The sequence below is a fragment of the Nicotiana tomentosiformis genome, chromosome 12 (assembly GCF_000390325.3).
Source record: "Nicotiana tomentosiformis chromosome 12, ASM39032v3, whole genome shotgun sequence".
NCBI classification, from domain to species: domain Eukaryota; kingdom Viridiplantae; phylum Streptophyta; class Magnoliopsida; order Solanales; family Solanaceae; genus Nicotiana; species Nicotiana tomentosiformis.
The window spans coordinates 28,259,888-28,404,066 of NC_090823.1; the positions used below are offsets into that span (position 1 = coordinate 28,259,888).

A 144,179-nucleotide genomic window follows, 5' to 3' on the forward strand; every position below is an offset into this window, starting at 1 on the left:
AAGCTTGTTGTTGAGTTGCATTGACGACTTGAGGTATGTTAAGGCTATCCCTTCTTTCCTTTTGGCATGATCCATATGATGCAAATGAAACGAGCAAACACGCAACTTTCATAAATGACTCTATTCATAGAAGTACTAGGGTGCCTATATTCTTGATTCCCCATGTGTGCTATTATTATATCGTCTGTTCATGGGTATCAAAAATATACGTAAGTTGATAAAGTTTATCCGAAGGCATATTGATCTTATGACATTCCGAAAAATCTTATTGACTTACTTAATTATGCATTGCATTTATTTATACATGTACATTAACCCATTACCAGATGGTGTTATATATGCGTATATTATATGTATATGGGGTATGGGGAAAGGTTACGGCGTTATATACGCACCACCACCTGATAAGTTGATATACGTTGATGATTTCGCCCACAAAGGCCGAGATGATATGATGGGATGCCCTCAGAGGCTTGATGATGTTATGTACGCATATACCTATACATGATATGATATTTATTCGCATATGCATGGCATTATAAATGTTTCATGATTCACAGAGCTATTCAGACTTACAGGTTGAGTTCTTTACTCCATATTTATTTCATGTCTTTATATACTGCTTTCATGCCTTACATACTCAGTACTTTATTTGTTCTGATGTCCCTTTTGCCTCGGGACGCTGCGTTTCATGCCCGTAGGTCTCGATAGAGAGGTTGACAGTCCTCCTAGTATGCTATCAGCTCAGCGGAAAGTGTTGGTGCACTCCACTAGCTCCGGAGTTGCTTATTTGGTCAGTATGCTTTGGACATGTATTTGTCACGACCCAAAATCCACTATAGGTCGTGATGGCACCTAACGCCGTAGTCAGGCAAGCCAACGGTGATTGATCAACTTAATTACTCATTCTTATTACTTTTGAAATCATAATTTCCATTAATTAAATAGTATAAAATAGAATTTATAGGGTAAAATGATAATATTACGTAAACTACAATAATGAACAACCCATAAGAATCCCTAAAATTCGGTGTCACAAGTGCATGAGCATCAACTAGAAAATATAATAAAATACAACATCTGTCTAGAATACAAATTAGGCAGGAAAATATAAATAACTCTGATGAAGACTCTGTAGGCTGCGGATCGTAATATGGAATGCAGCTCATGGTAAAGTCCCCACAATAGTCACGCCTCTGCGCCCAAAAGACCACCAGGCATATATGTATCTGCACAATAAGTGCAGAAAGTGTAGTATGAGTACGTAAATCAATGCGTACCCAAACCAAAATTACTCAATTCCGATCACAACTCGACCTTCAAATCCTTAAATTATAGTCTATAAAGTTTCACAAATTTTTCCCAATCTTTCTAACCCAAAACACTAAATAAATAGTTAAAACAATGATAGATTCATGTATATTAACCAAATCCGAGTTAAAATCACATACCCCAATTAACTCCTTGAAAATTTCATCAATAATCACCCAAATCCGAGGTCTCTAACTCAAAATATGAGAAATGGGTTTAAACCCTCGATTTTGATATTTTAATAGTGTGTCCAGTGATTACACATCACGATCGCGAATAAATCCATGCGATCGCGAAAAACAAAATCCTCAGGGGCCAAAAACCCTTCCACGCGAATGCACCTTCAATCTCGCGAACGCGGTGACCCAACTTTCATACCTACGCGATCGCGGACCTACTCACGCAATCGCGAAGAACAACGTGTCTGAATCCCTGACCTCACTTACCTTCTTCGCGAACGCGTTCATACACCCCCGTTCGTGTAACAAATAATCTCATAACTCTGCGATAGCGTCCACCATATTGCGAATGCATAGAAAAGTGCCCAGCTGCCATAAAAGACTCTATGCGGTCGCGTCCCTCTTCTCACGATCGCGAAAGAGAAAACCAAAAGCACAGATATCAACAATCCAACAAAGTCGAAAATGAGTCCGAACTTGATTTGAATCACACCTGAGGCCTCCGGGACCCCATCCAAACATACCTACATATCCTAAAATATCATACGAACTTGCTCGAAGCCACAAGTCATATCAAACAACACAAATCGCACATCGATTCAAGCCTAATAAACTTATGAACTTCTAACATCAAAAACTAATGCCGAAATATACCAAACCAACTCTCATTAACCTCAAATTTTACACACAAGTCATAATATTGACACAACAAACCTATTTCAACTTCTGGAACCAAAATCCGAGCCCGACACCCACAAAGTCAACTCTTGGTGAAACTTCTCAACTCTCCAAACTTCAACTTTTCAACGTTCGCCAATTCAAGCCAAAATAACCTGTGGACCTCCAAATCAATATTTGAACATACTCATAAGTTCAAAATCATCATAAGGAGCTATCGGAGCTATCAAAACTCCATTCCGAAGTCATTTACACATAAGTTAACATCCGATAAACTCTTTCAAATTAAGCTTCCAACCTTGGGACTACGAATCCCAATCCATTCCGAAATATCTCCGGAACCAAATCAACTACCTCGGTAAGTCACATATCAATAATTGAGCATAGAATAAGCAATAAATGGGGGAACGAGACTACAATACACAAAACGACTGGCCGAGTCGTTACATCGACCCTTTTTTAACTTGTTTAGGACCACAAATTTTAAAAGTCTTCATTTTCTCTTAAACTTTGTACTCAATCAAACAGGTTCACATAAATTGGAACAGATGGAGTATAAACTCATATTTCTATGTTTATCCAATTAAGTAAATCATCAAATACTAATTACCGTACTTGTTGTGTTCTATTCACTACTAAACATCCTTAGACATGTTTAAGCATTAACTTATTGATTATTGATATAATGATGATTGATGAACATCTATAGAGCGATTTTACGAATAAAAATTTTAGTCTATTGATTTAATGATAATTAAATCAATAATATAATTCTAAGAATAATGATACCGAGTGAAACGTCCTAAACGAAAATTATAGAGGAATAATTTAATAAATTTAAGTTTGTGAAAAAGAAAATTTTATCTTGAACAATTAATTGAATGTGCTCAAAAATCTCTCTCTCTCTCTCTCTCTCTCTCTCTCTCTCTCTCTCTCTCTCTCTATATATATATATATATATATATATATATATATATATATATATATATATATATATATATATAAAATTGAGGGGTATTGGCTGATGACATGGCATGTCTCTTTGACGAGAATACACATTTTTCTTAATTATCACAAATTTGCCTTTTTTGACCGTTTATTTGCTATCTTAATTACAAATCGAAAAGGCACTTCTTCAAATCTCTTAATTGCACTTTCTCTATTTCCTTCTACTTCTCCTATTATTTCTCCCACCACTTTCTCAACAGTTTGTAACGCTTGCACAATAAGTTTGATCTGCATGCACCTAAGTTTACTTTTCTTTTCTTTTTCTTTGAAATATCTTTTCCAACAATCACTACTCTTCAATTTCTTAACAGGCGTGTACATTTCTTCGGCTCTATCCTTTTCCTACATTCTATTATCCTCACAATCTAAATTCTTTCTCAAACTTTCTGCCATTGCCATTCATAATAAAAGAATGAATGTTGAAGAAAAATGAATACGATAATAAAATCAGCGATAACTGATAAGGAGAATGAGAGTTTCACCACCAATGTTTCATTGTGAAGGTGGTGCCAATCAAGTCAATCATTTATCCATCCATTTTGAAGGTAATTACAAATACTAATTTAAATTATTCACTAACAATGATATAGTACAACACTATAGATAATTATACACTAAACTTGGGTTTTTGCGTCGTAGATGATTAAAAACGGTCATTTTATAGATTCAATATTCTTTGAATCTTGATGAGTACAAGTCTCATCTTGGTATGAGGGAATAACAAAATAAAACATTTTTTTACATGGTAATTATTTCCAGTATTAACAGTCAATGGAATTAGTTTTTGTTCTTTCTTTACTTAAAATATATTTTGTTGACTAATTTTTTCTTAAAATTTTTAAGTGCTCTGGTTTGCAAATTATTGAAATGCATGAGCAACGGTAAGTAAGGCAATAATTTTTCAACTTATAGGATATGCACAAAATTAGTTTTGGTTCCTTTTCTTATTTTAAGTCTTGTGTAACTGACATTTTCTCAATTTAAATATTATATAAATATTTTGTGAATTTTATTCCTAAACGTGTTTGCTATTTTTGTTACACGTTTCTCATTTATCTTTTCCCTCCATTTTTGGGGTATTTTGTACTATTTTCCCATTTAACTCATTAATTAAACTAAAAGCGAAACATCTTCCTTGAAAAGGTGCCTAATGAAGAAGCTTACCGGCTGTATTCTCAAATTACGACCAATTAGGATTGCTTTTTATGTTCTCAAAGATCGTATTCTTTTAAAAATTGTGAAACCGCTGCAACATTTAATAAATAACAATGCACCTGCCTAATCAATAGGAACATTACATGATTGTTGTAATTTAAAGTAGTAACGTAACAACATCGATGTGTCACCTTCCTCATCGCAGTCAATCATGCACTCTTCTTTCAAAAGCTTTTAGCTGATAAATCTTCCGTTAAGAAAGTTCCTTACGATCAATCTGTTGGATTATATATCGCAGCGGAAGCAATTACAGTATCATATTCACGTGTGAATTAAACAATTAGCATATATAGAAATTATTTGAGTTACCTCTTGAAGCGTGAACAAAGCAAATCAATATCCGTCTCCAGTTCCAGAGTTGCAAGACCTCAGCAAACTTTCACAGACTTCTACCGTGTTACCCAAATAATATCCGAAAAGAGAAAATTTTGGGTGGGCGAAATTCAAGGAAGAAAAACGTGTATCTTTTCAGTCTAAAAACGGCCAGCTATATCCCATGTATATATAGCTACGTTTTGTAGGTTAAAACCCTTTTTCAAAACTTGTTAGGTTTTCTTCTTCCACTAAGGAAAAGTTTCCTTTATTTTCTATTATTTAGACACCGCAGGGACCACAAAATTTAAATAACAAGGCTTCCTATTATGGAATTAATTTCAAAATTTTAAAATTAATTTCTACCATAATAAATTACAAATTATTCTACTAAAAATTCGTTATTGCACTCCTTAGTTCAATTTCGAAATTCTTCCATAAAACCTTATTTAACTCCCCATGTTAAGATTCAGATACTAACCAATCAAATTAAATTAATGACAATTTAATTTATTGATTACTTTCTTTAGACTTTCGCTTAACTTATTTCATGTGTCGGATACAAAATCCACCGGCCGGGTTTACACATAAAAACTTATAAGCTTTCATAAAGGATTATTATCAATCTCAATAAAATCGAGATATGGATTACATCAACTAATTATTACTTTGCCAGTGTATATCATTATTGTCCAATTTACTAGGATTATTGACTCACGAAAGAATCTCGCATTTTAATAAATCAAAACAATAAATGACATACACAACTAATAATAATTATATCAAAATTAAGAGTATAAGTACATTGAATGGACTAGAGATATTATTTTATTAAGTCAGTATAAAATACTTATCTCTACTTGATCCGTTCAATACATACAAAATGTACTAGCACAAGAAGTTGGAATTAGACCAGTCACATACAACAACAACAACAACAACAACAACCCAGTATAATCCCACTAGTGGGATCTGGGGAGGGTAGTGTGTACGCACACCTTACCCCTACCATGAGGTAGAGAGGCTGTTTCCAATAGACCCTCGGCATCCTTCCCTCCAAGAACTCCCCACCTTGCTCTTGGGATGACTCGAACTCACAACCTCTTGGTTGGAAGTGGAGGTTGCTTACCATCAGAGCAACCCCTCTGATAAATTACTTTTAATCTTGTGCTACAACCATTCTGATGGTTTGTCAATTCCATCATTAGATTGTGAACATAAACTTTATGACTTATAAGAACCGATGATTTAATCTTCCGTGTATAAGGTAAATTCTATACACTAAATCATTTATTATATAAGCAACGGATACACAAACCAATACATAATTTATTTAAAATAAAACTTTATTGAATTGAATAAGTAAATAAATAATTGTTACATAAAGAATATTATAACAATACGCATGGTTTATAGTATATCCTAACACAATCATCATTTACGGATGATAGAATCGGAAAGTAAAGCATACGATATAATTTGTACTCGGTTGTCTTTGAAAATGGAATGGCAAAGTCTCCAGCACTAAATTACTCCGAACCATTCTTAGTTAGACAAAACTTATATAAGCTTTCTTGATAATATATACCTATACATTTCTATGGACTATTTGCTTTAAATAAATCCATATTATGGACTAACACATTTTTTAACCTAAATGTATGTTGTTTATAATAATTCTTTTTAATAGTATTTTAAGTTCGGTATTAGTCTATTGATTTCTTCGTAAACTAACAAATGTCTTTTAGGATCAAATGATACTGAGGCTCACGGGGCATATCCAGAAAATGGGCGAAATACGAGTAAACATATGAATACGTGGAACCAGGATCAAATGATACTGAGGCATCTCGGTGACAAACTGAGACAATACCTGTAATCACAGAATCTGAAGCAATAGCGTCTGGTTTGGCAGGGAGGGCAGAGAAACGGGCCTGGCCACCCCCTGATCTACCTCCCCCTCTAGGGAGGCCCCTAACTGACTGACCTCCACCCCGAGCTAACTGGGCGGGTGGTGAAGTAACTGGTTCTAAAGTCGGAGGCTAACTCCTCTGTTGAGATAAATCTCCATGACGATGAGGAAAATGGCTCCACATATGCCCGAACTCCCCACACTCAAAACAACTCCCTGGTGCTAGTGGCGGGAACTGAATGGAACCCCTAGCACCGGGATAGCTGGTAGAAGAACCTGGCATGGAGAGCCCTGAACAGGTGGAGCACGGGACAAACTCTGAGCTGGAAGGGCACTAAGTGATGAGTAGCCCTGATGAGAACTGTGAGAACTATGGCCGGATGATGCACCACGGTGAAATGCCCGAGCTGACTGAGCCTGTCTGAAAAGACGACCTCTACCATGCTGGAACTGACCCCCAAAAAGAGCACCGCTGAATCCGCCCTGACCACGAGGCCTCTTGGCCTCCCTCTCAACCCTCTACTGACCGCGAACCATCTCAATCTGTCGAGCAATGTCGTCAACCTCATCAAAAGTAGCACCTGAAACCCTCTCTCTAGTCATGAGAAACTGTAGCTGATAAGTGAGACCATCAATAAACCTCATGATCCTCTCCGTTTCTGTGGGAAACAACCAGATAGCATGACGGGCCAACTCAAAGAATCGCTTCTCATATTGTGTCACAGACATATCACCTTGGCAAAGCCACTCAAACTGTTTGCGCAGCTCCTCTCTACGGGATCGAGGAACGAACTTCTCCAAAAAGACCACGGAGAACTGCTGCCAAGTAAGGGGTGTTGCGTCAATAGGCCAACGCCTCTCGTAAGTCTCCCACCATCTAAGTGCAGCCCCGGAGAATTGAAAAATAGTGAATGAGATCCCACAAGTCTCCAAAATACCAGCGGTACGGAGTATCCTCTGACATCTGTCCAAGAAATCCTGAGCATCCTCTCTCTTTGTGCCACTGAAAGGTGGTGGCTGGAGTCTCCCAAACCTCTCCAACCTACGTTGATCATCCTCAGGCATAGCAGGAACCACATAATTTTGTGCAGCTGCAGCCGGCTAGGCTGGTGGTGCCTCCATTATCTGAAGTCCCTGAACAACCTGCTCGGGTGTGCGAGCAACGGGAATCTAAGTGCCTCCCCTGGCCTGAGAAGTGGTTGCGGCCGTCGAGATAGAGATCGCTTGAGCAAGGCCGGTACACGCTGTCAGAATCTGAGCTAGGGCCTCCTGAAGGCCTGGAATCACAATAGGCACAGGTGGTGCCTAAGCTGGTGCATCAACAATTGGAACCTGGTCCTGATCTAGGACAACTAGTGGATCTGCGGGTACTGCCCCAGCTGCGGTACTAGTTGCACCTCTGCCCCTACCACGGCCTCTACCGCAGCCTCGGCCTTTCGCGGACCTGGCTGGTGGAGCTGGCAGTTGGACCTCCTAACCGGTAGCACGAGTCCTCACCGTCTGTGAGAGAATGAAACAACAGATGTTTAGTTACTAGAATCAACATATTTACACGACCAGAATTCAAGAATGTGGAGTTTCCTAAAGGTTCTGCAGCCTCTCGAAAATAAGTATAGATGTCTATGTACTGATCCGCAAGACTTTACTAAACCCGCTCATGATTCATGAGACCTATGTAACCTAAGCTCTAATACCAATCTGTCACAACCCAAACTAACCCCGGTCCTGATGGCGCCTATCGTGGAACTAGGCAAGCCGACTCATTTCTAAAGCAAACCGATATTTTCATTTCAAAGATAATTCCAATGCTATTTAACATAAAACCCTTCGTAAAGAAGTTCAAATCAAAATAAAAGTGCGGAAAAGAAAAGTCTGATATTGAGGTGTCACTAGTCATGAGCATTTACTGCCATTTGTCTGACAATATCAAGACTAACATAGTCTGTAAAATAGATAAATACGACTAAAGGAAGATAAGAGAGAGAAGAGCAGGGGCTGCGGTCGCCAAGTAGCTACCTTGCTATCCCCGAGAAAATCTGCAACCAGAATAATCAACAACCGCTACCGTGTCCAGCTACACCTGGATCTGCATACAAGGTGTAGGGAGTAACATGAGTACGCCAACTCAGTATGTAACAACAATAAATAAAGACTGAACAGTAGTGACGAGCAATAAATCATATCAAGTTCATATCACAAAAAATCCAGTGAAGTACAGCATGCTTTAAGAATCAGTGTTTGAATCAAATCATCTCGTTTAGACCCGGTTCCAGTAAAAATCATTTAAAGATATTTTTCAATAGTTTTTCAAACAAGGCTCAATGCAAATGTGAGCAAAAATGATGAAATCATAAACAGTCACTCGTGCCACTCGTGCATACCTCACAATCACTCTTGCCACTCGGGCATACCTCACCATCACTCTTACCACTTGGGTATACCTCACAATCACTCATGCCTCACAGTTACTCAGCACTCGGCACTCGCACTCAGTAGGTACCTGCGCTCACTGGGGGTGTGTACAGACTTCGTAGGGGCTCATTCAGCCCAAGCGCTATATCAAGCCAAATCATGGCATAAATCATTCAGGCCCTCGGCCTATACCAAATATGTTGCGGCGTACAGCCCGATCCCATAAATATCTTCACAAATCAGGCTCTCGGCCTCACTCAGTCATAAACCTCTCAAGCCATTCGGGCATTTCAGTAAAAACAGGGCATTCGGCCCAAAACAATATTTATATGCATCAAAATAGAGTCATAAAACTGAGTTATGCAATAAAGAAGTATAACCATGACTGAGTATAGATTTTCAATCGAAAACAGTGAGAGGATAGTAAGAAAATGCCCCTAAGGGTCCAAACAGCACTGGCACGAGGCCTAAACATGGCATTCAACCCAACTTACAGAAAATATTTCTAAAACATATAAGTATCATATAATTTCCACAAAATATGCAACTTTACAGTGCTACGGGACAAACCAAGTCACAATCCCCAACAGTGCACACCCACACGCCCGTCACCTAGCATGTGTGTCACCTCAAAATAGTAGAATGATACAAAAATCTAGAGTTTTATACCCTCATAACTAGATTTACAATCACTACTTACCTTAAACCGGTCAAATTTCTACCCCGAAATGCTCTTGCCTCTCGACGCGGCCTCCAAATGTTCTGAATCTATTCACAATCAGCACAATACCATCAATATACGTTAATAGAATGAATTCCACAAGAAAAACTATCAAATTAGCCCAAATCCCAAAATTGGCTCAAACCCGGCCCCGGGGTCCACATCTCGAAATCCGATAAAATTTACAAAACTAGGAAACTCATTCACTCACGAGACCAACCATACCAAATTTGTCAAAATCTGACTTCGAATCGACATTCAACTCTCAAAATCCATTTTATGAAGTTTCTACTATTTTCCCCAATTTTCCACCCCAAAGTACTAATCAAATGATGAAATCGGTGATATATTCATGTACATTAACCAAATCCGAATAAGAATCACTTACCCCGATGAATTTCTTGAAAAACCCTCGAAATATCGCCACAAACCGAGGTCCCTAGGTCCAAAATGTGAAATAATGCCCTAAACCCCATTTATATAGTGCACTCTCTGATCTCCACTACGCTGACCACGAAAATCCAGGCGCGGCCACGAAAATTCAATGTTGTCCGCACTTCTGGTGGCTGTAGTGACAGGCTTTAGTATTTTTACCATACCTTTCTCTACAGATGTCTAACAGATAATTTCTTTAGCTTTCTGGAAACTAGACACGAAGGGCTACAACTTTCGTTTTTAAATCATCTCAAAATTCCTTGTAGATCAAAAGATACATGCTTCCGAAGTCGGACCAGTGAATCTGCAGATCTACCCTACAGCGCCTCTGCGACCAAATTTACGCGGTCCGCGCCCCCTCCTCCGCCCTCAGCAGAATGTTTAAGCACCAGAACCAAACCTCAGTTCCGATAATGCCTAGACTAGCTCAAAACCCACCCAAAACACACCCGAGGCCTCTGGAACCTCAACCAAAAATACCTACAAGCCATATATCAACATACAAACTAAATCGAAACACCAAATTACCCTCAGATTCAAGCCTAAGAACTTCTAAATTTTCAAATTCGTCATGCGATGCTGAAACCAATCAAACCACGTCCGAATGACCTCAAATTTTGCACACACATCACAAATGACACTACGAACCTACTTCAACTTTTAGAATTCCATTCTGACCCCGATATCAAATTTTTCACTGCCGACCGAAAATTGCCAAATTTTCAATTTCGCCAATTCAAGCCTAATTCTACCACGAACCTCCAAATCACATTCCGGATGCACTCCTAAGTCCAAAATACCTAACGGAACCATTAGAATTCAAATTCGAGATCGTTTAGACATAGGTCAACATCCAGTTGACTTTTCCAACTTAAGGTTCTAAATAAGAGACTAAGTGTCTTATTTCACTCCGGATCTGAACCGACTAACCCGGTATATCATTATATAACTTAAACATAAAGGAAACAGAAATGGGAGAAATGGATCTATAACTCCCGAAACGACCGGCCGGATCGTTACAATGCCTCATACACTTATTATCACATCCAATTGATATCCATCATATTAATAGTCCTCGTATGCACACAATATAATATAATTAGCGCACATCAATTTTTTTAATAGCACTTAAGTACTTCAAAATTTTTTGGAGTATTACAAATATTGAGTTAAGAACACTTACCCCGTTATTTTCCTTGAAAATCTCCCGAAAATCACCTCTTCTCGAGCTCCAATTCGTCAAATATGGAAAATCAGAACTTAAACTTTATGTCTATATGTTTCTTCTAAGCGAACGCGGAAGCTTCCTCGCGTTCGAGAAGAAGAAAATTGTGCTGCCCGAATTTCCTCCTTCGCGAACGAGAGCCAGGATTTCCTCCTTCGCGAACGAGAGCCCAATCTCGCGAACGCAATGACAAAATTTCCCCTAGGCCGGCTTTCCCTTCCGCAAACGCGAGGCCTCGATCGCGAACGCGTAGCTTTGCCCCTCGACCCTTTGCGAACGCGTGCCCTCGATCGCGGACAAGTAACTTTGCCCCTCGACCCTTCGCGAACGCGTGCACCTCGGTCGCGAACGCAAAGCACAAAATGGGCCAGTTCAAATTTCCTCTTTGCGAACGTGAGACTCCCCTTGCAAACGCGATGAAGGAAACAAGATACAGGCATCAGAAAATTCTAGCAGTTGTTTAAGTCCAAATTTCGATCCTTTAACCATCTGAAACTCACCCGAGGCCCTCGAGACCTCAACCAAATACACCAACAAGTCCTAAAACATCATACGAACTTAGTCGAAGCCTCAAATCATATCAAATAATGATAAAATCACAAATCACACCTCGATTTAAGCTTAACGAAAACTAACAAATTCCAACTTCTACATTCGATGCCGAAACCTATCAATTCAATTCCGATTGACCTCAAATTTTGCACAAAAGTCATAAATGACATAACGAAGCTATGAAAATTTTCAGAACTAGATTCCGACTCTGATATCAAAAGTCAACTCCCCGGTCAAACTTCCAAACTTAAATTTTTACTTTAGCCATTTCAAGCCTAATTTAGCTACAGGCTTCCAAATAATTTTTCCGGATACGCTTCTAAGTCCAAAATCACCATACGGAGCTATTGTAATCATCAAAACTTTATTCGGGGTCGTTTACACATAAGTCGATATCCGGTCACTATTTTAACTTAAGCTTTAAACCTTGGAACTTAGTGTTCCAATTCATTCCAAAACCCTACCGGACCTGAACCAATCACCCCAGCAAGTCACATAACAACTGTAAAGCATAAATTGAGCAGTAAATAGGAGAACGGGGTTGTAATACACAAAACGACCGGCCGGGTCGTTACAACAAAACTCTACACTACTGTCTAAAATAGAGTAGACAGAAAATAAATACAAAAGAGAGAGACTTCGGGTGCTGCGGAATGGACTCAGAAGAGCAGCTCACCATAAGGCCTTGGAGTAACAGGAGTGCGCGCCGGAATGTCTGCCAGATGCAGTTACCTCAGATCCTGCACGATTAGTGCAGAAGTGTAGCGTGAGTACATAAACAACATGTACCTAGTAAGTATTCAGTCTAACCTCGAAGAAGTAGTGATGAGGGGTCGACATCGACACTTACTATGGGCTAACAATAAAATACAGAAATGCTAAATAGACATAGAGTATATGAATAATAATATTAACACAATGACAACAGTGATTAAATAATTCTTGAACTAATAGTAAATTCCAATAGTGTTCCATTAGCACATACTAATTCCAAATAAATTTCGAACAAATCAATAAATTATAATCTCTCAATTCATGAAAAATAATATCACGTGTGTTCGGGCTTCAAGCATTAACACGCACGATTTATGTCGATCGTACGGCCCGATCCAGAATAATATTTACACTGCCAAGGGTTGAGCGGAACAAACCATAGATGCGTCTATTATACTGCCGAGGCATTCGGCCCGCTCCACAAGAAGATAGATTACTTTATGAACATCCGATTTAAAAGCTATTATAAGGCTAATACACAAAGTAGCTCAATTTCTAATAACAGTCAAGTGACCCGCCAAAACTCAAGTAAGTAAAATTCGGTCTTTACAAATCCTTTAACAAGTTTCAATATAATTTAAGCACTTTAATTAACAAGTAGGGTGCAAACATCAGAAGTATTTCATGATTTGGGTCCTAAACTGCCCGGATTTAAGCGTAATTATTAGTTACGCACGGACTCTCGCCACCTCGTGCATACGTAGCCCCCACAATTAGAATCAAATAGCAATTTAAATCACCTATGGGGTAAATTTCCTCTTACAAGGTTAGGCAAGAGACTTACCTCGTCTCAAAGCTTACTTTTCGGCCACAAATTTACTCTAAGGACCCAACTTCGTGTCGAACAAATCTGAAACTATACAAATGTTATATAAAATAATCAATATACGCTCAAAAGTTAATAGTTTAGCTATTAAAGTACTTACCCAACCCAAATTGAAAGATTCTTAAAATTCACCCTCGGGCCCACGTACCCAGATTCCGAAAATATTCGAAGATAATTGTTACCCATAACCTCACAAACTCACATATATAATTTTCTCCCAATTCTATAATTATTTTCGTGGTTAAATCTAATTTTTTTTATCAAAACCTAGGTTTTTCAACTAAACCTATAATTTTCACAATTTTACATGTTAAAATCTACCCACAATCTATGTATTAAGCTTACATTGGGTAAGGATTACTTACCTTCAATAGTTAGGTGGAAACTCCTGTACAAAAAGCTCCAAATTCGAACCACACAAGTGAGAAGATGAGAAAAATGGGTCTAAGTCTCATTTTAAAAATGTTTCTACCTAGTGGACCTTATACGCGATCGCGATTGGGCATCCGAATATACCCTTTGCAAATGGGGGGAAAGCCCACGCGAACGCGAAGGCTTAGCTGGACTGCCCATCGCGAACCTGATTGCTGCTTAGCAAACGCAAAGACCAACGACAAACCCCCTTCCCAACTGGCCTCTCACTTCGCGAATGCGAAGGCCAGTGGCCCAAAGCTCCGCGAACGCGGTCTCCATCTCTCGAACTCATAGTGCAATATTCCACCCAGACCCATTCCTTCATCGCGAACGCGATTGCTTCTCCGCGTTCGCGAAGAAGGAAACCAGAACAAAAAATTCAAGTGTTTTCAACTTAACTTCGGGCGGTCCAAAACACACCCAAGCCACTCGGGACCCCATCCAAATGCACCAACGAGCCCATAAACAAGATACGGACCTGCTCGAACTCTCGAAACGCATAAAACAACAACGAAACCAAGAATCACACCCCAAAACCAAATTGAATCAAATTATTAACTTCAAGTTTTCAACTTGCTTCGAACGCGCCGAATCATACTTAGACTACTCGGAACGACACCAAATTTTATGTGCAAGTCTCAAACCAAGGCTCTGAATCCAAAACGGACCTCGCTAACACTAAAACCAACTTCAACCCAAATTTAAAGAACTCCAAAACCTTCAATGCGCCAACTTTCAACTTTATGCGCTGAATCGCTCCCAGGTCATCCGAAACCTGATCTGAACATACGCCCAAGTCCAAAATTATCATGCGAACCTATAGGGACTGTCAAATCCATGTTCTGAGGTCATTTACTGAAAATGTTGATCCAAGTCAAACTTAACCCTCTTAAGACAATAATAAGGAACCATGTGTTGCGATTTCAAGCTGAACCCTTCCAAACCCGAACTAACCATCCCCGTAAGTCATAAAACAGTAAAAGCATATGCTAGGAGTCTTATTAGGGGAACGGGGATCTAGAGAGTAAAACGACTGGTTGAGTCATTACAGCATCAATGACTGCCAAACCAGCCTTAACAAAATCTCCAAAACAATCTGAAACCCGTCTGAAACTCATCTGAACCACTCGGGATCCCGTCCGAATATACCAATAAGTCCCGTAACAAAATACGGACCTACTCGAGGCCTCAAATCACATGCAACAACGTCGAAATTATGAATTGCACCTCGAATCGAACTTATAAATTTTCAAATCTTCCAACTTACAAAATGCGTTCTGAAACGTATCAAATCAATCCGGATGGCTTCAAAATTTGCACACAAATCATAAATGACATAATGAACATGTTCCAATCACGGAATCGAAATCTGAACCCGTTATCAACAAGGTCAACCCTCGGTCAAACCTCTCAATCTTCCAAAACTTCAACTTTCCAATTTTCGCCAAAATGCGCTGAATTATCCTACGGGCTTCCAAATCTGGATGTACACCGAAGTCCAAAATCACCATACGAAATTGCTCGAGACCTTAAGCCGTTGAACTGGACGCTAATTCTCAAAATGACCGGCGGGTCGTTATAATAATTATCTAACTAACATGATAAAAAAATTTATTTGTGTAAGTTTTGATGATGTAATTTTATTTTAACGATGATGATAAGAAAGAATGACGGCGCTAAAAGTATCAGATGTGACACGTAGTCTAACATTATCTGGTCTGGTTTTAATACATCACTACCCATGTGGTCGTCTTTGGAGGTATCCTCCCCTCATTTGCAATCCCATCAACCTCAAATTCCCCCTCCTTCTGTTTCTTCAACAAATTCGCAAACCCAATATGTAAAGCTTTAATTGTTACGTCTTCTCTTTGTTTCCTCTTTTGTTTATTCGTCTAACTCTGCTACTGTGCTTTAATTTCAGAGTTTATGAACTTAAGCAAGATGAAGATAAGAGTTGTTCAGCTCTTTGAACTTCAGCAAGACAAAGACTTCAAAGCATCATTTTTTGTCTTATCATCTATAGTAATATAATTGGTAAGCTTATTAGTTCTAATTAATTTAATAGCAGAACCATTTGGTAGAAAGCGTAGCTAAGGAAGCGAAGATCGTAGGTGTTGATCCAGCATATGATCTGGCTGTTCTTAAGCTGTTAAATCAACCTATTACTTATTGTTGTTGCCAATTGTCATTTTGTTACTAATTTATTCTCTATACTGGTCAGCTTTATACTGACAATTCTAATTTCTCCATCAAAAAGATTTTATATATTGGTCAGTGGAAGTAAACTATGACAAATATGATATTAACTAATCCTTCCATTCTATATTATATTATAGACACTTTTTGAGTGGGAATGGAAGTTAAGATATTAATTTGGTTTATACATTGTATTAGTGATTTTGGAAGAAAATATTAAAGTAATGGTCAAAAAGTTTGATGGAGAAAAAATCATATCAAAGTGTTAATTTGAACAGTGTTAAGACATCTAATCACTCTGCCAAGAAGAAGAAGAAGAAGAAGAAGAAGAAGAAGAATTGATAGTAGTTCAGCTCAATTGAGGTAAATTTCGCACTCCAGTAAATAAATGAAAAAGAAAGAGTTAAGAAAACACTAATAATTTGTTTTTCTTATTGGGTGTTGTGTATTAGTAGTAATTGACTTAAGTATGACGGAAATGAAGATAAATTCAACAATGAATTGTTGTTGCCAATTTGGTGCTCCTTCTGTATTTCTCAAAAACAATTTCCTGTTGAAATGATATTAAACAAGTGACAAATAACCATTACGCTTTATTAGAATAGAAATCAGGAACAGTTTGATTAGTGCTAAGAACTATTTTGTAATGTGAAGAGTGAAGTACTTTTGAGATTAAGTTCTATGCACACGATCATGTCACTTATTAAGTAATTAACTAATTATCTGTTAACAATGGTAACTATCAAGTATTTCAAGACAATTTAACAGTATTGGACATCTAAGTAGACAGCTGTCTTGAACAATAAGATCCTTCTAAGCCATTTGAATTGGTATGTTGCTCCACACAACGCTAATATGGTATAACATCACTAAGAAGGACATAAATCAGACCTAAAAGAAAATTTAAATGTTTCTTAATCAGGTCATGAATAAATCATAAGAAATCTTCACAGCAACAGTAAGATGAAAGCATCAACGCATCATCTTTGTCTTATCATGTTTGTTGACTCGTAAGTTTATCAGTTCGAAATGCTGTAACAGAACTAATGATGCAAATGCAGGAAACTCCCCCTTCTGTTGTTTTCATTAAGGACCTTGAGTTGGCTAAAGGCTTCAATGGCTCTACTACGGTGCTAGCCAACGACGAGAATGCAACAGTTGAAGGGACAGGTTCGGGCTTCATTTGGGATAAGTTTGGTCACATTGGATGATTTTTCAACTTTAAGGATTACAAATATGCAATGGATATCTTCAATTTTCCATCTTAATTGGATTAATTCTCCTGCTGCTTATATCAAGAAATTTAAATGCCTCTTCTCAAGAAAGTCAAATGTGTTAGACTTGTATTTAAGATTCCAATGGTTTTTACTTTCTTACGGCCGCCAAAATTTTCACACTTGAAATTCAGTTCTCTCGTCTAAATTTCTAACCCTGCCTCAAATCTTGCTTCAGAGTTTGCTATAAATTTGTCTCAGTATTGACCAAATATAATGTACCTATAATTCTGAAATCAAACAGTTCTCTGAGAATGGGGCATGATTATTTTGAATTTATCGCAGGTTACCGATTACCATGTCATTGCTAAATTAGCTACTGATCAAAGTGGACTGCAGCATTGTAAGGTTTTCTGCATTCCTGGTGTTTTATCCCTTTGTTTTCTGTTCCTATCTGGATATTGAACCGCACTGCTCCATTTCAAGTCATTCTAATTTTAAAGGTTTCTATTCAGGTTTCTTTAGTGAATGCTAAAGGAGAAAGCATAGCTAAGGGAGCGAAGATCGTAGGTGTTGATCCAGCATATGATATGGCTTTTCTCAAGGTGTTAAATCATAACTGTTCCATAATATGGTTGCCAATTGCTATTCTTATTTAATATCTATTTTGATCATCTTTATAAAGACAATTCTATTTACCCAAATTTCATGGTCGAAGAAAACTATGACACAGATGACATTACCTAACTCCTTCCGTTCTATTTTATATGACACTATTTGACTAGCTGCAAAATTCAAGTGATAGTAATTTTGTTCATAGTGATAGTCGACAAAAAGTAGCTAAAAACGTTTGTTTGGATCATTTAGATACAAATCTTAAGCAAGTAGCTAAAAACGTTATAGGATACTAAACATGAAAAAATGATGTGCAGAATAAAGTTGTCTAACAACTTTCGATATCTAAACATGCTGATTGGATTGAAGAGTCCCCTGGTTTTAGTTGTCTAATATTCAACTGCAGATTGACGTTGAAGGTGATGAAATAAAACCAAGTCTCTGCTGGTACCTCCCATGGCTTACATGTAGGTAGGTCAAAATTGCAGCCTCTGATTGAATAGGTCATTGCTTTTGCTGTATGTAATGTCATCTGATATAAATAAGGGAAATATTTTGTTCAACTCATAATGCTATATACTATCAACTCCCAAGAAAGTCAGCTTAGGCCTAGCCAAAAGGGAAGCAAAATCTTAAAACTGATTAAGTTGTTAAACTGATTTGCTCGTGTTTCTCCGTGCAATGGGAAAGGAAAAAAAAGATAGAAGAAGCATAATCATGGGGGGAAATGGATATTATTGTAGTTTATCTGATTATTTCAAATATTACAGGTAGTTAGTGGATTAGGCAGGGAAATACGGCACCAAATGGAGCCGCCATTAAAGGACCTATTCAATCAGAGGCTGCCATTAATGTTGGTAACCATTTTTCCCATATAAGAGATTTACTGGTTGCGAGAAAAGTTTAGTGAATAGCACTATGGTCACCTCTGCACAATGCACTGTTTGGATAGGACGTAAGACATTGTTTAGAAGGCAAAAAGAGCAGAGCCAGTTAAATAATGTGGTTTACTTGAGCATGAGGTCAGGGCAGAATGCTGGTTTGATTCAATTTCTAATCGCTGAAGATGGTCAAAATAGATTACTTTTCCTTGTCTAAAACTCATTATTCATCAGGTTATGCATCTATGGGAAACTTAGTTTTGACCTATACTTACTACCTTATGCAGGGAATTCAGGTGGTTCATCTGGTCGTGTAATTGGTTTAAGTAAGGCAACCTCACCCGCAGCGGTAAAAAGTTCATTGCTTTTGTTGTTTCTAGAAATTAATTGATGTGGATATTGAAGCCCACAACTTAATGAAATGACGGAGTGCTGACTATATCAATAGCCTGTTGTTTGATTCATCTGGTTCGTTGCATGCTGACTATATTAATAGCCTGTTGCTTCTTTACACAGAACTTGTTAATTCTTCTGCTATATGTTGATTCCAAATTTTAAAGTGATAACTGCTTAATTTTTCCTCGAAGTGGAATCATCAAACGTATTAACAGTATCCTAAGCCAATATACTAGCTGTTAGAATTTTGGGGCCCATAGGATCTGATTCCCTGATCCCTCCCCTAGCAATTAGCCATATTTAACATATTTCCATGGGAATTCAAGAGAAGTTAATCGAAATCAATAATATAGTAAAATCTTGATAAAAATCCAACTTTTCAAACAAAGATTAAATGCTAAAGGGATTAAATTATAGATCAGTTCCAAACTAGGTGACAAAACAGGATAAGATTAAATCTAATCAAAATATCAAATTTCCCTGATAAAGCCTAATCACAAAGTTAGACCCTATTTATATTACAAAAGCTGTAGTTCACTCCTTTCTCCCTGGTGGCTCTTGGTTATTATGTAGATTGCCATCATTTTATGATTCATCCAAAGAACCTTCTGTCACCTACTGCGAAATTGCATGATCTGAAAGAAATTAGAGTTCAAACTTGTTTGATGCTGTAGAGTTGGATATTGAATCCGTTAACCTGTACCAGATATTTGACCATCTTCTAGTCATTTCAGTTACTTGATCTTAAATGAACTATGTATTACTTTTCTTGCTGCCTCCAGGAGTTTAATACCTCTGGTCCTCATGAATATCTTATATACGGAGAAACTTACTATTAGGAAAAGATGAAATCTGAGTGAATTTCTTTCTAATTGCTTTTAGATTTCAAACATGCTGCAGGCTCCGGTATGTCCTCAGGGGTTAACTTTTCCATACCAATTGACACAGTTGTACGGACCATGATCGTTTATGGAACAACATACATAGACAGATAATGAACATCTGACATCAAAAAGCTACTTCTGCACTAGTAAAAAAAAAGGCTTTTCTTGGAGCTGGAGAAAGACCATGTTGTTAACTGCAATCCTTGTGGTGTTTAGTCCATATATGTATTTTATTTGGTTCTTGACTTCTTTCCTTTGGAAATTTTTTTTTATAGCAATGCTCTTTGGAAGAAAAATTTGCAGTCACAAGCTGCTCATGTGTCACAATTCAGAAGTGGTAAATGCACAATTGAGAGGGTGTAGAAAGAAAATAACTTTCTTAAGACCAGATAATTACGACCATGCTCCCACCTTAGATCACTGAGTGATTCATGTAAGCAGTAAATGAAACACATGTGAAGTTCCTGCAATCATGTAACATATACTACAAAGTAGACAAAACAATAACCAATCTAACATATAGTTGCTGCATTTCAAGACAATTTGCAACTAGCTTGATCCTCCTGAGCCATTTACAGTTGGTCCACACAAAGCTAATATGGTTTATTATCAGTAAGAAGGCCATACATCAGGCCACAACTATCAAAGCTAATACTGTGGTTTAGTATCAGTAAGAAGGCCATAGATCAGGCCACAACTATCAAAGCTAATATGAATTATACGTATTCCTCTACTTTTAACGAACTCTACCGCTAATAACGAACTAATACACATCTGTAATTCAACTTTAGGGGAAAAGCTTGAATGGTATGAAATGGCTACCAAGAGTGTCACGACTGTGTGCGGTGAACATGTCCCTCTTTGAAATCCAGTCAGTCGAAGCATCAAGAAAATTTTGTACGAAGGGGTGCTTAATCAAATCTTCTGCTGTACATCTTCTTTCATGCTTTTTTTCAAGGCATTTCTTTATGAAATCCATCGCAATAGCAGAAACATCTTTTGGGATTTTCGGATGCTTGCAAACAATATGCAATTCTAATCCATCCTCTTTTCCTTTGGCTTCGGCTTCAGACCAAACCATGGTTCCACTGATCATCTCACAAAGAATGCAGCCCAAGGACCAAATATCGCTGACTGGTTGAAAATTTCCCTTCTCTATAAACTCAGGGGAGACATAACAGAGACTCTCTCCAAGATACATACTGCTTTTTAGGCAAGTTTTTTCTCCTTTCCTTTGTGCTGAACCGAAATCCGCCAACTTCAATCTATTATTTACTCCATTAGCATGAATTACAGCATTAGGAAAGACAAGAATGTTTTGGGGGTTTATATCACAATGAATATAACCTTTGCTATGAATGTGAAAAATGGCCATTAAAATTTGGTAAGTGTAATAGGCTGCCTCTTCTTCAGAAATTTTCTTTCCCACCTTTGAATTCAATAAATCTCTAAGTGTCCCCCCTTGTGCAAATTCAAGCAGCAGATTATAGGTTCTTTTGCCATTTTCAAGGCTTTCGTCCTCACCAAAGCAATGAAGAATGTAGGGACAGCCCCTAAGCTCTTGCAAAATCTTCCCTTCCTTTCTCAGAGGAGAAGAGTATTGAAATTCAGACGATTTAACTGCAGCAAATGGGGGAGAACAGAAGTAAGAGGGATCCCCCATTGGTGAAGCAAAATATACCGAGCTTCCATAGAAACCGGTACCAACAACATAGTGTTTCTTCCAATGCAACATCTTTTCGCTTTCTTGATTATCCATCCTTCACTTTTTCTTTTAGGCTTAATTTCTTGATGAATGAATATGGCTTTCTTGATGAATGAATCACTTTCTTGATGACTGAATATGGCTTTCTTGATGACTGAATGACTCTCTGGATTTTTTTGAAGAAGAAGACTCGACAAACTAAAGAGAAGCTATTTTTTTATCAGATATGAAATATATATACACACTTACCCTACTCAAGTCCGAAATATGACACATTGGTAAGTCGTGTGGTCTATTGATGTGACTCTTTACATAGAAATTTCCCTTTTTTCTTCTCGAAAACACAAATATTTTGTTTAGATAAAAGTCAATCAAAACTTTATATCATGATAAAATCTTATTTTCTAGTATTAAATTGAAAAGGTCCTTTTTTGTCAAAACTATTATATATGCTTAGTGTGCGTTTGAACATAAGAATTGCAAAATTCTAAAAAAAACAAAAGTGAAAAAATCTTTCAATCGAAAATCGTATTTGAAAATTAGAGTTGTTAATTTTGGGTTGTTTTTTAAGTTTTGTGAGTAATCTGAGTAAAAATTTTGAAAAATAACTTTTTGGAGTTTTTCAAATTTTCGAAAAAAATCCAAAATTCATATTCAAGTGAAAAATAAAAAATTTTACGGCCAAACACTGATTTCAAAAAAAATGAAAAAATTTCGAAAAAAAAAAGTGAAAAAATTCTTATGTCCAAACGGGTTCTTAAAACGTAAAAGGTAAGTTCTTTAGTTTCCACTAGTATAGTATTTGTTACAAAATTTTAAAGGGAAAATGGCTAAATATATTTTTCTACTTTCGGATATTGTCTACATTTAACATTCGTTATACTAGCCGGCTAAATTTACCGTCACTGTTATACTATCCAGTCAAATTTACTCCTACGATCAACAAACTTATAAAAAATAACCCTTGATTTGTAAATAATTCAAAATCTCCCAATTTTCTACTATTTAAATTACTTTTTGTTCTTCTTGCTCCAACTATTTTTCAGAAGAACAATTTTTGTGAATACTAAAGGTACTAGATTGTACAAATTATCCATGGATATTTTTAATTACCAATGCACCCACTTCTCTTTTAAACTTGACACATACACAAAACAATGCTAAATAATTATTTCCTTGGTACTATTGCTATTTGAGTAATCAAAAAGTTTCTTTTGACTCAGTTTATTTAAACTTTCCAAAAATATTTTTAACTAAACCAAGTGGTGATTTATGTCATGATATATTGGATGAAATATTTGATTTTGGTATTAGTAATTCCAAGATTATTTATAACAAACTGTGACCTTTTTTATACCACAAACAATGGGGTAACGGTCTCAAGATCTAGCTAATCCGGAGAAAAATAATCAAATGATAAAGATGTCCTTTTTTCAAAATCCTTTGTGAAAGCTATGTTAAAATTGAAAATAAAAAGTTATATATCCTAGTTTATTTAATATAAAACCAAACACATATTATATATTAATTATGGATATATTTTGGAATGGAGGAGTTTTTTGAGTTTTTCAAAAAAAATTATATTTAGTTGGCTTAAATATTTTTGAAAATATTTTCTTTAAAAACTCATTTTTCTCTAATTTCAGGAAATAACTTCCCTAGCAAGACAATGGGAAAAGGATTTTCCAAATTATCCAACTAATATTTTCAACAATCTGCAAACCCACCTCCACCTCCACCTCCACCCACCCAACGCTCCCATAATCAAACCCACCAATATTCCCAGGCCACAAACCTTTATGACCCCCTCCCCTCTTTGCCCGCCCCAACCCCCCACACCCTCGACCCATCACCCTCGACCTCGACCGTCATTCCTTACCCTGACCCTCAACCCCCAACCTCAAACCATCGACCCTCGATCACCGGCGCCCGCCCTTGTCCTGCCCCAACCCCTCAGCCACTACTAAAATTCTGCTAAAAACCGACCAAATATTTCCGACCAACGTTGGTCGGTCCAAAAAAGCGATCAAAAACCGTCCAGGTTGGACGAAAACTGGGGAAAAAATTATATTTTTTTAAAACAAAATACCGACCAACGTTGGTCGGTAAATTGGTCAACGAATTGACCCAGCTGGTCAAACAAGAAAAATTTGGATTACCGACCAACGTTGGTCGGTAATCTGGATCCAATTTTTTAAATTTTAATAATTATTTTATTATTTAAAATGTTTTATAATATTTAAGAATTTATATTTAAAATTACCGACCAACGTTGGTCGGTTAATGTAGGGGAAGCATTTACCGACCAACTTTGGTCGGTAATTGTTATTTTCTGCAAAATAACCGACCAAAGTTGGTCGGTTATTACGTCAACATTGGTCAAACTTTCGAATTACTTTTATATTTACTATCTAAATAATATAAATGTAATTCGTTAACACTTTTGTAATACAAATAATGAATACACTAACATATACCATATATAACATGCTATTTGTAAATTGATTCATCGACTTATAACTTACTTAGATGCATCGATGAATATTAAAAATAAAACGTTTGACCTATATCGACTAATAGTAAAAACAAAACGTCTCGACCTATATCGATTAATCTAGCTATGCCATGCATTATTAGTGATGAATGAATGATAAATAAAAGAATTAATACTAAACATCTTTGACATATATATATATATATATATACACACACACACACACACATATATATATATATATATATATATATATGGATCACAAATTAAATAAACGAAAGAAGCTATTAGTATTAAGTAAATGAGTTAAATTAATAGGTCAAACATGGTCAAACTTTAACAAGCTATATATATACACACTAACATATACTATAACAAGCTATATATATAGTTAAAGTATTACAGTGAAGTGTGTTTGTGTTATATATATATATGTATAGCCGTATATATATAAGAACACGAATCGCTAGGACCACAGGGTCGGGTTCTTTTAGGGATAGACTTGGGAAGATACTAATTAGTATATATACTTTATCATCAAATATATTTATTTGTAAATTGATTCATCGACTTATAACTTACTTAGATGTATCGATGAATATTAATAGATGATTCATCAAAACGTCTCGACCTATATATCGATTAATCTATATCATGCATTATTAGTGATGAACGAATGAAAAAAGAAGTTATTAGCATCAACTATAATATAGTGTATGTGTGTGTGTGTGAGAAATTACTCACATACTTAATTATAACTTAGAAAATTTACTTAGATAGATGCTATTATAATTTATTAAAATTAAATAGTTAATATAATTATTTATAAAGATTATGCTTATAGTTTATAATTATTTATACTAATTGCATAGTTAAATAAAATAAATGCTTGTAGTTTATAATATTTTAAGAAAAAAACACACACACAAAAAAAAGAATTTAATTTTTTTTTTTAAAAAAACCGACCAAAGTTGGTCGGTTTTTGGTCAAACGGTCAACACTTAATGTACCGACCAAAATTACCGACCAACTTTGGTCGGTAATTCTAAAATCAGAATTGAAAAACGGGGGAACCTCCATTTCTCTTTTATTTCCCCCTCTCATTCTCTATTTCCCTCACTCAAAACCTTCCCCTCTCCTTCTCTATTTTCCTCACATAAATCCCATTTCCCACCCCGTGTCGCCACCGCCCAGCCCTCGTCGTCGCCGCGTCATCGCCGCTGCCGCTGCCACTGCCGCCCCTCTCCTTCTCCATCTCCTAAAAATTCTATGTTTGAATTACAACCCATTTATTTATTATTTCTAGGTTTTGTTAATTAGTTATGAATTAGTTTTAATTGATTAGTGTTTTAATTATTTGAATATTGTATTTTATTGAGGATTAGGGTTTAGGTCTTGTTTTAATTAGTTTTGTTAATTAGTTTTATTAACTAATTAGTTTTGTTAATTAGTCAATTCGTTATAAATTAGTTAATTGATGAGTGTTTCAATTTTGAGTTTGTATTGTCTTGAATAGTTTAGTTAGAATTGAATTATTAACTTTGTATTGTCATGAATAGTTTAGTTAGAATCTAGGGTTTACGATTTGTTCTTGTGAATCGAACTTTTAGGGTATGGGTTGAATTTCTTTAGTTTAGTTAGTTTATGTTTAAACTCGTAGGATATGAATTGAAATTTTAGTTTTTAGGATTTGTTCTTGTGAATTGAACTTTTAGGATATGAATTGAACTTTTAAGATATGAATTGGACCTTTTGGATATGAATTGAACTTTTAGGATATAAATTGGTGTAATTAGAAAAAAATAATTATCTTGAATTAACTAAAAAAGATATAATTAATTTATAATTGTAGAATAAATTAATTTGTTCTTGTGAATCGAACTTTTAGGGTATGGGTTGAATTTCTTTAGTTTAGTTAGTTTATGTTTAAACTCGTAGGATATGAATTGAAATTTTAGTTTTTAGGATTTGTTCTTGTGAATTGAACTTTTAGGATATGAATTGAACTTTTAAGATATGAATTGGACCTTTTGGATATGAATTGAACTTTTAGGATATAAATTGGTGTAATTAGGAAAAAATAATTATCTTGAATTAACTAAAAAAGATATAATTAATTTATAATTGTAGAATAAATTAATTTGTTCTTGTGAATCGAATTTTTAGGGTATGGGTTGAATTTTTTTAGTTTAGTTAGTTTATGTTTAAACTCGTAGGATATGAATTGAAATTTTAGTTTTTAGGATTTGTTCTTGTGAATTGAACTTTTAGGATATGAATTGAACTTTTAAGTTTAGAATTGGACCTTTTGGATATGAATTGAACTTTTAGGATATAAATTGGTGTAATTAGGAAAAAATAATTATCTTGAATTAACTAAAAAGATATAATTAATTTATAATTGTAGAATAAATTAATTTATTCTTGTGAATCGAACTTTTAGGGTATGGGTTGAATATTTTTAGTTTAGTTAGTTTATGTTTAAACTCGTAGGATATGAATTGAAATTTTAGTTTTTAGGATTTGTTCTTGTGAATTGAACTTTTAGGATATGAATTGAACTTTAAAGATATGAATTGGACCTTTTGGATATGAATTGAACTTTTAGGATATAAATTGGTGTAATTAGGAAAAAATAATTATCTTGAATTAACTAAAAAGATATAATTAATTTATAATTGTAGAATAAATTAATTTGTTCTTGTGAATCGAACTTTTAGGGTATGGGTTGAATTTTTTTAGTTTAGTTAGTTTATGTTTAAACTCGTAGGATATGAATTGAAATTTTAGTTTTTAGGATTTGTTCTTGTGAATTGAACTTTTAGGATATGAATTGAACTTTTAAGATATGAATTGGACCTTTTGGATATGAATTGAACTTTTAGGATATAAATTGGTGTAATTAGGAAAAAATAATTATCTTGAATTAACTAAAAAGATATAATTAATTTATAATTGTAGAATAAATTAATTTGTTCTTGTTTTATTTGTATAGATGGAACATCGTACTTGGATGTACAATAGGAATTATCCTAATCGGCGGGGATTGCGGGAGGATTTTGTAGAAGGGGTTGATGACTTTATTAGACATGTAATGTCACTTCCACCATACCAAAGTGAAGGAGTAATTAGGTGCCCTTGTGTCAGGTGCGATTGTATGAAGTTTAAAAAACCGGAGGAAGTTAAGCTTCATCTTTATAGGAAGGGGTTTATAGAGAATTACTTTGTGTGGACTAATCATAGAGAGATCGATGGTAGCCGTGGGATATTTCATAACATGGTTGTTGGTTAAAGTAGTAGGCCGGTGGAGAATACAAATCTTGATTCTAGAATTCAGGATATGGTTGCGGATGCTTTTAGGATGCACTTCGGGGGAAAGCCCAATGAAAATGTTGAACAAACTCCTAATAATGAGCAAAAAATTTTTATGAACAGTTAGAGGAAGCTAGTCGTCCACTACGTGAAGGAAGTCCGCACTCTGAGCTGTCTGTTGCAGTTAGATTACTAAGTATCAAATCTAATTGAAATATTTCTCAAGCAGCCATGGACTCTTTCATTGACCTTATGAGTGAATTAGTTGACCCTAATATCAACTTACCTGGTGATTTCTATAAGGCAGGGAAATTGGTTTCTAAGTTAAGACTTTCGTCAATGATAATTGATTGTTGTGAAGATGGTTGGATGTTATATTATAAAGATGATGCAACTTTAGACAGTTGTAAATTTTGCGAAAAGCCTTGTTTTAAGAGGCTTTCCAGCCGGAATATGGTCGCTGTCAAGGCGATGCATTATTTACCTCTTATACCTAGGTTAAAGAGGTTATATGCGTCGATGAGTTCTGCTCCTCATATGAGATGGCACTTTGAAAATAGAAGACCACCTGGTGTTATGTGTCATCCTTCAGATGGAGAAGTTTGGAAGCACTTTGATAGGACATATCCAGATTTTTGCTAGTGAACCAAGGAGCATTCGGTTAGGTCTGTGTGCGGATGGCTTCACGCCTTTTTCTATATCTGCGACACCATATTTATGTTGGCCTGTCTTTCTTACACCTTATAATCTACCACCTGAGTTGTGTATGACTAGTCCATATATATTCTTAAATTGTATTATCCCCGATCCACGTAATCCGAAAAGTTTTATTGATGTATATTTGCAACCTTTGATTGATGAGCTAAAACAATTGTGGTATGATGGTGTTGAAACATATGACATATCAACCAATCAGAATTTCAATTTGCGTGCTAATTTAATGTGGACTATTAATGATTTTCCTGCGTATGGAATGTTGTCTGGCTGGATGACTGTTGGGAAGCTAGCTTGTCCTTACTTCATGGAAAATAGTAAAGCGTTCACTTTGAAACATGGCCGAAAGCAATCATGGTTTGATTGCCACCGTCAATTCTTGCCTGATGATCATGAGTTTAGAAGGATGAAAATGCATTGAAAAAGAATAAAGTGGAATATGATTCTCCACCTCCGGTACTTTCAGGTGAGGAAATTTGGGAGAGGGTCCAGAACTTCAGTAAAGTTACTGAGTCTCCACCTTATAGATTCCCTGGATATGGTGTTAATAATAATTGGATGAAACAGAGTATATTTTGGGAGTTTCCTTATTGGAAGGATAATCTTCTCCGACACAACCTTTATGTCATGCATATTGAGAAGAATTATTTTAATAATTTGTTCAACACAGTGATGGATGTTAAAGGTAAGACAAAAAATAACCCGAAGGCTAGAATGGACTTACAAGAATATTGCAGGTGGCCTGAATTATACTTGCAGACAGCAAACAATGGTAAGGTGTTCAAGCCCAAAGCAAGTTACACATTCACTTTGGAGGAAAGATGACAAATTTGTGATCGGGTTACGAAATTGAAGATTCCTGAGGGTTATGCGTCGAATCTTGGAAAAAAAGTAGATATGGAGGTAGGAAAGTTGAGCCATTTGAAAAGTCATGACTGCCATGTTTTCATGGAGACCTTAGTGCCTATTGCATTTTGTGGTTTGCCTGAAAGAATCTGGAAACCCATCACAGAGATTAGTTTATTTTTCAAAGACTTGTGTTCTACCACATTAAGGGAAGAAAACCTACTTCAGATGGACCAGAACATCCGTGTAATTTCTAGTAATATGGAAAAAATATCCCCATGTGGTTTCTTTGATGTGATGGAACACCTTCCAATACACCTTGTACACGAGGCACGACTTGGAGGGGTTGTTCAATGCAGATGGATGTATCCCTTTGAGAGGTAATATTATATGTTTGATGTAATATTCTATTTTATTTGAATGTTCTTGGCTAACATGAGATTATGTAGGACAATTGGCAAATGCAAACAATTTGTTAAGCAGAGGAATAAGATTGAAGGATCTATATGCGAAGCCTATCTTGCAAAAGAAACTGCACATTTTTGTTCTTATTATTTTGAGAGTAACGTGCCATGTTCTAGGAATAGGCCCAATAGGCACACGGTCGAATGTGTGAATGATCCATTATATCCACCAATGTCCATATTCAATCAACCAGGCCGATGTTCTAAGGATGATAGAAAGAGAAGTTTGAGTGATATGGAGTACAAGTCAGCTACACTTCATGTGTTGCTAAATTGTCCCGAAGTTGTACCATTTCTCAAGTAAGTATTGATTTATTAGTTATCAAAATGTAAAATTTACTGTGACTACATATTGATTTGTGTAAGTGTTATTCATTATTTTTGCGTCTATTGATTTGTAACATTTTTACTAAGATATTAATGTGTTTTTATTGTTAAATTACAGGTTCAGGCCGGGTAATAAGACTACGAAGATAATCACCAATGCCATCAGAAAGCTTTATGATGGCCCTTATGCGACTTGGACTGATTGCCCATTCTCACTGAAGGAGCAAATTTTCAATCAATTTAAGGTATAAATGTTCTTTTAAACAGTTTAATAATTTATATTTATGATGTTTCCATCTAATATTTAACTTTTGAAATACAGAGCAAGTGTGTATGGGAAGACCGCTATAGCGCGGAAGTGGCTACAAATTTTCATCATAAAGCTCGCAAGAGATTGGCGGATGCTTTCTCGGATGCTAGAAAGAAGAACAAGAGGCCTGGCTGGTTACTTGAGAATTTGTGGAATGATTTGCAAAGGCAATGGCTTATCGCATAGTTCTTAGAGAGGAGCGAAAAAGGAAAGAAAGCTCGCGCATCCGAGAAGGGAGGCTCCTTGCACACTGGAGGTGCGATCAGCCTAGGGACAATAAAAAGAAGACTGGTACGTAATTGCTTAAATTATTTTACTTTTTTAAGTATATCTATTCTGTTTATTAACTAAATTAATTTGTTTTCAGGAAAAGAAGTATGGGCGTCCAATGAGTCATGATGAGCTATTCAAGGAGACACATGTTGTGAAGAAGAAGAAGAAAGAGGGGGATCAAGATAGGTGGGTCGAGGACCGGGCCTCGACTGCATATGTAAGCTTTCAATTTTCTTTAAGTATTATAATTTACTTTTATAAAAAAAATTGAAATATTGATTTAATTTAAAATAATATAGGGTCACTACCAAAGTAATGTGGAGGAATTCATCCGTAGTCATCCAGCTGGTGAATCGGGTGAACCAACCCAACCTTCGGACGAGGATGCTGAAAGAATATGGTTGGAGTCTGTTGGCGGTCCAAAATGGGGGAAGGTATACGGGCTTCCTACTAAAAACTTCCATCGCTATAAGTGTGGAATGCGAGGAATAGGGACTTCCTCGCAAGGCGAGCAACTTAATAGGGAGAGCCTCTCCGCTATGCGGGAGACAGTGACAAAGCTCACATCAGAGCTAGAAGCGGCCAAGGAAAGAGAAAGGCTTAGAGATGCTCAATTCCTTGGCATGCAAGCTCAGATCAGAACTCTCCTATCTAGTGGAGCTTTTCCGTTGCCCCGATCTCGTGAGTCATCTCCAGAGGGTCGACCTCCACGTGATCGTTCCTCCCGCCCTGCTCGTGATCGTTCCTCCCGTCCTCCCCGTGATCGTACTTCCCGTCCTCCACAAGACCGTTCTCTATATCGTCTTGTAAATGAAAGTTCATCAGACGGTGATGATGATATTGTAGAAAATACCCCTTGACTTTTATATACTTTGAACTAGACAAATAGAACCAGTTTTGAACTAGTTGTAATTAGTTTTAACTTGGTTTTGGATTTTTATGTTCAATTGAACTTTAATTTGTTAGTTTTAAAGTATTTATTGAATGTTTTGGTTGTTGTTGTTGTGTTGTTATTGTTGTTGTTGTTGTTGTTGTTGTGTTGTTGTTGTTATTAGGTGTATTGGTATGCTGGCAGGTGGTGTAGCTGCCAAAACAGGCATTTTATGTCAAAATTAAACCCAGAAAAACCGACCAAAGTTGGTCGGTTTTTAATAATAAAAACAATTATTTCAAAATACCAACCAAAGTTGGTAGGTTAATGAACATTGAATTCCCAGAATTCAACATTACCGACCAACTTTGGTCGGTATTTTTCCTGCACTGTTGAGATTACACCACCTGCCAGCATACCAATAAATTATTTTAAAAATATATATATTTTCAATTACCAACCAAAGTTGGTCATTTTTTTTTAATTTTAATAATTAATAAAAAAATATAATTTAGTTAAACCGACCAACTTTGATCGGTAAAATTAAATTAATAAAATATGTTTCCGACCAAAGTTGGTCGGTAAGTAATTAAACTTGTCAAATGGTCGTTTTAAGCTACCGACCAAAGTTGGTCGGTAATTTTCGACCAACTTTGGTCGGTAATTTCCGACCAACTTTGGTCGGTAAGCCATTCCGACCATCAAAACACCGTCCACACCGTAATGGTCGCGTTTTGGTCGGTAATTGGCCATAACCGACCAACTTTGGTCGGTTGTTTTGGTCGGTTTTTAGCGAATTTCTAGTAGTGAGCCTCGACTCTCGTCCGCCCTTGGCCCCCTTGACTATATTGTCTAACTCGGGTACCAGTTCATGCCAATCATGCACAGTATTTTAGTCCAAGATTTCACCTGGATTCCTCGGTGCTCCAGCCCACCTCAATCCATCTACTCTCACCACCTACCTCGACCCCATTAGGGTTGTTCAAAATCGAACCGTAACTTTTAACCGAACCGTAAAAGTAGTTTATTGGCTTATTGGCATCGAGTTATCGGAGTAACGATTGGTGAACGGATTGAACAATTATTCAATTTCATTATCGGATAAATCGTTAATCCGTTTAGAACTATTATATTTATATTTTTACCACTATGAAGCAACTTCAATGTTATCATAACTTGTTTTTAGGGTGGGACTAGACAGATCTAGATAGTTCTCGATACATTTCTGTTCAAATGAATCATTTAACTTAGTTACCAAAGCAAAACTATGTTCATAATTTATGTTAACTGGATTTCCATTACTATTTTTTTTTCCGTGTCGAAACATTTGATATGGTAATTAAGAAACAGAAAATGTTAAGAAAAATGCTATAATCCCAAATTCTCTAGGTTTAGAAGAACTAGCACATAAACATGCAAATTTAATGTGCGTGACTAAACCAAAATTGAAAGGATTCAATATAAATGTCTAGAGAAACATAAAAAATACGGCAAACATTTTCTGCATTTGGTTTAAGGGCATCGTTCCTTGAAGATCATTTCTTCTTAGCATCTCCTACCTTTGTCTTCTTGACACCGCGTACTTTCTTGGATCTATTCTTCTGCTCCTTCATCTTATTCCTTGGCTTCTCAACCTTTGTGTCTAATCCATTCCTGATCAGCATGTACTTCATTACTGGTTAAGGATCTTCATTGTATTTTAGCTTGCTTATTTTACAAAAATTAAAAAAGAAGAAACTCCCATTAACAATAAGAGCTTCATTAGCCTACTAGAGTGTGGTTGAGATTGGATCGTCTCTCTATTGTTTACTAGCTTACTTATGTAATTTTTATTGTCTATTCGATTTAGCCGATAAACGAACCCGATAATCATTAATCTGATACCTATCTGCCTGATATCTTATTGGATGGCTAATAGATTAGTATATTTACAAGATCATAACCAATAAGCCGAACCATTAAGCGTAAATACCCGCCCAATCTGCCCGATAAGCAGCCCTAACCCCAGCCCCAGCCTTTAACCCCCTCCCTCGGCTCTCGCCTCTGATCTTAACCTCATCTTCGGAACCGACTTCCTGACCGTGTTAGTCAAACTGTAATACTATAATATAACGAAACAATTTATTTCTGTAACAAAAAACAGAAACAGAACATCAAAAGTAAAGCTAAATCTTGAAACAATTAAATATAATTTGAAAATAAATTTCGGAATGAAATCGAGCTTACTGAATGCACAATGTGTCCTTAAGGAAATTATTTCCCTCAAGTACCCGAGGTGTTGGAATATTATCCTCCCATGATAGAACGATTTAACATACCAAAGTATTGGTACCAAAAACGCTGGTGAACGGCGAACCACTTAATGACTGTAAATCACACTGGAATTTACTTGTGCAGAAGAAGGAGAAGAAGTTCAGAAAATTTTGTAAGGAAAGATTCTGGGATCAAGGCATATTTATAGTCATTTTGGCACTATTTCTGAAAAGTTTGCAACCTTTCAGAAACAGCCATGGCTGATGGACAAGCGAAAACGTTCAAAATATTCTGGGAAAATAACTTAAAATAATTCGGGAAAGAAACGGACCGGGTCGCATCGCGTCACGGGTCCTGTGTTATTCCGGGTAGACTTTCTGTTAATTAATTAAATACTTGAAAGAAATTTTGTCCAAAAGAATTCATCAATCAATCGTTGACCAAATTCGAAGCCGAAGTCGAGCGAGCGATGACGACGACGACGTGAGGCTTACTTTATTTCTAGCCCATCTAACATCAAGGGAAGTGATTTCTCAATATAAGCACATTCCCTTTTCTTTCCACCAACAATGAGGGACAACTGCTCTTTCCAAAGCATAAGGGAGCTCAATTTCCCTTCTCATTTCTTTCCTCTATTTTCCATTCACCAAACTTCTATCTCAACAATCCCCAACATGAATGGAATATGTCTATAAGACAAAGAAATGCATGGACGAGTGTGTGATTTACATGCAAGGATTAATTGCATCTGGTTAAGTAGGTTTTCCTTTGAACTTTTCGTAGTAAACTTATATCGGATATACTCGGTCAATCAGTATAATTGATATCTTTGAACCGTCGAGCTTTGTTGTATACCTAGACAACATAAGTCACACAATCAACCCTTAACCATCTATGGTTCTCACGGTTTTGTTCGTTACATCCATGAACACCGCCTGGTTTCATGAGTGCTTAGATAATGGGCCTTTACTTTCATTCCCCTTGAAGCAGTTTACACTTCACACTCACATAGGTGATTTCTAAACGTGTAGTACAATACACACATTATCTGTTCATTTTTTTCTAGACTTAGCAAATCATTAAGAAGGTTTAAGCTTTATTGACTCATCAAGAAGTTTCTTTGACTCAATTTATTTAAACTTTCCAAAAATAATTTTAACTAAACCAAGTGGTGATTTATGTTATGATATATTGGACGAAATATTTGATTTTGGTATTAGCAATTCCAAGATTATTTATAACAAATTGTAACCTTTATTATACCACAAACAATGGGGTAAAGGTCTCAAGATCTAGCTAATCTGGAGAAAAATAATTGTTTATCCTCAAAATCGGATAACAATTAAATTTATAAGTGGTTTTAAGGATATGCGAATTTATTTGACACAGAGTAGTAAATAAAGATAAATTAAACAGATAAGGATGAAGTAAACTCAAACCACACAAGGAAGAAGATTTAAGCCTCAGTGAAATGTTTGCCCTCGATTCGAGATCGTAACAACAAACATTAGAGAACTAAAGAAAAATAACTAATAATGGAAAAGTTAATGATATATTACCTTGGAATGCGTGTTACAATCTATTTTATAAATTATCATACCCCCTTTATATAGTAGAGGAGTCCTACTTTAGGTATAATTCTATAAAAGGTAAAGAAATCTCTTGATTTACTAATTGTCGGTTCCTTATTGATACGTGCCAAGATTTCCGCCATAATATCCGACCGGTCACGGATATTTCAGTCTTCTGATGGCTATGCTAATAAAGTTTCTTCGAGCTCGTTCGAGGCTAGGACCAATTCCGGGATCACGACATCGATATTCTCGAAGGCACGCGTTCTTCCCCTGGGTTCTAGCCCGATGAGACTTGGGGTTGATCTTCAGTCCTTTATTGCCATGTTTCAAGCCTGGCCTACCATGTCGTAGGTGAGCTCGATTTTGATCGTATACAGATAGTACCCTTATTTTTCGGAGAGTAGACGACGAGAAACGACATGAGCTTTCGATTCTTACTTCGATACACCGTGACAGAAATGACAAAACAAACGAAACGTCTCGCCAGTCAAGTCTTAATGGCATTAAATGCATGTCAACCTCCGGTCGGCCATTCCTGGATGCGAACCGCCGCTGAAATACTATAAATACCTCTTCATTTGTTCATTTTAACATTACATCCAAAATATCTACCCTCGTACCTTTGAAATTTCAATACTTTCTAGTAGTTATACTCTTGTTATTTGAGATCCTTTGCAAGAACTCTTGTCCATCTCCATCTCAAGCCAACAAGTGCACTCCTTCAACTTCCTCTGTTCCTCTATTTTTCCTCCATTTTTTAAATAAATGTCAAATACTTCAAAACGTTCCCCAAAAAAACCCTTCTACTTCGTGACCGGCTACTGAGGCCGAAGAAACTATTTCGCGTACTGCCGTCGATGAACTAGTACCGGAACCCCCTTTGAAAATGTTCATCCCTGGAGGATGCTCGGTCAACGCCAATTTCAAGGTTGAAAAACCTTCATCTGTACAAAGGCCGATGCGAGGAGGTCTCGAGATACATATGCTCGATTAGTGAAGAAGACCTCCTTATGGTCCGAAAAGAGTGAAAGTAGGCCGGTACGGGCATAGTGATCCCTGACTCCGACAAAGCCATCACCACCCATGTCGAGGGATATCAAAGTGTTAACACTTATCCCTTTACATTGGGCCTGATGAATCTGTTCATCATTGATTTCTGCAAGAGGTACGAGGTATGCCTCGGTCAGATTTATCCTTCGCTCTGGAGGATCGTGTGATCCTCCTCCGGTTCTTTATGAGTAGAATCGATGGGTGCTCATTCACCATCGACCATCTTCTACGCTTGTACAGTCCCCGAATCTTCTGGGGGGCTGATAAAGCTCGTGCGCCGAGCCAGCAAAGCCCCGTTCTTGAGTATTGATGAAGATCGGGATCGGGGCTGGCAAGGTTGTTTTGTCCTAGTGAGGACTTAGGACCTGATCCCAGCTGAGCGTATGCCATTCTATGAGAAGTGGAATACATCACGTAAGTATAATTTTATTTTTGAAAGTCAATTTTATACTTATTTCCTTCTTTCTTATCGGTGTTTTGTGGTGGTGCAACCGTCGCTCGGGTCCCGAATATTGTCCCTCGACTCAAGGAGTGGATTAAGGGTATCGTATTATAGATGCTCTACTCCGAGCGCTCATGGAGAAATCTCTCGAAGGGCCGTTAGGAGGCTCGTTCCCATGGTGAGACTCCTTTCCTGAGTAGGTAACATTTGGATTCCTCTTTTATCATTAAGTCCTTACTCCCTTTACTTCTTTTTGTAGGTTTATCCAAGGATGCCAAATTGAGGCCTCCAGCCGGTAGCGAGGACTTACCTACTGAGTTCCCTGCTCCGAGACAAGCGGAATAGAAGAAAAGAAAAAGGGCTCTGAGTTCTTCGAGCTCGGAGAAGAAGAAAATAAGAAGAAGGCTTGTGCGCAAGTCTAAAGAAGGTACCAACGCTCGAGCACCATCCTCGGATTCACTCTATCGGCTGAGGGACGAATCCAAAGAAGAAGGAGAAGCCTTTGATTTGGTGGCCCGCATGTCGTCGCAGCTCGAGGGGAAGGGGCCTCCGAACCAGAGAGAGGCAAGTCCAATTTGCCTCAAGCTAGGGAGGCCGACGAGGAGGCTGTGGCCATGGCCGAGGCTTCCTGGGATGTGGGTAATGCCCCGAAGGATGTACTCAATGTGATAGACACCACCGAGTCACCCTCTTTCACCGAGTCCATGTATAACGAGGTCCAAACGGTGAAAGAACTCCTCAATAAGAGGGCCCATGGGATGAATGACCCTTCCGCGATTGTTTTGATGGCGTGGATTCTACCGCCACCGGATTGGGTGACTTAGAGGTGCCAAAGAAGAGTCCATCTTTGGGAGAAAGTTGGCCTTCCTCAAGCCTCAAACTGATCAACCGGTTCCCAGCTCCGAGTGTGGCTCCTGACCGGAAGTGATCAATCGTCATCTCCATTCCGAAGGATGCCTGAGTCCTCTCCGTCCCCGTAGGAGTGGCCAGTTACCTTCGGTGTCTGGTGACCAAGGAATTCAAAGCCAAGATGAATGAGGTAGATGCGCCCTGCCTGCCAAGCTAAGATGAATGTGGATCATGACCGATATTGGGATGAGGTAAACCAGCTTGAAGCCGAGGTCCGAGGGTTCACTGAGAAGATAGATACTTACAAACTCCTCAGCGAGCAGCATGAAGGGAAGGCTAAGAGCCTCTGAGTTGAGATGGAGGTGGCTTGGAAGGATCATGCTAACCTGGTTAAAAAGGTAAAAATATTTCAAGTTAGTGACAATGAGATAGACACGGTGACTAATGGCCGGAATTCGCAGGTCCAACAGAAGATCGATTGGATCGACCAACTCAGAGCTGAGATGGATTCAGTTAAGGCCAAGGCCGAAGAATGGAGAGGCGGGATGGATCGCCTGGCCTCGGAAAAGGAGACTGCTCGGGCGTAGTTAACTCTGGCAGAGGTCTAGCTTCAGGCGTCAAAGGAAAAGGCTGAGGTGCGGACCTAAAAAGTTGAGAAGCTCCAGTCTCACCTAAGCTCGGTCGTCTCCGGTCGAGAAACTCTTGCCAAGGAGCTCAAAACAGACAAGTCGGTGGTTGCAGTGGTCAAAGATGATGCTGACAAGATGGTGGATCAATATAAGGCCAATGCTGAGGCGGCCCAGGATCGACTGAAAGATATCGTCAAGCATGTAAAGCGGCAATCCCGGAGAGAGGTCCTCGAGAAAATTCATGCTCTGGGTTTTGACTTATCGGCTGAGATTGAGAGTGCTAAGGGACTCGAAGACGAAGCCAAGAAGTTGGCGTATCCCGAGGATGAAGAAGACTCCAAGGGTTCGAGCAGATCCGAGGGTGGATGGGACTCTGAAGGCCCTGGCGACAAGGCGGGCTCCGGTGAAGACCAGGCCATTTAAGTGCCTTGCACATTTTCCTTTGTTTTTGTATTTTTGTACTTTTGTACTTTTTGCCAAGGCCGTTTGGCATTTGTAAATACTTTATATATATATATATATATATATATATATATATATATATAATATAAGGCTTCTTTTTCCCTTCGACAGTTTCTAAGTTTTTTTTTTTGCTTTATTCTTTATGTTTGTAAAAATTAAAATGCCTTAGTATGTAATAATTAGGTCTTGTTCGGAGGTTCGAACATGCCTTTCTTTTGATATTATTTCGTTTTTGATTCGTGGGGGCTCGGTATGAACGGAAGCTTTCCCCAAAATACTTAGAACTGTTTAGATGATAATTTGTCGAGGATAGCCTTTTGAACCGATTTAGAAATTTTGAAGGCCTTATTTTTTGTTACGGGTCTCGGATGTCTCCAAATCATTTTAATATGGTCGTAGCCTTTTTAGTTCGGGTGTTTCCTAGTGGTCTTGTTGCCCCGAGTTATCCGGGCATGCCTAATATAATAGTCCCCGAATGGGGATGGGCCTTTAAGGTCATATGTCTCCGGCTATGATAGCACGGGCCGTCCGAGTTTTTATTTGGATGGTAGTCCCCGAGTAAGATCAATCCTTTGAACCCGGATAAAGGCGGCCCTTGGTCTTGATATCTTTAGGGGATCGAATATAGGAATTTTCTTAAGAGGAAAAGATTTTTAAGGGACAAGATATTTATCCGCAAGGTAAAAACATCTTTCTATTTCTATGCGCAATATATACGATTACACATGTGTACAAAATTTATGTCAGGGCTCGAGCAGTCTATGTGGGCACGGTTCATTCGATCGTTTGGCCCTTACAGTGAATCCTATCGATCGAGTCGAGACTATTCGATCACAAAGTGTCTTTCCTTGCTAAAGTCATTATCCGAGGGTGATGCCCCCCAGTGTTTGAGGCCGATCATATAGAAGCCTTGGATATTGTTGTCGTTGTAAAGCCCCATAATTTTCTAGCTTAAAATTTTAATAATCTTGGAGTTCATAACGTAATTAAAGTGCTCGAAGAGTATAAGGACTTGCATGGTTTAAGCGAAGTATTTGGGATAATATGCGTATAAGATATGAACTAATATGGTAGGATGGATACTTAATAATAAACTAAGTTACCTCACTTTTAGTTGGAAAACAAAGTTGCTAAAATTTTTTAATATCCGAGTGTATTGAATAATTTCTTATTAACTAGTGTAATGAAGGATAAGTAGCTTATATATTAGTTTAAAATAGGGTGAGAGAAGTCAAGTAAACAACTAGAAAGAAAGAAAAGGTTGGGCAATTATTTAGCTATGTCCCACGTACCCACTAGTGAAAACTTTAAGAAAAATAAGTCCACTAAATCAGTGACAATTGTATGCCTCTTTTGCTGGCTACTTTCAAGAAAGAATCTAAACAAAATTTCTATTTTCTCAAGCTTGTTCACCGCAAGTCTGCAACTTCTTGACTCTCATTCGTAGGTACTCATATACTCTTCTCTAGTAAAAATTGTTTATCTACTATCGATTGAGATATGGGCAGGATTTTGAGATTTGGATTTTCTTTTAAAAAATATTAAAGGATTTTAAATGTTTGGGATTTATTCAAAAATGTTATTACAATATAGTAAGAGCCTGGATGTATTACTATGAATTTATTATTAGAATCATGATTACCCATTGATGGGCAGTGATGAAGTTTGGAAGAAAACAAATAATAGAAAACTTCGTAATTATAGCTTGTTTTAATGAGTTGTGGGATTAAATATTACAAATCGATTTATTGAGTTATTACGGACTAATTAGTATTTTAGAAACTAAGTGGGACATGTATATAGTTGTATTCTTTGGACATGTATTAATTTAAGTTGAACCCAATTGTCATGTAGTTAGAGAAATTGGTGACTTGGGATTGCCTCGAAGATACATGGAGGCAAAGTTGAGCTTATAATTGAGGTGAGTTGAGGTTTACTTTCCTAGTAGGGAATTCCATTATAACCCTTGTGCTCCATATGTTAGTTAAAGCTAAGTCATGTCTTCTCGTGATCCAATGCTCAGTTCACTTATTCTTATTCAGTACGACATTATTTGTGACATAAATAAATGATTATGTGTATTACCAATTATTATGTGCCTTTAATTGTGATATTCACATTCAGTAGGGAGAAGTGGCCAACCTCCCCCAGCATGAGTGCCATGATGTCAGGGTTACCTACCCCACGCTCGAAGGTGCCAACTATTTGTTGGGGAGATAGGCCGACGCTCCCCCGTACGTATTCCCAGATGCTCACGTATGCAGGGCCATTATGCGTAACAATTAACTTTACAAAGTCATATCTTAATATATATCTATCTATCTATCTATCTATATATATATATATATATATATATATATATATATATATATATATAAACTCAGTTTCTATTTCAGATATCAGTTATGGGCTCAATTTCTACGTTAAGTTTCAGTGTTAGCTTACAGTTTCAGTTTTCACATTATTACTTGGTTGTAAAATTTTATATGATTTTCCGTACATCCTTTTTCTTTCTTATATTTTCCAGAAGGTCTCGCTCCGCTTTTTTAAGAGGTAGCCTATGAGACTTACTAGGTAGTACTTAGCCCGTTTGGGCCTGCTACGTCGTGTGGCAGGTAACGAGGGCTAGAGGATATATTCTAGATTCAGTTCACAGACTCTGTTGATTCATCGCAGTGGTAGCGGACCCTTTTCAGACTATTATTTATAACTTTTTTTTACATTTATTTTATTTCTGGGGGATGCCCCCGTAGGCTATGTATTTTAGATTTGGTTTTTTAGATTCTAGAGGCTCATGAATTGTTAGTGGGTCAGTATTAAAATATTTTGGGATTTATCCTTTATTTATTATATTTTATTAGTCAGTGTAAGAACTGCAAATCTGATTATAATTAATATTTAAGCATGTTAGTTTCTTTGCTATTGAACTTGAAGTTTGATACAAATATTACAGGGTTCACTCAACGAGTGGTAAGGGTTGAGTGTCAATCATGTCCCACCCCAGTTTGGGGGCGTGACAAGTTGGTATCAGAGCAGTCAGGTTTGCGGAGTTCTAGGGAGTCATGAGTCGTGTCTAGCAGAGTCTCAAATATGCGTATGTTGTGCACCATACTTATATTTGGGAGGCTGCAGGACATGTTAGGAATTTGTTTTCTTTTTTTCTCTCCTTTGATTCTTCTATCGTGCATTAGAGCTAAACGTTTCAGATGCTAACAATGTTGAGATATCAGCACAAACAAGATGGTTAGAACAAGATCAACTTCATCCTCTGATGCTAACAATGTTGAGATATCAGCTGCTAATCATGAAGAAGCAGAACCAGAGGTGCAATCCTCACTAATAGCACCAGTTATAGTTAGAGGACATGGAAGAGGTAGAGGTATAGGTCAAAATGCTAGGGGTAGAGATGGAAATGCCAGAGGTAATCAGGCTCGTGGTAGGGCCAAAAGATAAGCACAAGCTCAACCTTTATAGGTTGTTAATGATCGGGTACCACCACATTAGCATGATAATCGAATTGACAGAATTTTGGACTTTCTGGAGTCCCTAGCCCCTCTGACGGGTGGACGGGCTGCACCTGTTCATGCTCCTCCTCAGGACCCTTATGATTCAGATGAAGAGGTTATAGGAGATGATTTCCAAGCTCCACTCGAGGTACCACCACCAGTTGTCCCTGCAAATATTGCCCAGACAGTGCAGTTACCAACAGGAAAAATTGATCCACATGCCTTTCTGAGATTAAACCCTCCTACTTATAATGGTACCGATAAACCAAATGAACCAATGTTATTTTTGGAAGAGATATAGGAAATGGTTTTTCTTTAGGTTGTCTTGAAACACAAGCCACAGAATTGATTGAGTTTCGATTGAAGGGTGCAGCAGGACAATGGTGGAGAGGTTACAAGAAGGCCAGAGATTCTATATTACCACCACTTACTTGGCCTTAGTTCAAAGAAGCTTTCGGGGCCAAGTTTTTGCCTAGCAGTCGGATGGATGAGCTCTGATGTCAGTTCGAACATCTTAAATAGGGTACCATATCAGTGACTGAATATGAGATGGAATTTAAAAAATTGGCAGAGTATACACCTAATTTGATACCGACAGAGAGAGAAAAAGTGAGAAGGTTCATTGGAGGCTTGAATCCACATATGGCAAAAGATATGACTTCACATCAGGATGACAAGACTTATCTTCGAGTTGTCAATATCGCTACGCGTAAGGAGGCTTTTGATAAAATTGCCAGGGAAGCTAGATATAACAGCAAGAAACTAGAACAACATGTATTTATAGTGGATTTTCAGTTGGGGTAAGAATATGAATCATTCAGCTCACATTCGATCAACGACTCACTCATCTCCTTATCCATTTCCACTCAGACATGGCCAGCAGAGTAAGGGTCAGGCCCTCAGGGGCAAATTTCAACTAGTAAGGGCCAACCTCGGTTCTCCTATCCTATATGTCCTTCGTGCAGTAAAAGACATCCAGGGGAATGCCTTTTGGGTTAGAAAGGTTGTTTCTACTACCATGTTCCGGGTCAAATTAAGAGAGATTGTCCTCTGCTTGGAAAGCTTTGGGGAAAACTCCAACCAGATAGGCAACATCTATGGGTAATTCTATAGTTTCACCTCCTCTAATTCGGGCATCTAATACTCAGAATGTGCGTGGTGCCAATAAGGTGAAGCTCAGGGAGGAGGCGGACCAGCTAGATTATATAAAGTTCTATACAGGCAGAATGCTGAGGCGTCTAACAGAGTTATTACAAGTATTCTCTCGATTTGTGGTCACCTTGCTTATGTATTAGTTGATCCTGGTTCAACTTTCTCCTAGATGTCTCTCGGTACAGTCACTATGAAATTTTAGTAATGCCCTTTGGGTTGACCAATACACCAACAACTTTTATGGACTTAATGAACAGAGTCTTCAAGCCTTTCTTAGATACCTTTGTCATAGTATTTATCGATGATATTTTAGTATATTCCTATAGCCAGAAAGAGCATGAGAATCACTTGAGAACAGTTCTTGAAATACTCAAGGACCATCAGCTTTATGTCAAAATTTTCAAATGTAAATTTTGGCTCTATACAGTTACATTTTTGGGACACGTGGTCTCTAAAGAAGGCATTAGAGTAGATCTAGAGAAAATAGAAGCAGTTAAGAGTTGGCCTAGGCCGACGACCCCTATAGATTCTCACTTTTCTAGGGTTGGTAGGTTACTATCGTCATTTTGTAGAAGGGTTCTCTTCAGTAGTTTCACCGTTGACAAAGTTAACTCAGAAGAATGTGAATTTCCAATGGTCTGAAGCTTGTGAGAAAAGTTTTCAAGAACTAAAGAATAGGTTGACTACAACCCCAATCCTGACTCTACATACCCCTACAGGTAAATTTGTGATCTATTGTAATGCTTCTAGAGTAGGATTAGGATATGTTCTTATGCAGAATGACAAGGTAATTTCTTATGCTTCTAGGCAGTTGAAGAATCATGAGAGAAATTATCCTACCCACAATCTTCAGCTAGAAGAAGTTAGTTTTTATCTAAAAATATGGCGTCACTACCTTTATGGAGAGCACTGTGACATTTATACAGATCACAAAAGTTTCCAGTATATATTCAAGAAGAGAGAGTTGAATCTGAGACAACGCAGGTGGTTGGACTTGCTTAATGATTATGATTGTAATATCCTTTACCATCCCGGCAAAGCGAATGTGGTTGCTGATGCTCTGAGCAGAAGATTCATGAGAGTTTGACTAGGTTGTGTGTGGTCGAACGTCCAATAGTTAAGGAAGCCCAACAAATAGCTAGCCAAGGGGTTTGTCTCGATGAGAAGTATGTTGGAAGGTTGATAGCAAGTATGTGTACTAATTCTACTTTAGTAGAGCAAGTTAAAGCCAAATAATTTGATGACCCTAGCTTGCTGAAGCTCAAGGAAGGTGTCCTCAGTGGCAAGATTAAGAATTTTGCACTTGACGAGAATGGTGTGATGAGACTTGATGGCCGCTTATGCGTTCCTAATGTAGAAGATCTTCCAAGGGCAATTATGGTAGAAGCTCATATGTGATGACCCAAAAGGTCATCTTATGTTTTAGAACTTGAATCTGCGCTTTTAAGCCTTAAAAATCTCATTTTTACCTTTCTCGATTTACGTGTGCAGTCCGGGCAAGTTTTCGGAAAGCTTTTATTTTGAAAACTAATAAAAATAAGAATTTTTGCCTTAAAAGTTGATTTTAGCTGACTGGCATGGATCCATGCTTTGATGGTCCCGGTAGGTCTGTATCGAATTATGGACCTGGGCGTATGTCCGGAATCGAATTCGGAGGTCCCTAACTTGAGTTATGAATTTTTGATGAAAATTAAAAGTTTGGAAATTATTAGTTTTTAAGAATTGATTAATATTTGGCATTGTTAGTATCGGGTTCGTATTCTGATTCCGGATCCCGGTACAAGTTTAATATAATATATAAGTCATGTCTATGAAATTTGGTGAGAAACGGAGTTGATTTGACATGATTCGGACGCCCAGTTGAGAAGATAAAAATTTGAAAGTGTTCTTCAGAATTACATTTGATTTGGTGCTAAATTCGTAGTTCTAGGTATTATTTTGACGATTTGATCGCGCGAGCAAGTTCGTATGATGTTTTTAGACTTGTGTGCATGTTTGGTTGGGAGCTCTGAGGGCTCGGGTGAGTTTCGGATAGGCCACATGATGTTTTGAACTTGGAAACTTTTGATGGTATAACTGAACCTGTTGCAGGCCTCTGATCTCGCAATTGCAAGATGAGGCATCGCAAATGCGAACATAACAGGGTCTGCAATTGCAAGGCTTTCATCGCAATTGTGAACAGAAGCCTATGCCAGCAGTTCTCGCATTTGCGAGGTTACCAATTGCGAAGGGAGTCTGGGAAGGGCAGGTTCGCAAATGCGAACATCTACTCACATTTGTGAGGTTCAGTGGTCGCAAATGTGACACTTTTCTCGCATTTGCGAAGGCAACGGGATTGTGAAGGGCATCACAATTGCGATTGTTCCTTCGCATTTGCGAAGCTCGGGTCGCAATTGCGACACCTGCAACTGAGTAAAAGGGACTTAGATGGGATTTTTCATTCATTCTTCATATTTTCAAAACCCTAAACCTTAAGAGGCGATTTTTCAAAGACCAAATCTTCCCCAAATCATAGGTAAGTGATTCCTAACTCTTTTCTTTCAATCTTTTACATCTTATAACAAGATTTCAACCTAGAATCTAGAATTTTTATGGCGAAATTATGGATTTTTGGGTAGAACTTAGGAATTTCAAAATTTGGGGATTTAGACCTCAATTTGAAGTCGGATTCCAAACCAATTATATATTCGGGACCGGGGGTGAATGGGTAAATAGATTTTGGTTTGAACCTCGGGTTTTAACCAAGTGGGCCCGAGGTCGGTTTTTGACTTTTGTTGGGAAAACTTAGGAAAACTGTAATTATGCATTAAAGTTGATTCCTCTAGCGATAATTGATGATATTAAACTAATTATGATAGATATGAGTGGTTTGGAGGTGAATTCCAAAGGAAAAACTGTGATTGACAATTAAGTGGCATTTGGAGCGAGATAAGTGTTGTGTCTAACTTTGGCTTGAGGGATTAGATATTGTGTGAGTATTTGCTACGTGTTTTGCTATTGAATACGATGTATAGTTGACGTGGCGAGCATCTATGCATTGTGGTTGAGTCATAGCATGTGAGTGAAATTCCATTCTTGCAAATTTGTAGTCTTAAATCTTGTTATCCATACTTATTATTGTTGTCGAAATATTAGGAGACTTGTATCCAGTTCTACCAAGGTTGATAAAATTGTGAATATTGGTTCGAGGTTGTGATTTTAAATTGTGAAAGTAATCATTGATGAAATATTGATTTCTTTGTGAAACTTCTCTTAATCTGTTGTTATTGATTCTGTGAATTGTGAGGAAGAGTGTAAAGTACGAAGGGTGATGTCGTGCATGATTTAGTTATATTGTGAGGAAGAGTGTAAAGCACGAAGGGTGATGCCGTGCATGAATTATTTATATTATGAGTGTTAATGCACGAAGGGTGATGCTGTGCATGAATTATTTATATTGTGAGTGTTAATGCACGAAGGGTGATGCCGTATCGTTTCTATTTATTTTATGGTGATATTGAGATTAAAAGCACGAAGGGTGATGCCTTGCATTTTTATTTATTATTTGGTGAGGTTGAGAGTAAAAGCACGAAGGGTAATGCCATGTAGTTTTCCTTGTTGTTTTTAATTGCTCAATTCATTTAAGGATTTTCCGTTTAATTTTGTCCTTTCATTATTCTCACTCTTTATGTTGTATTCCCCCACTGTATGTTCCCTTCCCATTATTTCTACGTTATTTGTTTATTTACTGTTGTTGCCACTAGCATGATTATATTGTTCAGGTTATATGTTGGTGTCTTGTCCTAGCCTAGTCACTACTTCGCCGAGGTTAGGCTCGACACTTACCAGTACATGGGGTCGGTTGTATTGATGCTGCACTTTGCACTTTCTGTGAAGGCTTGATACTCGCTTAGGTTGATCGAGATTTTGCTATTGGTCCGTTGTCCAGAGACTCAAGGAAGATCTGTCGGCATTCACAGACCTTGAAGTTCCCGCCTATATTTTATGTTCCACTGTTTCTTTCATTCAGACAGTTGTATTTCTTTCAGATTATTACTTGTAGTAAATTCTAGAATGCTCGTGAACTGTGACTCCAGATCCAGGTAGTAGTGATTTATACAGTTTTATGATATTTCGCACCTATTATACTTCATATTAACTAATTATTGTTAATTACTGAATGGGAATAAGTAATTGGTTTAATGATTTTCTAACATTGTCTTGCCTAGCATGTGAAATGTTAGGCGCCATCACGGTCCCGTCGGTGAAAAATTTTGGGTCGTGACAGTTGGTATCGGAGCACTAGGTTTCCTAGGTCTCACGATTCACGAGCAAGCTTAGTAGAGTCTAGAGGATTAGTACGGAGACGTCTGTACTTATCTATTAGAGGATATGAAGTTTAGGAACAATATCATCTCTTTCATTCCTTATCGTACGGCATTGGTTTTGCTTGAAATCTATATCTCACATTCCTTTGTATCTACTCGTTTATGACATTGCGCACTCGGTATCAGTTGTGCGTCTACAGTTTATGATGTCGCAGATGAACTACGAGGAAGCCAGAGATGCTCAAACATTGCATCAACGTGTGATTCCGACTAAAGATGAGGACATATAAATAGATCACCTAGTGAATAATGTGGGGGGGGGGGGGGCAACGTACCTTGGCATCTGGTTGATTTATATGAGTTGTGAATTTTAATATTGTGGACCATCGGACGTGGTGAACTATGACTTCGCTCCAAGTGGGGAGTCCATTATCAATGAATGGATTGCGAGTCATATGTTATATTAGTTTTGGCCTGAAATGTATATTTGTGGTACTGAAAGGTTCTCCCAAAATTTACATGTGTTTAAGGCCTGAAATTTCGTAGAGGATAAGGTTGGGACTTTCGGTATGTCCGCCTCCGCAATAATCTTATACTTCAGTACCAAAGGAGTTAGAGAAACAACATTAAATTTGCATAAGGTCTACTTAGCGTGGACGCCACAATTGCAGATTTTGGGGTGCTTCGGAGGAAGTACAGTGGTTGACGAGATTCTGGACTAAGAATTGTCTGTATGGAGCTCTACTTTTATGATCGTTGTATATAAATAGGGGTAAAGTTTACCCCAAAGAAGAATCGAAGAGTATGTTAAGAAATGGGTCAGCTCAACAGTGTTGAGTCAGCATAACAAAAGAAGAAATTGGCCTTGGGAGATAATTCTCCACAGGTGTCTGTGGCAAGCCTATGAAAAGGGCAGACTAGCCAATACAACACCGCCCACTTGGCTCGGTTCTCAGAAATACTTTTAAAGGATTTTGTTTCCCGGACTCTCCGTAATGCATGGCACATAGGGTTTGAATGATTACGTCAGGTCACCATGACGGTGTCATAATATGCCATCAGGTTCAATAAGTTAGCCCGTTGTATTCCTACTTTGCTTCCTACATCCAGAGAGCGACTCCACAGACTCAATAAAGAACTTAATTATGATCGTAAAATTTTGTATGACTCGGGAGCTACAGACTGATACTTCATTTCCACTAGTGGTAGAAACTAAGGAGACCAAGACGTCTAGAGGTTCTGGGGGATTCAGTGGATTCTACTCTGCGAGTATAAATCATTATGGCAGGGGCTTGGGTAGTCGGCCAGCCCAGATCGCACATCGGATTAATCGAGGTGCTCTAGTAAGTTCTTTTAATGCACCAGTGACATTAGCTTCCTACCATGGTTATTCCAGCTATCTGGCACAGACTCAATATGAGCAGCCAAACCCGCAAAGGGGTTGTTATGAATACGGTGATACTAGGCACATCATGAGAAAATTGTCCCAAACTTGGGAGAGGTATATTTCATCAAAGCACTCAGGCTACGTGCCCCATTGTAGTTACTACACCACCTACACGATCAGTTAAAGGTGGAGGACAGGCGGGTAGAATGCATCCTAGAGGTCGAGACCCAGCCGTTGTTATATTTGTTTTATGGTATGGTGGAGGTCGTTACATCGGATGGTGTCATTATAGGTACGACCTCGATTTAAAATAAAGGAATAATTTCCTTAACTTGATTAGGTTCTGAGTGTCAGGACGAGCCCTCCTATTGTGCTCCACTTATGAGTGAGCTTCGTAATTCTATAATCTATTTATGTGTTTACTTTTGTTGGGAGGTTTTATGGAGATAACTACACCTATCATTCCATGATGGACTCCAATATGCCCTACCGGTGTGGGGTTCATTATGTGTTGTGATTTTGTTTAACAAAAGTTATTTAAAAGGTGAAAATGGAAAGTTTCAGTTGGCAAGATGTGCATATTACTTGTGATTCAGAATTGAGGCTGAGGTCCTCATATTTTAAAATAAATTAATATGTTTAAACCGGGCTATGAGCTACAGTGAAAGTTATATAAGGACGAGATCCTTGTAATAAAAATTCTTGTGTTTAAATTCTCCCTTGTGAAAATTAAATTTGTACTATAGTACTAATAGGGAGTCATGCCTGATAGGCTTATCTGGAAAATATTTGTATGAAATTCTATGTGCATACTTGCCAAATTTGTGTTGTAATATTGAGTTGTAACCTACGAGGTAGGTGCCCTCCGAGGTGGTGTTAAATGTGACTCGTTAGTTCGGGAAAATAATTATGAGGTTTGATTACCATCAGTTAAAGATTAGGGCATCTGACATCCCTAAGACGGTTTTTTAGACTCGGTATAGGCATTACGAATTCCTAGTAATATCATTTGGGCTTACCAATGCCCCAGTAACACTTATGGATTTGATAAATCGGGAGTTCAAGCCCTATTTGGGTTCTTTTGTGGTTATATTCATTGATGAAATCTTGATTTACTCCAGCAGTAGAGAGGAGCATGGGCAGCATCTTCGGAGTGTGCTTCAGACTTTGAAGAATAATCAGTTATATGCCAAAATGTTTCAAAATGTGAGTTTTGGTTAGACTCAGTTGCCTTTTGGGGCATGTTGTATAGGCAGAAGGCATAAAGATGGATCCTAAGAAGATTGAGGTAGCCCAGAACTGGCCTAGACCCACATCAGCTACAGAGATCGGTAGTTTCCTGGGTTTGGCGGGCAAATACTGTCGATTTGTGGAAGGTTTTCATTCATAGCAAGCCCATTGACCAGACTGACCTAGAAAGGTGTCCCGTTCAAGTGGTCAGATGAGCATGAGGAGAGCTTTCAGAAGCTCAAGACCGATTTGACTACAATGCTAGTGTTGGTATTACCCTCAGGTTCAGGATCGTATACGGTATATAGTGACGCCTCTCATATTGGGCTTGGTGCAATATTAATGCAAGATGGCAAGGTAATTGCATATGCATCGCGGTAATTGAAAGTTCACGAGAAGAATTATCCTGTTCATGACTTAGAATTGGCAGCCATTGTTCATGTGCTGAAGATTTGGAGGCATTACCTCTACGGTGTCTCGTGTGAGGTATTTACTGATCATCGTAGCCTTCAGTATCTGTTCAAACAAAAGAATCTTAATTTGAGGCAGAGAAGATAGTTGGAGTTGTTGAAAGACTATGATATCACCATTTTGTATCACCCCGGAAAGGCCAATGTGGTGGCCGATGCTTTGAGTAGAAAGGCTGGGAGTATGGGCAGTCTTGCATATATTCCGGTTGGTGAGAGACTGCTTGCATTGGATGTTCAGGCCTTGGCCAATCAGTTTGTGAGGTTGGATGTTTCTTAGCCCAACCGTGTTCTAGCTTGTACAATTGCTCGGTCTTCTTTGTTTGAGCGCATAAGAGATTGGCAGTATAACGGTCCTCATTTTCTTGTCCTTAGAAACACAGTACGGCACGGTGGTGCCAAGCAGGTTACTGTTGGAGATGATAGAGTTTTGAGGATGCAGGGTCGTATTTGTGTGCCTAATGTGGATGGAATTCGTGAATTAATTCTTGAAGAAGCACACAGTTCCAGGTATTCTATTCATCCGGGTACCGCTAAAATGTATCAATATTTGCGGCAACATTATTGGTAGAGGAGAATGAAAAAGGATATAGTTGCATATGTAACTCGGTGTCTGAATTGTTAGCAAGTTAATTACGAGCATCGGAGATCTCGTGGTTTGCTTCAGAAGTTAGAAATTCCTTAGTGGAAGTGGGAGCTTATCACTATGGATTTTGTTGTTGGGCTCCCACGGACTCAGAGAAAATTTGACGCAGTTTGGGTCACTGTGGAAAGGTTGACCAAGTCGGCACATTTCATTCCAGTAGCAGTTACCTATTCTTTAGAGAGATTAGCTTAAATTTACATTCGTGAGATTGTCTGCCTTCACGGGGTGCCCGTGTCTATTATTTCAGATCGAGGTACGCAATCTACCTCACATTTCTGGAGGGTTGTACAACGTGAGTTAGTCATGCGGGTGGAGTTGAGTATAGTATTTCATCCACAGACAGACGGACAATCAGAGCGCACTATTCAGATATTGGAAGATATGCTCCGCGCTTGTGTTATAGACTTTGGAGGTTCTTGGATCATTTCTTGCCACTTGCGGAGTTTGCTTATAATAATAGCTACCAGTCGAGCATTCATATGGCTCCATATGAGGCATTATACGGAAGGCGATGTCGATCGCCAGTTGGTTGGTTAGAACCAGGAGAGGCTCGGCTGTTGGGTACTGATTTGGTACAGGATGCCTTGGATAAGGTCAAGATTATTCAGGATCGACTTCGCACACCTCAGTCTAGGCAAAAGAGTTATGCCAACCGTAAAGTTCGTGATATTGCATTCATGGTTGGAGAAAGAATATTGCTCCGGGTTTCACCTAGGAAAGGTGTAATGAGGTTCGGAAAGAAGGGCAAGTTGAGCCCTGCGTATATCGGACCCTTTGAAATTCTTGAAAGGGTGGGTGAAGTAACCTACAGGCTTGCATTACCACCTAGTTTATCAGCGGTTCATCCGGTGTTCCATGTGTCTGTGCTACGGAAATATCATGGTGATCCGTTCCATGTGTTAGATTTCAGCTCTGTCCAGTTGGACAAGGATTTGACTTACGAGGAGGTGCCGGTGGCAATTCTAGCTCGGCAAGTTCGCCAGTTGAGATCAAAGAGTTATCCTTCAGTTAGAGTGCAGTGGAGAGGTCAGCCTATTGAGGCAGCTACTTGGGAGTCCGAGTCCGATATGCGGAGTAGATATCCCCACCTTTTCAACAGCCCAGGTACTCTTCTATGTCCGTTCGAGGACAAACAGTTGCTTTAGAGGTGGAGAATGTGATGACCCAAAAGGTCATCTTATGTTTTAAAACTCGAATCTGCGCTCTTAAGGCTTAGAAATCTCATTTTTACCCTCCTCGATTTGTGTGTGCAGTCCGGGAAAGTTTCCAGAAAGCTTTTATGTTCAAAACTAATGAAAATAAGAATTTTTGCCTTAAAAGTTGATTTTAGTTGACTTCGGTCAACATTTTTAGTAAACGGGCCTGGATCCGTGCTTTGATGGTCTCGGTAGGTTCGTATCGAATTATGGGACCTGGGCGTATGCCCGGAATCGAATTCAGAGGTCCCTAGCTTGAGTTATGAATTTTTGATAAAAATTAAAAGTTTGGAAATTATCTGTTTTTAAGAATTGATTGATATTTGGCACTGTTAGTATCGGGTCTGTATTCTGGTTCCGGAACCTGGTACAAGTTTAATATAATATATAAGTCATGTCTGTGAAATTTGGTGAGAAACGGAATTGATTTGACATGATTCGGACGTCCAATTGAAAAGATATGAATTTTAAAGTGTTCTTGAGAATTTCATTTGATTTGGTGCTAAATTTGTAGTTCTAGGTGTTATTTTGGCGATTTGATCATGCGAGCAAGTTCGTATGATGTTTTTAGACTTGTGTGCATGTTTTGTTTGGAGCTCCGAGGGCTCGAGTGAGTTTCGGATAGGCCATGGGATGTTTTGAACTTAGAAAATTTTGCTGGTATAACTGAACCTGTTGCAGGCAATTGCGAGATCAGGCATCGCAAATGCGAACATAACAGGGTTCGCAATTGTGAGGCTTTCATCGCAATTGTGATCAGAAGCCTGGGCTAGCAGTTCTCGCATTTGCGAGGTTACCTTCGTAATTGCGAAGGGAGTCTGGGAAGGGCAGGTTCGCAAATGCGAACATCTACTTGGATTTGCGAGGTTTAGTGGTCGCAAATGCGACACTTTCCTCACAATTGCGAAGGCAGCGAGATTGTGAAGGGCATTGCAATTGCGATTGTTCCTTTGCATTTGTGAAGCTCAGGTCGCAATTGCGACACCTGCAGCTGAGTAAAAGGGACTTAGACGGGATTTTTCATTCATTCTTCATATTTTCAAAACCCTAAACCTTAAGAGGTGATTTTCCAAAGACCAAATCTTCCCCAAATCATAGATAAGTGATTCCTAACTCTTTTCTTTCAATCTTTTACATCTTATAACAAGATTTCAACCTAGAATCTAGATGTTTTATGGTGAAATTAGGGATTTTTGGGTAGAACTTAGGAATTTCGAAATTTGGGGATTTAGACCTCAATTTGAGGTCGGATTCCAAAACCAATTATATATTCGGGCTCGAGGGTGAATGGGTAAATGGATTTTGGTCCGAACCTCGGATTTTAATCAAGCGGGCCCGGGGTCGGTTTTTGACTTTTGTTGGGAAAACTTAAGAAAACTATAATTATGCATTAAAGTTGATTCCTCTAGCAATAATTGATGATATTAAACTAATTATAATAGATACAAGTGGTTTGCAGGTGAATTCCAAAGGAAAAACTGTGATTGAGAATTAAGTGGCCTTTAGAGCGAGGTAAGTATTGTGTCTAACTTTGGCTTGAGGGAATAGGTATTGTGTGAGTATTTTCTATGTGTATTGCTGTTGAATACGATGTATAGTTGAAGTGACGAGCATCTATGCATTGTGGTCGAGTCATAGCATGCGAGTGAAATTCCATTCTTGCAAATTTGTAGTCTTAAATCTTGTTATCCATACTTATTATTGTTATTGATATGTTGGGAGACTTGTATCCGGTTCTACCAAGGTTGATAAAATTGTGAATATTGGTTCGAGGTTGAGATGTTAAATAGTGAAAGTAATCATTGATGAAATATTGATTTCTTTATGAAACTTCTCTCAATCCGTTGTTACTGATTCTGTGAATTGTGAGGAAGAGTGTAAAGCACGAAGGGTGATGCCGTGCATGATTTATTTATATTATGAGGAAGAGTGTAAAGCACGAAGGGTGATATCGTGCATGATTTATTTATATGGTGAGGAAGAGTGTAAAGCACGAAGGGTGATGCCGTGCATGAATTATTTATATTGTGAGTGTCGTTTCTATTTATTTTATGGTGAGATTGAGAGTAAAAGCACGAAGGGTGATGCCGTGCATTTTTATTATTATTTGGTGAGGTTGAGGGTAAAAGCACGAAGAGTGATGTCGTGCAGTTTTTCTTGCTGTTTTAATTGCTCAATTCGTTTAAGAATTTTCGGTTTAATTCTGTCCTTTCATTATTCTCACTCTTTATGTTGTATTCCTCCACTGTATGTTCCCTTCCCATTATTTATGTGTTATTTTTTTATTTACTGTTGTTGCCACTAGCATGATTATACTGTTCAGGTTATATGTGGGTGTCTTGTCCTAGCCTCGTTACTACTTCGCCGAGGTTAGGCTCGACACTTACCAGTACATGGGGTCAGTTCTATTGATGCTACACTCTGCACTTTCTGTGCAGGCTTGATACCGGCTCAGGTTGATCGAGATTTTGCTATTGGTCCGTTGTCCGGAGACTCAAGGTAGATCTCTCGGCGTTCACAGACCTTGAAGTCCCCGCCTATCTTTTCTGTTTTACTGTTTCTTTTATTCAGACAGTTGTATTTCTTTCAGATTATTACTTGTAGTAAATTCTAGAATGCTCGTGAATTGTGACTCCAGATCCGGGTGGTAGTGATTAATATAGTATTATGATATTTCGCACTTATTATATTTCATCTTAACTAATTATTGTTAATTACTGAATGGGAATATGGAATTGGTTTAACGATTTTCTAACATTGGCTTGCCTAGCAAGTGAAATATTAGATGCCATCACGGTCCCGTCGGTGGAAAATTTCGGGTCATGATATCACAGCTCCAGATATTCAATACATCCAGGTTCTACCAAAATGTATCATGATTTGAGGGATGTTTATTGGTGGAATAATATGAAGCGAGATATATCATATTATGTATCACAGTGCCTTAACTGTCAGCAAGTCAAAGTTGAACACCAGAGGCCAGGTGGCTTAGCTCAAGTCATTGAAATACCAGAATTGAAATGGGAACGAATAAATATGGATTTTGTGGTTGGCTTGCTGCGAAATTTTAAGAAACATGACTCCATCTGAGTCATAGTAGACCGATTCACTAAGTCAGCTCACTTTGTTTCCAGTCAAAACAACTTACACGGAACCCTAGTATGAATCATTATACATAAAGGATATTGTTCAGTTTTTCATGTGTCCATGCTGAGACAGTACTTTCATGACCCGAGTCATGTACTTGATAGATAGAAGATAGAGGTAGATGATACTCTGACATATAAGGAAGTCCCTGTAGCTATAGTAGACAGGCAGGTTCATAGACTTCGAACCAAAGACGTTGCTTCGGTGAGAGTAATATGGAGAAACCACTCAGCTGAGGAAGCTATGTGGGAGCCCGAGGAAGCCATGAAAATAAATATCCTTATTTGTTCGAGATTTCAGGTACATAATTCATTTTACGCTTTAAAATATTTAGATTGTCAAGTTATGTGATATTTGTGCTTATAATGATGTAAAATGGCTTTTCCAGGTATATAGGTGTGCCTTGATGTTGTATAATATTGGATTGAGTGGATAGAGGTGCAAAGTATTATTATTATTGGGTTGTTGGACAAGTTGAAAATTTATGGAAAGCACCAGTTACAAGGGAGACTCTGCCGAACATTTTGGAAATTTTAGGAGTTAGTCAAATTTTAGGGTCCTAAAATCTTTATTTTAGACTAAAGAACAATTACGACATAACATTCGAGGACGAATATTCTTAAGAGGGGGGGAATGTAAAGCCCCATAAATTTATAGCTTAAAATTTTAATAATCTCGGAGTTCATAACGTAATTAAAGTGCTCGAAAAGAATAAGGACTTGCACGGTTTAAGCGAAGTATTTGGGATAATATGCGTATAATATGAACTAATATGGTAGGACGGATACTTAAGAATAAACTAAGTTACCTGACTTTTAGTTGGAAAACAAAGTTGCTAAAATTTTCTAGTATCCGAGTGTATTGAATAATTTCTTATTAACTAGTGTAATGAAGGATAAGTAGCTTATATATTAGTTAAAAATATGGTGAGAGAAGTCAAGTAAACAACTGGAAAGAAAGAAAAAGTTGGAAAATTATTTAGCTATGTCCCACGTATCCACTAGTGAAAACTTTAAGAAAAATAAGTCCACTAAATCAGTGGCAATTGTATGCCTCTTTCGCTAGCTACTTTCAAGAAAGAAAGAAAACAAAGTTTCTGTTTTCTCAAGCTTGTTCACCACAAGTCTGCAACTGCTTGGGTTATCTTGAGAGTTTGATTTCACGATAATTTTGTAATCAAAAGTGGAAGATTGGCTATCATTCGGAGGTACTCATATACTCTTCTCTGGTAAAAATTATTTATCTACTATCAATTGAGATATGGGCAGGATTTTGAGATTTGGATTTAAAAAAAAAAATAATTACAGGATTTTAAATGTTTGGGTTTTATTCAAAATGAAATAACAATATAGTAAGATCCTTGGATGTATTAATATGAATTTATTATTAGAATCATGATTACCCATTGCTGGGCAGTGATGAAGTTTGGAAGAAAATAAATAATAGAAAACTTTGTAGTTATAGCTTGTTTTAATGAGTTGTGGGATTAAATGTTACAAATCAATTTATTGAGTTATTACAGACTAATTAGTGTTTTAGAACCTTAGTGGAATTTTCCTATAATAAGAGAACTGTGTATATAGTTGTATTCTTTGGACATGTATTAATTTAAGTTGAACTCAATTGTCATGTAGTTAGAGAAATTGGTAACTTGGGATTGCCTGGAAGATACGCGGAGGCAAAGTTGAGCTTGTAATTGAGATGAGTTAAGGTTTACTTTCCTAGTAGGGAATTCCATTATAACCCGTGTGCTCCATATGTTAGTTAAAGCTAAGTCATGTCTTCTCGTGATCCAATGCTCAGTTCACTTATTCTTATTCAGTACGACATTATATGTGACATGAATAAATGCTTATGTGTATTATCAATTGTTATGTGTCTTTAATTGTGATATTTATATTCAGTAGGGAGAAGTGGCCAATCTCCCCCAGCGTGAGTGCCATGATGTCAGGGTTACCTACCCCACGCTCGTAGGTGCCAATCGTTTGTTGGGGAGATAGGCCGACGCTCCCCCGTACGTGTTCCCAGATGCTCATGTACGCAGGGCCATTATGCGTAACAATTAACTTTGCAAAGTCATATCTTAATATATATATATATATATATATATATATATATATATATATATATATATATATATATATATATATATATATATATATATATATATATATATATTATAACTCAGTTTCTATTTCAGATATTAGTTATGGGCTCAATTTCTACGTTAAGTTTCAGTTTTAGATTACAATTTAGCTTACAGTTTCAGTTTCCAGATTATTACTTGGCTGTAAAATTTTATATGATTTATATGATTTTCTGTATATCCCTTTTCTTTCTTATATTTTTCAGAAGGTCTCGCTCCTCCTTTTTAGGAGGTAGCTTATGAGACTTACTGGGTATCCTTTAGTGGTACTTAGCCTGTTTGGGCCTGCTACGTTGTGTGGAAGGTATTGAGGATGCAGGTATCGATGCACGTAGCTAGAGGAGATATTCTAGCTTCAGTTTATAGACTCCGTTGATTCATCTCAGTGGTAGCGGACCCTTTTCAAACTATTATTTATAACTTCTTCTTTTTTACATTTATTTTATTTCGAGAGATGCCCCCATAGGCTATGTATTTTAAATTTTATTTTTCAGATTCTAGAGGCTCATGACTTGTTAGTGGGTCTGTATTAAAATATTTTGGGATTTGTCCTCTATTTATTATATTTTATCAGTCAGCGTAAGAACTGAAAATTTGATTAGAATTAATATTTAAGCATGTTAGTTTCTTTGCTATTGAACTTGAAGTTTGTTACAAAATAGTACAGGGCTCACTCAACGAATGATAAGGGTTGAGTTCCAATCACGTCCCACCCCAGTTTGGGGGCGTGACAGTCGTGTTCTTCGACATCGGTTCGTAGTCGGCCTTCAATTCTAAGTTAGCACGATTTATTGTTGCCTCGTTAAAAACCTTGCCAGAAAACCCATTTGGGACAAAACTGGTTCAAGGGAAAAAGATTGCAACACGTGCTTTCAGGCCTAAAAATTGTGTCATTCTTTTACGGTCGCCTGCAAGTGTTAGTTCAAAATGAAAATAAGTAAAAGGAATGAATGGGGTCGTACCTTAGCAGTAATATCACCTCAAGTGAGTTATGTTCCAGTTGTTCGGCAGTTGCTCACCGTTCATTATTCCGAGTTTGTATGATCCTTTTTTGGTGGTCTCGATAATTTGATAAGGACCTTCCTAGTTCGACCGCAACCTCCCCAACCTCCCTTCGTTTGGGTCCCGAGTGCTTGGCGTGACCTTCTTTGGCATTCATCTCATTTTCGTACGAACTCCTTCGTGTCCTTTTCCATGTCAAACCAGTAGTAGCCGGCTCTGATCATCTTTCGAACCAATGATTAGGCGCCTGAATGATTTCCGCAAGTACCTTCGTGAATTACCCTCAAAACGTACTCAGTATCTCCTGGTCCTAGACATATTGCGAGCGGTCCATCGAATGTTCTTCTGAACAGGGTTCCGTCTTCGGTCAAGCTAAACCGGGCTACCTTCATGCGCAGGGCCCTCGATTCTTTTGGATCTAACGGTAGCTTTTCGGTTTTCAAATATTCAATATATTTGTTTCTCTAGTCCTAAGTTCGGACCGTTGAGTTTATCTCAGCGTGGCCTTCTTCCACTACTGATCCCATGAGTTGTACGTACGAATGCCCCCAAGTTGAACTCATCGTCCTCGAACGACGACCCTAAGTTAGTAAGTGCATCGGCCTCACTGTTTTGATCCCGAGGTACGTGTTGTAGAGTCCACTCCTTGAACCGATGTAATGTTACCTACAACATATCCAAGTACCTTTGCATTCATTCTTCTCTGACCTAGAACGTCCCATTAACATGGTTCACCACAATGAGGGAGTCACACTTAGCTTCGATCACCTCTATCCCCAAGCTTTTGGCTAGTTCGAAATCTGTGACAATGGCCTCATATTCGGCCTCGTTGTTAGTCAATTTTACAGTCCTAATAGATTGTCTAACTACATTGCATGTTGGTGGCTTCAATATGATGCCAAGTCCGTACCCTTTTGCGTTCGAGGTGCCATCCATAAAAAGGGTCCAGATCCCCGAAAAAGACCCCGAGTTCAACAATAACTCTCTTTCGACCTCGGGTGTTAGGGCCTGCATAAAGTCACCCACAAAGTCTGTCAAAATTTGATATTTAATGGTGGTCCGGGGCCGATATTCAATATCTTACACACTGATTTCCTCGACCCATTTGGCCAACCGTCCCGAGAACTCGGGCTTATGCATTACATTCCTCAATGGGTAAGTAGTCACAACACATATGGGGTGATATTGAAAATACGGTTTCAGCTTTCGAGATGCACTTAGCAAAGCAAGCGCCAATTTCTCTAGGTAAGGGTATCTAGTTTCGGCCTCGCCTAAAGTCCTGCTAACTTAGTGAATTGGAAATTTCATACCTTTCCCTTCCCGGACTAGGACTCCACTTACAACTATCTCCAATATTGCCAGGTACAGGTATAGTTGCTCGTCTATCATCGGCGTGTAGAGCAGTAGTGGGCTTGATAGATATCGCTTGAGCTCCTCCAAGGCCCGTTGACACTTCGTGGTCTAAGAGAAGTTATTCTTCTTTTTCAACAGTGAGAAGAACCGGTGTCTCTTGTCAGAAGACCTTGAGATGAATCGCCCCGGGGCGGCTATGCGTCTGATTAATCTTTGTGCGACATTCATGTTGTCCACAACAGTGATATCTTCAATGGTTTTGATATTATCAGGGTTGATCTCGATTCCCCGATTGGACACTATGAATCCGAGGAATTTACCAGATCCGACTCTAAATGCACACTTCTCCGGATTCAGCTTCATATTGTATTTCTTCAATATGCTGAAGGTTTCCTGCAAATATTTTAAATGGTTCTCTTCTCACAGGGACTTAACCAATATATCGTCAATGTAAACCTCCATTGATTTTCCTATTTGTTCTTCGAACATCCACTTTTCTAGGCGTTGGTAAGTGGCACCAGCATTTTTTAGTCCGAATGGCATCACATTATAGCAGTAGGTGTCGTACTTAGTGATGAACGAGGTTTTTTCCTGATCGCGCGGGTTCATCCATATTTGGTTATACCTAGAATAGGCGTCGAGAAAACTGAGGATCTAGTGGCCGGCCGTCACATCGATCATGCGATCGATGTTGGGCAGAGGGAAGGAGTTCTTGGGACATGCCTTATTCAAGTTTTTATAGTCTACACATATTCTAAATTTATTCCCCTTTTTAGGGACTACCATTACGTTTGCTAACCAATTCAGGTACTTAACCTCCCGGATGGACCCTGTTTTAAGGAGTTTAGATACCTTATCCTTGATGAAAACATGTTTGACCTCGGACTGGGTATCCTCTTCTGCTTGACTGGGTGGAACTTTGGGTCCAGGCTTAGCTTGTGAGTGGTTATTTCCGGCAGGATCCCTGTCATATCAAGGTGGGACCAAGTGAAACAATCTTTATTAGCTATAAGAAATTGAATGCGTTTTTTCCTTAGCTCGGGGCTTAGCCCCGTGCCCAGCTATACCTTTCGATCGGGCAAGTGTTCGGTTAGTATGACTTGATCCAGTTCCTCGATCGTTGATTTGGTTGCATAGGAATTGCCGGGGGCTATGAAAGATTTGGGAACTCTGTAGTCATCGTCATCGCCTACCCCTTGTTTCTCCAGTTCTGTCAAGGCTGGCACTAGTAATTGCTATTTGGCCTTCAAATTTAGACCCTTCGATGTCGATAGTGTGGATACTGGAATCACCTCATCGACCGCGAACATCTCCTTGGTGGCCAGCTGTTCCCCTAAACTGTTTTGATTCATTCGAGTGTTGGTAATTCCATCACCTGGTGCAGTGTTGATGGTATTGCTCTCATGTTGTGAATCCATGGCCTCCCGAACAAAGCGTTGTATCTCATATCTCCTTCGATTACATAGAACTTGGCTTCATGAATGGTTCCGATGACATTCACCAGTAATGTTATCTCCCCTTTAGTGGTCTCACATGCCATGTTGAACCCGTTCAGGACTCGGACCGTAGGTACGATTTGATCTTGTAGGCTTAGTTGTTCCACGACCCTCGATCTGATGATGTTGGTTGAGCTACCTGGATCAATTAACTCACGCTTAACTCGAGATTTATTTATGAGTACAGATATTACCAATGCATATTTGTGGGGATGCAAGATCCCCTCAGCGTCTTCGTCATTGAAAGACAAGGTTCCTTCTAGTACGTAATCCCGAGTCTGTTTTTCCCTTGTGATAGATACTTTGGTGCACTTCAGCATCAGTCCCTGGGGAATGTCGACACCACCGATGATCATGTTAACGAAGTGCTGAGGTTCCTCCTATTTGGTCTGCTTATTAGAATCCCTGTTCCAGAAGTGGTTCTTGGACCGATCACTCAGGAACTCTCGGAGATGTCCGTTGTTGAACAGTTGGGCCACCTCATCTCTTAATTGTCGGCAGTCTTCTGTTCTGTGGCCATGAGTGCCATGATATTTTCACATTAGGTTAGGATCCCTTTGGGCTGGATCAGACTGTAAATGTCGAGGCAATTCGGTATCTTTGATGCATTCGATGGCAGATACAATAGCGGCAGCATCAACGTTGAAGTTGTTCTCTGATAATCTTGATGCTTCTTTAGGCCCAACGTGCCTGTCGAAGTTTTTTTTGATCATGAGTCCCCGGTTTCTTCGACCTCGGTCATTTATCCTTTCATTTCTGATAGGATTCCGCCCAGACCTATGCCCAGACCTACTGCTTCTTCGATCTCTATTGTACGACTGATACTGATCCCTGTTTGATATCGGTTCAAGGTCGATGTCTCCCTTGACTATGTCGATGGTTTTGACGGGATACACGGACCCGAAGGGACCCCATGCTGATCATCTTCGACCCTGATTTTTTATTAATACCGGCTCTAGAAATCGGCCCAAGTGACTGGCGGATATTCTACCAAGTTTTGTTTCAACAGATGTGAAGCCAACGAGCTTCGAATGTTGAGTCCTTGGGTGAAAGCCTGAATGGCCCAATCATCCATGACCGGGGGCAAGTCTATTCATTCCATTTGAAATCGGGATACAAATTCCCTGAGCATCTCGTCATCCCTCTGCTTTACTTTGAAATGGTTTGACTTCCTAGTCTCAACCTTGATAGCCTCGGCATGTGCTTTTATGAAGGAATCTGCAAGCATAGCAAATGAGTCAATAGAATTAGGAGGTATGTTATGATACCATATCATAGCTCCTTTTGACAAGGTCTCCCTGAACCTTTTCAACAAGACAGACTCGATCTCATCATCCTCCAAGTCATTTCCTTTGATGGCACATGTATAGGAGGTCACATGCTCATTTGGGTCGGTCGTTCCATTGTACTTAGGAATCTCGGGCATGCGGAAATTCTTAGGGATCGGCTTTGGAGCCGCGCTCAGAGGAAAAGGTTTTTGAACGAACTTCTTGGAATCCATACCTTTTAATATTGGCGGTACTCCAGGGATTTGGTCGACCCTGGAATTGTAGGTTTCCACCTTTTTGTCATTAGCTTCGATTTTATTCTCCCCTGATTCTACCCGTTTTGTTAGTTCCTCGAGCATCTTTATGATCTCGGGGTTGGTCCCTGATTTATTTTCATTCGGACTCTCAGTGATCGGTTCATTTCTGAGGGTGACTTCCCAGGATGGATCGGGTTCAATTTAGCTTGGCGCGCGGCTTTGGTTCTATAACTGGGCTATCGCCGCCTGTTGAGCGTGCAACATTTCGAAAATCACCCGTAAATTAATCTCGTTCCCTCCAATGTCTTGTGTATTTTGGGTTGCTGATCGAGCTTCACCACGAACGCTATTCTCGGGGTCGGTAGGTAGATTTCATTGATGGCCATATGCGAATTGGTGTCAATCAGTCCAGCGACCGGGATTCCGATGGGATCAACAGGTGGTATCTCACCACTGGGTACTATGTTCTTATTTTCGCCTCATCGTCAACATGTAGAGGTGCTGACTAGAGTTTGACATTTTGAGCTTTAACCTGAAATTAGAGACACTTCAAAGAACAAGTGTAAAGTAGGGTGTGTTATGGAAATTTGTATCAAATAACCACTATTATCCTTAGCCCCACGGTGGACGCCAAATTGTTTGCCCTCAAAATCGGATAATAATTAAATTTATAAGTGGTCTTAAGGATACGTGAATTTATTTGACATAGAGCAGTAAATAAAGATAAATTAAACAGCTAAGGATGAAGTAAACTCAAACTGCACGAGGAAGATGATTTAAGCCTTAATGAAATGTTTACCCTCGATCCGGGTTCGTAACAACAAGCACTGGAGAACGAAAGCAAAAGAACTAATAACGGAAACAATAATGATATATTGCCTTTTAATGCGTGTTACAATCTGTTTTATGAATTATCAGACCCCTTTTATATAGTAGAGGACTCCTACTTTAGGTAGAATTCTATAAAAAGTTAAAAAATCTCTTGATTTACTGATTACCGGTTCTTTATTGATACGTGTCGGGATTCCCGCCGTAATATCTGACCGGTCACGGATATTTTAGTCTTCTGTTGGCTATGCTAATAATGTTTCTTCGAGCTCGTTCAAGGCTAGGACCGATTCCAGGATCACGGCCTCGATATTCTCGAAGGCACGCATTCTGCTCCCGGGCACTATCCCGGTGGGACTTGGGGTCGATCTTCAGTCCTTTATCGACATGTTTCGAGCCTGGCCTACCATGTCGTAGGCGGGCTCGATTTTGATCATATACAACAATCAAATGATAAAGATGTCCTTTTAATCCTTTGTGAAAGCTATGTTAAAATTGAAAATAAAAACTTATATATCCTAGTTTATTTAATATAATACCAAACACATATTATATAATAATTATGGGTATGTTTGGAATGGAGGATTTTTTTTTGAGTATTTCCAAATATTTTATATTTAGTTGGCTTAATTATTTTTGAAAATATTTTCTTTAAAAACTCATTTTTCTCTAATTTCAGGAAAATAACTTCCCTAGCAAGACGAGGGGAAAAGAATTTTCGAAATTCTCCAACTAATATTTTCAACCATCTGCAACCCCACCTCCACCTCCACCTCCACCCACCCAACGCTCCCATAATCAAACCCACCAATATTCCCAGGCCACAAACCTTTATGACCCCCTCCCCTCTTTGCCCGCCCCAACCCCCCACACCCTCGACCCGACACCCTCGACCTCGACCGCCACTCCTTACCATGACTCTCAACTCCTAACCTCGAACCATCGACTCTCGATCACCGGTGCCCGCCCCTGTCCTGCCCGACCCCTCAGCCTCAACTCTCGCAACCCCTTGGCCCCCTTGCCCATATTGTCTAACTCGGGCATCAGTTCATACAATTCATGAATAGTATTTTAGTCGAATATTTCACCTTTATTCCTCGGTGCTCCAACCCACCTCAATCCCTCTACTCTCACCTCCTACCTCGACCCCATCTAGGGTTGTTCAAAATCGAACTGTAACAGTGATTTATTGGTTAACTGTTTAAAATTTTATAATTAACGGTTTAGTTCGTGAATGATTATTCAATTTTATTATCGGATAAATCGTTAATCCATTTAGAATTATTATATTTATATTTTTACCCATTATGAAGCAACTTCAATCTCATCATAACTTATTTTTTGGGTGGGACTAGACAAATCTAGATAGTTCTCAATACATTTATGTTTAAATGAATCATTTAACTTAGTAACCGAAGGAAAACTATGTTAACTGGATTTCCATTACTGTTTTTTTTTCTTGTCGAAACATTTGATATGGTAATTATGAAACAGAAAATGTTTAGAAAAATGCTATAATCCCAAATTCTCTAGGTTTAGAAGAACTAGCATATAGACATGCAAATTTAATATGCGTGACTAAACCAAAATTAAAAGGATTCAATATAAATGTCCAGAGAAACATAAAAAATACGGCAAACATTTTTTGCATTTGGTTTAAGGGCATCGTTCCTTGCAGATCATTTATTCTTAGCATCTCCTGCCTTTGTCTTCTTGACATCGCGTACTTTCTTGGCTCTATTCTTCCGCTCCTTCATCTGCTTTCTTGGCTTCTCAACCTTTGTGTCTAATCCATTCCTGATCAACATGTACTTCATTACTGGTTAAGGATCCTCATTGTATTTTGGCTTGCTTATTTTAAATGAATTAAAGAAGAAGAAACTCTCATTAACAATGAGAGCTTCATTAGCCTACTAGAGTGTGACGGTGATCAGATTGTCTATCTATTATTTACTACCTTACTTATGTAATTTTTACTGTCTATTTGATTTAGCCGATAAAAGGACCCGATAATCGCTAATCTGAAGGCTAACTAATTAGTATATTTCCAAGCCGATAACCAATAAGTCGAATCACTAAGCGTAAATACCTGTCTAATCCGCTCGATAAGCAGCCCTAACCCCATCCCTAGCCTTTAACCCCCTCCCTCGGATCTCTCCACCTCTTCTCTTCCCTTTTTTTTAATATCATTCCTTAAGTCCTATAGGTTTGATCCATAGAATTTGACACATTTTCTCATTGAACCCTCTTTAGCCTTTTTGTTTGAGGGTTGCCACACTATCACGATCCCAATTTTCCTCCATAGGATATCGTGACGGCACCTAATCCCTAAGACTAGGTAAGCCTAACTAGCATGCGGAAATAACTCAATTAATAATTTAAAATCTCCACAACTTAGTACATATGCAAATTTCACAAAACCCGGAGAAATACAAGTCACAAGCTCTATAAAGTAACACTGAATATCTCTATACATCAGAGATAATAAGGATAAAGAAATAACATAATATAGGTAGGGGGCTCTAAGGCCTGCAGACTCCGGAAGGTATACCTTGAAGTCTCCACGTACGGACTCAACTCACGGATGCCTAGTCTGGTAGGAAATACCTGAATCTGCACAAAATGATGTGCATAAGCATAGCATGAGTACACAACAGCGGTACCTAATAAGTGCCAAGCCTAACCTCGGTAGAGTAGTGACGAGGTCAGGTCAGGGCCCTACTAGAAATAATAAGAAACATGACGAAAGATTTAACAATATATTAAAAATGACAATGGAAAAGAAACAAGTAAGGAGTATGCCACAATTTAGCTACACAGAATAAAGGCAAGTAATACATAACGAAAGAAAACAAGAATATTATGACCCAGAATTTAAGCAACCAAAATAACAAGCGAAGAAATAGAAAGTATCAACAAGAGTCACTACCGAGGTAACGCCTCGTAATCTCAAATCATAAATAAATTCACAATCTTTCCTCATATCACCGTAGGAGCCTTTGCATTTAGTTTTTAAAAATATTTTTTCTGAAATAGCATCCCGCATTTTAGCCGACGTTATCACACGACATGGCTTCTAGTAGTTCTGCTACTAGCCACACGTATCAACGCCACCTTATCTCACCGCATGCGCTTCAACACTCAAGCCTTATACCACTGCATGCGTACAATATCATAACATATCACAATTCGCACCTCAAGTGCCCAAATATTACAACTTACCAAAAAAATCAACAATAACATTATTTTCCACAATAAGGAGCCCACAACTCAATCACAATGTACACAAAATCTCAATAAAATATCTAGGAGTGAACAAATCAACAGAATAAAATTTTACAATTTAACACTTTGCTTCAATATGATTTGGAGCCTTTATATCTCAATACCAATTTCAACAATCAGATATTTCATATTTTTACAATTCAAGTAAGAAATTCAACTTTCAAATAATAAGAAGAGAATAAAAAGGAACAAAACTTCAACTAAACAGGTAAAGTAATTAGCAAGAAAAAGGAAAGGAAAATAGGACATGTGAAAATAGACTAACTATGATAAATATAACATGATAAAATAACACAATTAATACGTGACACGAATCTACACAATTAAAGATAGAATTTTCCACATTTAGCCCGTACACACTCGTCACCTAGTGTACACGGCTTTCACACATCACAATTATCATAACAACACTAATCCTAACGGAAATTTCCCTCTCACAAGGTTAGACAAGTCACTTACCTCAAATCGCGCTAACTCAATCCACTAGTGGGCCTTTTCCTCGATTATCCAACTATGAATGGATCGAATCTAGCCAAAACAATTTCATATTATAAATATAACCAGAGGAAACTAATTCTAACGATAAAATTTATGACATTTACAAAGAATTTAAAAGGTCAACTCGGAAAGTCAACGCGTGGACCACGTCTCGAATTTACAAAAGTTAAGAAATCTGAACCCATATTCAATTGTGAGTCCAACCATACCAAAATTACTAAATTCCGATTAAAACTAGGCCCTAAATACTCAAATTTAGCAAAAGGGTTTTTTCACAAATGTTTCAACTTAAAATACCAATTAAATGTTAAAAACAATAATAGATTCGGGTAATTTAATCAAAATTAAGTTAGGAATTCATACCCCCAATGTTTTCCTTGAAAATCTCCCGAAAAATAGTCTCACCCGAGCTTTCAATATCCAAAAATGTGAAAATGAGAACAAACCCCTCAAAAATTTCTATTTCTGCCCAGAAGATTCGCTTTTGCGACAATGAGGTTCGCTTGTGCGGGAGCTCTCCTGCGGAATCGAAGCGCACCTGCACAAAACACTCAGTCTAGACATCTCCGCTTCTGTGGAAAATTATCTGTCTGCGCATGCGCGCCTGCGGATGTTATGCCGCACCTACGACCACTGGCGCCCCTACACACTTGCCATCGCAGAAGCGAAGTCGCTTCTGCGGAGATTTTCTCACTTCTGCGACCTCAGCTGGGCAAGGCCAGCTTCGCCTCTACGATTCAAAGCTCACTTATGCTATTCAGCACATGTGGCCAATCCCTCCACTGATGCGATGACACCAAAACCGGGAGCTTTAGCAATTTGCACAAGTCCAATTTTTATCCGGATTTAATGTGTTTCACACCCGGGGCCCTCGGTACCCCGTTCGAATATACCAACCAGTTCTAAAAACACATAATGGACCTACCCGAAGCCAAAAATCATATCAAACAACATCGATTCAACGAATCGCAACCCAAATTCAAGCCTATGAACTTCTAACTTCCGAATTACAAAACTAATGTCGATTCATACCAAAACAACTCCGATTCATTCTAAATTTTTCACACAAGTCATAAATAAAATTATGGACCTATTCCAACTTCCTAAATCAAATTCTGACTCTGATATCAATAAAGTCAACTCTCGATCAAACTTTCCAAAAATCTTCCATTTTCCAACTTTCACCAATTTACATCGAAACGACCTACGGACTTCCAAATGAACACCCGGTCGCGCTCCTAAGTCTAAAATCATTATACGGAGCTATTGGAATCATCAAAACTAAATTCTGTGGTCTTCTACACAAATGCCAAACTACTGTCAACTCTTACAACCTAAACTTTAAACTTAGGGACTATGCATCTCATTTCACTCCGAAACCAAAACCAAACACCCTGGAAAGTTACATAACCACAATATAGCATAGAGGAAGCATAATTTAGGGGATCAAGGGTAAAATACTCAAAATAACCGACCGGATCATTACATCCTTCCCCACTTAAAATAAATGTTCCTCCTCGAACTAGTATAGAGACATACTTAAGGTGGTGAAAAGATGAGGGTAATAGCTACGCATATCATGCTCGGCCTCCCAAGTCGCCTCCTCAATTGGTTGACCCCTCCAATGAACCTTTATTGAAGTAATGTTTTTTGACCTCAACTTTCGAACCTGTTTGTCCAAAATAGCCACTGAATTCTCAACATAGTTGTTGTTGTAGGCAAACGTTGCAAGCAGCAAGAACCCCTAAACTCCATCACACATACACAGAGTATATCCTCCAATATCTTAATTGTATGCTCGGACTGTCCGTTCATCTGAGAGTGAAATGTTGTACTCAGTTCAACCCATGTGCCCAACTCATATTGTACCCTCCAGAATCATGATGTAAACTGTGTACCCCGGTCAGAGATGATGCATACCAGTATGCCATGCAGCCTGACAATCTCGCGAATATAAACCTTAGCCAGCAGCTCTGAGTAATAAGTAGTCACCACTGGAATGAAATGAGTCGACTTGGTCAACCTATCAACAATCACCCAAACTGCATCAAACTTTCTCTAAGTCCGTGGAAGCCCAACAAAAAAAATCCATAGTAATCTGCTCCCATTTCCACTTTGGAATATCTAGCTTCTGAAGCAATCCACCTGGCCGTTGATGCTCATATTTCACTTGTTGACAATTTAGGCACTGAGCTAGATACTCCACTATGACCTTCTTCATTCTCCTCCACCAATAGTGTTGTCTCAAGTCCTGATACATCTTGGCAACACCCGGATGAATAGAGTATCATGAACTATGAGCCTCTTGGAGAATCAATTCACACAAACTATCTACATGTGCACACATAACCTGCCTTGCATCCGCAACACACCGTCATCCCCAATGGTAACCTCCATGGCATCGCCGTGCTGAACTGTGTCCTTAAGGACAAGTAGATGGGGTCGTCATACTGATGCTCTCTAATACGATCATATAGAGAAGACTGAGAAATCACACAGGCAAGAATTCGACTGGGCTCCAAGACATCCAATCTAATAAACTGGTTGGCTAAGGCCTGGACCTCCAATGCTAATGGCCTCTCTGCTACTGGTAGATATGCTAAACTGCCCAAACTCTCCACCTTTCGACTCAAGACATCAGCCACTATATTGTCCTTCCCAGGATAATACAAGATGGTGATATCATAGTCCTTGAGTAACTCTAACCACCTTCGCTGCCACAGATTAAGATCTTTCTATTTGAACAGATGTTGTAGACTCTGATGGTCGGTATAGACCTCATAGTGGACACCGTACAAGTAGTGCCGCCAAATCTTCAAGGCATGAACAATAGCTGCTAACTCAAGGTCGTGGACATGATAATTCTTCTCATGTACTTTAACTGTCTAGAAGCATATGCAATCACCCTACTGTCTTGCATCAACATCGCGCCGAGACTAATACGCGACATATCACAATATACAGTATAAGACCCCGAACATGTAGGCAACACCAACACTGGGGTTGTAGTCAAAGTTGTCTTGAGCTTTTGAAAGCTCTCCTCACACTCATCGGTCCACCTGAACCGAGCACCCTTCTAGGTCAATCTGATCATAGGTGCTGCAATAGATGAGAAACCCTTTACGAATCGGCGATAATACCCTGCCAAATAAAGGAAATACCGGATCTCAGTATCTGATGACGGTCTGGACCAACTCTGCACTGCTTTGATTTTCTTCGGATCTACCTGGATTCCCTCACTCGACACTACATGACCCCAAGAACCCCACCGAATCAAGCCAGAATTCACACTTTGAAAATTTTACATATAACTTCTCTTCTCTCAAAATCTGATGTACGGTCCTCAAGTGCTGCTCATGATCCTTCCAGCTCTGGGAGTATACAATAATGTCATCAATAAACACAATAACGAATGAGTCCAGATAGGGCTGAAATACATTGTTCATCAAGTGCATGAATGTCGTTGGGGCGTTGGTCAACCCAAATGACATTACAAGGAACTCGTAATGACCATATTGAGTCCTAAAAGCAATCTTCGGGATATCTGACTCTCAAATTTTCAACTGATGATAGCTAGACCGCAAATCAATCTTCGAGAACACTCTGGCACCCTGTAGCTAATCAAATAGGTCATCAGTGTGTTTCAATGGAAACATGTTCTTTATTGTAACCTTGTTCAACTATCGATAATCAATACACATGTGCATGGAACCATCCTTCTTCTTTACAAACAAGACCGGAGCACCTGAAGGCGATACATTGGGCCGAATGAAACCCTTATCAAGTAAATCTTGCAACTGTTCTTTTAACTCTTTCAACTCTTTAGAGGCCATACGATATGGTGGAATAGAAAAGGGTTGAGTGCCCGGTAACAAATCAATGCCAAAGTCAATATCCCTGTCGGGCGGCATGCCCGAAAGATCTGATAGAAATACATCTGAAAAATCCCTCACTATCGAAACTGACTCCACGGTATAAGTATCAACATTGATATCCCTTACAAAGGCTAGATAAGCATTACACCCCTTCTCAACCATACGTTGAGCCTTTATAAATGATATAACCCTCCTAGGAACATAATCTAAAGCATATCTCCACACTATCCGTGGTACATCTGGCATAGCCAGCGTCACAGTCTTGGCATGAAAATCGAGAATAGCGTGATAGGGCGACAATAGTCTATGCCCAAAATAATATCAAAATCTACCATACTGAGCAACAAGTGATCGGCTCTGGTCTCAAAACCATTAAGAACAATTAAACACGACCGATACACACAGTCAACAGTAATGGAATCTATCACAAGCGTGGACACATAGACAGGAGAACTTAGAGAATCACGTAATACACCCAAATATGGAGCAAAATATGATAATATATAGGAATATGTGGAGCCAGGATCAAATAAAACTGATGCATCTCTATGGCAAACCGGGACAATACCTATGATAACTGAGTCTGATGCAACTGCCTCGGTCCTAACTGGAAGAGCATAATATCTGGCCTGACCTCCCTCTCTAGGGTGACCTCTACCTTCCCGCCTCCACCTCCAGCTGGTTGTGCAAGTGGAGTGGCAATTAGAGTGGTAACCATTGCCTGAGAAACTTGAGGGCCCTGTGGAATACGTGGGGCCTAAGTAATTTATGGAGGTGAACCCCTCCTGAGTCTGGGGCAATCCCTCACCATATGACGAGTGTCACCACACTTAAAACAAGCTCTTGGAGGACGTGGATGTTGATACTGGCTCAGGCCTAATCGACTAGACTAACCACTGAAAGCACCCCGTGCATGAGGCACACTAGACAATGGTAGTGCATAGTAAGGAACCTGAGGCCTGAGAGTAGCCGGAATATCGCTGGAAGCCAGAAATGCTGAATGAATAGGACGACGCACATAGCCTCTACCATGACGGGCTGCAGATGGGGCACGGGCACTGCTATATGTGCCAGAATCTCGAGGCCTCTTGGACTCCCTCTCTCTTTTCTCCCGGGATCACATACCCTCTAATCTCCTAGCGATCTCCACTACCTACTCATATGCGATGTCTATCTCCAACTCTCGGGCCATGCTGAATTTGATACCAAGGTTAAGCCCCTCGATAAATCAACGAACCCGTTCTCTGACATTAGCAACCAAGGCTGGTGCATGCCTGGAAAAATCACTGAATCGGACTGCATACTCCAACACATTCATAGAACCCTGACATAACTGCTCAAACTCTGCATGCCATGCATCTCTGAGACTCTAGGAACAAACTCACTCAAGAACATATTGAGAACTGATCCCAAGTGAGTGAAGCTGCCTCGGCCAGACTACCCAACTCATACGCTCGCCACCACTAATAAGTCGGTCCCATTATCTGGAACGTAGTGAAAGAAACCCCACTAGACTCCACAATACCCATAGTACGAATGATACCATGACACTCCTCAAGAAAACCTTGGGCATCCTCTAACACCAAACTGCTGAAAGTAGGGGGGTGGTAATTCTTGTACCTATTGAGCTTGAGTTGCTCCCCCTCAGAAGTTGTTTCCCTAACCGCGGGCTAAATCGGGACAACCGGCTGCACTGGTATGACTTCTGGACATGGTCAACCTGGACCCATGGCTCTGGGGTACGGGCGATGGGAGTCTGTGCTCCTCCCCCGGCCTGAGATGTGGCAGGAGCAAGTGTAATCTACCCCGGCCCAGGCCTGTCACGGCTCTAACAGCGAGCGCGGGTGTCTGATCATTAGATCGAGTTGTGCGTTTCCTCACCATCAGTGAGAGAATAGAATTTCGAAGTCAACAAATTCGCACGATAAGAAATCAAATAAGGAAAATTTTTCCTAACAGTTCCATAGCCTCCCGAAGATAAGTACAGACGTCTCTGTACCGATCCGCGAGACTCTAATAAACTTGCGTGTGACTCATAACACCTATGAACCTAGAGATCCGATACCAACTTATCATAACCCCAATTTTCCTCTGTAGGTTATTATGACGATAACTAGTCCCTAAGATTAGGTAAGCTTAACAAGCATGCGGAAATAACTGAATTAATAATTTAAAATCTTAAAACTCAACAAGTGATATAAGGAATAATCCCACAACTTAGTACATATGCAAATTTCTCAAAACTCTATGAAATACAAGTCACAAGCTCTATGAAGTAACATTGAATATCTCTATACATCATAGTCTAATAAGGATAAAGAAATAACATATTATAGGTAGAGGGGGACACCGAGGCTTGCGGATGACGGCAGGTATACTTTGAAGTCTCCACTTACGAACTCAGCTCATTGATGCCTGGCCTGGTAGGATGTACCTAGATCTGCACAAAAAGATGTACAGAAGCGTAGCATGAGTACACCACAACAGTACCCAGTAAGTGCCAATCCAAACCTCGGTAGAGAAGTGACGAGGTCAGGTCAGGGCCTTACTGGAAATAATAAGAAACATGACGAAAGATTAAACAATAAATTAATAATGACAATGGAAAAGAAACAAGTAAGGAGTATGCCACAATTTAGCTACACAGAATAAAGGCAAGTAATACATCACGAAAGAAAACAAGAATATTATGACCCGGAATTTAAGCAACCAAAATAACAAGTGAAGAAATAGAAAGTATCAACAAGAGTCATTATCGAGGTATCGCCTCGTAGTCTCAAATCATAAATAAATTCACAATCTTTTCTTATTTCACCGCGAGAGCCTTTATATTTAGTTTTAAAAATTATTTTTCCCGAAATAGCATCCTCGTTTTAGCCCGCCTTATCACACCGCATAGCTTCTAATAGTTTCCCTACTAGCCACGCGTATCCAGCCCACCTTATCTCACCGCATGCGTTTCAACACCCAAACCTTATACCACAACATGCGTATCAACAACACAACATATTAAAATTCGCACCTCAAGTGCCCAAATATTACAACTTACCAAAGAAATCAACAATAACATTATTTTTCACATTAAGGATCTCACGACTTAACCACAATGTACACAAAATCTCAACAAAATATCCGTGAGTAAACAAATCAACAAAATAATATTTCACAATTTAACACTTTATCTCAATATGATTCACGGCCTTTATATCTCAATACCAATTTCAACAATCAGATATTTCATATTTTTACAATTCAAGTAAGAAATTCAACTTTCAAATAATGAGCAGAATAAAAGGGAACACAACTTCAACTAAACAGGTAAAACAATTAGCAAGAAAAAGGAAAGGCAAATAGGACATGTGAAAATAGACTAACGATGATGAATATAACATGATAAATAACTCAATTAATACGTAACAAGGATCTACACAATTAAAGCCAGAATTTTCCACATTTAGCCCGTACACACTCGTCACCTGGCGTACACGACTTTCGCACATCACAATTATCATAACAACACCAATCCAAAGGGAACCCCCCCCCCCTCCCCACAAGGTTAGACAAGTCACTTACCTCAAATTGCGCTAACTCAATCCACTAGTGAGCCTTTTCCTCGATTATCCAACTCTGAAAGGCTCGAATCTAGCAAAAATAATTTCATACTATAAATATAACTAGAGGAAACTAATTCGAGCGATAAAATTTACGATATTTACAAAGAATTTAAAAGGTCAACTCGAAAAGTCAATGCGGGTCCCACGTCTCGAATTTACAAAAGTTAAGAAATCCCAACCCATATTCAATGTCAAGTCCAACCATACCAAAATTACTAAATTTCGATCACAACTCGGCCCTAAATCCTCAAATTTAGCAAACGGGGATTTTCACTTCCAACTTAAAATACCAATTAAATATTAAAAACAACGATAGATTCGGGTAATTTAACCAAAATTGAGCTAGAAATTCTTACCCCAACTTTTCCCTTGAAAATCTCCCGAAATATCATCTCACCCGAGCTCTCAAAGTTCTAAAATGTGTAAATGAGAACAAACCCCCAAAAATTTCTATTTTTGCCCAGAAGGTTCGCTTCTGCGACCAGGAGGTCCACTTCTGCGGGAGCTCTCCTGCGGAATCGAAGTGCACATGCGCAAACACTCAGCCCATACCTCTCCGCTTCTACGGAAAATTTTCCACATCTGTGCACGCACGCCTGCGGATTCAATGTCTCACATGCGACCACTGGCGCTCCTGCACACTTGCCATTGCAGAAGCGAAGTCGCTTCTGCAAAAATTTTCTCGCTTTTGCGACCTCAACTGGGCAAGGGCAGCTTCTCCTCTGTGATTCAAAGCTCACTTATGCGAGTCCGCACTTGCGACTAATCCCTCCGCATGTGCGATGACACCAGAACTAGGAGCTTCAGCAATTTGCACAAGTCCAATTTTTTAACAAGATTCAATCTGTTTCACATCTAGGGCCGTCGGGACCCATTCGAATATACCAACTAGTTCTAAAACACATAACGGACCTACTCAAAGCCAAATATCATATCAAACAACATCGATTCTACGAATCGCAACCCAAATTCAAGCATATGAACTTATAACTTCCGAATTCCAAAACTAATGTCGATTCAAACCAAAGCAACTCCGATTGATTTTAAATTTTGCACACAAGTCATAAAATAACATTAAGGACCTATTCCAACTTCCGGAATCGTATTTCGACTCCGATATCAATAAAGTCAACTCCCGGTGAAACTTTTCAAAAATCTTTCATTTTCCAACTTTCGTCAATTTACGCCGAAATGACCTACGTACCTCCAAATCAACATCTGGTCATGCTCCTAACTGTAAAAATCATCATAAGGAGCTATTGGAATCATCAAAAATAAATTCCGGGGCCATCTACATAAAAGTCAAATTACGGTCAACTCTTACAACTTAAACTTTTAACTTAGGGACTATGCGTCCCGTTTCACTCTGAAACCAAAATCAAACACCCTGCAAGTTACATAACCACAATATAGCATAGAGGAAGCATAATTTAGGGGATCGGGGCTAAAATACTCATAATGATCGGTCGGGTCGTAACACCTACCCACCCACCCTCCACTCAAACCCCTTTCCCCATAATGTTTGCTTAGATCATATATAAATGCTCTTGGAATAATTTTTTTCCTTAAAAACTAGGCACCATAAATAATTAAATGTTTCAGTTTATGTGAACCTATTTCCTTTCCAAAATGATGCTTTCTAAAATTGAAAACAATTTAACTTAAAATTTCCAATTCTACCCACAATGAGAAGCTTTTATAGCCACACAAATACTCTGGCATGTTTAACACCACAAGCTTCAAAAAAATTATAGCCACACAAATATTATGACTTGTATAGGATGACAATTTAAAAGTTTTAATTTATTTCTTAAAATCTGTGCCCAGTCAAATATGTTTACATAAATTGGAACGCGAGGAGTACTTATTATCAAGGAAAAGATTTCTATGCCTAATGAACCAAGCATCTAGAAGAAGTATATCTATCAAATAATTTTATTTATTTAATCCTCATATTATAATTAGAGTATAAGTAATGGCAAACCAATAAAAGAAAAATTAATTGTAACCCCTCCCCCCCCCCCCCCAAAAAAAAAACTAAAATGAAAACTAGTTGCAAACCAAACGACCCCAAAATGTTCGAACCTATTTTCTTTTTTGTCCATTCCAAAATGATGCTTTCTAAATTTGGAAATAATTTGACTTAAACTTCCAATTCTACAAGCGCTGAGAAGCTTTTATAGCCACACAAATACTCTGGCATGTTTAACACCACAAGTTTCAAAAGAATTATAGCCAGACAAATATTATGACTTGTTTAGGATCACAAGTTTAAAAGTTTTCATTTATTTTTTAAACTCCGTGCATAGTCAAATATGTTCACATACATTGTAACGCAGTGTGTACTTATTCTCAAGGAAAAGATTTCCATGCCAAACATATCTTATATCCCGTAGAAATTATTTAATTCTAATGAACCAAACATCTAGAAGAAGTATATCTATCAAATAATTTTTTTTATTTAATCCTCGTATTATAATTAGAGTATAAGTAATGGCAAACCAATAAAAGAAAACTAGTTGCAAACCAAATGGCCCCCAAATATCCGAATCTTTGAAGGAATTGGCCCAAATGAGCACCTAATATAGTCCACCCCAGTACCCGAAACATTCTGTCTGCCCACAAGTTCCCGCGAAATCAGCTGTAAGTTCCTTCATTTCTATCTCTCTGTATTCCTTCAAAACCCTAAATCCCTTTTAATCGTTTGAATGATGGCAACAAAGTTTTGATTTTGTGCCTACACATGTTTGAATATGCCCCCCACATCCTCTAATTCACTAGATTAATAATGTGCTTATCAAAGGAAAGAATTCGCTTAGTTGTGATAAATTAGCTGAACAAATTCTTTCTAATTGTATTTTAAGTAGATTATATTGTTTCATATCTAATTTTAATTGTATTAGTCAGTCATCTTTAATTGTATTAGTCAGTCCTAGATGATTAGTAGCCTGCAGGAATAAGTTCAACTTTAAAGGGAAAAACTAGACCCATAAATCTTTGGTGCATCGTTTTTGACGTCTTTTGGATTTTTAGTTGTATAATTTTATTCAGCTGCATTTGAGTCAGTCTTTTCTTTTTTGCTGGGACAAATTACTTGTATTGTATGACACCCTCTAACTGGATAAACATGGACCGGGGATTCCAATCGAAATCTTTGTTGCGGCAAATTACTTGTATTTTGTGATACCCTCTAGCTGGATAAACATGGACTAGGGACTCGTATTGCAGTTTTTGTTTTACATTTGCGATTGATATGTTCAACTTCGATAATGTGAAGAACTAGCGAGCAATTAGACTCAGACAATCCATATATATTATCAAATCCCAATTGGAGACAATGCTTCCATTTTAGCATGTATGTTTCTCGTTTGGTAATTATACTTTGCTCAGACTTAAGCTAAGAGTAATAAATTCATAACCTCTTACTGGCAATTCATTGCCTCCGTCTAAGTTCAGTTTGTGAAACCACAAAGGGATGTTCTCAATCCAAAATGTTTTTTTTGGGGTCAAAGCCTGAGTTGGCTTGTGCAATGGCACGCAATAGTGTACACAAGACTTTTCGTAAGCGGTGCCAACACTTAAACAAGTGAACAAATGAATAAATCACTTTAATGACAAGCGGTGTCATTTTTATATTTATACCCAATATTATTTTTTGATGAAGTAAGTTGTTTCATTAACAAAAGGGATCAAGAAGATGCAAGGTTACAAGGATATTGAAAGGCATAAATAATACTAAATGTTAGTCCCTTTACATCTTGTCATTCTAAGACAAAGGAGCTAACAAAATCCATTAATTGGTCAGTACTAATTACAGTAGCTAACTTAGTCCAGCAAAAAAGATTGAGTAAGCATTTAGCTTCGAGAGAGTGATTTGGAGTTGAGATTCCATCAAAACATCTGTTATTCCTCTCATTCCATAAACACCAAAAAATAGCACCAGGGATCATCAACCAGATCTTTTTGATGATCTTATCAACTCTCCATAAACTCCAGCTCATGTGTGCATCTCTCATATTCTGTGGCATGACCCAATTCAAACTAGAAAGACAGTAGAACATGTTCCAGAGGCCGGTGGCCACTGGGCAGTGCAAAAATAGGTGGTTGACAGTTTCCTCATTCTCCATACATAGGTAGCATCTATTGACCAGCTGAAAACCTCTTCTGTTTAGGTTGTTTTGTGTTAAACAAGCCTCATTGAGCGCAATCCAGTTATGACAAATGACTTTAATAGGTAGCTTAGTCTTCCATATTAACTTTCAGGGCCATGCATCTAGCACTTGATTCTGAGTACCAATGTGTCTGTAGCATTCTTTCACTGTGAAGGTGCCCATTCTTTCCTAACATATGGTGTCGGGTTGGCTCACATCCATATTGAACCTCTTCACTTTTGCTAGCATATCCATCAGGCTATCCACTTCCCAGTCCTGCACTGGCCTTCTAAGATGAACATCCCAATTACTGCCATTTATGTTCTGTGCTATGGAGGAATTTTTGTCTAGAGCAATCTGGTATATGCTAGGATACTCATTCATGGGTGCTGTATAGTTTAGCTATTTGTCTTTCTAGAATCTGATGTGAGCCCCATTACCTGGTTTGAAAGAATTCATCCCCCAGTTTACTAATGTACTTCCAAGGACCTGCCCCATAGGGTGCATTAGAACTATTAGAACTCCAGTTGTCTCTTTTCCCATGCTTGGCATTGATCATCTGCTTCCAAAGGCTTGACTCTCCTGTCCCATATCTCCAAAGCCATTTCATTAGCAGACATTTGTTGTCCATACAGCTAGATTTCTAACTCCCAAGCCTCCATTTAGTTTTGGCTGTGTGACTTTGCCCCACTTTATTAGGTGGTACTTATGAGTGTTGCTATTGCCCTCCCATAGAAAGTCTCTCTTGATTTTGTCCAATTGCTTTAGCACCTTCTTGGGAATAGGAAACAGTGACATGTAGTATGTTGGTATGCTATCTAGTACACTATTGATGAGAGTTAATCTTCCCCCCATAGAAAGATATTGAAGCTTCCATGAAGTTAATTTCCTCTCAAATTTTTCAATAACACCATTCCATATCTCACAATTTATGGAAGACCCAAGTATGTGGTAGGTAGTAACCCAATACTGCAGCCCATGATACCTGAGAGCTCCTTTATGTTAGGCACATGGTTGACAGGATAAATTGTACTCTTCAACACATTGACATTTAACCTTGATAGAGATTCGAAGAGGAGAAGTGTTAGATTCAGGTACATAACTTAAGATTTCTCGGCCTCACAGAAGATCAAAGTGTCATCAGCATACAACAGGTGAGAGATAGTGATCGAGTTCCCAATATCTGAGCCTAATCTGAATCCTTGAATCCACTGTAATTCTCTAGCCTTCTCCAACGTCTTGCTTAACCCCTCCATGGCTAGAATGAACAAGAATGGGGAGAGTGGATCTCCTTGCCTAATCCCTTTCTGGGGTGAGAAGAAGCCTGTTGGTTCTCTGTTGACGAGCACCAAGTACTTGACTGTTGAAATGCTGAATTTGATCCACCTTATCCATTCATCTCCAAATCCCATCTTCCTCAATATAGAGATTAGATAAGCCCAGTTCAACTAGTCAAAAGCCTTTTCTATATCAAGCTTGCACATAATGCTAGGGTGTCCAGTTTAATCCTCCAATCTAAAGCCTCATTGGCTACGAGGGCTGCATCAGTTACCTGTCTGTGTTTGATAAAGGAATTCTGGTGACTAGAGACTAGCTTGCTAATGACCTTCTTCAACCTTTCTGCTAACAACTTGGCCACAATCTTATAAACACTGCCAATAAGACGTATTGGCCTGTAGTCTTTAAGCTCTATTGCCCCTTTCTTTTTAGGGATCAAGGCAATGAAAGAAGCATTGCATGATCTCACCATGTAGCATTGCTGGCGGAAGTGATTGAGTTGCCCCCATTAGCTCTGACTTGATGAACTCCCAAGTTTTTTGAAAAAAAGCCATAGTAAAACCATCTGGGCCTGGAGCTTTGTCTGAGGCACAAGATAAAATGATAGTATGTACTTCCTCTTCCTCAAAGGCTTTCTCCAGCATTTCCTTATCTTCCCCTGAGAGCCTCACCACTTTAACAAAATTGGCAGTTGGTCTCCACTCCTCATTCTCTGTGTACAAATTTTGATAAAAACTCAGAATCTCCTCTTTGATCTGATCTTTATCTTCTATTATTTCATTCCCTACTTTGAGCTTATCGATATTATTGAATCTTCTGAGATAGTTGGCTATTGTTTGGAAGTATTTTGTGTTCCTGTCCCCATCTTTCAACCATTGGCATCTTGATTTTTGTCTCCAGGATGTTTCTTTAGCTTTGGCAAGTTCTTCTGGTTCCAATTTCAAACTCCAGATCTTTTGTTTCTCTGACTGTAATGTTGTTCTACCTTCTGTAGCCTGCTCCAAAGCAGCAAGTTCCTGTAGGGCTCTGTTTCTTCTAACTTCTCCTAACTTCTAACTTACCATAGACTTCCTTATTCAAATTGGAGATGTCCTTTTTAAGATTCCTTAATTTCCGAATGAGTATGAAATCAGGAGTTTCATCTATCATATAATTCTTCCACCATCCTTTTACCATGTCAATAAACCCTTCTTGTTGCAGCCACATATTTTCAAACTTGAAGTAGGAATGCGTTGTATCCCATTCACCGCACTCCAGCATTAAGGGTTTGTGATCTGAAATAGGTCTTGGGAGGGCCATTTGCTTGATTTCTTTGAAGCTTTCATCCCATTCTGCAGAAACAAGAAATCTGTCAATCCTAGATGCTTGTATAGTGTCTTCCCCCCTTGTCCATGTATCTTGTGCCCCAATAAGGGGTAGATCAATCAGCTAGAGGTCCATGATAGTTTCTGAGAAGCTCCTCATAACTTTGGATCTTCTAGTGCAATTGAGTCTCTCATCTTCATATCTACATACGTTGAAATCCCCTCCAATCACCCATTGATCATTCCAGATACCCGTTATTGCACCCAGCTCTAGCCATAAGTCTTCCCTCTCTGTGTTTGTATGTGGTCCATAAACTCCGGTGGAAGACCACCTGAAGTCTTCATGTAAGCTTTCAAATATACAAGTAACTGTATAGTTGCCTTGATGTGAATCGATGCATTTCCATAGTCTTTTATCCCACAGGATGATAATGCCACCTCTGGTACCACAAGCCTTTAATTCAGCCCATTCAGCCCACCTGTTCCCCCAAATATGATGTTTCATGCTTGTTGGGATATTTTCCATTTTGGTTTCCTGGAGCCACACTATGTCTGCCTTCTATTTACGAACTAGTGAGGCAGGAATCCTTTTATTCCGATCATTAAGTCCCTGAATGTTCCAGCTTATGATTTTGACTTTCATCAAGATAAAATCTTGCAGTGCCTGCCCCTGTCTCCTCTACTGGCCCCATCATAATTAATGCCACAAATTAAGTTATGTACCTCAGCTTCTCCTTTCTTCTTTCCCTTTTTCTTTGCTGACCCCTTCTTCCACATCTGATCTTGTCGTTTCTGGTCCATCCTCAAAATTAATCCCAGAAGTTCATGCTCGAACCCCACTGCATTAATCCCAAAAGCTTTGCATGCTTTTCCCATAACCAATTTTGTCAATTTGGAAGTTTCCATAAAATTTGGATGTTGAATGCTTTGCGGTTGCAGCTGATCTTCTTCATGCCAGGGAAGGCAAAGTGTCTCACAGAAAGAATCAGTGTCTGAACATACCAGAGCAGTCGAAGAAGTATCTGACCAATTCAGACGGTATGAGAGGCCCCTGAGATTATTGATTAAGGTTTCTGCTTCGTTATCTGCATCTTCATTAGCTTCAGAGTGGGCATCGTTGGTACTTGCATGTCTAGATGACTGAGCAATGGTGCCTTCATTGTGGGTCTTCTGCAGATTACTTGTTGAAGATGACTCGTTGGTGTTTGTGAGAATTTGAAGACCATAGTCTGGTAGTAATCGTATTGGTCTCCTTTCAGTTTGGGGCTTCTTATATTTACCCTTTGTTTGGGCCTTCTTCCTTGGGCCTTTACAATAATAGGGTACAGCTTCACTTGGGTCCAATTGAGTTGGCTTTTTGGATCCTGAACAACTTGCTGCTACATTGGGCCGGGTCACTGGTTGCTTTTCATAAGCCTTTTTGACTATGATATTGGCCCGTGCATCTGCAATATTAGGGTTGTGAACAGGCAAATTTGAATTAAAGTGATCCACTGCCATCTGACCCCCCACGTGCTTCAACGGTACTTTTCCTGCTGCTACATTCCCCGATATATTCACCGCCTCTGTCATCGGCGAGCACTTCTCCCCTGTTTCTATGGCGACTTTTTGGTCTCGAATTGGTATTGGCTTTGGGGTTGCAGCAACATCTTTAAGAATCGAAATTTATCTAGTAAACAAATTTGAGGAAGTGACTCCGCTTGGGGCAAGGTATATCCGCCCCTGTCCCAACGTGTTTCCCTCCACCGTTCCTCAAGTATTCTGCGATCAGTTTTCCTTTTACTTAAGTACCATGGTTGGTTTTCTTCAAGTGATTGTGACAAATGAAAGCAATTTCAGTTTGTTTCCTCTTTCCCCACTGCCTAACGAAACGAAAAGTGAATCTAATCTAAGTGTCTTGATATCACAAATTTCTTGATTTTTCGGATGTATTGGCTTCATTTCTTGATTGCAACCACAAGTTCAATTTGATTGTGGCGAGAGGAGGGGGGGAAAATAACAAAAGATCTACTGTTTTAGAATGTACCTTGACATCTCCCCTGCTAATGCATCTTCATGTATTTTCAAGAGTCAAAGGTGAAAATATGGACCAACCCCCCCCCCCCCCCCCCCCAAAAAAAAACCCAGTTGATTAACTTCCTCTCTTAATTTTCTGCAGGGAAGAGAATTTGATGCTTTAATTCTGTCTTAGCATATGCTGTAGCTGCAGTTACACAATTGTGCACATAGTACTTCGAGTTTCCTTCATTCACCTTAATTGGACTAAAATGAGCACCAAGGAACCAGAGACTTACGTACCGGAAGTTGGAAGCTCAAATCAGTTAGAGGCAAACAATTCAGCTGAGGTTATGTTTCTCATGTCAAGAAGCTACTTCATCGGCGAATGTTGGTTGGTATAAGCGATGGGAGGTTCTTTCTAGGTACATTTTATTGTATTGATAAGCAGGGAAACATAATTCTTCAAGATGCTGTTGTGTACCGTAGCACCAGAAGATCTGCTCCCTCCCCGATGGAACAGCGAGTTCTTGGTCTCATTTTAATCCCTTCCTCATGTCGGAAAACGTGTCCTGTTGATTGTTCTATTGACGAACAGATGTCCCTAATGTCTCTTGGAGTGCAAAACTAAAAACTTTATAAAAGTTGATCCACTTGGTTGGATATCTTCCCCTTTTGATTTAAATTGACTATTATCATATGTTTTTATTATCAGCTAGGAAGAAGCCTTGATGAGTCTCATACCAAGAAAAACTGTCATTCTGTTCCCCTCTCTCGAATGTTCCTTTCTGAGTTATTTTTTCCTCCTTTCACTATGCCCTGCCCCCAGTTCCATAAAGTTTCTGTTTCGATGACTAGTGTTATTGAAATAGTTGGGCCAGTTGCCTAGCAAAGTGATGTGCATATAACAATGGAAGACTTATATTCAACAATTGGATTGGGATTCCTCAGCTTAAGTATTACTTTTCCATTCTTGAACCTAACACTAGAAACATGATATTTTTAAATGATTGTTCCCTATAACAATAACACGAATGTTCACTCTAATGGATTTATGTTTCCATTTTTTGTTAACGCTGAGGTCAAAATTTACTATTATTGATTCATTTCTCTGTGATTGTGAACTTAATGGGAGCAAACTCTCCTTTCAGGCAGCCAAAAACATGCAGCGGAGAGTAGATCTAGTAGATATCTAAACTGGAATAATTGAGTTTTCGCATAAGTATTTCCTATTTCTAGGTCTCGATTGAGGAAATTAGTTTTGGCTTATTCCTGGAGTAATTGGATTATTTACTCCAGCTGATGTGAAACTGTCAACTAGCTGAGGACCCCATTCTTCTTCTTGTTTGGCTCTGCAGACATACTTTTCTTTTCATATGATCAAGCAATTCTAATTAAAATGCATCTAATGTTCTTTTCCTTTGTAATGCATCTCAAATTTATAATCGCCCGTCACAATTGTTTGCAATGGGGATTTGGTGAAGACCTGTACTAGACAATTGTTTTTCTTTTTCTGTTCAGCTGTGCTTTTCTTGATTTATTCTTCTTTGCATTGAGTGCATATACGGTGAGGGGCGGATGGAGAGTAGAAAATACGGGTTCGGCCGAACCCAGTAACTTTGGTCCAAATCATATATTTGTATTGAGAAATTTTTTGAACATGTATAAATTATTAATTTAGAACCCACTAGCTTAAAAGTTTTAAAATTCCGAACCCATAAGTTTTAAATCATAGCTCCGCCTCTGAATACAACTACAGAAGCCATTGGATAGTATTAGGAAAGAGTAAGTTATTCATGCCATTGAAGATTAAGGACATGGTTTTGCTGGAAGAGGCAAAAGAGTGCAAAGCTGGGTCATAGACCTCCTTTAGGGTTAGGGGTTTCTTAAACAACTTTGCTAATGCCCCGGGCATTTTCGGTCTAAAATTATAACAGAGGTTAAACGTATACATTTTTTAAAGTAGAGGGACAAATCTGATCCTTTTCCAAATAAAATAACATGTATTGACTAAGCACCACAAGGATCTGCAGTTAAGAACATGATTATTCTTCCAGCTCCAAACAAAAGCCTTTTCTGTCAAGTTCAATACCGTCCAGTGAAGACAACAAAGGCTCATTTTGGAAGGTGCAGTTCTCTGGAGGTCTCAGTCTCCAGTTAAGAGAAATGTTTTGAATTCTGAGTAGCTGACTTAGAGGTTTAGTTTTGTTTGTAAGAGTAACAAATTCTATTAGTGATGTTTATTTCTCAATAATGTTCTTCCCTCCCACTGCTCCTCTAATCTGGCCTGTGCTTTAGGTGACAAATGTTTTTAGAAAACATGTCACCCTCTCATTCTTGTTCTTGCTCTTGATTGAGGTTAATGGCAAAGGATCTATTTTTTGAAACATGCTCAAAGGATCTAGCCGAGAGTTTATCGGAAACAACCTCTTAGCCCTTCCAAGGGTCGGGGTAAGGCTGCGTACATCTTACCCTCCCCAGACCCCACTTGTGAAAAAAAATACAGGGTTTGTTGGTGTTGTATTAAGCAAATCCTTCAATTCTTAAATTAAGAAGTAAATAATGAATACCAAAACTAGATAGTAAATAATCCTCATAAGTCATAACACATTAAGCAAATGCAAAACCAAATCACAAAGGGATCAACATCCTATTCTTCAACAAGATCTCCAAACTCTTGAAGTGTCATTAAGTTTGAGAAGAGAAAAAATACAGAGCAGAATAGAGAAAAAAAAAGAGCAGAACATAGAAATAACTACAGCAAGTCGAAGAACCGGGAAAAAAAATAGAAAAGAAGAAGAGAAAAAAGAGAAGAAGAGAAAAGAGAAGAGGAGTCGAGAGGAAGCAGGTAAGGCAGAGAAAAGAAGAAGAGGAAGAGAAGAGAAGAAAAAGAAGAAGAGGAAAAGAAGAAAGAGAAGAAGAGAATAAGAGAAGAGAAAACCTACCTTGAAAGAAGTCGCAACAGTCAAGAGAAGAGGAGGAGATGTCGCAAGGGTTGCAGCAGTCCACTCGAAGCAGATGTTTTTGGAAGAGAAGTAAGAATGTATTTGCAAAATTTTAAAACAAAGCCCTAGGCAGTCGTCGACCTCGCTTAAGCAAGCTTTTCTCGCTCGCCTCGCTTCTCACTTCTAGGCCTGAAGCGCACGCTTTTTAACCCATGCCTCGCTTTAGGGTAGAAAAGTGCAAGGGTTGCGCCTCGCTTCTCGCTTAAAGCGCAGAAGTGCTCACTTTTAATAACACGGATGGAAACAACCTCTTGCAAAAAAGCAAGGTAAGATTGCGTACAATAGACCCTTGTGGTCCGGCCCTTTTTCGGACCCCGCCCATAGCGGGAGCTTAGTGCACTGGACTGCCCTTTAGTAGATTTCGATCAAGATTTTACTATGGCAAATACTGTTGATCCCATGGAATATATTATATATTGCTTATTAGAATTAAAACACCGTAACCATGATTTGTAATTTTGTATGATACATGAAAATGAGTACAACGCAAGCAAAATCAATTATTCATAAACAAAGATCATTTTTAGGAGCAAATTTTGTCGACCGAGTCCCTCCATGGGAAACCAACCTTGAACTGGCACATTTCTGATCAAATATGATCTAATAAGAAATGAGTTAGAATCCTACCAAACTACGACTATAAAATTTGATCACCTAGCAATGGGTAAATCCAGATAAGCGAAATCACTAGTAGTCACTAGGAGTAAGCTTTGAAGTTGATAACAATCGCTTTCCTAATTCAGCTTTATTCTTGACTAAACTCTTAGAAAGGAATAATGTCTAGAATGCACATCTTTTACACCTTCTTTTGTCAATAATTCTTTTACACCTTGTTATGAAAGAGTATTCTACGAAGGTACAAATTCTGTCATGCTTTTAGGATAATAAAATATTAATACCAATAATAAGCAGTAATATTAGTTGCACATAAAGTTTGACATTTGAGAGTATTTAAAAGCCAATACATTTTTCCGCAGCTATGTTTAGAGGGCAAAGCCAATACATTTTTCCGCAGGGATGGGGGCTAGGCTTCAATGTCAATAGTCTCACTCAATTTGAGAAGGGACTTGGGAGGTTTTATTCAGGGTTCTTCATTAACTGACATTACTAGAAATAACAAAAGTAATAAATTTCTTACCTCTGCGGGTGAAGGTCGCAGTATTTACACCAATTACATGACCAGATGAATCAATCAATGGGCCACCTGAATTCCCTGCATAAGTTAGTAAGTATTGGTCAAAACTAAAGCTTCCCGTAGATGCATAACCTGATGAATGATGAGTTTTACACAAGGAAAAATAATCTATTTTGACATCTTCAGTGGTTAGAAATTGAATTTCATCCGCTAAATCAAACCAACATTCTGCCCCGACCTCATGCTTAAGTAGACCCGATTAACAGCCATTTAACTTCCCTCTAAACAATGTCTTATGTCCTATTCAAACAGTGCAGTGTGCAGAGGTGACCATAGTACTATTCACCTAACTTTTCTCGCAACCAGTAAATGTCTTATATAGGAAAAATAGTTACCGCATTAATAGAAGCATCTCTTTGAATAGCTCCTTTAATGGCGGCTCCATTTGGTGCAGGTATTTCCCTGCCTAATCCACTAACTACCTGTATTCGTACAAAAGCCTTTCCCCCAGAGCGCAGCTCCCAAACCGATCCCCAAGAAGTTCCGCATGCCTGAGATTCCTAAATATAATGGAACGACCGACCCCAACGAACATGTCACCTCTTACATGTGTGCCATTAAAGGGAACGATCTAGAGGATGACGAGATCGAATTCGTATTATTAAAGAAACCCGGGAAAACCCTGTCAAAGGGAGCAATGATATGGTATCATAATTTACCACCTAACTCTATCGATTCTTTTGCCATGCTTGAAGATTCTTTTGTAAAAGCACACGCCGGAGCCATAAAGGTCGAGACCAGGAAGTCGGACCTTTTCAAGATAAGGCAAAAAGATAACGAGATGCTAAGAGAGCTTGTATCTCGTTTCCAAAAGGAACGAATGGATCTACCACCGGTCACAGACGATTGGGCCATTTAAGCTTTCACCCAAGGACTAAACGAACGAAACTCAATGGCTTAACAATAGTTGAAGCAGAACTTGATTGAGTACCCGGCTGTTACCTGGGCCGATGTACATAATCGATATCAACTGAAGATTAGAGTCAAAGACGACCAGTTAGGGGCCCCTTCTCGATCCTTTACCAAAAGGGGCATCGACCGAGAACCGAGGTTGAACAGGGACCGATACCAGTCGTATAATAGAGATCGTAGGGGCAGCGGACCAGGGCACAACTCTGTATGAGGTGAAAGGAGAAGTGATCGAGGCCAAGGGTCTCGAGGGCTGATGAGCAAGAATGGTTTCTACAGGCATACCGGACCTAATGAAGCACCGTGATTGTCAGAGTATAACTTCAACATTGATGCATCCGCCATCGCATTGGCTATCGGCCGCATCAAAGATAGTAAATGGCCTCGACCCCTGCAGACCGATCATGCCCAGAGAAATCCCAATCAAATGTGCAAGTGTCATGGCACTCATGGATACAGAATGGAAGATTGCAGGCAGTTGAGAGAAGAAGTAGCTTGGTTGTTCAATGAAGGGCACCTTCGAAAGTTTTTAAGTGATAGAGCCAAAAATCACTTCAAAAACAGAGAGTTCAATAGACAAACAAACAAGAAGAGCCGCAATGCATTATCCACATGATTATCGGAGGGATCGATGTCCCCTAAGGGATAGTGTTTAAACGCACTAAGGTGTCGATTGTAAGAGAGAAGCGATCTCGAGCTCAGTATTAATACCAAAAGGAACCTTGTCCTTCAATGACGAAAACGCAGAAGGAATCATGCAACCCCATAACGATGCACTGGTAATATCTGTACTCGTGAATACAACTCAAGTTAAGCGTGTGTTAATTGATCCAGGTAGTTCGGCCAACATCATTTGACCGAGGGTCGTAGAGCAACTCGGTCTACAGGACCAGGTCGTGCCCGTGGCCCTGGTACTAAACGGATTCAACATGGCATGTGAAACTACTAAGAGCGAGATAACTCTGCCAGTAAACGTGGCCGGGACCATCCAAGAAACGAAGTTTCACATGATCGAGGGCAACATGAGGTATAACGCCATGTTCGGGAGACCGTGGATCCACAACATGAGAGTAGTGCCCTCAACCCCTCATCATGTTCTAAAATTCTCAACACCAGAGGGAATCAAAACAATCTACGGGGAGCAACCAGCCGAAAAGGAAATGTTTTCCATCGACGAAATGATTCCTATATCATCACTCTCATCGACAAAGGGGTCAAATTCAAAGGAAAAACATGATACCAAATAGCAATCACAAATGCTAGCCTCGACCCAACTAAAGAAGCAAAAGACGAATGGAGATGATGATTATGGGATCCCGCGATCCTTCATGGTCCCCGATGATTCCGACGCTACCAAATCAACGGTCGAAGAACTGGAGCAAATCACACTAATCAAACATCTGCCCGAACGAAAGGTATACCTGGGCACGGGGTTAAATCCCGAGCTCAGGAAAAAGCTTATTCAATTTCTTATAACTAACATGGAATGTTTTGCTTGGTCCCATCTTGACATGACATGGATCCCACCGGAAATCACCACTCATAGACTAAGCTTGGATCCGAAATTCCATCCGATGAAGCAAAAAAGAAGGGCCCAGTCCGAGGTCAAACATGCCTTCATCAAGGACGAGGTAACCAAACTTCTCAAAATAGGATCCATTCGGGAAGTAAAGTACCCCGAATGGTTAGCAAACGTGGTGGTAATGTGTGTAGATTATAAAGACCTGAATAAATCATGCCCCAAGGATTCTTTTCCTTTGCCTAATATCGATCGTATGATCGATGCCACGGCCGGCCGCGAGACTCTCAGTTTTCTCGATGCCTACTCCGTGTACAATTAGATACAGATGGACCCGGAGGATCAGATCTCGTTTATCACTAAGTACAGTACCTACTGTTATAATGTAATGCCATTCAGTCTAAAAAATGCTGGTGAAATTATCAACGCCTAGAAAATAGGATGTTCGAAGAACAAATAGGAAAATCAATGGAAGTTTATATTGATGACATGTTAGTTAAGTCCCTGCAAGCATAGGACTATTTAAAGCATTTGCAGGAGACTTTTGATATACTGAGGGAGTACAATATGAAGCTCAACCCCAAAAATTGTGCATTCGTGGTTGGCTCGGGCAAGTTTCTTGGTTTTATGGTGTCCAATCAGGGAATCGAGATCAACCCCGATAAAATCAAAGATATTGAGGATATCACGGTAGTGGATAATGTAAAGGTCGTTCAGAGGCTGACGGGGCGGATAGCCACCCTAGGACGATTCATTTCGAGATCCTTAGATAAGAGCCACCGATTTTTCTCGCTACTTAAGAAGAAGATCAATTTTGCATGGACTCTGGAATGCCAGCAAGCCTTGGAGGAACTAAAACGGTATTTATCCTGCCTGTCGTTGTTTCACACCCTGAAAGTGGATGAACAACTTTACCTATACTTGGCAGTCTCGGAGATAGCGGTAAGTGGAGTCCTGGTCCAAGAAGAACAAGGTATGCAATTCCCTATCTATTATGTTAGTCGGACTTTAGGTGAGGCCGAAACTAGATATCCACACTTAAAAAAAATTAGATCTTGCTTTAATAAGTGCCTCTAGGAAACCAAAACCATATTTCCAATGTCATCCAATATATGTCGTAACAACTTATCCCCTTCGAAATATTTTGCACAAACCCGAGCTTTCGGGTCGATTGGCCAAATGGGCCATAGAAATTAGTGGGTACTATATTGAGTATCGACCCCGAACCGCCATCAAGTCTCAAATCTTGGCGGACTTTATGGCTGACTTTACGCCGGCCTTCGTACCCGAGATTGAAAAAGAACTACTCATAAAATTGGGTACATTTTCGGGAGTCTGGACCCTCTTTACGGACGGTGCTTCGAACGCGAAGGGGTCCGGACTAGGCATCTTACTAAAATCACCCACAAGTAATGTAGTTAGATAGTCTATCAGAAATACAAAATTGACTAACAATGAGGCCGAGTATGAGGCCATGATTGCAGGTCTCAAACTAGCTAGAAGCTTGGGAGCGGAGGTCATAGAAGCTAAGTGTGATTCCCTCCTCGTGGTAAACCAAGTTAACGGGATTTTTGAAGTCCGAGAAGACCGAATGCAGAGGTACTTAGATAAACTATAGGTGACTCTACATCGATTTAAGGAATGGACCTTGCAACATGTACCTCGAGAATAGAATAGCGAGGCCGACGCTCTTGCAAACTTAGGTTCATCGGTCGAAGACGACGAACTCAACTCAGGGACCGTCGTACAACTCATGAGATCGGTAATTGAAGAAGTTCATGCCGAGATAAACTCCACAAGTTTAACCTCGTATTAGAGAAACAAATACATAGAATACTTAAAGAACGGGAAGCTTCCATTAGATCCAAAGGAGTCGAGAGCTTTGCGCACAAAGGCAGCACGGTTCACTTTGTCCGAAGATGGAACGCTATTTAGAAGGACGTCCGATGGCCCATTGGCAATATGTTTGGGACCGGGAGATGCCGACTACATCCTATGGGAAATTAAAGAGGGCACTTGTGGAAATTATTCCGGTACCGATTCGCTAGTCCACAAAGTAATCAGAGCAGGGTACTATTGGACCGATATGGGCAAGGATGTAAGGGAGTTTGTTCAAAAATGCGACAAATGCCAAAGGCATGCGCCCATGATTCATCAACCCGGGGAACTACTCCACTCGATCATGTCCCCATGGCCCTTCATGAAATGGGGAATAGACATCATTGGCCCTCTCCCGTCGGCCCCAGGTAAGGTTTAGTTTATTTTGTTTATGACTGATTATTTCTCTAAATGGGTTGAAGCACAGGCTTTTGGGAAAGTCAGAGAAAAGGAAGTCATAGACTTCATTTGGGACCATATCATATGTCGATTTGGGATGCCCTCCGAGATTGTATATGATAATGGAAAATAATTCATCGGTAGCAAAGTGACTAAATTTCTCGAGGATCACAAGATCAAAAGGATCTTATCAACACCTTATCATCCCAACGGGAAAGGACAAGCCGAACTGACCAACAAAATCATCATCCAAAATCTTAAGAAGAGATTGACCAAAGCCAAAGGAAAATGGAGAGAAATACTACCCGAGGTTCTATGGGCATACCGCACAACATCAAAATCCAGTACCGGAGCAACACCGTTCTCGTTAGTATGTGGTGCCCAAGCTCTAATCCCGGTCGAGGTCGAAGAACCTAGCGTCAGGTTTCGATATGCAACAGAGGAGTCGAATAACGAGACCATGAATACGAGCCTAGAATTGTTGGACGAAAGACACGAAACCGCTCTCGTCCGATTGGCCGCCCAAAAATAGCGGATCGAAAGGTACTACAATCGAAAAGCCAATCTTCGACATTTTATCATCGGGGACTTGGTGCTAAGAAAAATCACCCTCAACATCCAAAATCTGAATGAAGGGAAACTCGGTCCGAACAGGGAAGGACCGTATCAAGTCCTCAAAATCATCAAAAAAGGATCCTACAAGCTTGGCATGATAAATGGCGAACAACTGTCGAGCAAATGGAACGTATCATACCTAAAATGATACTACTACTGAGGTGCGGCCCCTCCCATTTACATTTATATTTTAAACTAACCCTTGCTGGTGTTCGACCAGAAACAACGATGGATTCTTCGACACGAATCCTTTAGGTCTGAATGCACGCGTTGCACTCTTTTTCCCTTAGACCGATTTTTTCCCAAATGGGTTTTCTGGCGAGGTTTTTAACAAGGCAACCATTGATCGTGCTAACTTAGAACAATTCAATAGTATCCGAGGCTTCTCTACAATCAACCTCGAATACTGGGGGACATCTCGAATATCAACTTTGATGCGAGGAAGTTACTTCATAGCAGCAGGGTTTCAATAGGAAAAATTTGTAAGGGCCAAACGGTTGAATGAACCATGCCCGCGTAGTTTGCTCGAGCTCTGACACAGAACATGTATGCATGTATAATTATTTATAAAGAGAAGTATTTTTTCTTTACCGATATCTCGTGCCTTAGAAAAAAAATTTCTACTTTACAATTTCACGCTCTCGATCTATTATGTAAACAGGCTTAAGGGTCGACCATGACCAGAGTTTGGATGATTACCCCACGCTCAGGGACTGCCGTCCGAAAAATAAACGGGATCGAATTATTAAAACTCTGAGACCATAAGACCTTTTAGGCAACCCTCGATTCTTATAGGCCACGGCCACCCTACTCGGGACTGACACTTCGGGCAAGCTCTAAGTAAAACGGGAAAATAAGCCAAGGGGCAAATTTCGAACTAAAGAGGCTACAGCCGAATTAACACGGGTCGGAGACGTCCAAATTCCGTAACAAAATAGGCCTTCGAATTCTGTCATAAACCGATTAAAAAGGCTACCTCCGGCAAAATCATAAAAGGCTTCAATAATATCATGCCTCGAAAACTCTAATGAGTACAAAATTGTTCGAACTCTCAAACGATTCCTTATTTCATGCTAAGGCATTACAAGTTTTTTGCAAATACAAATGATAAGAAAAACATTAAGCCGAAAAGGGGAGAAAGCCATAAATAATCTTTTTATAAAAGCCTAAGGGTTGTTTTTTGCTTTGAGTTCGAGAGACCATCCTCGCTCAAATAAAAACCTAAGGATTACCTTACTTCGAGTTCGAGCAAGCACTCACTCGATCGTAAAGCCTAAGGGCTATACTAGTTTGGTTTCAATCAAATTGTCTAAACCTCAGACCTTAGAATATAACTTCATAATTTTATAAAGTAGAAAGGAAGAAAGTTTTTATATATATTTCAAAAATCATTTACAAGGGCAGCATGGCCCGATCAAATTTCCCTACAAAAGACCGAAACGGTCTTTAAAGAAACATAAAAAATACTAATCCTAAAGGACTTAGTCTTCTCCGGGAGCAACATCTTCGCCCTCGAGGTCTCCTTTGCTTTCAGATCCGCTCATACTCCCAGAATCATCATCATCAGGAAAGGCCAACACTCTGGTTTTGGCTTCAATCTCCTTGGCATTCTCCATCTCGACTGTAAGATCAAAGCCACGAGCATGGATCTCCTCGAGAGTCTCCCTTCAAGACTGGCATTTAGCATGCTCGGCAACCCAGTTTGCTAGAACTTGAGCATCCTTGACAACCTCCTTTGCTCGAACCTGAGCAGCTTCAGCGTCGGAGCAATAGACGACCACCATTGCATCAGCATTAGCCTTGGCCATTTCGACCTCCGATTTGGCCACTGCAAGTTTTGTGGCTAGCCTCTCTCGATCGAAAGTTGCCGAACCCAACCGAGACTGGAATTCCTCAATTTTCTTGGCTTGCACCAAGGCCTTCTCTTTCAAGCTTCGGAGTTGGGTCTCAGCCAAGGCCAGTTGAGCTCGGGCAGCCTCTTTTTCTAAGGCAAGGCGGTTTATGTTCTTCTTCCACACCTCGGCCTCCGCTTTCACTACATCCACTTCCCCATGAAGCTGCCTAGCCATATCGAGCTTTTTTTGGACCTGTGGGACCGAACTGTTAGCCATCACGCCTGAGTCAGTCTCATTAACTTCAAAGATCCTTTTTACCTGCTCGTCCAGATCAACTTGTTCTTTCCGAGCTACTTCTAGCTCAGCCCAAAGTCCTTTTGCTTCCCCTTCTCTCTGCTCATTGAGAAGCTTGAAGACATCTCTCTCCTTAGTAAGCCCTCGAATTTCGGCTTCGTACCGGCTCAGCTCCCATCGTGATCGGAAGAAAGCTTCATGATGAAGCACAAAAGCCTACAAAATAGAAAGAAGGAATTATACACGGGAAGAATAGTACAAGTATGAAAATTGATAAAGAAAATATGAACTAACTCAGTTTAGGGCCTGTTGGGCTTCGTTGAAAAGACAAGGCACTCCCACCTCGCCCGAGCTCTTCTAAGTCACTCAGACTGATGATATCTTCTACCCCAACAAAATAACCACGGAAAGGATCTTCCTCTCCATGGGCTCCCTCCCCGTGAAAAGTCTCCACGGCGTGAGCATCGCATATCATCGATTGGAAAAATGAAGGAAACGAGGGGGAATCCCCGACCTCTATTGCCCCAAGTAGGTCTTTTGGGGCGTCGCTTCCGTCTTGGGGAGTCTCTAGCCCAGTTTCTGTACCAGCATCCACCGCCTCTTCAACGGTCTCTTCGCCCTGAGGTAAAGAATCTTCGGTTCCCCTCGGCTCGAAACTTGGGCCGAAGTCTCCTCCTCGACCTCATCAAGCCTAGACAGAGCAGTATCAACTCCCACCGGTTCCAAAGTTTTTCGAATCTCGGTGCTAGCTCACACACGGGCCACCAGCACGGAATCATCATCATCTTCTTATTCTTCCCTTAGTCTTTGGACTGACTCCATAGTCAGTGAGACTGTGTTCCCCTTGGGTTTACGGGCTGCTCTTTTCTTGGGTTTTTGACCCTCGGAGTTCGAGGCCCTTTTTATCTTATTCTCCTTCGCCGGTTTTGAGATAGGTGGTAAAACTTCTTCATCACTGGATGGGGGTCTCATAGTCGTATCCTTTCCGAGACCTACAAAAGGAGAAAGTAAGTAAACTCATGTTTGAAAAAATGCTTGAACGATAGGCAAATCGGTAAGTTAGGAAGAAGGCTTACCATGAGTACGAGCCTCCCACTGGCCCTTTGACAAATCATGCCATGCGCGCTCGGCATATGTTGACGTCGAAACCAGGCTCCTGACCTAGATCTCGAGGTGGGGAATCGTACCCGGCATCCAAGCAATGGTTGCATCGAGAAAAACACTGATAAGAAAATATAAAGAAGTAAAAACAACGAACAAAAATTAAAGATGGAATCATGCTTACATTTCATATTCTATTTCTCAGGAAATGGCATGCTCTCAGCCAGGATTAGGTCCGTGGTCTTCACCCGAATGAACCGGCCCATCCAGCCCCAATATTTGTCTTTATCTATACTCGAGATGAGCGCCTTGGTGGCCCGGCGTTGAAGCTTTATCAGCCCACCTCGATAAAGTCGAGGGCTATATAATCTTATGAGGTGGTCAAGGGTGAAGGGAAGTTCGTCGATTTTGCTCATGAAGAAACGGAGCAGTATCACGATCCTCCAGAAAGAAGGGCAATTTGGCCGAGGGTCACCTGGTATTTCTTGCAGTAGTCTACGATGACCGGATCGAGGGGACCCAACGTGAAAGGATAAGTGTAAACACTCAAGAACCCTTCCATGTGGGTGGTGATCGCTTCTTCCGGTGCCGGTATCATAACTTCCTTGTTTTCCCAGTTGCAATCTTTCTTCACCAGATCAAGGAGGCTTTTGGATATCGAGCATATATATCTTGATACCGGCTCGGATCGACCAGGAACCGATGAGGGTTTCTTAACCTTAAAGTCGGAATCAATGACACACCCCCCGGGAATAAGTTCTTCAGGGCATGGCTCCACCATTGGTTTCTCGCCGGCCGACCGAGATGAGGAAGCAACCTCTTTCTGCGAAACAGTTTTAGATGTTTTGGCCATTTAGTTTTTCTGGGCAAAGAAGAATGGAGAGTGAAGTATTTGGTGTTTTAGGAAGAACAAGCAAAGAAACTCAAAAATCTGAAGATAGAAAGCTTTGGAGAAGGCGAATAACTATGAAGATTGGAATGAAAAAGATTTGAAAGTAAAAGTTTGAAATAATGAAGAGGGGGCTATTTATCGGTTTCACAATGACGGTTCAAAATTAGTAGTGGCCGACCATCGACTAACGTGTATTTAATGCCTTGGTAACTGAACCGACGGGACGTTTGTCGCATACGTCACAATTGGGCTCGTCGCTGATGTCATTGCTCTTCTAATTGGAGTTCAAAAATTCATATCGTTTCTCGCTATCTTCTTTCCAAGAAATGAGGGGACTACATGTATACGGTCAAAACCGAGTTTGCCCTCTAAGATTGGAACATGATGGATCGAAGTTCATCATTGTAATATCGTGCCATGATGCGAAGTTAGGTTGTCGAGCTCGAGCCCCAGAGACCGATCAAGATCGAGATTGGCCAAGATCGAGCTCGAGACCCAGAAACCGATCAAGATCGAGATCATCCAAGATCGAGCTCGAGAACCGGAGATCGATCAAGACAGAGATCGGCCAAAATCGAGGTCGAACAAATCGAGACCAATCAAGATCGAGCCAAGAAACAAAAAAGACCTTATAGCCGTAATTAGGGGGAGAATCTCGGCGGAAACCATGGCACAAATCAAGGAGAGACTAATTAATTAATCTATCATGGGATCCCCACCATGTATTTTTAATTATATTCAAAATAAGATTTCCCCACTATATTAAGGGTTGTTATTATCTGTACATAAAGAGGTCAGATTCATTTAGATTTATAGAACATAAAGCAAATACTATCCTTTTCAGGGCTTTGATATTTAGTCATATTGTTCCCCTATCAATAACTCTCCATTCAATTTGAAGGTGATAAAACTTGAAGGCTTAGGCTAATTAATTCGTTCGGTTTGCATTCATTTTTCTTTTACAGCTAATTTCAATATTCATTTACTTATTTTTTCCAATTTGTACTAAGTTACACTACGTATCCTTAGAACTATGTATAAATTCAATTGCTATCCATTTTTCAGGTAAACAACATCTAATCAGCTCCATACTGCAATTAAAAGTGCCTCAGAATTTGATAGCATTGTTGATAACCAAGGTCTATCTCCCAGAGTCAAACCAGCCCAGTACAATACTAGAAGCAAAGTCACCAGTTTTAAAACTCCACCAAAATCCAAAAAAACCAAATATCTTTAATGATTAGTACAATCATTTGGAATGCTAGAGGCATCAGAACTGCTGGTGCACTTGAAAGACTCAAAACTTTGAAACAACTTTATAAATTATCCTTCATTTCTGTTCTGTAACCTTTTTTAGACAACAACCATATCAACCTATATAAAATCCAATTATCTATGGACCACTCAGCCTCAAACATCAACAACAAAATCTGGGTTTTCTGGGATAATGAGTTCAATAGTACTGTCTTGAACCATGATGAACAACAACTTACCATAGAGTTGAAGCATGTAGAAGCATGTAGAAGCCGTCCATATCACTATTGTTTATGCCAAATTCAATATTGTCCTTAGAAGACCTCTCTGGGATTTCTTGAGGCATAAATCCATGGTATGTATTATACCATGGTGTGTTATAGGTGACTTCAATGTCATTGCTTCTGCTGCTGAGAAGATTGGTGGCCTTCCCTATCAGATTAACAAGGGCATGGACTTTATCAGTATGATTGAAGACTGTGGACTTCATGATCTTGGCTATTCTGGATCAAGATGCGCCTGGTCCAATGGCAGAGGGTAGTGTTCTATTGTGTGGAAGAGACTTGACAGGGGTATTGTTAATGATCACTGGCTTTCCTCCTTCCCTGCTACTACAATTAAACACCTAGCCTCTATAGGTTCAAACCATAATCCCCTATTTATGGAACTAAATATTAGGCACGACAGTGGCAAGAGGTATTTCAAATTCCTCAATTGTTGGGTCGATCATGAAGGCTTCATGCCTTTAGTTACTAAGGTCTGGAACAAGGAATTACGTGGGAATGCTATGTGTATTTTCCATCAGAAGCTCAAAACTTTATCAAATGCATTGAGTACTTAGTCTAGGCAAGAGTATGGAGATATTTTTCAAAAAACCAAGGAATATGAGGAACAAGTGAAGCAAGCATAAATGATTTGGGCTCAATCTAATCAAGTAGCTGACAGAATAAAGCTTCAAGAGTTAACTGCAAAATACATTAGATACATGATACTAGATGAGAGTATTCTAAAATAAAAGACTCAACTGCACTGGTTCAAGGATGGGGATGCTAATACAAGTTATTTCCACAGCTTAATCAGAGGAAGAAGAAGGAAAATATTCATTCACAAGATCAAAGATGCAAATGGAGATTGGGTTCAATGTGATGAAAATATTGGAGATGCAGCTTGTGAATACTATCATGAGTTGTTTTCAGATCCTGGGGGAGTTATCAGGGAAGACCTGCTATCCTGTATTTCTCATATGCTCTCTGTAGAAGACAATGCTACTCTAACACAGGACCCTACCATCTCTGAACTGAAGCAAGTAGTTTTCTCCATGAGCCCTACAAGTGCAGCAGGCCCTGGTGGCATGAATGGCAAGTTCTTGCAAGTCTGCTGGGAGGTGATCAAGACTGACCTACAAAATATGGTCCTGGATTTCTTTGGAGGATACACTATGCCCAAATACATGACCAATGCATGTCTAGTAATGCTGTCTAAAGTTAAATTCTCTAATTTCTTAACAGAGTTCAGGCCCATCAGCTTAAGCAACTTTGTCAACAAAGTAATTTCTAAGATCTTGTGTTCAAGATTGGGCCACATTCTTCCAAGAATCATTTTAGCCAACCAATATGGATTTGTTAAAGGGAGAAGCATATCTGAGAACATAATGCTTGCTCAAGAAATTGTGCAGGGAATCAAAAAACCAAATAAAGAATCTAATATAGTTATCAAGTTAGATATGGCAAAGGCCTATGACAGAGTATCCTGGAGCTATACTTGTATCATGCTGAGGAGAATGGGTTTTAATGAACTCTTTATGTACAAGATCTGGAGAACCATGTCCAATAACTGGTACTCAGTTATTGTTAATGGAACCAGGTTTGGCTTCTTCAAATCTACCAGAAGATTGAAATAAGGGGATCCATTGGCACCGGGACTATTCATCATAGTAGCAGAACTCATATCCAAAAATGCTCAATATGCTTGGCCATGATCAATTTTTTAATGGCTTCTACATGGAGAAGAGGGGGCCACAAATCAAACATCTGAGCTTTGCAGATGACATAATCATATTCACATCTGGAGGCAGAAAATCTCTTCATAAGATCATGATGATTTTGGATAATTATGAAGACATCTCAGGCCAACATATCAACAGGCACAAAAGTCATTTTATGACTTCTCCTTGTGCATTCCCAGCTACTATCAGAAGGGTGCAAGATGTGACAGGTTTCACTAAGAAGGAATCCCCCCTTACCTACTTGGGCTGCCCCCTCTACACTGGAAGAAAGAGAATTGTCCACTTTAATGACCTTGTGGACAAAGTAGTGGGCAGAATCAAAGGTTGGCAAAGAAAGATGATGTCTTATGGAGGAAGAGAAACTTTGATTAGATATGTTCTGCAGTCTCTTCCTGTCCATCTCCTTTCAGCTGTCTCACCTCCAAAGAGTGTAATGAAGCATATACAAAAGCTAGCAGCAAATTTCTTTTGGAGCATGGAAAAAGATAAAAACAAGTACCATTGGGCTTAATGGCAGAAACTGTCATACCCACAGGAGGAAGGAGGAATTGCATTTAGGTCTATATAAGATACTTGCACATCAATGGAGTTCAAACAATGGTGGTTGTTCAGAACTAAACCATCATTGCGGAGCAACTTCTTGAGAGCCAAATTTTGTCAGAGATCTAACCCTATTTCAAAAAAATGGAAATTTGTCCAATCACACGCATGGAAAAGAATGACGATGAACAGGAAAAAAACTGAAGACTACATCAGATGGAATCTCCACTCTAACAATTGCAGCTTATGGTGGGACAACTGGTTAGGCACTGGTCCTTTTGTAGGTTTTAGAAATGGAGGACCTAAGCCAGGCAACATCAAAGTATCATAGTTTTGGGATAATGGCCAATGGTGTTTTCAGAAATTGAATGGATTTGCTCCTACTCACAAAATTTCAGAAATCATGCACACTCTTATTCAATATAGACCTGCTGCCTTGGACAAGGCTATTTGGACACCCAATATCATAGGAAAGTTCACTAACAAACTAACTTGGCACAAAAAGATACCCTTTAAATGGTCCTTTTGTGTATGGAGGGCCCTCAGAAATAAGCTACCAACAGATGACAAGGTGCTTCAGTTCAGCAGCCTTACTGTAACTAGATGTGTGTGTTGCAACACACCAGCAGCAGGGAATGCTGACCACATTTTCAGTCATGGTAACTTTGCCAAACTAGTTTGGAGAAAATATGGAGGGCCTGCTGGTGTCCAAACAGAAGATCTAACTCTAAGACTACTCCTCATGAAATGGTGGCTCATAAAGAGATCAAATGAAGTAGATAAATTGATCCTTGACACACTGCCTATCATCATCTCATGGAATCTGTGAAAAAATAGGTGCAGTGCAAAATATGGTGCTAAAACTTCTTCCCTGACTAGAGTACTCCACTCTATTGATGCTGACATTCAATTGCTACTGAGTACCAACTACCCCACCATAAAATTGTCACTCAACTGGACTGAACTATATGGCTGCATTGAAAATATTCAGCATCACACCTCTATCAAAAAGGTAGCTTGGACAAGACCTGACACTACATCTGGAGAAATTAACACTGATGGTAGTGCTCTAACAAATTCTGGGTTGACTGGAGCTGGAGTTATTATCAGAGGAAGTTATGGTGAGTTCATTCTTGCCTTAACCTGTCCCTTAGGTGAAGGCACCAACAATTCAGCAGAAACAAAAGCAGCCATTTTAGGAGTTCAATGGTGTATTGCCAATGGTTTTACCAAAATACACTTGGAAGCAGATTCATCACTATTGAGTCATTGGCTCAACAATGATGGTGAGCCACCTTGGACACTACAGATACAAGTGCAGAAGCTGCAAAGCCTACTCCAACAGTGTGAGAAAATCTATTTTTCACATGTGTATAGGGAAGCCAATTGCCCAGCTGATTCTTTGTCAAAGCTTAGCCACAATCTGTTAACCATAACTAATTATTAGTCCATTCAATCCCTTCCTAATCATATCATAGGTCAGGTTCAGCAGGATCTTCTTGGCACACCTGCTTTTAGACACAAAAAAGCTACTAGGATCATCATACCACCACAACTTGCCTCTACTTCCAATTCATCATATGGTTCTGGTTGAAAAATATGAACTCAGGGGAGCAGACCTAATTTTCGAATCTACCATGAACAGTAGAATGGGAAAATTGTGCACCATGCAACAGTTAAATTCCATCCAGCCTTTAATATGGTGGAGAAATGACATCAGTAGAACAAAGGGCATACACCATAACCAAGCACAACAGGGAGAGGAAAGGAGGCCAGTTTTTACACTAACCTTGTTTCATATTTTTGCAGGAACATTAGGCATACTCAGAGTATTGGATGACATTAAATATGTGGTATTAGCACCTTGTGTGCTCATTCTGTTGAATGGTGGCCAATGCAATTGGATATGCCAACTCATTCTTGACCCTCAGCTGCAGCAGGTCCATCTCCAGCAATATGCCACTGCAGAGTACCAGCTGAACAGTCTCAGGAGTCCAAACTTAGCAAGCATGAATAGTCCAAACACTAGTATCCTGCAGCAAAAAACAAGACACTACACCAGATTCCTAAGAAGCCAGAAGCCATCAGTTCAACATGCTTGTTTCAAGAATTTTTTGGAACATACCAGGGATTTAGAACCGGTGTATGAATTCATTAGCATCGACAACAATTGGATGGTTCAAATTTGTAGATTAGTATTTTTCATTTATCATTATGCTACTGCTTGTACTTGGTAGCAATAGCAATTGTCCTTCTTTGTTCTATTACTGTCACGACCCAAAATCCAACTAGTCGTAATGGCACCTAGCCCAACCCGCTAGGTAAGCCAACTTTCAACTATCCAATTCCAATAACAATTATTAAAGCAATTTAAGTAAATAAAGATCTTAATCTTATACATTCTCCAAGAACTAGTAGTACAAATCATGAGCTTCTAAGAATAGAGTTTACAAAGCGGAAATGAATTAAATACATAGTCTGTTTGAATAGTACATAAGCAGAGTTTTTATAAATTTAAGGCTACCATGAACAAGAGGCAGCTACAACAGGAACGCGGGTATTTCTTCAAATCCGGCAACCATCGAGCACAGCAACAACAGCATCCAACATCTGTACGCAATGTGCAAAAGTGTAGTATCAGCACAACCGACCCCATGTACTGAGTAAGTAACAAACCTAGCCTTACGTTAAAAGTAGTGACGAGCTTTTACCAAGGTCGGTTCCCAAACCAATAGTCCACAACAGTCCATAACAACGTAAAGCAAATAATATCAGAAGTAACTTAGAGATAAAAATACTCAGCTAAATCATGATCTTTACGGACAACTCACATGTTGCACGACCAACTCACGTGCTATAATAATATCTGGATTCGTACGGACAACTCACGTGCTATAATAATATCTGGATCCGCACGGACAACTCACGTGCTATAATAAAGCATATAAGGTCTGCTGCAGGCGGGCAACCCCGATCCACATAATAATCCTCACAATCAGGCCCTTGGCCTCACTCAGTCATCAATCTTTCCAGTCTCTCTCTCATGGGCTCACAATGTCATGAAAATAGCCCTAAAATTATGATATGATGTATCAATAAATAACAACAGAGACTGAGATATGATATGTAATGACATGAATATGACTGAGTATGAATTTTTAATTTAAAATAAATAATTCACAGCAATATGACCTCTGTGGGTCTCCATAATACTGGCACATAGCCTCAATATGATTTTTAATATGCTTTTCAGCTCAATTTCTTTAACACATAGAACCGCATGGAAAATGCCAAAATTATTTAATTACAAAATTCCACAAAAACAATTATGTAATAATTTCTATAGTGCACGCTCACACGCCCACACGCCCGTCACCTAGCATATGCGTCACCTCCCAACAATTCACATAATATATATATTCAGGGTTCATACCCTCAACTCCAAGATTAGAATAGTTACTTACCTCGAACAAGCCAAATCCAATGTCGAGCAAGCTAAGTAATGCTCCAGAAATTCCATTCTGTGCGTATCAACTTCCAAACGGCTCGAATCTAGTCACAATTAATTTGATTCAGCCCACAAAAATTATAAGAATTTATACCATATCAAAATACTAATATTTTTCACAAAATCTGAAATTACGCCCAAAAATATTACATGTGGGACCCGCATCTCGAAATCCAACAAAACTCATAAAATACAACAACCCATCCAATTACAAGTTCAACCATACTAATTTCACTCAAATCCGACTCCGAATCGTTATTCAAACTCGAAACATTCGTTTTGTGACATTATAGAAAATTTCTTCTATTTCTCTTGAAGATTCGATAATCTTACACCAAAAATGAAGATTAATTCATGAAATATAATTACAAGGGAGTCAAGAACACTTACCCCAAGTTGTGTGGAAACTTTCCTCTCCAAAATCGCCCAAACCGAGCTTCTAAATCCGAAAATGGGTGAAAAATGTCTAACCCTCGAATATAAAGGTTCTGTCCAGTCAATCCGCATATGCAAAGAATATTTGCACACCTGCGTCTCCGCTTGTGCGAGAAAAACGTCGCATTTGCGGACTTGACTTGCCTGCCCAGTATGCGCATCTGCGAGGAAACCATCGCATTTGCGGGAAAGACATCGCAGATGCAAAAATTCTCAACTTCCAGCCATCTCGCTTCTGCGCGCATCCTTCCGCATCTGTGCTCACGCAGATGCGGAATTTTCCCTCGCACCTGTGATCAATGCTTCACAGCCCCCTGCCCGCATCTGCGCTTTCCAGGCTCGCTTCTGCGAGCTCGCACCTGCGATGGAATTTCCGCAGGTGCGATTGCATTCTAAGTCCAAATTTGATCTGTTAACCATCCGAAACTCACCCGAGCCCCTCGGGACCCCGTCCGAACATACCAACAAGTCCCATAACATAACACGGACCTACTCGAGGCCTCAAAACACACATAACAATATCAATATGATGAATCACACCTCAATTCGAAATTATTAAACTTTGAAACTTCAAATTCTATATCTTGTGCCGAAACACATCAATAAATCTGGAATGACTTCAAATTTTTCACACAAGTCACATTTCACATTACGGACCTATTCCAATTTCCAGAATTGAATTTCGACCCTGATATAAAAAAATCAACTCCCCGGTCAAACTTACCAAAAATTCAATTTTTTTTTGCATTTCAAGCCAAATTTCACTATGTACCTCCAAATAATTTTTTGGATACGCTCCTAAGTCATAAATCACCATACAGAGCTATTGGAATCATCAAAACTCCATTCCGGGGTCGTTTACACATAAGCCGATATCTGATCACTATTTTAACTTAAGCTTTAAACCTTGGAACTAAGTATTCCAATTCATTCCAAAACCTTACTGGACCCGAACTATTTACTCCAAAAATTCACACAACAACTGTAAAGTACAATTTGAGCAGTAAATGGTGAAACGGGGTTGAAATATTCAAAACGACCGGCCGGGTCGTTACATTCTCCCCACCTTAAACATACGTTCGTCCTTGAACGTGCCAAGAGTTATTTCCAAGCCATCAAATCACTGTTCTATCTTACCACACACGTATCCGGGGGTGATCTCACATCACCCTATTCTATATAGGCCTGACCACACAACATAACTGAAAATCGTTAATTTAACCTTAGCCCAAAACCCGTGGAGCCAAATTTCTAACATCCAAAATTCTTTTCAAGACCTGAATCTCACATCTACACACTGTATAAGTCCGAACAAGCTGCATCGAGCTATAACTATAACCACAGATATAATCACCCAGCATATTACACAACTCGCATGCTCGTAGCACCATTCCTGATCACAGCAACTACTCTAAAACCAATCAAGTACTAGTATTAAACCCCATATCGAACCAAACTTCATCCCAAAACCTTTGTACACTGTTGATAATAAAAGAAACATGCAGAAATCTTAGGACCCCTTATCAGATCAACAAGACATGGAGCTCTCTCACCCCAACCAGAACCTTAATCACTTTTTAAGCTGAATTTTAATATTATCCTCTCGAATATATCATTTCAAACCTGATAGTATCCATTCCAGGTTCAATGACCTTATTTTACTAAACACATCTATTCTACAGACATGTCGCACTAATATAACTCAGAGCCATAACCTATGCCATTCGTGCACCCATAAGCAATAATTCAAATGAACTCATTCGTGGAAAATAACTCAAATGAGAGTACTGCCTCGCTAGATTAACAAGTACCGCCACAAGAAATACTAAAAATCCATCACACACCGTAGAACCATCACATGATTCTGACACAAGGTTCATACCTTAACATAACTCCGCTACAATGCGCAACCTCATCCAAACATTGGTCCATATTATCTACCTCGAGTCACCCTGCTCAAAATCAATAACCACACGCAATCTGACATCAAGTACTCAAAGTGCATTACATAACCATGTAGAAGCAAATGACACAATGCCACACAAACCCGAAAGAACATAACCCATACGCAATCAATCATGCAATACCCAAATACTCATATTGTTCAAATTCCGCCATAAGGCCCCCAATAGAACTGCACCATGTGTGCACATAACCAATGAATCACAACTCCTCGTAGCATAAAGGAGTAACTCACAGATTATCTCAGAACACGAATAAGCTCAACATCAACCGAATGACACATTCTTCGACAATAGTAGTACGGAGCCAACCAATCCGACTCGGTGTATAATACACCTCCTAATTGGGCCTACCAATGGACCCCCAAATCAACTCTGGTCACCCACAATAAATAAATAACCCTCTGAAAATTTACAATGACGGAGTCATAATACATACCATTATCTGGCTAGCTTCGGCCACGACTTCACAATCCGTAATCATGAAACAATCTGCTCCAAATCCATAGAACACACGAATCACCATTTATGATTCCATCTCCACCGCCAGAACGTCTAACATATTTCTCATACACAATCATCCCACGAGGAATATTTTTCCATTCTTTCATGCCAAATAGCAACGTCTTAAAATCAGTAGTCGATCGACCATGAAAATGATGCAATACCTATAAAATATCCATAATTCAAAGCATAGTGCGTCTTCTGAAATGTATACTCTACTCACGCAACATCAAATAGTGATAGCATTCATCTAAAGATCAAAAACTGTTCATCCCCTCTTAGAATTTATGACCTCCCTTTCAAAGCTAAACCGTGACCTTGCACACGCCAACCTTAATTCCATACAACACAACACATCTATCATGTCATCATTTGAAAAATACGAGAACCTCATAATCATTCTGAGTCACAAGTAAAATACATATCCGATCAGCCAGAAGCCTTCCATCTGATTCCATCCGCTAGACAATCACAATACTCAACATGCTCCTCAGGCTGGTAGGAAAATACCCATCTCAAACCGTGTTAGAAATCCTCGAGAATGCTTTGGAATCCATTTGCACATAATCAAGCCATCAGAGTTGGATCTCTCTAGTTCAACCAAGCCACGCAGGTCACCAAACCCAGGTGTATTGCCACAAAACACCTGTAGAAAACCCCACATCATAAGCACCTAGAGAATCGATCACATCCATCACCATACTGATCCAACCTACTACCCGTTTGTCTTATTTTCTCCGAGTTTCTTCTGAATCTGTCTTCAGATTGATACTTCTCCTTGCTAAAACGCCAAGATCTTTAGCCACAACTCACCCCACAAACCTAGCATAGAACCACAACGCCCTACGACCCATAAGCAACTGTATTCTTCTTAAGCACCTTCAAAAATACCACAACTGTAACACTCACTCTGAGAATACCTTATATGAATTTGAAATTATTCTTCTTACCTTCCTTATACTAAAATGTAGAATCCATAGCCATACAACATTTCCGTAAGTCCATGTACCATCAAATACAAATCTCAGATTTTATCCATACACAAGTCCGGAGATATTCTCAATTGCTCTATATAAACCTCGAACCTATAGGAACTTTCTTGAGAGTCACCCCTTTTGTTCAAATCCAAATTACACTGCCCAAATGGGCCAACAGACACGTGCCCCAATAGCGCAACAACACTCAAAGAATTAACTCTACTTTTTAATACCATCGATCAATTTCATACTCCATGGAACTATATCATTCACGAATAACAATTCACTCATCCCACAATTTTCATATACTCATAAGTGCAATATAACCCGTAACTAGGAATTTATTTACTCGAGTCATTTTCGAACTCCACCTCTTCAAGTCATAACTGATTCCCAAGTATACTTCAGACCCAAATAAATATTTGACACATACCCATGAATTGATTTGTTTATAGCAGACTCCCCCACTTGGCTCAAAGTCGTAGATTAAAATACTTCATAACTCACAATACTCATACTCTATTACTGTCATGATGCCACAGTCAGTTCAACAAAACCTCTTCTCAAACTCATGCAATGCCAACCATAAAAATACCCCAAATCATCCGCTAAACTCGCAATCATTCTCTTGACACTCAAGTCAACTTTCTCAGCCAACTTCAAATTCAAATCTCCACCCATACGCCCCGTCGGCAGAAAAGAAACTCTCTACTCACATCATAAGGAATACACCTAACGTAGATTACTTCGCAGAGGATAACCCACCTGCTTAGCCTCAAACTGGTACCTTGTTATACCCTTTCGCAGTCATAATTACTATGCAATCACTTAGTCTATATGAGTCCAAACTCATTAACCAGACATGAGAGTTTAACTTGTCCCAAAATTTAAACACGTGAAAGATCTTTCAAAACATTTCTACTCGAGACTGCACGTCACATCAAAACGAAAATCAAGAACCCAATGTCCTTTCCTTTACATTTCACGGAAACACTTCTCGTCATATTCAAATAGGCTTAACACATCCCGCAGTTACGTCATACTCATCATAAGGCCATTCCACCGCTCATTGAGCTATAAATTCCACTTGTAGGGACATTACCAGACATATGAGTCCAAATGTATAAGTTACAACTGAAGCTACTGAGCTTAAGGTGCAGTCTAACCATGGCCTCAATTCCTCCATACTGGCCCATCACCGAAATACATAATACACATCTCGAACCTCGTTCATAGAATCACAAGCCGGTGATGCACAGCTGATATCGAGCGCTCATGTGTGCATACGAATATGTGGAAGGAATTCAAAGAGTTATGTCTCAAGCTGAATCAATTCCACACGATAAGGAAGGAAAGATGGGAAGTATATATCCTAAATGCCCTGTAGACTCTCGAAGATAAGTATGGACATCATCATACCGATCCGCAAGACTCTACTAGACACTTGCTCATGACTTGTAGAACCTATGAAACTAGAGCTCTGATATCACCCTGTCACGACCCAAAATTTAACTAATCGTGATGGAACCTAGCCCAACCTGCTAGGTAAGCCAACTTTTAACTACCCAATTCCAATAATAATTATTAAAGCAATTTAAGTAAATAAAGATCTTAATCTTATATATTCCCCAAGAACTGATAGTACAAATCATGAGCTTCTAAGAATAGAGTTTATAAAGCGGAAATGAAATAAATACATAGTCTGTTTGAATAGTACATAAACAGAGTTTTTATAAATCTAAGGCTACCATGAAAAAGAGGCAGCTACAACAGGAACGCGGGTACATCTTCAAATCCGGCAACCAACAAGCACAACAACAACAACAGCAAACATCTGCACGCAATGTGCAGAAGTGTAGTATCAGTACAACCAACCCCATGTACTGAGTAAGTAACAAACCTAGCCTTAAGTTGAAAGTAGTGACGGGCTTTTACCAAGGTCGGTTCCCAAACCAATAGTCCACAACAGTCCATAACAACGTAAAGAAAATAATACCATAAGTAACTCAGACATAAAAATTCTCAGCTAAATCATGATTTCAAAAGAATAATAGTTCTTCCTTTCAAGTACATTAATGAAAACCCAAATCGTTTACAGAAGTTGCCAAAAACATGAATAAGTTTGAAGGCAATAATTTTTCCAAAATCCTTTCAATAATAAATGAGATGTTTTATTTTTCTTTCCAGATAACCTGTGTAAAACAAATGCATCACTATGCCCATCTGTCAACATGTGTGAGAAATCATGAATGATGTGATACTGTACAGCATGAGAAAAAAATACGTCTTTATGCCTGTATGTCATGTGTGCATGTCAATGCGATGCAACTCAGTGATAAAATCATATGCATACTCCCAGAGTATCATTTCACTCAGTCCTCTCAGTCACTCAATCCTCCCAATCGCTCTGCACTCGCACTCAATAGGTACCTGCGCTCACTAGGGATGTGTACAGACTCATGAGGGGCTCCTACAGCCCAAGCGCTATAATCTTCACGGACAACTCACATGTTGTATGACCAACTCACGTGCTATAATAATATCTGGATCCGCACGGACAACTCACGTGCTGCACGGACAACTCACGTGCTATAATAATATCTGGATCCGCACGGACAACTCACGTGCTATAATAAAGCATATAAGGTCTGCTGCAGGCGGGCAACCCTGATCCACATAATAATCCTCACAATCAGGCCCTTGGCTTCACTCAGTCATCAATCTTTCCAGTCTCTCTCTCATGGGCTCACAATGTCATGAAAATAGCCCTAAAATTATGATATGATGTATCAATAAATAACAACAGAGACTGAGATATGATATGTAATGACATGAATATGACTGAGTATGAATTTTTAATTTAAAATAAATAATTCACAGCAATATGACCTCTGTGGGTCCCCATAATACTGGCACATAGCCTCAACATGATTTTTAATATGCTTTTCAGCTCAATTTCTTTAACACATAGAACCGCATGGAAAATGCCAAGATTATTTAATTATAAAATTCTACAGAAATAATTATGTCACAATTTCTATAGTGCACGCCCATACGCCCGTCACCTAGCATGTGCATTACCTCCCAACAATTCACATAATACATATATTTAGGGTTCATACCCTCAGCTCCAAGATTAGAAGAGTTACTTACATCGAACAAGCCAAATCCAATGTCGAGCAAGCTAAGCAATGCTCCAAAAATTCCATTCTGTGCGAATCAACTTCCAAAGAGCTCGAATCTAATCACAATTAATTTGATTCATCCCATAAAAAATATAGGAATTTATACCATATCAAAATACTAATATTTTTCACAAAACTCGAAATTACCTCCCAAAAATCACCCGTGGGGACCGCGTCTTAAAATCCGACGAAACTCATAAAATACGACAACCCATCCAATTACAAGTTCAACCATACTAATTTCACTCAAATCCGACTCCGAATCGGTATTCAAACTCGAAAAATTCGTTTTGTGACATTATAAAAAATTTCTTCTATTTCTCTTGAAGATTCGATAATCTTACACCAAAAATGAAGATTAATTCATGAAATATAATTACAAGGGAGTCAAGAACACTTATCCCAAATTGTGTGAAAAATTTTCTCTCCAAAATCACCCAAACCGAGCTCCACAATCCGAAAATAGGTGAAAAATGTCGAACCCTCGAATTTAAAGGTTCTGTCCAGTTAATCCGCATATGCGAAGAGTATTTGCGCACCTGCGCCTCTGCTTGTGTGAGAAAAATGTCGCATTTGCGGACTTGACTTGCCTGCCCAGTATGCGCATCTGCGAGGAAACCATCGCATTTGCGAGGCCGCATCTGCGGGAAAGACATCGCAGATGCGAAAATTCTCAGCTTCCAGCAATCTCGCTTCTACGTGCATCCTTCCGCATCTGCACTCACGCAGGTGCGGAATTTTTCCTCGCACCTGCGATCAATGCCTCATAGCCCCCTGCCCGCATCTGCGCTTGCCAGGCTCGCTTCTGCAAGCTCGCACCTGCGATGAAATTTTCGCAGGTGCGATTGCATCAGATGGTAGAAACTTCAGTTTTTACTTCTAAGTCCGAATTTGATCCGTTAACCATCTGGTATTTGTGGTTGTGCAGCCTTTGCTGGACTTCCAAACGCTATCCCTCGGCTCAAGGAGTGGATCAAGGGAATTTGTTAATAGATGCCTTATTCAGAGTGCTCATGGCGCAAAATCTCGAGGGGCCGCTGGGAGGCCCGTTCTAACGGTAAGACCCTTCCTCGAACAGGTAACATCTGGCTCTCCTATTCGCATCATACTTATCCCTTTTTCTTCACCTTTCTTTTTGCAGGTTTTCCTAAGACCATTGAGATTAGGCCTCCTCTCCTCTTCGTGAATGCGGCAATGCCCACGCGTTCGCGATGCACTAGCTAGCCAAACTTACGCGATCGCTTACCACCACTCGTTAATGCATAGGGCAAAAATCACCACTGCCCCAAACAATCCTACGCGATCGCGTACAAGGAAACCAAATCAGAGACACCAGAAAACTTTGGCCATAACACCAAGTTCAAAATTTATCCGTTAACCATCCGAAATTAACCCGAGGCCCTCGGGACCTCAACCAAACATACCAACAAGTTTTAAAACACGATATGAACTTAGTCGAGCCCTCAAATCACTTCAAACAACAACAAAAACATGAATCACACCCCAATTCAAGCCTATTAAAACTAAGGAATTCCAACTTCAACAAACGACACCGAAACCTATCAAATCGAGTCCTATTGACCCCATATTTTGTACATAAGTCACAAATGACATTACGAACTACTCCAACTTTTAGATTCGGATTCGATCCTGATATCAAAAGTCCACTCCCGATCAAACTTTCCAAAAATCTAACTTTCACCATTTCAAGCCTAATTTCACTACGGATCTCAAAATCACAATCTGGACACGCTCCCTAGTCTAAAATCACTCAACGGAGCTAACAAAACCATCAAAACTCCATTCCTGATTCGTTTACTCATAGGTCAACATCCGATCAACCATTTCAAATTAAGATCCCAACTTTGAGACTAAGTGTCTCGATTCAAAATGAGAAGTAAATGGGGGAACGGGGCTATAACTCTCAAAATGACCGGCCGGGTCATTGCAAGTTAACTCTGTTCATGCAAAGATAAAAGAAAAAAGGACTCGGTTTACCATGATTCTTTCACTGATGGGATTTCCTTCCACCGATGGGATTCTGGAGTTGTGATTATTTTTTGAACCCACTGGTCCAGGTCTTGAACCTGTGATGGTTCCCACCGAGTAGCTAGAACAAAAGAAACAAAGAGGTCAGCAAAAACATGAAACAATCTTTTCACGAAGGAAGGAAATGAATAATCGTAAGCTTACGAAAGGGATTCCACGATTCATGAAAAGACGGAATTATGGTCGGGGTGATGTCCTTGGTAGAGATGATGACAAATTGCTTCATCCACCCCCAATCATTATCATCATCTACACTGGTGAGAAGAGTATGATGGCCACGTTTGCTGAAGTTTATTACTCCCCCATAGAAATTTTTGTGGGAGTAGAGATTCATCATGTGTGCAAGGGTTGGGGTTTCCCCAGTCTCCATGCACAATTAGTGAAGGCAAGCCACAATTTGTTATATAGATGGGCTTACTTGTGCTAAGCAAACCCGGTACCGTTGGTAAAACTTTAAAATTACAGGGTCAAGCCCTTCATTCGACCCTATGGAGAATGGACCCAATGTAAAAGGATACGTATAAACATACGTAAAACCCTCATTGGTAAAGGTAACCCGCTCTATCGTATCCGGAATGAGGATGTCAAGGTTAGGGCAGTTGCAGTCCTCCTTCATAGCAGGGATACTAGAAGGGAGAATGGAGGAGGGATGCCTACTAACAGGCCAAGTCCGTGAAGTTCCGGAAGGGGACTTCTCTTGGAAGTCATTAGTAGTATTGAGGTATTTTGGTATGATTATGTTTACAGTGGGAGGTTCATAATCAAAATCAACGTCTTTGTATTTCTTTGGGTCTCCACCGAAGAGAAGGCCAGTATTTTTAAAGAATGCAGTAGAAGAAGCCGTGGTAGTAAAAAGGCAGTAAAACATTTTCCTAAGAGTGTTGAGGGAGATGAAGATTCTCTAAGCAACTGAAGAGTGAAGGTAGAAAATAAGAAATAGTTATGAAGATTTTATAAGTAAAGAAGTAAAATAATGAGTAGAAGTGAAGCTATAAATGGAAAAAGTAGTGGTCATGATTACCTCAAAAATCAACAAAAATATTTGCTAAATCACGGGGCAACATGTGTTCGAGGTATTAAATATGAGAAGACGTGTGTCCTTTCAAGCGTCAGAGATTGTTCAGGAACTTTTCCGCCAAGAAAGGAATCTTCACCAACTTCCTGGTAACATAAAGATATGTCACTAGAAAGTAGGGGTTTCCTGGTAACACGAAGGAATCTTTTGTTTGGCGGGTTACTGCCACCGGTTCGTGGAGGGGTTTTCATCTATCTCATACCAAGTTGATCCAGAAGGGTGCTCTTTTCAGATGGTCCGAAAAGTGTGAGTTGAGCTTCTAGAAGCTCAAGATTGCATTGACTACATCCCGGTGTTGGTGTTGCCTACAGGTTCGGGATGTTACACCGAGTATTGTGATGCATCGCGTATTGGGCTTGGCGCGGTGTTGATGCAGGATGGTAGGGTGATTGCCTACACATCTTGACAATTGAAGGTTCATGAGAAGAATCACCATGTGCATGACGTAGAGTTGGCAGAAAGATCTTAATTTGCGGTAGCAGAGATGGTTGGAGTTGCTAAAAGACTATGATATCACCATATTATATCATCCAGGAAAGGCCAATGTGGTGGCCGATGCATTGATTAGGAAGGCTGAGAGCATGTGCAGTTTGAAATTTTTACCGGTAATGGAGAGGCCACTAGCTATGGATGTTCAGGCTTTGGACAATCGATTCGTGAGATTGGATATTTCGGAGCCTAGCGGTGTTCTTGCTTGTGTTGTGGCACAATCATCATTTTTGGAGCGTATCAAGGCTCACCACTTTGATGATCCTCACTTATTGGTGTTGAAGGACACGGTGCAGCGGGGTGGTGCCAAAGAGATTGTGATTGGAGATGATGGTGGTAAGCGGCTTCAGGGCCATATTTGTGGTCCGAATCTCGATGGGTTGAGAGAGTTGATCTTTGAGAAGGCTTATAGTTTACGCTATTCCATTCATCCAGGTGTCAAAAAGATGTACTGTGGCTTGAAACAACACTATTGGTGGCGAAGAATGAAGAAAGATATTGTTCCTTATGTCTCTTGGTGATTGAATTGTCAATAAGTGAAGTACGAGAAGCAGAAGCCGGGTGCATTGACTCGGAGGCTAGAGATACCAGAGTGGACGTGGGAGCGAATCACTATGGATTTTATGGTAGGCTTACCATGTACCTTGAGGAAGTATGATGCAGTCTGGGTTATTGTGGACCGGTTGACTAAGTCTTCACACTTCATTCCAGTGATGACCTCCTATTCTTTAGAGCGGTTGGCTCAAATTTACATCCGGGAGATTATCCGCCTGCACGGTGTCCCCATTTCCATCATTTATTATCGAGGCACAAAGTTCACATCATATTTTTGGAGATCCGTGCAGCATGAGTTGTGCATGCGGGTCGAGCTGAGTACCGCATTTCATCCTCAGACGAATGGATAGTCCGAGCACACTATTCATATCTTGTAGGACATGTTACGTGCATGTGTTGTCGATTTCAGAGGTTCATGGGACCAGTTCTTACCTCTTGAGGAGTTCGCCTACAACAACAACTATCAGGCGAGCCTCCAGATGGCTCTGTATGAGACCTTATATGGGAGGCAATGTCGTTTGCCGATTGGTTGGCTCTTAGGAAAATGTTTTACTGCCTTTTTACTACCACTCTTAGGAAAAAGTTGCCTTTTTACTGTAACTTCGAAGTTAGCAATGAAGGCAGTAAAACATTTTCCTAAGAGTGTTGGGGGAGATGAAGATTCTCTAAGAAGCTGAAGAGTGAAAGTAGAAAATAAGAAATAGTTATGAAGATTTTATAAGTAAAGAAGTAAAATAATGAGTAGAAGTGAAGCTATAAATGGCAAAAGTAGTGGTCATGATTACCTCAAAAATCAGCAAAAATATTTGCTAAATCATGGGGCAACACGTGTTCGAGGTATTAAATACGAGAAGACGTGCGTCCTTTCAAGCATCAGAGATTGTTCAGAAACTTTCCCGCCAAGAAAGGAATCTTCACCAACTTCCTGGTAACATAAAGATATGTCACCGGTTATCTTGGATTTCTGCAAGAGGTACGAAGTATGCCTCAGTCAAATCCATCCGTCGCTGTGGAGAATCGTGATCCTCCTTCATTTTTTTGTGAACAAGACCAAATCCCGTCAGTTCACCATCGATTACTTATGCCGCCTATATAGTCCCTGAATCTTCCGAGGGGGACTAATAAAGGTCACATGTCGGGCCAGCAAAGCCCCATTCTCGAGCATCGATGAGGACGGGAACCGGGACTGGCAGGGGAATTTTGTTTTGGTGAAGACCGAAGACTTAGTTCCCTCTGATCTTATGCCATTCCCCGAGAAGTGGAACGTATATCGTAAGTACAATTTTCGTTTGAACTCCATTTTACCTTCATATTCTCTTTTCTTACTGGTATTTATGGTGGTGCAGCCATCGCTCGAGCTCCAAATGCTATCCCTCGACTCAAGAAGTGGATTAAGGGCATTGTTTCATAGATGCCTTATTCAGTACGCTCATGGCACAAAATCTTGAGGGGACGCTGGAAGGCCCGTTCTCACAGTAAGACCCTTTCTCGAACAGGTAACATCTAGCTCTCCTATTCAGATCATACTTACCCTTTTTTCTTCACCTTTCCTTTTGTAGGTTTGTCTAAGACTATTGAGCTTAGGCCTTAGTAGGGGACGAATTTCCATCCGTTGACCCCTCCTCTTTGGGGTAGATTGGAGCTGCAACAGGAGAAAAGAAGAAAAGGAAGGCTTCGGGCTCCCCGAGCTCAAAGAAGAAGAAGACAAAGAAAAGGTTTCTCCGTAAGCCAAAGGAAAGTTCTAGCTCGAGCACCCAACTCGGATTCGCTTTAGCGGCTCACGGATGAGCCCAAAGAAGATGATTGTTTCGTGGCCCACGGGCCGACATCCCCCGAGGAGCAAGCAGCCATTGAAGAGGATATCCATAAGGTTGATCCTCCTCAGGCCTGGGGGTCGATGAGGAGACCGGGGCCGAGACTTCCCGAGATGTCGGCCTCGCCCCGAAGGAGGCACCCGGTGTAATAGATATTTTAGGGTCGCCTTCTTATACTGAGTCGATTCTCGAGGAGGCCCGAGTGGGAAAGGAGAAGTCTAACGAAGAGACTCATGGTACGGATGATCCCCTTCATTCCTTTTTTAACGGTGTGAACCCATCCGTCTTGGAGGAGTTTTCCGGGATGGGCGACATGGAAGTGCTGAGAAAGGAGTCGTCTTCAAAAGTGGTCGGGCTAAATTTGAGCCCGAAGTTAGTAAACCAATTCTCTACCCGAGTGTAGATCCCGTCTGCAAGAGGTCGATAGTCATCAATATCTTGGAGGATGTCCGGGTTCTTTCTCCTCTTGTGGGGTAACGAGCCACCTTCGATGCCTGGTGACCGAGGAAGAACAGAAAAAAATGAACGAGATGGTCATACCGTGCTTGTTCAACAAGGCGTAACAGGCTCTGAATCAGGTAAGGTATCATTACGATCTTTCGATCTTTGAGTTAGTCCTTCATATTTCTCATATATGTTTTCTGTTCCCCTTTTGCAGGCCTCGGTACTCCATCACAAAAGCTTTCTTCGATACCGGACCGAGGTTAACCAGCTCGAGGCCTAGTTCAAAAAGATTGCCGAGAAAAGAGATATGTATAAGCTTCTGAGCGAGCAACACAAAGGGGCCGTCAAGAATATCCAGGCCGAGATGGATGCGGCTCAGAAGAAGCATGTCGACTTGGTCAAAAAGGTAAAGGTTTTCGAAGTTAGCGATGAAGACTTATCCATGGAGACTATTGACCAAAGCTCGCGGGTTCAGCAGAAGATTGACCGGATCGACCAACTCCGAGCTAAAATGATCGATGTCCAAGCCATGGCCAATGTTTAGAAGGGAATAACGGACTGGCTGGCTTCGAAGAAGGAGACCGCCCAGGCACAGCTGGCATCGGTAAAAGTTCAACTTCGAGTGGCAAAAGAGAAGGTCGATAAGTGAGCCCACCTGAACGAGAAACTTTGAGCTCTACTGAACTCGACCCTGGCTGAGTGGGTTGCCCTCGCAGTGAATGTGAAGCTATAAAGGCGCAGATATGCACAACCTCCGCCGATGCTGAAGAGATTGTGGCCCAATATAGGGCCGATGTTGAGGCATCCGATGCCCTCCTGGAAGCCATTGTTGAGTACGTGAAGCAGTTATCTCGAAAGGAGACCCTCAAAGAGATCCATGCCCGAGGGTTCGAACTATCTGCCGAGATCGTGGAGGCAAAAAGGCTCTAGGTCGAGGCTAAGAAGCTGGCTGAACCCAAGGATGAAGAAGGCTTTGAGGGCTCCTACGAACCCAAAGGTGAAGAAGGCCCTGAAGGATCTGGTAACGAGGTGGGTTCTCGTGAAGATCAAGCATAAGTGCCTTAGGAATATTTTTTTTGTTTTTTCACCTTGTACATTTATTTTGTTGAAGGCCTGATATTTTGATTACGGGCTTTGGACGTCTCCGAACCATTTTTAGGGTAGCCATAGCCTTTTAGGTTTGGGAACTGCCTAATAGGTTTGGTACCCCTGGGTTTTGATAACCCGAGCCGTCTGAACTTATCCAGGACGGCAGTCCCCTGGTGGGCGTATACCTTTGGGCCCGGATAGGAGTGGCCCTTGGGCTCGATTGTTCTCAGGTAGGAGTAGCACTTAGGCTCAATAATTTTAAGAAGAAAAAAATGTTTGTTAGAAAAGTATAAACTTTCTTTTATTTTTGTGCATAATGTACAAAATTGTATAAACCCTCGCATTGCGGCCGGTGTGACCTACTCGGGCATGGTTCATTTGACCGTTTGGCCCATACAATGAATCCTAATCACCGAGCCTAGACTGTTCGAGCACAAAGTTTCCTTCCTTGCTAAAATTCATGACTCGAGGGTGATGACCCCCAGTATTCGAGGTCGATCTTTGAGTGGACTCGGATACTGTTGATGCGACTGTCGACTTCGATTTAAAATCGGTCTTCGACTCTAAGTTAGCATGGTTTATTGTTTCCTTATTAAAAACCTTGACAGAAAACCTATTTGGGACAAAACCAGTTCAAGGGAAAAATAGTGCAACGAGTGCTTTCAGGCCTAATCAGCTACATTCTCCTTCGGTTGTTTCCTGCAAGTGTTAGCCAAAATAAAAGAAAACGAATGATGGTGTACCTTAGCAGTAGTATCATTTTAAGTGGGTCACGTTCTAGTTGTATGGTAGTTGTGTGTCATTTCCCACTTCGAGTTTGTAAGAACCTTTACCGGTAAGCTCGATGACTCGATACGGACCTTCCCAGTTCGGTCCTAGCTTCCCTTTGTTCGGGTTCTGGGTGTTCTGTGTTACTCTTCTTGATACCAAGTCCCTGATGTTTAAATGTAGGAGGTTGGCTCTTCGGTTGTAATATCTTTCTATCCACTACTTTTGGGCAGCCAGCCGGACTAGAGTGGCCTCACATCTCTCATCCAGTAGTTTTAGGCTCGTGCTCATGGCCTCGCCATTAGATTCTTCTATTGCCTATTAGAACCTGGGGCTCGATTCTCCCACCTCGATTGGTATTAGTTCTTCAGCGTCGTAGACCAACGAAAATGGGGTGGCCCCGGTACTGGATTTTGAGGTTGTGCAATATGCCCACAAGACTTGGGGCAGGACTTTTTTCAATTTCCCTTTGGCATCGACCAACCTTTTCCTAAGGTTTTAAAGTATTATTTTGTTCGTCGACTTCTCCTTCCCTTTCCCACTAGGGTGAAAGGGTGTTGACAAGATCTTCTTGATATTATGGTTCTCGAAAATTTTTCTTACTTTGTTGCTGATGAACTATTTCCCGTTATCATATACTATCTCGGCGGGTATACCGAACCGGCATATGATGTGGTCCCAAATGAAGTCGATGACTTCTTTTTCCTGGACCTTTTCGAACGCTTGAGCTTCAACCCATTTAGATAAATAGTCATTCATATATAGTATAAATTGAGCCTTACCTGGTGCCCATGGTAAGGGACCGACGATGTTCATTCCCTACTTCATGAACGGCCAGGGCGATAGGACCGAGTGTAGTAACTCCCCGGGCTGATGGATCATTGGTACGTGCCTCTGACAGTCATCGCATTTTCGCATGAACTCCTTCGCATCTTTCTCCATGTCGATCTAGTAATAGCCGGCTCTGATTATCTTACAAATCAACGATTCTGCCACCAAATGGTTTTCGTAGGTGCCTTCGTGAACTTCCCTCAAAGCATATTCGGTGTCTCCCGACCCCAAGCATATGGAGAGTGGGCCATAGAATGTTCTTCTGAATAGAGTATTATCTTCAGACAGGCTAAACCTGGCCACCTTCGTCTGCAGAGTTCTCGATTCTTTGGGATCCGAGGGTAGCTTCCTGCTCTTCAAGTAATCTATGTACTTGTTTCTCTAGTCCCGAGTTAAACTTGTCGAGTTTATCTCGATATGGCCTTCTTCCACTACCTATTTCATGAGTTGTACGACCGTTTTCGAACTGAATTAATATTCATCAACCGATGACCCCAAGGTAGCCAGAGCATCGGCTTCGCTATTTTGATCCCGGGGCACATGTTATAAAGTCCATTCCTTGAATCGATGTAGCGTTACCTGTAGTTTATCCATATATCTTCGCATTCCTTCCTATTTCACTTCGAATGTCCCATTGACTTGATTTTCCACAAGGAGGGAATCGCATTTAGCTTTGATCACTTCGGCCCCCAGGCTTTTAGCCAATTCGAGACCTGCGATCATGGCCTAATACTCGGCCTCATTATTAGTCAATTTCACAGTTCTAATATATTGCCAAACTACATTACCCGTGGGTGGCTTCAACATGATGTCGAGTCCGGACCCCTTTGCGTCCGAGGTTTGCAATAATTCCTTTTTGACTTAGGCTATTAAGGCCGGCATGAAGTCGGCCACTAAGTCTGCCAAAATTTGAGATTTAATGGCGGTCCGGGGTCGATATTCGATATCATACCTGTCACTCGCTCTTTTTATTCCTCGCAAAAGCGGGGTTTCGATGTGTGACAACTCTTTTAAAGGAGGAAATTAAAAGAGAAGAGTCGCCACTTAACGATTTTTAAGGTGCGTTAGAGCATCTATTGTGTAGACAACTCTATTTGACTAGTCAACGTCACCAAAGATCGGGTAAGGGCTAAACTTAACTCAAAGAGAAGGTGTTAGGCACTCTTCGAGGTCCACAACTGTGGGTCCCGGCCGAACTTAAGACTATGTGGATTATACTTAGGCGAGATGATCAAATAAACAAAGAGGATAAAAGGTTGGAGAGTTTTATTATAACACAACAGGGGTGGGTACATATCTTGATGACTACAAGGATATAACTATAACAACAACAACCCAGTATAATCCCACTAGTGGAGTCTGGGGAGGGTAGTGTGTACGCAGACCTTACCCCTACCCTGGGGTAGAGAGGCTGTTTTCAATAGACCCTCGGCATCCTTCCCTCCAAGAACTCCCCACCTTGCTCTTGGGGTGACTCGAACTCACAACCTCTTGGTTGGAAGTGGAGGGTGCTTACCATCAAAGCAACCCACCTTGTCTTACAAGGATATAACTATAATGATTTATATCACATGACTAAGTGTATGAAGGAAAGGAGGGGGGTCCTAAGTTTTTTAGCCTAATGGATCACCCCGTGCAACATAAATAATACTTCGTAGCTCCTTTTAGATAGGAGTTGCTCATATTATTCAGCGGGCACAGACTATCATCTCTTGCTACCCAATTACTATTTTAAAGTTGTTTACCTGAAGGCGCTCTAATTCAATTCTAAGGCGTACCCTTTGCGTGTACTACCCGTCCCATGCCTATGATCCATGAGGCATTGGACCTCTATTTTGGTGGTTCTAGACTTTACTTAGGCTGCTCAAAATGATAAAACTAAGTGACATTCAAAACAAGTAGGACTTCACATAAGGGCAGTTAAAGGCCCAAGTTAACATCCAGACGTAAAACTAATGCACGCATGCAGATTTTACAATAGGCAGTAGATAATCCCAGAATTGAGGCAAATTAGAATAATTAAGCCCTATAGACATGGTTTCTATGTGACTTTGATTTTAAGCGCACAGGCAGTGCTGATTATGTTGGAACAATGAATTTACAGATTATAGGTGTTACAAATCCTATAGGCGTAATCTCTAAATGAGGCAACAAAGTTGTTTAAAAGCTTGAAATAATTACCCGCATTTGATTTTATTAGCATACTTTCTAGGCAAATAACAACATCTTATAGGCAGGATTTCTAAGAGTTGGTAATTGAAACTGATTCTATAATACTTTGTCCCTATAGGCATATTTTCTAGGCGATCAATATGATATAAATAGCAATAACAATATATAATTAATCAATTAAGATCTTATAGACATGATATCTAGATGAGGATCAGTAGGACATAAGTTAATAATAATCCTATAGGCATGGTATCTAATGAATATGTTGCAGTTACACAGATTTAGCGAATAGTTGTTGACATTGATTTCCTATAGACATGCTGTCTAATAATGCAAAGTAGTAGGCATAGTAAAACAGGTTGAGTGTGTGATTCCCTATAGGCATGGTTTCTACTATTGTACGTGGAAACCAAATAGCATATATGGCTGGTTGAATAAAATAACAAGTAAGTCATGTAAATCCTATAGGCATGTTTTTTCTACCCTTTTATGCAAACATTAGAATATACCCGTTTCCCTAACTTCACTAACACCCTAATTGTTTGTTATTACAAATTATTACAGGCCTAGAGAATATAAATATAAATATTGAACGTGAATAAGGCTAGAGGCCCAAGAGCAGGCCTAAAAAATGAAGATAACTCAACGTTGCTTGGGCATTCAACAAGCTCAATTTCCACAAATAGCATGCCTAGGTCCAAACATCTCAAACTGGAGACTATGTCCATCGGCACAACCCAAAGTCACAAAGGACCTCATGCCAGGCCAAACAATCATAAATTGACCACATGACCCAAATAAATTATCGAATCACACAAAATTCAATTATGCAAGCCCGTTTACAGATTCAACAAACACAATAAGAGAGGCAAGCTAAGTGTCAGAGACAGCTTAAGTTTCACCAGCAAAGAGGGTGGCCAAAGGACCTCAAATCCTAGTGTGTCAGAGTTCAAAGGAGTCTCAAATGGACCCCGAGCAGTGCTCACACTAGGGAGGTCAATAGAGAAAGTTTTGGTAGCCTTGGCTTTCATCCGGCCAAGAGCGATAGATTCAGAATAATATAGATAATAGATAAGAGTGAGAGAACAGTGATCAAGTGATAGAAATTGAAGAGGTGGACTTGTACTTCAGAAGCAGACATAGCAGAGTTGATTAAACACCGAACATGCTGGTTAAGAGAATCAACAAGACTTAGAGGACATGTTGGTATTACAAGTTCAAACACTTAGCAAGAGATAGCACATTGGTAGGAAAAGATATCATAGAAGTAAAATAGAAGGGATTCACAATTAAATCATGCTCACATGATTCAAACACATATAGGTATGCAGAAGAAAAATATTTAACATTGCAAAGGTTAAAAGCACTAACCAGTAGCAAAATTGGACATGCAACAGAATAATAAGGAGCATAGAATACTAGTAGCAAGAACCCCAAGTCTCCGATGCTTCAGAGTTCACAAGAGCCTCGTAAGGGACCCCGAGTAGTGCTTGCACCGGAGGAGGTAGATAATATTATGGCCTTGGATTTCAGCCGGCCAAAGAGCCAAGTATTTCAGAGAAGATGAACGGGTGAGAGAGGTATTGAGTGTAACAGCAGTGATAACTTCGGTCCCTAGAGGGGAATTGGGAAGGAGTTTATATAGTGGTAGGAATCGAACAAATAAATAAGAAAAATAATCAATCAAACATAAATATGGAAAGAAAATAGCACATACAATCAGAAGCAGTAAGGAAAAAAGGAAATTTTCAAACCCTAGTTGGGTCCAACGGTCTTGAATCGAACCAATAATGCAAGAACTACCCATTGTAGAGTGTATATAGATGAAATAACATCTAAATTTCAAAGGTCGAAGGTGGTGGAACCCGATTTGGGGATTAGTACTTGCCAAAATTGAGGCAAGTACTATGTAACGCCACAGTCTTATAAGAAATGATGAGATGATCCATAGAAGTTAAGAGAATCGTAGAAAGAATCCATGATTGATCGGATTTGGGAGATATTTGAGAGAGGCGGCTAGGGTTTGAGAGGAAAAAAGAGAATATAGGCAGTTGTCTCAGGAGTGTGAGTATTAGGTTTTAGGGCTGGGTAATTAAAAGTGAGGGGTTAATCGTGGGTTGTTGATCTCTTAAGATTAGCGGTCAGGATTTTAAAGAAGGCGGGGTGGGTTTTTTCAAACAGGTCATGCCCGGATTTTAAAGGGGTTATTTGGTTTGGGCTGGAAGGTTGGGCTAAATATTTGGGCCAAAAGTTACTCAAAATTGGGCTATAAATTAAAATACACGAAAATTGTTAATAAATAATTTATAAAACTATGTAATGTATAATAAAATATTACTTGTGTAATAAAGTGATTGGAAATAATAACTTAACATTATAAAAATATAAAAATATTATTTTAGCACAAATAATGTAATAAAATATTATATTCATGCAATTATGCATGAATATAGGCCATTATTACAAAATTATGTAAATAGCTTAAGAAAACACAAATATGCTTACATTAAATAAAGTAAAATATTTTAAAACATATATGTTGATGCAAATAATAACTTTAGATAATTAAACCATTACAGAATAATTTAAGAGATAATTAATAAACAATCAAGTAATTTAAATGCGAAGAAATCAATTTTGAAGCTCTAAAGATGTGGAAAATTATAGAAAATACTAGTATAATTATTATAAATTAGGTAATGATGTAAGAATGATATTTTGAAAGTATATATACTATTTTTAAAATATGAGGAGAAAAATTGGGTATCAACAGCTGCCCCTCTTTACCCGAAAATGATGAAAGAGTTGTCGGATAAAGAAAATGATGACCAATTTTGGCCGAATTGAGTAGGGAATAATGTGATTTAAAATTAATGGAGGCCGAACCCTGGTTCCTGAGTTGCCTACATATCCCTGGTGTTACGGTAATGCATGAAATAGTGTCCTCGGGCTATGAGGATGGTGCCTCTGGACTATGACACCTTTGAATAATGATGCACAGTTTCGAGAGATCCTCAGGCCATAGAATGATGTCTTCCGGCTATGAGGATGATGCTTTCGGAGTATGATGCCTTTGGACAAAATGGCGATGTTTCAGCCAATGAAATGCAAGGATATGGAAGTATCGATCGTTTTATAAAAGAAACAAGTGATGCTTGGTTATATGTGAGAACGGGACAAGACAAGGCTTAGTCTTGTATGAGATGAGGGCAGTGTTTAGCCCGATGAAAAGAAGGGAGACAATGCTTAGTCTCATGCAGCGAAAGGCAGTGCTTAGCCTTATGCAATTACAGAGAAAATGCTTAGCCTCACGCAAGAAGTGGAGACAGTGCTTAGTCTCATGCAAATAAAGGTAGTGCTTAGCCTTATGCAAGAAATAGAGACAATGTTTAGTCTCATGCAAGAAAAGGAGACAATGCTTAGTCTCATGCAAAGAATGGAGACAATGCTTAGTCTCATGCAAAGAAAAGGGGGCAGTGCTTAGTCTCATACAAGGAAAGGCGGTGCTTAGCCTTATATAATTACAGAGGCAATGCTTAGCCTCACGCAAGAAGTGGAGACAATGCTTAGTCTCATGCGAAAGAAGGGAGACAAGGCCTAGTCTCATACAAAGGAAAGACAGTGATTAGTCTTATGCAATTACAGAGGCAATTCCTAGCCTCATGCAAGAAAGGGAGACAATAATTAGTCTCATGCAAAGAAAGGCAGTGCTTAGCCTTATGAAATTTTTGAGGCAATGCTTAGCCTCATGCAAGGAAAGGAGACAATGCATAGTATCATGCAGAGAAATGCAGTTCTTAGCCTTATGCAATTTCGGAGGCAATGCTTAGCCTCATGCAAGGAAAGGAGATAATGCTTAGTCTCATGTAGAAAAAGGCAGTGTTTAGCCTTATGCAATTTCGGAGGCAATGCTTAGCCTCATGCAAGGAAAGGAGACAATGTTTATTCTCATGCATAGAAAGGCAATGCTTAGCCTTATGCAATTTCACAGGCAATGCTTAGCCTCATACAAGGAAAGGAGACAATGCATAGTCTCATGCAGGCAATGCGTAGCCTTATGCAATTATGGAGGCAATGCTTAGCCTCATGCAAGAAGAGGAAACACTGCTTAGTCTCATGCAAGTAAAGTCAATGCATAGCCTTATGCGAGAAAAGAAAAGGATAGCTGTGAGAGGGTGATTTGTTGTGTGTATATATTTGCGAATATTCCTGTTGTGTTCATTGTGCCTGCATTCAAAGAATAATTATCAGTTTTGTGGGGGAAAGGTTGGTTCGTGCTCTTGACTCCTTGCTTTGCCTTCACTCTTGCCTTGCAGTCCTGTTTGAGTTACCCTGCGTAGCTTCCGGCGGTTATAGAAATAAACTTTTGGAAAACTATGTATGCATTTGACAAATTATTTTCAAAAATATAATTGCTTGAAATGTATTGTAGTATGTAAGATCAAATAATTTAGATGAGCCGGTGATTGTGACACATTTAGAGAAATTGCACCTATTCTTTTTTAGAATTTTGAGGGTCCTCCTCAAAATTCTGCCCTAGTTTAAATGCATACTTCTGACAATACTCTTCGGTTCTTCCATACACGATAGAGTCAACTGAACTTGCGATCTTTCCCATAGTTTATGACCATGGGAAAATGAAGATTTTATAAAGATGCGACCGAACCCACGGGACTGCCTACTTATCCACTCTTAAACGTAAATCAGGTCAAGCGTAGTTCAGTTACATCTAGTGAAGAAGTGCGAACAATCCTAAATATAGTATCTTTTGATTGCGTCTGAGTTGATAGGTTTTGGCCAAATCTCTCTGTCCATTTCTACAAGTATAAGTGCTCCTCCTGTCAGTACCCGATGAACCATATAGGGACCCTGCCAATTGGGTGAAAACTTCCCCTTGGCTTCATCTTGATGTGGGAATATTTGTTTTAGCACCAATTGCCCCGGTGTAAATTGCCTCAGCCTAACCCTTTTGTTGAAGGCTCTTGCCATCCTATTCTGATAGAGTTGACCGTGACACATCGCACTCATTCTTTTACCATCAATGAGATCTAGTTGTTTGTACCGTCTTTGTACCCATTATGCATCGCTGAGCTCAACCTCTTGTATAATTCTTAAAGAAGAGATTTCTACCTCGGTAGGAATAACCGTTTCAGTACTATAAACCAATAGGTAGGGAGTTTCCCCAGTTGATATGCGAACCGTGGTACGATACCCGAGCAGAGAAAATGGAAGCTTCTCGTGCCATTGTTTGTAATTATCTACCATTTTGCTTAGTAACTTCTTGATGTTTTTATTGGCGGATTTATAGCTCTGTTCATTTGCGGCCTGTATGCTATGGAATTCTTATGCTTGATCTTGAAATTTTCACACATGGCCTTCATTAGATCATTGTTGAGATTGGAGGTATTGTCAGTGATGAATGACTCTGGCACTTAGAACCGACAAACAATGTGATCCCGAACAAAGTCTACGACGTCTTGCTTAGTTACAGCTTTGTAAGATGCGGCTTCGACCCATTTTTTGAAATAGTCTATGGACACTAGAACAAATCTATGCCCATTCGAAGTGGCGGGCTCGATCGGGCCTATGAAGTCCATACCCCAAGCCGAGAAAGGACAGGGTGCACTTGTTGCATTGAGTTCATTGGGTAGCACTCGTATCATATCAGCATGTATCTGGCATTGGTGACATTTCTGAACATACTTGATGCAGTATGTTTCCATACTTATCCAGAAATACCCTGCTCTTAGTATTTTCTTGGCTAAGACGAAGCCATTCATGTGCGATCCGCAAGTTCCGGCATGTATTTCCTAGAGTAATATGGATGCTTCCTTAGCATCGACACACTGTAGTAACCCCAAGTCAGGAGTTCTTCTATACAGAATTCCTCCGCTTTGAAATAAATGGTTGGCTAATCTTCGAAGCGTGCGCTTCTGAGTATAGGTAGAGTGCTCTGGATATTCTCCTTTTGCCAAATATTTCTTGATGTCGTGGAACCACAGATTTCCATCGCCCTCTTCTTCAACATGATCACAATAAGCAGGATGTTTATGAGTTCCTATTGGGATAGAATCAATGAAGTTCTTGTCTGGGTGTTGTATTATGGAAGATAGAGTGGCCAATGTATCTGCGAACTCATTTTGAATTCCTGGAACATGTGTGAATTCTATCTTTGTGAACCTTTTGATCAGCTCTTGTACACAGTTCAAATATGGCAATATTTTGGTGTTCTTTGTAGCCCATTCTCCTAAAACCTGATGCACTAACAGATCGGAATCTCTAATTACCAACAACTTCTGAACATTCATGTCAATGGCCAACTTGAGTCCCAAGATGCAAGCCTCATATTTTGCCATATTGTTGGTGCATGGAAACGTGAGTTTTGCAGATACCGGATAGTGTTGGCCGGTTTCTGATACCAAAAAAGCTTCGATACCTACTCCTTTGAAGTTTTCTTCTTCGTCGAAGAACATTCTCCAACCATCATATGTTTCAGTGATATCTTCTCCCACGAACGACACCTCCTCGTCAGGAAAATACATTTTCAATGGTTCGTATTCTCCGTCTACGAGATTTTCTGCTAGATGATATGCCAATGCTTGTCCTTTGACCGCCTTCTGAGTTACATAGACGATGTCAAACTCGCTCAGCAATATTTTCCACTTTGCTAACTTACCCGTAGGCATGGGCTTCTGAAAGATATATTTAAGTGGATCCATCCTCGATATGAGATATGTAGTGTATGCACAGAAGTAATGCCTTAACTTCTGAGCTATCCATGTCAAAACACAGCAGGTGCGTTCCAGCAAAGAGTACCAGGCTTCATAGGGTGTGAATTTCTTGCTCATATAGTATATTTCCTACTCCTTTCTTCCAGCTTCATCATGCTGTCCCAAAACACACCTGAAAGCTCCATCCAGTACAAACAAATAAAGCAGCAGTGGTCTTCCTGGATCTGGTGGGACCAGAACAGGCGGTTTGGATAAATACTCCTTGATTTTGTTGAAGGCTATCTGGCATTCTTTAGTCCAACTTGTTGCAGCATCTTTACTTAGCATTTTGAAGATCGGCTCACATATCACTATTGATTGTGCTATGAAGCGAATGATGTAATTAAGACTCCCTAAAAAACTCATCACATCTTTCTTATTCTTTGGAGGTGGAAAGTCTTGGATTGCTTTGACTATTGATGGGTCTAACTGAATTCCTCTCCGACTGACGATGAATCCTAATAATTTTCCGATAGGGGCTCCAAAAGCACACTTTGCAGGATTCAGTTTCATATTATACCTTTGAAGCCGATTGAAGAATTTCCTCAAATCCGCTATGTGATCCGTACTCCTTTTGGATTTGATGATAACGTCATGCACGTACACTTCTATCTCTTTGTGTATCATGTCGTGGAAAATAGTTGTCATGGCTCTCATGTAGGTGGCTCTGGTGTTCTTCAAACCAAACGACATCATTTTATAACAATATATTCCCCATGGAGTGATGAAGGCTGTCTTTTCAGCATCCTTCTCATCCATCCAGATCTTATGGTACCCCGCGAAGAAATCCACAAAGTATTGGAGTTCATGTTTAGCATAATTATCGATCAATATGTGTATATTAGGCAACAAGAAATCATCTTTGGGATTTTCTCTGTTTAGATCTCGGTAGTCAACACGTACTTTGACTTTCCCATCTTACTTCGAAACTGGTACAATGTTGGCCAACCAAGTCGGGTACTCGATCCCTCTAAGAACCTTGGCTTTGATCTGCTTGGTGACTTCCTCTTTTATCTTCAAACTTATATCTGGCTTGAATTTTCTAAGCTTCTTCTTTACCGGTGGACATGTAGGATTAGTGGGTAACTTATGATTTACTATGGATGTGCTCAAACCCGTCATATCGTTGTAGGATCATGCAAAGATATTTTCATATTCTTTTAGGAATCTTATGTACCCTTCTTTCTCTGACGTTGATAGATTAATGCTTATGCATGTTTCCGTGACCAGTTCGGAATCCCCTAAGTTAACTTCTTCAGTTTCGTCCAAATTGGACTTTGGCTTGTTTTCAAAATTTTCCACTTCTCTAACAATTTCCTCAAGTATCGTATCATCTTCCAGGTCTTATGAATCATTATCCTTATGTTGCGTTGTCTCATTACATGTCACAGTCACATGTTCATCGGGATAGGTAATAATAATGTTGTAAAAAGAGAAAATGTAGAGAATAATAGTAAATACGAAAAGTAGCAATGCATTAATTGAAATCTTTAAAACATTAACAAATGCGGCTCAATGACTCGAGCAATTATTTCAAAGCAAAATACTGAAAATGTCTCAAATGATTAAAAATAATTGATGTTAATCTGCCAAGCTACCCAGGAACTCGACGGGCCCGGGATGGTGCAACAGTCCAGTTTTTTAGAACAGCTTCTTTCCCCACGGTCTGAATGGTAATGTCTTCCTCCTCCTCCTCCTCCTCCTCAACTATTGCACTGCAATCCATATCTTCTTCATCCAGAAACAGTTTCCTCATGCCAGTTAAGACTTTAGCTTCCTTAGATCCCCACATTATGTCAGTTTGATGAAATGTCTGGTGCAGAGGTGGTACTAGTTGTTCCAGCGGATAATAAGGACCACGCCATGGCGACGACCAATCTTGGTACTCTTTCCAAGTATATTCATATCTAAGCCCAAAGGTTGTGCCATGACGTTGCAGTTGTACGGGTTTGGTGATCCCTTGAAGGTTTTTGTCGAGACCGTTGACTTATTCAGTAGGTCCTCTTTCCCTACAGAATCGAATTCCAGGGCGTCTTTCTTAGATCGCATTTGCTTTCCCTTACTCGTGAATGTTCATATCCTGTCCATATTAATATGATTTCTATCTTGTTACCCCACCATCTATCCTTTTCAATTGTGTTGACTAGCTTAATGCGATGGTACGTTTCTCCACCAAGCTTCTTCCTATTCTCGATGACTGGAACTGTCTGATTGGTGTAGATGGGGTTGCTTCCATCCCCATGGATAATCAGTTCTTGATGATTCCATTCAAACTTCACAGCATGATGAAAAGTATAAGCCACTGCCCCAACGGCGTGTATCCAGGGTCGTCCCAACAATAGATTATAGGTAGCAGATATATCCAGCACTTGGAACTCAACATCAAACCAGGTCGGGCCCATTTGTAGATTGAGGTTGATTTCTCCGATTGTGGCTCTTTGGAATCCATTAAATGCCTTTACATTCATACTTCCCATATGTATCTCGTGCAGGCCTTTACCCAACCTCTTTAGAGTAGTCAGTGGCCATATATTGAAACTTGAACCTCTATCTATCAAGACCCTGATGATGAACTTATCCTCAAATTGCATTGTGATGTGTAGTGCCTTGTTATAACTTAGTCCTTCTGGTGGTAATTCATCCTCGTGAAAGGTGATTTTGTGGCTTTCCAGTACCTTCCCCACCATGTTGGACATCTCCCCACTAGTGATGTTGGTGGGTACATAAGCTTCATTCAGCACTTTCATTAAGGCATTCCTGTGTGTCTCGGAGTTTTGCAGCAGTGACAAGATGGATATCTGAGCGGGAGTTTTGTTCAGATGGATGATCGACAACAAAGTATTCCATTGTTTGTACCTTTCTCCAAAGGTCATCAGGTCCAGTCTCAACAACATGCGGCTTAGATGAAGCTACTTTGCTTGTTCCTCCCAGGTGCTCAGGTGTATAGACTCTGATAGTTCTAGTCATGACTTGCGCCGCACCTGTTTCCTCAATTTCCGCTTTTCCTTTTTCTTGCTTCCGCAACATAATCCCATGGGATAGCATCAGACTTGTAAGATGGTGTGGGGGCTACCATCACAATGAAAGGTATAGTTACCTCGACTTCAAACGATGCTTGGGTTTGTACCACAATAGGTGTGAGGGTGACCGGATACATTTTAGGATCAACCCCCTCCCGAATGAGTCTGATTGACCCCTCCGGATCCCATTCCTTGTCGGTCTCTATCACATTAACTCCCTCACCTCTATGATCCGGGAGAGGATTATTACAAATATTTGGTGCCACTTTCTTTTCCTATATGACCTTGTTGTCGATCAGTGTCTGAATTTTATCTTTCAGTGTGCGGCACTCATCAATTGTATGACCCTTCATGCCTGAATAATAGGTACATATATTGTTCGGGTTAATCCACTGAGAGGAATTCTCCATAGCAATGGCATGGATGTGAGTGACATAACCGGCAGCCCTTAATCTCTCATATAATTGGTCTATGGGCTCAGCGATTGGGGTGTATTGTCTAGGTGGCATGTGGTCAAAGTTTAGTCATGGTTTTTGGTAGTTTTGGCGGGCGGGTGGTGGTGAGTGGTAATATGCGGGTTGAGTGTTATAGGCTTGGTAAGTGGTAGCAGGTTGTTGGTATCTGGGTGGTGAAGGTTGGTTTATGGGTGGAGGCGTTTGGTATGCAGGCGAAGATGTTTGGTATGTGAGAGGAGACTTAGGACCCTGGGCCACCATTACGGCTCACACGTTTTTCTTCTTCGAAATACCTCCCGATTTTAATGCTTTATTCGTGGCCTGCAGTGCCTCAAAAATTATCACCATCCCACTCTTAATCCTTTCTTCTATTCTTTCGCCCAACTTAATGATGTCAGAGAATTTGTGATTTTCAATAACCATAAGCCTTTCATAGTACTACGGGTCTTGAGCTCTAACAAAGAACTTATTCATTTGTTCTTCTTCAAGTGCTAGTCTTACTTTCGCGGCTTCATAACTCCACCGAGTAGCATATTCGCGAAAGGTTTTTGTTGGTTTCTTCTTGAGGTTTTGAATGTAGAAAATGTCTAGTGCATTTTCTGTGTTGAGCCTGAATCTGTCCATTAAATCTGACCCCATGCTTACCCAATTAACCCACTTCTTCGGGTTCTGACTGATATACCAAGACAACGCATCTCCGGTGAGGCTTCGCATGAACAGTTTTATGCGGATCTATTTATTTTTTGCCCACTCCTAAAAGTTTGTCATAATACGTCCTCAGATGTACTTTCGGATCACCAGTTCCATCAAACATTTCGAACTTGGGAGGTTTGTAACCCTCCGACAGATCCACATCTGGCTGAATGTATAAGTCCTCATAGTTTAAACCTTCAATGCCTTTACCACCTTTGACATTCTGAACTCTGTCAGTGAGCTTCTTGAGTTCTTCCGCCATGTTCTTAATGAGCAGGTATTTTTCGATTGATTCAGGTATGTATAGGGTTTTTGCGGGGTGTGGGGTAAGGTTTCCACGTATATGGGATTACTTTGATGAATTACGGGAATCTGTGCATAAGGGTGGTCATTGGTTGAGTTTTGGGGATCAGGATTGGGTTGCGGTGCATTTTGGGGAGTGTGATAAGTGTTAGTTTGTGGATATAGAGTTGGATGATGGTGGTGTTGTTGAGGAGTAAGTTCTGGTGAAGGGTTAAGGTTTTGAGGAGGCGTAGGGTACTGGTGTGGTACAGGAGGATTTGGCGGTGGATTTTGGTTTTATGTGTTTTGTGGTGGTGTTTGGTTTTGGGTAGTTGGATTTTGCTGGTTAATATCAAGGATATTGAGGGTGAGAGAAAGGTTTGCCAAGTTTCAGACCTGCTCAAGTTCTCCTTGTAGCTCCAGGATTTTCTGTTCCAGACGTAAGACTAGTTCATTCTGTGCTGGAGTACTTCGGCCATCCGAAGTTTTGACATTTTCTACCAGGGTGGCATTGTCTTTCCTGATACGACTCAAATCATCCATTTTCTCTTTCCCTTTGCTTTTGCCTTTAGGATCGCTTGGTGGAGGACCTCATGATCTAGTGTGATATGTTGACGATGCCAGTATGAATGAACCAACCTTGGGGAGTAGGAATAATCAAAAAGAAAGAAAAGGCAAAAGGTACCCAAGTTAGTAAGAAGTATTAAAAGAATGCTTGCAATATTAAACATGTTTTGCAAAATCATGTAATCGCGTCCTAATTTGGGGACCTCATTGTGCCCGAGGTAGGCCTAAGCGACACATAGATTTGGAGGAAATTGATGCCAATAATTGCGTCATTTTATTAATGTGAAAATGAGCCAAACCTTCACTAAATCGACAATAATAACAAAGCTACTAATGGCATTTAGCCTTATTACAATTAAAATCTAAAACTAAGCTAGAAAATAATAAAGGACGTTATTTGCTAGTCTACTTTGTCCCTGAAGGACCTTCTCCGTGCTTGGCTCTTTTGACTCCATCAATCAAGTTCCCCAAATTGCGCATATCCAATAATAAATAAGCCTTTTCTAGATTCCCTCCTTCACTACCATCCGTGTTTTGACAATCCGCAAGCCTCTTTCTCATCTTTCCCTCAAGCTCCATCAATCCTTGTTCTAGATATTCCAATCTCTCAGTGGACTTAGTGGCAATTTCCTTCCATTCATTAATTGCCTCCATGTCTACTATTTGTTGTTCCAGATGTCTAGCTTCAGACTCAAAAACCCTTTTGCGAAGCCTTCTATACTTGACATGTGCCTCAGCAATATCATCAATGATCCTATTTTCCAAATTGACCCCTGGCTTGACGTCTCCCGCTATATCATCTACCAACCATGATGGATAGAAATACACATGATTGGCATGGTACATGTTTGGCTCGATAGTCTCTCTTTCCACAATGACCTTTTGGTTCCACATATGTTGCGCCTCAAACTAGAAAGGAATGATGTCACCTTTGAAATCTGCCTTGTACTGGACCATGTTGGAAACCCGAGGTATGACATGTTTTCTTCCTGCTTGTCTCGTTACCCTTATAGAAGCATAAGGATAAATGCCTCGCAAACCGATCAATACCAAATGAGTAGTATCCCTCGACCTGATGATGAACTCACGGCTAGGAAACCACTCAAACACCTAATGTACCTTCTCATCTGACAGATTGCTGAAGAAACGTACCCAACTTACAACACTTCCGGGCTATACGAACCTATCTGGGATGAATGTTATCTTCTTTGGATGGTGATAAGCTATGTAGTCATTCAATGGCCATCACAGAAGCTCTTGGCGATATTTTTCCCTCTGAAAGTGCTCCAATAGCCATACTTGCAGTAATAGATTACAACCTTCAAAATGTCTGAACCCCTGCTTGCACCGGTCTAGAGTGCAGTACAGTTCAGCTAGGATCATAGGGATGACGGTGTAGGTTTTCCCCTCGATGCCTTCTATTAAAGTTCTTGCAAGCATAGCTAAACGAGTGTGAATCCTTCCCATTTTCATTGGAAATATCAACAAACCCAAGAAGCAAATGATGAATACATAAACTCGGCGGTGCGTCCAACCTAAGGAGGTAATGGCAAGTTCCTCATGATGAAGACGGTATGCCCATAACTCTCATAAAGAAACCCAAAAGGGATGTAGGATTTCTTTAAGCAAAGCAATTTTTCATTTTTCTTAAGGCCCAACATCTTTAGAAAACCGCGAGGGGTGCGATTCTCTGGTACAAATAACCCTAGACTATCCCATGGCAGCTTAGAAAAACCTCTTATTTCTTCTAAGAGAGGAGTCATTTTTATGTCACCAAATCGGAAGACCGCTCTTTTCTCATCTCAGAACATGGTAGCAGCCTCAATCAAAGATCTATTTGGCTGGATATTAAGCAAAGACGTCAAGTCACCAAGTACTCTTCTCACATGATTCTTGTCGTAAGGCGCAAGGTCTTTCCACCAATCAAGTAGCAGAGGTGGGATGTTTTGGACCATGCCAAACTCGGGGACTTTGTGCTTCATTTTCTGCAAACAAATAAAGTTAGCCCTTTCCCCCTCCAGATATGACCACTTACACAATAATGATCAATATATTGGCACATTTTCTTCAAGTAATACACATAACATGGTAGTGTCCATTGGGATTGTAGAAATTCAGTCGGACTTTGGACAAGGCTTATCTTAGCGGGCTATTACGTTAACAACGTTCTAACCCGTACTAGGTTTAACATGATGCATGTACATTAGATATTGGAGTAAGGTTTCTAGAATGGCCTAGATTGGTACTCCCAAGTAGACAACTTGAGAGGGAAAGGCACGGGATCGTCGATTTCACCTCTGATCAACTAGTCTACCGCAAATAAGCCTTTCCAATTTAAAAAAGTTAATTTTGGAAGAGCGCGGACACTCATCAAGTGTCATTTTATTGATAATTGGAACGAGTGGAGTATGATGTGGAGCATGCTTTAGGCAAAAATAATATGTTGTCAAGTATTTGCATGATAAATATGTAAAAGCAGTAAATACAATAGTAAGGTAAACATAGGAAATATAGAAAGGAAAGACAAGGAAAGAGTCAGTTTAGTTCGTGGAATATATGCAAGAATGTAATAAAGAAGATATGGGAATAGGGATGGGGAGGCATGATATGGCAATCTTAGACAAGATGAAATGAAAAGTGTTCATAGAAAATAAAGGTGAACGGAAAAGGGATGTGCATGTCACAACAAATTTAAACAAATAAAGATGAACGGGGAAGGGATGTTCATGCCATAACAAATTTAAACAAATAAAGGTGAATAGGGGAAGGCTTATGTATGTAATAGCAAATTTAAACAAATAAAGGTGAAGAAGGGAAGTGCATGTAATAAAGAAAGTAATCCACGTAAGCCAAGCTCAATATGGTAAGAGCCTAAGTGTATCCCTAGCAGAGTCGACATGTTGTCGCACCCCCTTTTCCTTCCTCACGAAAATGGGGTTTCAACGGGTGACAACTCTTTTAAAGGAGGAGATTAAAAGAGAAGAGTCTCCACCTAATAATTTTTAAGGTGCGTTAGGGCACCTATTGTGCAGATAACTCTGTTTGACTAGTCAACGTCATCAAAGATCGGGTAAGGGCTAAAATTACCTCAAAGAGAAGGTGTTAGGCACTCTTCGAGGTCCACAACTGTGGGTCCCGGCTGAACCTAAGACTATGTGGATTATAATTAGGCGAGATGATCAAATAAAAAAAGAGGATAAAAGTTCGGAGAGTTTTATTATAACACCACGAGAGTGGGTACACATCTTGATGAATACAAGGATATAACTATATTGATTTATATTAGATGATTAAGTGTATGAAGGAAAGAGGGATTCCTAAGTTTTTTAGCCTAAAGGATCACCCCGTGCAACATAAATAATACCTTGCAACTCCTTCTAGATAGGAGTTGCTCATATTATTCAGCAGACAAAGACTATCATCTCCTGCTACCTAATTACTATGTTAAAGTTGTTTACCTAAAGGCTCTATAATTCAATTCTAAGTCGTACCCTATGTGTTCACTACCCGTCCCATGCCTATGATCCAGGAGGCATTGGACCTCTATTTGGGCGGTTCAAGACTTTACTTAGGCTGCTCAAAATGATAAAACTAAGCGACATTCAAAACAATTAGGACTTCACGTAAGGGCAGTTAAAGGCCCAACTTAGCCTCCACACGTAAAACTAATGCACGCATGCAGATTTTACATTAGGTAGTAGATAATTCCAGAATTGAGGCAAATTAGAATTATTAATCCCTATAGACATGGTTTCTATGTCACTTTGATTTTAAGCGCACAGGCAGTGCTGATTATGTTGGAACAATGAATTTACAGATTATAGGTGTTACAAATCCTATAGGCGTAATCTTTAAATGAGGAAATAAAGTCGTTTAAAAGCTTGAAATAATTACCCGTGTTTGATTTTATTAGCATACTTTCTAGGCGAATAACAACATCCTATAGGCAGAATTTCTAAGAGTTGGTAATTGAAACTGATTCTATAATACTTTATCCCTATAGGCATATTTTCTAGGCGATCAATATAATATAAATAGCAATAACAATAGCTAATTAATCAATTAAGATCTTATAGACAGGATATCAAGATGAGGATCAGTAGGACATAAGTTAACAATAATCCTATAGGAATAGTATCTAATGAATATGCTGTAGTTACACTAATTTAGCGAATAGTTGTTGACATTGATTTCCTATAGATATGTTGTCTAATAATGCAAAGTAGTAGGCGTAGTAAAACAGGTTGAGTGTGTGATTCCCTATAGGCATGGTTTCTACTAGTGTACATAATATTATGACCTTGCCTTTCAGCCGGCCAAAGAGCCAAGTGTTTCAGAAAAGATGAACGGGTGAGAGAGGTATTGAGTGTAATAGCAGTAATAACTTCGGTCCCTAAAGGGGAATTGGAGAGGGGTTTATATAGTGGTAGGAATCGAACAAATAAATAAGGAAAATAATCAATCAAACATAAATATGGAAATAAAATACCATATGCAATCAGAATCAGTAAGGAAAAAAGAAAAATTTCAAACCCTAGTTGGGTTCAACGGTCTTGAATCGAATCAATAATGCAAGAACCATCCATTGTAGAGTGTTTATAGACGAAATAAAGTCTAAATTTCAAAGGTCGAAGGCGGTGGCACCCGATTTGGGGATTAGTACTTGCCAAAATTTAGACAAGTACTATGTAACGCCATAGTCTTGTAAGAAATGATGAGATGATCCATAAAAGGTAAGAGAATCGTAGAAAGAATCCATGATTGATTGGATTTGGGAGAGATTTGAGGGAGGCAGCTAGGGTTTGAGAGGAAAAAGAGAGGAACAGAGAGAATAGAGGCGGCTATCTCAGGATAGTGAGTATTAGGGTTTGGGGTTGGGTAATCAAAAGTGAGGTGTTAATCGTGGGTTATTGATCTCTTAAGATCAACAGTCAGGATTTTAAAGAAAGCGGGGCGGGTTGTTTCAAACGGGCCATTCCCGAATTTTAAAGGGATTATTTGGTTTGGGCTGGAAGGTTGGGCAAAATAATTGGGCCATAAGTAACTCAAAATTGTGCTATAAATTAAAATACACGAAAATTGTTAATAAATATTTATAAAACTATTTAATGTAGAATAAAATATTACTTGTGCAATAAAGTGATTGGAAATAATAAATTAACATTATAAAAATATAAAAATACTATTTTAGCACAAATAATGTAATAAAATATAATTATACATTAATATAGGCCATTATTGCAAAATTATGTAAATAGCTTAAGAAAACACAAATATGCTTACATAAAATAAAGTAAAATATTTTGAAACATATATGTTGATGCAAATAATAACTTTAGATAATTAAACCATTACCTAATAATTTAAGGGATAATTAATAAATAACCAAGTAATTTAAATGCGAAGAAATCAATTTTGAAGCTCTGAGATGTGGAAAATTATAGAAAATACTAGTATAATTCTTATAAATTATGTAATGATGTAAGAATGACATTTCAAAAGTATATATACTATTTTAAAAATATGAGGGCGAAATTAGGTATCAACAGTACCCGCTAATTTCACGGCCCATTTGGCCAATCGTCCTGAGAGCTCGGGGTTGTGCATTATGTTCCTAAATGGGTAATTAGTTACAACACATATGCGATGGCATTGAAAATATGGCCTTAACTTCCTGGAGGCGCTTAGCAAAGAGATCGCCAATTTCTCTAGGTGAGGATATCTCGTTTCGGCCTCGCCTAGAGTCCTGCTAACATAATATATAAGAAATTGCGTACCTCCTTCTTTCCGGACTAAGACTCCATTTACCGCTATCTCGGATACCACTAAGTACAGGTACAACTGCTTGTCTGCCTTCAGAGTATGAAGTGAAGGTGGACTCGAAAGGTATTGTTTGGGTTCTTCCAAAGCTTGCTGGCACTCCGGGGTCCACGAGAACTTATTCTTCTTCTTCAATAACGAGAAGAACTGATGGCTCTTATCGAAGGAACTTGAAATGAACCGACCCATGGCGACAATGCGCCAGATTAGCCTTTTAACGGCATTGACATTGTCCACCAGGGTGATGTCCTCTATAGCTTTGGTCTTGTCGGGATTGATCTCGATCCCCCGGTTGAACACCATGAATCCGGGGAACTACCCAGATCCGACCTCGAATGTGCAATTCTCCGGGTTCAGCTTCATATTATATTTCTTCAATATGTTAAAGGTTTCATGCAAATGTTCCAAATGGTCCTCTGCTCGTAGGGACTTAACTAACATGTCATCAATGTAAACCTTCATTGATTTTCCTATTTGCTCTTCGAACATACGATTTACTAGGCGTTGGTAAGTGGCATCGGAGTTTTTTTAGTCTGAATGGAATTATGTCATAACAATAGGTACCGTATTTAGTGATGAAGGGAGTCTTTTCTTCGTTGCCCGGGTTCATCCTGATTTGGTTGTATCCGAAATAGGCATCAAGTAAGTTGAGTGTCTCGTGGCCGGCCGTCGCATCGATAATGCGATCAATTTTAGGCAAAGGAAAAGAGTCTTTAGGGCATGCCTTATTCAAGTCTTTGTAATCTACACATATTCTTAATATATTTCCCTTTTTAGGCACTACTAATACGTTTGCTAACCAATCCGGGTACTTAACTTCTCAAATGGAACCTATTTTAAGGAGTTTGGATACCTCATCTTTGATGAATGCATGCTTGAATTCGGATTGAGGCCTCCTCTTCTGTTTAACTGGGTGGAACTTCAGATCCAGGCTCAGTTTGTGAGTAGTTATTTCTAGCGGGATCCCTGTTATATCATGATAGGACCAGGCAAAATAATCTATGTTAACTATAAGGAATTTAATGATTTTTTTCCTAAGCTCGGGAGTTAGCCCCGTGTCCAGGTATACCTTCCGATCGGGCAAGTGCTCGACCAGTACGACTTGTTCCATCTCCTCAACCGTTGACTTGTTGGCATCAGAATCGTTAGGGGCTATGAACGACCTTGGGACTCCGTAATTATCATTCTCGTCTGTCTCCTGCTTTTCTGGTTCGGCCTGTGTCGGTGATTGCTAATTGGTTTCTTTCCTTGTAACCGAACTCGGGTCCTTTGGTGTCGGGAGTGCAAATATCGGGATCACCTCATCGACCGCAAATATTTCTTTTACGGCTGGTTATTCTCCGTAAACAGTCTTGATCCCTCCCGGTGTGGGGAATTTTCAATGCCTGATGTAGTGTTGAGGGTACTGCCATCATGTTGTGAATCTGTGGACTTCCAAATAGAGCATTGTATCTCATATCTCCTTGCGGTTCCGGCGGTGTTCACCGGCAGGGTTATCTCCCATTTAGTATTCTTGCATGCCATGTTAAATCCATTCAAAACTCGGACTGTAGGCACTATTTGGTCTTGTAGACCCAGTTGTTCCACGACCCTTGATCTGATGATATTGGCTGAGCTACCTATATTAATTAACACACGTTTAACCCGAGATTTATTTATGAGTACAGATATTACCAGCGTATCATTATGTGGTTGCACGATGCCTTTAGCGTCCTCGTCGTTGAAAGATATGGTTCCCTCTAGTAAATAATCTCGAGTCAGTTTCTCCCTTGTAATGGACACCTTAGTGCATTTTAACATCTGCCCTTGGGGGACGTCAACTCCATCAATGATCATATTAATGACGTGCCGAAGTTCCTCTTGCTCGATCTTCTTGTTGGAGTCCCCATTCTTGAATAACCGGGCTACTTCTTCTCTTAGTTATTGGCAATCTTCGGTTCTGTGGTCGTGAGTACCATGATACTTACACATTAGGTTAGGGTTACTTTGGGTAGGATCGGATTGCAATGGTCGAGGCCACTTAGTATCTTTGATGCGTCTGATGGCTGATACGATGTCGGTAGCATCGACATTGAAGTTTACTCCGATAAGCTTGGTCCCTCCTTAGACCCGATGTGTCTGTCGAAACCGTTTTTGCTCATGAGTCCCCAATTATTATGACCTCGATCGCTTCTTCTTTAACTCCTCACAGGGTTGCGCCCAGACCCATTACCCCTTCGATCCTCATTGTATGGTTGATACTGATCTCTGTTCGATATTGGTTCATGATCAATGGCTCGTTTGGATCTGTCACTAGTTCTAACTGGATAAACGGATCCGGAAGGGGCCCCGAGCTGATCGTCTTCAATCCTAATTTTTGACTGATACCTGTTATGGACATCAGCCCAAGTTACCGCCAGATATTCTATCAAATTTTGTTTCAACTGATGTGAAGCCAATGAGCTTTGGGGGTTGAGTCCTTGGGTGAATTCTTGAATGGCCTAATCGTCCGCCACCGGAGGTAGATCCATATGTTCTATTTGAAACCTCGATAGGAATGTCTATCACCTTGAGCACTTATTGTCCTCTAACTTTACCAAACTTTAGCGGTATTAGTCTACTAATAGAAAAACCAAACAGAGAGAAAAATTAACGGGTTTCACATATCAGACACACCCATTCTTCCTCACGGTCTCCGGGCAACATCAGCTTTTTTTAAGGCAAACTATAACCTTGAAATTGCAACATAATGGCGACATAAATATAGTGAAACCTAGTCAGCTCCTCTACTAACTGGAAAAGCACAGTCTATGATGCCCACACTCTATCCAATAGGGAGAAAGCTACTCTAAATGCTCCTCTAAGGAGTAGTGAAATAAAGGTGGCCATGTTCTCTTTCAAACCTACAAAGGCCCCTGGACCTGATGGTCTACGCCCCCTCTTCTAGCAAAAATACTGGAATATCCTGGAGAGCAAAGTAACTTAGTTCTATAACCAGACTTTTAATACCCTAGAAATGAAGCCTAAAGTTAATACAACCTAGCTCTGCCTGATCCCTAAGTGTGCCAATCCCACAATCCTTAAGAATTTTAGACTTATTGGCTATTGGGCTATGCAACACAATGTACAAGCTGAATACCAAAATAATTGTCAATAGAATAAAGCATGTCCTC

General features: G+C 39.6%; 5 protein-coding genes and 3 long non-coding RNA genes across 45 annotated transcripts; 4 read left to right on the forward strand and 4 right to left on the reverse strand.

Moving 5' to 3' along the window:
• The first annotated feature begins 15,652 nt into the window (after positions 1-15,652).
• Positions 15,653-20,405, forward strand: LOC104103184 (protease Do-like 5, chloroplastic). 38 transcript variants are annotated; one of them, XR_011412643.1, is made up of 10 exons: positions 15,706-15,814; positions 15,896-16,008; positions 16,449-16,533; positions 17,232-17,340; positions 17,730-17,792; positions 17,900-17,989; positions 18,406-18,470; positions 18,770-18,856; positions 19,168-19,229; positions 20,177-20,405. XR_011412643.1 is itself a non-coding variant. In XM_070191704.1 (9 exons), exons 4-9 carry the CDS (start codon positions 17,320-17,322, stop codon positions 20,237-20,239), a joined length of 378 nt encoding a protein of 125 aa, XP_070047805.1. In that variant the 5' UTR covers positions 15,653-15,733; positions 15,896-16,008; positions 16,449-16,533; positions 17,232-17,319; the 3' UTR covers positions 20,240-20,405. The 38 variants fall into 38 exon arrangements, 16 of the variants coding, with proteins under 16 accessions (XP_070047805.1, XP_070047806.1, XP_070047807.1 ...); XR_011412645.1 differs by having other exon boundaries at positions 18,770-18,852; XR_011412644.1 differs by having other exon boundaries at positions 18,406-18,466.
• Positions 20,406-20,947: 542 nt separating this feature from the next.
• Positions 20,948-21,919, reverse strand: LOC138902396 (mitogen-activated protein kinase kinase kinase 20-like). Its single transcript, XM_070190258.1, has one exon. The coding sequence runs from the start codon at positions 21,917-21,919 to the stop codon at positions 20,948-20,950; it is 972 nt and encodes a 323-aa protein (XP_070046359.1).
• A 10,958-nt stretch (positions 21,920-32,877) lies between these two features.
• Positions 32,878-65,999, reverse strand: LOC138903511 (uncharacterized). Its single transcript, XR_011412696.1, has 2 exons — positions 65,842-65,999; positions 32,878-33,110 (listed from the first exon to the last, which is right to left on the reverse strand). It is a non-coding gene; the product is annotated as an uncharacterized lncRNA (long non-coding RNA).
• Positions 66,000-73,931: 7,932 nt separating this feature from the next.
• On the reverse strand, positions 73,932-88,495 carry LOC117275689 (uncharacterized). The gene is made up of 2 exons (XR_011412682.1): positions 88,267-88,495; positions 73,932-74,221 (listed from the first exon to the last, which is right to left on the reverse strand). It is a non-coding gene; the product is annotated as an uncharacterized lncRNA (long non-coding RNA).
• On the forward strand, positions 77,897-84,808 carry LOC104091882 (uncharacterized). Its single transcript, XR_685302.4, has 2 exons — positions 77,897-78,038; positions 84,287-84,808. It is a non-coding gene; the product is annotated as an uncharacterized lncRNA (long non-coding RNA).
• Positions 88,496-101,742: 13,247 nt separating the features above from the next.
• On the forward strand, positions 101,743-103,011 carry LOC104091883 (uncharacterized). Its single transcript, XM_009597330.1, has 3 exons — positions 101,743-101,844; positions 101,926-102,314; positions 102,402-103,011. The coding sequence occupies exons 1-3, from the start codon at positions 101,743-101,745 to the stop codon at positions 103,009-103,011; spliced, it is 1,101 nt and encodes a 366-aa protein (XP_009595625.1).
• A 12,254-nt stretch (positions 103,012-115,265) lies between these two features.
• Positions 115,266-116,268, forward strand: LOC138902397 (uncharacterized). The gene is made up of 2 exons (XM_070190259.1): positions 115,266-115,347; positions 115,793-116,268. Exons 1-2 carry the CDS (start codon positions 115,266-115,268, stop codon positions 116,266-116,268), a joined length of 558 nt encoding a protein of 185 aa, XP_070046360.1.
• Positions 116,269-129,230: 12,962 nt separating this feature from the next.
• Positions 129,231-130,139, reverse strand: LOC138902398 (uncharacterized). Its single transcript, XM_070190261.1, has one exon. The coding sequence runs from the start codon at positions 130,137-130,139 to the stop codon at positions 129,231-129,233; it is 909 nt and encodes a 302-aa protein (XP_070046362.1).
• Between the last annotated feature and the right edge of the window lie 14,040 nt (positions 130,140-144,179).

What these genes read in the sequence shown, in the direction of transcription:
- LOC104103184 (XM_070191704.1), top strand. Translation starts at nt 17,320, where the DNA reads ATGCAACAGTTGAAGGGACAG. An exon ending in GTGGACTGCAGCATTGTAAG is followed by an intron (nt 17,793 to 17,899) that starts GTTTTCTGCATT and finishes GTTTCTATTCAG; the next exon opens with GTTTCTTTAGTGAATGCTAA. An exon ending in AGGCAACCTCACCCGCAGCG is followed by an intron (nt 19,230 to 20,158) that starts GTAAAAAGTTCA and finishes AATTGCTTTTAG; the next exon opens with ATTTCAAACATGCTGCAGGC.
- LOC138902396 (XM_070190258.1), bottom strand. Translation starts at nt 21,919, where the DNA reads ATGGATAATCAAGAAAGCGAAAAGATGTTGCATTGGAAGAAACACTAT.
- LOC104091883 (XM_009597330.1), top strand. Translation starts at nt 101,743, where the DNA reads ATGACGATGAACAGGAAAAAAACTGAAGACTACATCAGATGGAATCTC. An exon ending in GGTTAGGCACTGGTCCTTTT is followed by an intron (nt 101,845 to 101,925) that starts GTAGGTTTTAGA and finishes TGGTGTTTTCAG; the next exon opens with AAATTGAATGGATTTGCTCC. An exon ending in AGACTACTCCTCATGAAATG is followed by an intron (nt 102,315 to 102,401) that starts GTGGCTCATAAA and finishes GTGAAAAAATAG; the next exon opens with GTGCAGTGCAAAATATGGTG.
- LOC138902397 (XM_070190259.1), top strand. Translation starts at nt 115,266, where the DNA reads ATGAGAAGACGTGTGTCCTTTCAAGCGTCAGAGATTGTTCAGGAACTT. An exon ending in GAATCTTCACCAACTTCCTG is followed by an intron (nt 115,348 to 115,792) that starts GTAACATAAAGA and finishes TATATCATCCAG; the next exon opens with GAAAGGCCAATGTGGTGGCC.
- LOC138902398 (XM_070190261.1), bottom strand. Translation starts at nt 130,139, where the DNA reads ATGGATCCACTTAAATATATCTTTCAGAAGCCCATGCCTACGGGTAAG.